Source organism: Anolis carolinensis, chromosome 3, assembly GCF_035594765.1.
Source record: "Anolis carolinensis isolate JA03-04 chromosome 3, rAnoCar3.1.pri, whole genome shotgun sequence".
NCBI lineage: Eukaryota > Metazoa > Chordata > Lepidosauria > Squamata > Dactyloidae > Anolis > Anolis carolinensis.
In genome coordinates, this window is record NC_085843.1 from 22,528,595 (window position 1) to 22,653,086 (window position 124,492).

Here is a 124,492-nt window from a genome sequence, read left to right on the forward strand (position 1 = left end):
ATGGAAAGTCGGATAAGCGAAGATCAGATAAGCGAGACTCTACAGTATAGTGCAGGCAAGAGCCATTATGGTTTTTTCATGTAATGTTTTTAAAATAAAAAAACCCATCAGAAAAATCAGATAGAGAAAATGTTACATTTTTGCCTTGTCAAAGGTTTTCATGGCCGGAATCACTGGGTTGCTGTGAGCTTTTTGGGCTGTATGGCCATGATCCATCAGTATTCTCTCCTAATGTTTTGCCTGCATCTGTGACTGGCATCTTCAAAGGAACCTCTAAAGATGCCAGCCACAGATGCAGGCAAAACATCAACATTTGTACCCCACCCTATCTCCCCGAGGAGAGAATGCTGTTGGAACATGGCCATACAGCCCGAATAACTCACAGCAACAACAGAGCTGTTTTTGCTTTGCAACTGAGAAAGAGAAGCCACAAATCACCCACAATGGACATCACAGTCCATAGAATTAATTGCAGATCCAGATGAACTTATTGCATTACAGAACCTGCCAAATTCAGGTGCCAAAAGACTGAGGAAAATAATTTTCATTGAATACAACTTTAACATCACTTATAGATTGATTTGAAATGGGTTCAGGACAACATTGTGTGGTGGTAATGTTTTTATTAATGTCTATGGAGTCTCCAACACAGCTTGCAGTCTTATGTGGTAATATTCTAAGTTATTATTTTTTTTGTTACCCATTACACCATTTAAATTGTAATTCTGAGCTTCTGGCATGATTCTGTGGTTAACTTCCACTGGACAATAATTGATCATAGAATTGTGCTGGAGGCCTAGCAGGAACACTTCACAAGGCATTTTCTAGGTCCTCCAAAATTATTCTATGGTATATTTTGGCCGAAGGTCCAAGACATTGTCCATTTGAAGCAAGAAAAATAGGATCCAGATTATGCAAAAAGTGTATTACATGAAGGGTCTTGGAATGGATTTCTCATGTAATATATGGCACAGTAATATTTCTAGAATTGTGACACATCCAAGGCTTTAAATCCTATTGACACTTTGGCTCAAGACTGCATTTTCCCCTTTCTCACCCACCTCTGTTTACATATTCTTTTTATATTGTGTGAAAGCCGATTTATCTAAAGTTCTACAACTGTCATACCTTGTCACTGACTGCCCTCTTTGGGCGTCCTGTTAAATTTATGCAGCATGCATTGGTAGTGTGTGTTTTTTGCCCACCGCAAACTCCAGTCAGCTTTGAACTGCATTATATGGAGTCAACTGAGATGGGAAAAAGTTCTGCCCTTCCTCTCCTATCTGCCCTGCTAATTGAATATAAATTATAGACATTATCACACAAGGCCACCATCCCGCAACATTCACACAACCAATGATCCCAAGAACTTACCAGGATGGTTACCTTCATTATCATGCTCTAACTCAGTGGTTCCCCAGGTGTTTTGGCTTACAACTCCCAGAAATCCCAGCTGTTAGGATTTCTGGGAGTTGAAAGCCAAAACACCTGGGAACCCACAGGTTGAGAATCATTGCTCTAACTAGACTGTTTGTCACTTCATGAACTTGCAGCTGGACTTTCTATTGAGGAGGGAACACCACTTTCCAGTTATTCCATATCTCAGCAAGTTTTAATTTTTTAAAACAACTTCACCATTCAACAAAGTTTAATTTAAAAAAAAGGAAGCCTTTGATGATGAAGTGAAGGTGAAGGGAGAGCCAGATAAGCCTACCACTAGCATTGCTTCTGTGTCCAGACCTCATCACACAAGATAAGCCCTGGACCTGTGATGCAATCAAGGGTTCTTGATAAATAATAATAATAATAATAATAAACTTTATTTGTATATCCCGCCCCATCTCCCCGAAGGGACTCAGGGCGGCTCACAACAGGGACAAGCCCGAAACAACAACACAACATATTTGACAAAAACTTAAAACTTAAAACATTCCAACAATACACAAAATAAAATCATGGACAATACATGGACAATTTGATGAATTTTTCCCATCAGTAGCTGAAGATGTCTTTGTTATGAAGAGATAGCACGCTGGCATCAGGTATCACACAATGTTATGCGATTGATTTGCTACATCCCTTCAATGAAGTCCTACATTTGTCCTCTGAATTCACTTTGTAATAATTGAAGTAAAGTGTGGACAAAGAAGGAAAGTGGAAGAAGGATAAAAAGTGGACATCTTAAAAGCAGTAGAAAATGTGGGGTGACTAATGATTAATTTGAACTATTCTGGCCATATCAGGATAGTTTGAGGATAAAGTACTGCATACAGTTCTGAAGTATGTTACACACAACATTCTGAAGAATATGAAGGGTAGGCTATTTACTTTTTTAAAAAGCTATTCACATTTTGGAAAAGAAAACAAGTCCAGAATGCACAATTTACTGATATTGAGACTAAAATGGGAAAAAGAACACCAGCATTTCAAAGCAACTCTCTGAAAACTGAATCAGGAAAACAACTAGTAAGATAAGTGGAGTCTTATTTCACATGTTTCAGAAAACACTATGGTTCACATCTTTCCGATTCTCATACAATATTCCATTACAGAGTTCTAAAAGCATCCAATAAGCTGGGCAGGAAGAATGATGTGCTATACTTTATATAATATCTTCATTTTATTTTAAAATTCTGCTTTCTGACACTGAACATAAATTGTCATAAAGAAAATCATTTTAGGCTGGTCCTTGACACAACTGTCTCTCCATTTCAGAAAATTGAGGTTACCATGCTCTTCCAAGAGTCTCATCCGGCCTCTGGTCCTGAGCAAATCTGTGCTGGAAAATATTGCCAGCTATAAAAAAAAGAGCCAGGTTTGTTTCCAGGAATTCTCTTTCCCCAGTGAATATTGTAATGTTAAGTTAATAAACAGCAGAGAGTAGGAAACAGGAAATTAATTTTGATTTTGTAATTCCTCAGTGTGTTGTCAGCAACCTAGATTATAGGGAAAGGTGAACGGAAGCATGAAGCCAATTTACGTTGAATATTACAAACAATTCTTTATAAAAATGGACATCGGTTTAAGAGCATAGTAATCCCAGGATCTGGTAGAATTTGGAAATATGAAGATCATGTACCCACACCCTTAGCTTCCAAAAGTAGCATGGGTACATAATCTTCAGATTTCTGAGTCCTGCCAGCCCTGGTAAGACTCCCATTCATTTTACTTAAGAAAATATATGATGTGACATGACTAAGGAATGAACTGTGGTCAAACAAGAGCACCTCAAAAAACGTGTTAGCTGGCTTACTGAGCATAATGGAGCCTCCGGTGGCCTAGGGGATAAAAGCCTTGTGACTTGAAGGTTGGGTTGCTGACCTGAAGGCTGCCAAGTTCAAATCCCACCCGGGGAGAGCGCGGATGAGCTCCCTCTATCAGCTCCAGCTCCATGCGGGGACATGAGAGAAGCCTCCCACAAGGATGGGAAAACATCAAAACATCTGGGCGTTCCCTGGGCAACGTCCTTGCAGACGGTCAATTCTCTCACTCCAGAAGCAACTCCTGTTGCTCCTGACACGAAAAAAAAACTGAGCATAATTGTATTAACCAACTCTTTGCCACTGCCACTACCACCCAAAATTCACTAGGTAAAGGAAGCATCTCAGGCCATGTCTACACCTATCAAAAAAAAACCTCTGGTTTATAGTACTTCTGTGTTGCTCTGTTGTAGCCCCAGGAGCCCTTTCACTGTTTACAGGCCCTGACAAGAGTGCATCTGGGATGCTGCTATCAGCAAGCAGTTTTTCCCAGGGGCTTGTTGGCAACATTGCATTTCTGGTCAGATGGTTCAACACTTGACCTTACCAGAAACACAATTTTACCAGCAAGTGTCTGGGAGAGAGCTACTTGCTGGTGGTGAGGTAATGGATCCAACCGGATTCAGCTGTCCATTATCTTGACATTGCAGCATCACTTCAGAGCTTCCAGGAAGCTCTGGAGTAAATCCCACTTCCCAATATCGCACAGTGATGGCTGAATGCAGCTGGATTGCTGCACATCCAGCCTATGCATTCTGTGGACTCGGTGTAGCAACTGATCAGTGAATACATTTTTTTTTGGGGGGGGGGGGGCATGTAGACACAGTTTCAGACAATGAATGTGATATTTAAGAAGGAGTGCAACTCCTTCCAAACAAGTTGAATCCTGATTTCTCAGCCAACTTTATAGTTACAAACAATTCAGTATCTCAAGATTTAGATGTAATAGTGAAATACTGCTGACACCTGACTCGAAAACTCCTGAACACCATCTCAGTATCTTTATATAGATATCAAGGATTAAAAGGGTTGAAATAGTATATTGGGATATCCTAATTGCCAGGAAGTGAAGTTTGGTACCCTAACGAAAGTCTATAGACTGGTGGGTTCCAGTAGTAGTTTTCCAGTATGCTGTTGGATGACAACATCCAGAATCCCTGACCATTGGACATCCTATCTGAGGCTTCTGGGAGTTGAAGCAAATTTCGGAGGACAGGGGAAATGATAGAACAACAACAATGAGCTAGGGTGAAAGAGAATCCTCTTTTGATCCCAATCCAAATTAAGCTGCACCACCACTATGCCTCATGGCAGTTTCTCGTGACTGGTTTTCCTTATAAGCATTTCAGTGTGCATATATCAGGCATATGTTCAAACAATCTATATGCTTTCAGTATAGTGGTAATTGACCTGTTGCAAACTATTATTGTTGATGTAGGATGCACAGGGTCAAGCCCCTATCTTGTCTTGAGTTATCCCTGTTGAAGTTGTGTATTCCTGGACAGTCATTGTGGCCTTTTCCAACTCTATGACTCCATGAAATCCAAATCAGTGTGATGTTTGGATTGTGATGGGGAAAGTGCCATTAACTCTACAGACTTGCTCTTGGTAGAGATGGGGATTCTCAGTAATATATTATAGAGCATAGTAGATAATTACCAATCAACACTGCATTTTTTCAGACTCTCCTTGGGGGTGTTGCTAGACTGTCATGACACAAGACTGAACTTCAAAATGTACTCCATCACTGAAGAGAGCTATTGTTATGTATGTTCTTTGCAGAGTTGCAATTTGCCCTGTTATTTTGAATACAAAAATAGTGTTAAGGCAGGCCTTTGTTTAAATATTCCTGGCCTTGTATCCCAATTAAGATCAGGAATGAGGAGATTATGAATTACAGAAGTTTTATTACTGCAGCAGAAGACTAACAGGTGCCTTCTGGAATAGCCAGGTGTACCAGCAAGAACAAACAAAATGGTGCAAAATGGTGCTCAGAAAAACACTAACGTTCTTTTCTTTTAGACCCACCTCTCAACTCCTTCCAGTTCCATGTCCTGCTCTTGTCCCTCCCAGTTGCCGCACTGAGCATGTCCAAGATTCTTCAGACTCAGCCTTATTGTTTATTCAGAGTTTGCAACTGTCTCATCCTTATCTGTCGCTTCCCAAGCTGAATTTAGCCTTGACTTGAATGAGTCCTGAATGTTCCTTTGTTTGCAAAGCTGACAGCTAACTCTTAACTTTTCCCTTCTCCCTTCTTTGTTGTGTTGCCTGAAACACATTTTTAAATTACCATTAAGACAGATTTCATTCTGGCTTCTAGGTTGTGTGGGTGCCAGCTTTAAAATATTTTTAAACAGCTAGGATTAATGTAGTTCTGAATAGTTTCCAAAGGTAGTCGTGATTCCCTATCTCTTTCCTAATTTAGAATACGCCCTTACGAGGCTTAAAACTACACAAACCCTCAAAACATGGCAAAATTGCTTTAAGACCCCACTAGAGAGACACAAGGGAGTATTTTGAGTGTGATTTTTTAAAAATTCAGGTAAACAGTATATATTGCCCTTCCTAGAGGATCGTACCCACATGGTGAAGCTGGGGGACACCTGCTTGGACCTCTTTCACTTGGTTCCACAAAGTTCCATTCTTTCCCCCATGCTCTTCAACATCTACATGAAAACGTTGGGTGACATCATCCAGAGTTTTGGAGTTGAGTGTCATCTCAATGCAGATGACACACAATTCTACTACTCTTTTCCACCGAATTCCACGAAAGCTCCCTAGATCCTAAACCAGTGTCTGGCAGCTGTGATGGACTGGATGAGGGCCAACAAGCTGAGACTTAATCCAGACAAGACAGAGGTCCTCCTGGTCAGTCACGAGGCCGATCAGGGTATAGGGTGGCAACCTGTTATTGACAGGGTTACACACCCCCAAGGACATAGGTCTGCAGTCTGGGGATCCCCCTGGACACACCGCTGATGCTTGAGGCTCATGTGTCAGCGGTGGCCCGGATGGACTTTGCAAAGTTAAAACTTGTGCACCAGCTGCGAATGTACCTAGAAAAGCCTGACTTGGCCGTGATGGTCCATGCCTTAGTTTCATCCAGAATGGACTACTGTAATGCACTCTACATGGGGCTGCCTTTGAAGATGGTTCGGAAACTGCAGCTAGTGCAAAGGTTGGCTGCCAGATTACTAACTGGAACATACCAAGCTCCTGCTGAAACAGCTCCACTGGCTTTTTCTTCTTCTTCTTCTTCTTCTTCTTCTTCTTCTTCTTCTTCTTCTTCTTCTTCTTCTTCTTCTTCTTTTTAAAATAATCTTTATTTGTTTTACAAATCATTAAAAGTATCCTCCCAACTTGGGAGAGAAGATAAGAGGGGGGAGAGGGAGAGCAAGAAATGGAAAAAAAAGTATGAAGAAGAAAAGAAAGGGAAAAAAGAAAAAGAAAAAAATTCTTTTTTTAAAAAAAGATTTTAAAAGTGACTTCTCGGCAGTTTCTTCAGGGTGGTTCACCTATCCTTTTTTCCCCCATTCCTAACCCTCTTTTAATTCTATTCTCCTTTTCTTCTTTTTTGATTTTTCTCTTCTGTTGGAGTTATCTTTCCTTCTCTCTTTTTCTATACTTTTTTTTCCCTTCTACGTATTTTTCTTTTCTTTTCTTCTCATTCTGCTTTTGTTCTTCCATCACTTTATTCCAATTTGTTTCTTTAATTGGGATTCCTTTATTTTTTGCTAGTAGAAAAGTCAATCTGTCCATATTTCTTATGTCAAACACCTTTATCATCCAAGCATCATCCTCTGGAATCTCTTTCTCCTTCCATAGTTTGGCATAACAGATTCTTGCCGCTGTTGTTAATAAAAACAGTGTTTTATCTTCGTTGTTTTCTAACAGAAATACTTCTGCTTTAAATGGTATTTTGATTTCTAATATTTTTTCTAATTTTTTTGGTATATTTTTCCAATATTTTTGGGCCTTTTCTCATATCCACCACATGTGGAAATACGATCCCTCCACTGGCTTCTGACAAGTTTCCAGGCTCGATTCAAGGAGCAGGTTATTACCTATAAAGCCCTATATGCTTCGGATCCAACCTATCTTTGTGACCACATCTCTTTCTATGAACCAGCGTGGGCTCTGTGATCAACAGGGGAGGCCCTTCTCTCGGTCCCACCACCATCTCAAGTGCGGTTGGTGGGGACGAGAGAGAGGGCCTTCTCTGTGGTGGCCCCTAGCTCTGGAATCCCATCCCAAAGGAGATTAGAATAGCCCCTGCCCTTCAATCCTTCCATTCCAACCTGAAAACATAGATGTTCAGACAGGCCTTTGACCTCAAGTAGGCTGAATGGGCCCATATGAAGATGACATTTGACACTTTGTGAATTGATGGCCATTATCTACTGGTTTTTTTTAATTGTATTATTTTGATTTTATGCTATATGAGTTAAAGGTGGTTGTTGTTATAATTTTATGTGACTTGTTTTATACTTTTGTGCCGTTTTTACCTGCTGTATGTTATATGTGCACCCTGGAGTGCCTTATAAGCCGCTCCGAGTCCCTTCAGGGAGATAGTGGCGGGATAGAAATAAATTATTATTATTATTATTATTATTATTATTATTATTATTATTATTATTATTAATGAAACTGTTGCTACTAATCCCTCGAATGTGGAGATTGTATTGTCCTCCCATTCCATTTTATTACTTAGTTAAATAAAGCAGGTTTTTTTAGTAGAGGCACAATGGTCTAGAATAACCTGACTGAGTAGAAGGATACCAAAAATTACAACTCATTCTTTTAAGTGTATGAGATGTCAGCTTATCCTACCTTCAAATTGTTTATTAGAATAAAATTACAGAAAGACAATCATAGAAACTATTCTGAGGGTATTGGACCCTCTTAGAGATATAAATGTGCCAGTAGCATAATGAAGAAAAGAATAACCAGAATAAGCAAGCGTAGCTTCCTAGGCTACAGTTATGGAATCAATGTGTTATTCCATTACATTCAATGAGTGCTGACATTTATTATTTAAATACGTTCTTGACAGGTAGTTTATCACTGAAATACCAGGAGTGTCAGTCTCCTCATTATGAGGCAAATAATTACCTTTTATCTAAAACTGTGGTGGTTGGAAAAGCTGGTGGTATTCTGTTTAATGGTTTCATTGATTACTTTTTAAAGACACATATTATTCAAGTTGCTTATTGCAAATTTATTTTTACTGCAAGATTCTTTTATTTTATTTTCCATTTTTGCAGTATATCAAAATGTTACCCCCAGAGTCGGACACAACTGGACTTAATGTCAGGGAAAACTTTTACCTTCTTTACCTTACTGTATACTACAGTATATTAACAAAAGACTTCTTCACACAGCTCTTTCGGGCAGTGCCATTTCACTGGCAGTCACTGACGAAAGAGAAAACGTGAAAGGCAGCTCATGGCACCCTGTGTGCCCTCTCTCCTTACTCCATCATACGGTGGAGACAGAACAGGATGCGTTGGTGCCCTGTCCCCATCATAGAATCATAGAATAATAGAGTTGGAAGAGACCTCATGGGCCATCCAGTCCAACCCCCTGCCAAGAAGCAGGAAATCACATTCAAAGCACCCCCAACAGATGTCCATCCAGCCTCTGTTTAAAAGCCTCCAAATAAGGAGCCTCCACTACAGTCCGGGGAAGAGAGTTCCACTGTCGAACAGCCCTCACTGTGAGGAAGTTCTTCCTAATGTTCAGGTGGAATCTCCTTTCCTGGAGTTTGAAGCCATTGTTCCGTGTCCTAGTCTGCAGGGCAGCAAAAAATAAGCTTGCTCCCTCCTGCCTATGACTTCCCCTCACGTATTTGTACATGGCTATCATGTCTCCTCTCAGCCTTCTCTTCTGCAGGCTAAACATGCCTAGTTCTTTGAGCCTCTCCTCATAGGGCTTGTTCTCCAGACCTTTGATCATTTTAGTTGCCCTCCTCTGGACGCTTTCCAGCTTGTCAACATCTTCCTTCAACTGTGGTGCCCAGAATTGGACACAGTATTCTAGGTGTGGTCTGACCAAGGCAGAATAGAGGGGTAGCATGACTTCCCTGGATCTAGACGCTATTCCCCTATTGATGCAGGCCAGAATCCCGTTGGCTTTCTTAGCAGCCGCATCACATTGCTGGCTCATGTTTAACTTGTTGTCCACAAGGACTCCATCAGATGGAGCAATGGAGCAATGCATATTGTCCCACCACGCTTTCCTCCATCATTTGACAAAAAGGGGAGGAAAGTGTAGGTAGCTCCGTAAGAACTATCCAGAACACATTTCCCTCCCCTCCACTTTGGGAGGAATGTGAGCAGGGCCTGCTGAGTGTCCTCTGGCCTGGCCAAAAGCAGCAAAACTGGACTGTTCTAGCCCCATTTGAAGAGATCCAAAGTGTATTGATCAATAAAACATGTTATATTGTTGTGATAAACTCATATATTTTGCTGTAGACCTTTCGCTTGACTGCCCCTGTGACCATGTCCTGGACAGAAAATGTATTTGTCTCCAGTGCATACACATAGTTTAAATGCTTTAAAAAACAATTATTTTTCATGGATACTAAGCCTGGTTCATGTCCTAGCAGAATTCACCCGTTAAGAGCCAAACCCACAACCACCTACATAGACTCCCATATTGTGTCTGTGACTCCAGCTGGAGCATGATAAAATGCTGGGCACTAGCTTTCAGGAGGAAAGAATGAAACAATAGACAAATCACCTAATTCAAATGAATAGCCCAGTTGTGCAATGGACCACTCGGGATCCCTTTCCATCTGCTTCTCCTTCCCTGTTCAACTTGTAATATACCAGTGCTTAGGACAATTCAAGCCAGGATTTACTTTTACATTTCAAATTATCCTAAAAGGCCTTAAAGTCATTCTCTTTTTTGCTGGTTCTACTGATTAAACTGGCAAATAGATAAGTAAATTCAAAAAAAACCTTTCAGTGGTAGCCCTTGCACCAATGATATTAATTCATAATGTCACCGCATTCTACTCCTATATAATGCTTTTTCTTCTGTGCAGCTCATGGCCAACTACCTACTGAATAATTGCTCTCTTAATTTACATCTACAAACACTTGCTGGGAGGAAAATATCCCAGACTCCTCTGCTCTGTGATAGCCAAGTCCACTGTGCCAAGTCCACTAGACCAAATATATTCCCATTAGAAATTTGGATAAAGTTTGCAGGCTTTGGGGAAAATTAGTCCCATTACATATTTGCATACACTACTTTATTAATCTACTATCTCGAATCAAAGAATTGGAAGAGACCCCAAGGGCCATCTAATCTAACTCCTATCAAATCATTCCTAACAGATGTCCACCCAGCCTCTGTTTAAAAAACCCTGCTCTCCAGAGTGTAGCCCAATACTCAAACCAAGCCCTACTCTAGATAATTCATTCCATGTTTGAACTGCTTGTTCCCCTGACATACAACTGAAATTTGTAATGCTCTAGAGCAGCAGAGGGACTTGTTACTCTATTCATGCCAACCTCACAATTAAAATGTTCACAGCATTATTTCATTTGACTGGCACACTTTGAGCCTTCGACACACTTGACCTCTGCCACTCATCCACTAGCCCCTTTTCTGTGCATTATTCAGATACTGGATTAAAGGTAAATAAGCAAATAATTTTTTGAGATCCATTCAAAGATGTACCACACAACATGTAATTTAGTCCAGCGCTAGGTCGTTTCTAGGTCATTCCCTTTCTCTAGAGGACTTGATGTTCTACTCACTGCTGAATGCCACAGATGACAATTCTGCTACCAGGGAATTGAGAGTTTATCCAGAGTTTGAAACAAAATAAAGAGTGTTGCAAAACGTGTTTGCCAAGTACATAGGAACACTAGGATGTACTACTAAATTTAAAGATTTAGAAAAGGACACAACATGCATTTGCCTACTAGAAGTCAGCATATTAAAAAGAATGTTAACAGCAAAGCCCAGCAATGCTGAAATCCAATTTGCTCTCAGTTTTGCCCTGCTTGTAATTAAAACAGCTCAGCACTCAACCATAAAATATGGCTATTCTAGTTTTGTAAATAATTGATGGAATCACAGCATGGGGTAGATTTCCTTTCCATTTAGTGGCATAAACACTGGGTTGATTTAATTAAACCATGGCTGTCTGCTCATTTAATGGCGAAGACATAGTATTGCCTGTACATAAAAAGAGCTCTGTTGTCGTCTTCTATATTATCTGATGAACAATCAGAACAATCTTCAAATTCCATGACAATGAAAACCGCAGACCTTTGGAAATGGTGTTCAAATCAATACCATAATTTTTTTTTATGATAATCTGTTAAATTCAAGGGCCGCCATAAGACTGTGTCATGACATTTCAAGGATCAAAGCATTATTACAATACACATTCTTTCTGTCTTTTTCTCCTCTGCTTGATTCACTATTTGAAATTAAAGAGAGAATGGTAAGTAATCTTTCACCAGGAAGAAAAGCCATCTACACATAAAACCACATAAAAGGAAAAAAGTGCTTTATGCTGGGGCTCTCCGTAGATCTCATCAAAAGCTAAAAGTGTCCCCAAAAGCTGATAGAAACCCCTGAAGCAGAGAGAAGTCCAAACTATAGTTTGACATTTGCTGATTTGATTATTTGTGGATTTGATTAAAATTGTATCTCCAGAAATCTCTAGGAATCTCTAGGCCAGGGGACCTCAAATTTTTTAAAGAGGGTCAGTTCATTGTCCCTCAGACTGTTGGGGACTGGACTGTAGTTTGAAAAAAGCATTACCGAATTGCTATGCATGCTGGTGGCTCAGCGGGTTAAACCGCTGAGCTGCTGAACTTGCCGACCGAAAGGTTGATGGTTCGAATCTGGGTAGCCTTAGTTTGAGGACCCCCGCTCTAGGTGCTCCAGTGCAATTCTACAATCACATTCCACCAGTCACACTGGAGGACCTAGAGCAGTAGCTCCCAAGCTTTGGTCCTCCAGGTGTTTTGATATGGCTTTCAAAACGGTGTGCTTTACTCTAATTGGATCAAAGTTAAAGTCTGTTTTTCATTGGTCTGATGCACATAAATTTTGGGAATTTGACAACTGTGAATGGCTGATCATGTATGGTGAGAATTTTAATAAGGAGAAACGCAAGTTGCTGGCTGATTGTGTCTATCCCCTTCTGTGGGCTGTGTTTTTCAAGGGGAGAAAGAGTGTCTGGGTGCAACAATGACGGAGATGGACTATTGGGATTGGGATGGATATGTCGCTCTTGGGTGATACAATTTCCTGTTTACTTTTCAATGGGATAATGGGAAGTTGTGCCATGGTTATGGAATATCTGATTGCTCTATATGGCATCTATTTTGTTTGCTGATGATCAGCTGATGGTTGGAGGTCCAGATGTTTGTCTGGCAGCTGGCTGATATGGAATTTCCTGTTCCCTACCTGCAACCTTGCTTATTGCTGTGCCAAGGGGTAGATGGAGATCCAAGTGGAGATGCTCCATTCCCTGATAACAGGTATGGTACTGGGAGATCATCGATTTGAGTCCCAGTTTTGGGCAACATTAGGAATGGGACAAGCTGGGTACAATTCCCACTTATGTGATCTTGGACCACTTACTGTCTCTCACTCAGACTAATCTACATCATAGAATTTTTCTGAAGACAGAGAGGACCATGAATGACACACTACTCCTGAAGAAATGTAGCCTATAAATGTGACAAATACATGAATAAATAACACAAATTGCTTCTTTCTGGTTTAGGGAGGCTTTGATACATTTGCAGTCATTACTCTAATGCTCACTAATTTCTGTGCCTAGCAACCAACACACCACATATTTCAAAAAAAAGGGAGCATAAATTGCCAGGCTTAGCAAGCCTAGAAGCAGTGGATTACAAATAAATATTGGCACAGGAAAACAAATGAACAACAATAGGCACACCTGTTTTCTAGAATCACAGCTGAACAGAGGTCGGAGGCTATATGAAGAGGGAACATACATGGTCTCCAGCATTCAACAGATGAAAATTGAGAAGCGTGTGGCCAAGTACCATCAAAGGGTGCTCAAGATGGAAAAGTTATTAATGAGAAAGAACAGACAAACTTGAGTTGCATCTATACTGTAGAATTAATGCACTTTGAAACCACTTTAACTGCCATGATCTAATGCTATGGAATGCTGGGATTTGTAGTTTTACAAAGTTTTTACCCTTCTCTGCTAAATTGGGCCAGTGTCTCAACAAACTTCAGCACTGAGCCATAGCAGATAAAGTAATGTCAAACTGGCTTAATTCTACAGTGTGGACGCACCCTAAGAAAGGATGCTGGAGTTTGCTTTTTCTCATACTTATTGGGAAAGGTATGATTCTGCAGCTCCCACTGCCTTCTGTACTCAGTGAGTTCATACTATTTTTACACTTTGTACTCAGTTTGCAGCAAATGGAATAATCTGAATACAAAGAGAAAAAGTGAGAGTATGAGAGAAAAACTGAAACATTAAAGCAGCTGGAAAAATTAGGCAACAGAGGATTAATTGGGGCAGTCCCTCCAAAATTGGGATAGTTGGAAAGTATGGAATATGTCCAAAAAATTAGGAAATAAAAAACAATGCAATTTCCTCATTATGCATTAAGGTCAAACATGGATAGGAAGAACTTTGGTTAAACCTATTTTGCGAAAACATGTTCATATTATCACCAAAGATTTTCTAAAATTTGCACTTGGGAGAAAGCAAAAAATGAGAGATTTCTCAATCATAATGATTTGTGTGTGTGTGTGTGTGTGTGTGTGTGTAATTATGTCTAACCAACTCAATAGCATTTGCAAAAATGTGGATTTTTTTTTCCTTTTGGACTACTTTTATTTAGTAAAATTCCAGAATCAACAACAGAAAATTTTGTTTTTCAGCCTCTTCTCCATGAATTCATAGCTAGGCCTGGGGGGTAGAGAGGCCATCTATCCACACTTGGGTTCTTTACCCAAACAGACACCTCTATAAGCTAGAGTAGGCATTGTGTCCATCTCCCTACTGCCATCTAGCCACATTGAATTAAAATAGATGAAGAAGAAAATGGGAATGGAGGAGAAAAGAAAGAGTCCCACTTCAACAAAAACAAAAATAATAAATCTAAATAAAGAGTAAAAGACAACATATTTAAAGTGCTGGTAGTCTTGTTTGTCACAAATCAAATATGCTTGACTGGGCATCTTCTTCAAATTATAAAATAGGCGTGACATATTTAATTTGTAAATAACTTACTTTGTAAAAGTAACCCAACTTAATCAAAATATGTTTGAAATGGGAAGGTAAAAGGACAGAAGCCAGCAAGAAGCATTTGTCATGCCATCTAGTTTAAGATGGCTAGTTAATATTGAAATGAGTACAGTGTATGGTATGTTACCAATGTCTCTTGGTTGCTATAGTTATGTTGTTGGCACAACAGCTGCTTTCATTCTGGATGGTTTGCTTGATTCAATTATTTTACATTCTTATCAGTCCCGTTATTAGCAAACTCAGGTGGTAGCAGACAACCAAAACAACGGTTAAAAAGATTACTTTCTTGGTCTATCACTTCTATGGCAAAAATCTATATTGTATTGCACATTGTTTGCCTGCAGAATTATTTATTGCACTGGCACAATAGAATGTGGAATATATTCAGACCTCCACATTCACAGGGGTTAAGGGTGCAGGATGACAGATAACACACACACACCCCCAACATGAATGCTACAGATGTTGGCTTTCTCCCCCAGTTTGTCACAAAGATACCTGAGTCAAATTTCTTTGCCCCATGCCTCCTCCTCCCAATCCTTTTCTCTCAATCTCCTGATCTTCTAAAAGAGCTAACCAGAGCTAACTGACTCTTTTGGAAGAGCAGGAGTTTGAAATAATCATAGACTAGAATCATAGAGTTGGAAGAGACCTTATGGGCAATCCAGTCCAACTCCCTGCCAAGAAGCAGGAAAATCACATTCAAAGCACCCCCGACAGATGGCCATCCAGCCTCTGTTTAAAAGACCCAAAAGAAGGAGCCTCCGGGGGAGAGAGTTCCACTGCTGAAGATTGGGAGGAAGATTTTTAATGTGAGGCAACCAATGGGTTGGAAAGGGATTAAAATCTGGCTGGCACTGTTGGAAGGACAGAGGAAGGCAGAGCTCGTCAAGCAGCAGCTACAAACCTGCAAAGAATCAAATCTGAAAGAGAAACTCATCAATGTGAAGGGTAAACAGTACCACTATACCATGGTGTATGATAAACCGTGAATGCACGTAGCTGTCACCTCATTAACCAATGCACAATATGCAGAGGGATATTGGCACACTACTCTAGGTACATTAGTGTCCATCTGCAGGACTCCACTCCTTCCACTATTCCTTGGACTGATTTACGGCTACAGCACAAGGATTTTGGATGAATGGATTTTAATCATATCTTTTATATTTTTATATTGTTTTAATTGTTTTAATTGGATTTTCATTGCATCGAATTGTTGCCAATTTTGTACGCCGCCCTGAGTCCCTTCGGGTGAGAAGGGCGGGATATAAATGTTGGAAATAAATAAAATAAATAAATAAATTCCACCTGGTCTTAAAAATTCATTCTGGGTACAGAATGCTCCAGTCATCATAGCTATTGAAGGATTCTGGGATTTTTATTTCCAGAACCTGATGTTACCAAACTCTGAACAGAAATGAAGTCAGAATGAAGCTACCAAGAAGTACCATATTTCACTGCATGATAGCCGCATCCTTGCATTGCTTTGAGTTTTCTGGGCTGTGTGACCATGTTCCAGAAGCATTCTCTCCTGATGTTTTGCCCACATCTATGACAGGCATCCTCAGAAGTTGTGAGGTATATTAGAAATTAAGCAAAGGAGGTTTATATATGTGTGGAAGATCCAGGGAGGGAGAAAGAACTCTTGTCTGTTGGAGGCAAGTGTAAATGTTGTAATTAATCACCTTAATTAGCATTTAATGGCCTTGCAGCTCAAGGCATGGCTAATTCCTGCACCCTTCTTTGGGGTCCCAACATTGGTTTCTTGCCTCTTCTTGCTTAATCATTACATTACAGCTGGCTGGGTCTGGGGCTCTCCCCTCTCCCTTCTCCCTCCTGCTTCCTGCCTCCTTGGAGGTAGGAGTGTTTTTTAAAAAAATAAATACAGGTAGAGCCTACTAAGTCTGGGGCTCTCCCCCTCTTACCTCTCAGGGCAGAAGGGATGTCACAAAAATATGATGTGCAGATTTGATAAATGCAGATGAAATATGAATATATGGTTTGAGTGAACTGTATGGAAGAAAGGAATGCACGAGAGTTAATCATTTTGAAGACACCAGTCTGAAGATTAAGGCCTGCAATGACTAACTGCCTGCTTGCTGAATTGTAATTAAAACCTGCTAAAGAAAATTGGAATGGCTGACCTGCCTGTTAAACTGTGATAAGAACTGGGACAGTGATAAGAGAAATGTTTACATCAAGTTAAGGAAATGTTACAACTGTTAAGAATGAAGTTGCCACAAGGCTAACACCAATCAAGAAGAATCAATATCTGGTCCAGGAAACTGAGATGGAGCCAGGATGGAAGACGTCTATCATTCATTTACAACTTTGGGACAACATCAGCAAAATATTGCTATATAAGTGATCTTACGACGATCCAGAAATTGTGGCAGACCAAAGGAGTCTAACTCACCCGCCATGCTAGTGGAGATGGTGTATGGGAAAGTGGCAGATGTGCAATGGAATGCAGACTGGTTACTTTTGGATCCTTTTCTCAAGGGAAGAGGAAGGAGTGCATTTTGGAGTCATGATACGTGTTGCAGGGAGTCAGTTCTTCTGTACAGAAAAAGGAGTCTGATCCTTGGCATTGTTCTTAGGAAAAGAGGATGCATTTTGGCATTTTGAAGTTTTGGCATTTTGATGTTTTGGAACTGTGTGTTGACAGGCTACAGGTGCCTCTCCAAGGAGGAAGAAATGGATACGGTAATATTTGGATATATGCATGAAGATGAATCCCTGAACATGTCTGTGAACACTGAATGAAAAATGTAACCCTCCCCCTTTGTTTGTTTCTTAGTCAATGTAACTGTAGGTTGTTTGTGAATCCAATGTAGTTGCACAGAATCTGTATGTCTGTATGTCTAATGTTGTTCTTTGTTGTTCTGTAAAGGTTCTGATGCACCCTCTCACACTGAAATTGCAATAAGAAGATCCTATGCTTTAAAGTTATTGAAAAGTTATTCATAACAGGGAGAGTCCCAGACCCAGGCTCCTGCTTGAAAATAAGACAATTTTTAAAAAGAAATACAAACTGAAGCCAGCTGGGTCTTCTCCCTTCTGCCTCCTTGGAGGTGAGAGGGGAGTCCCAGGCCCAACCGGCTCCATTTGTATTTCTTTTTTAAAACTGTCTTACCTCCAAGGATGCAGGAGAGAGAAGGGAGAGCCCCAGATACAGCCTCTTCCTTGGAAGTAGACAGTTTTTTAAAAATGTATATAATCTGCAGTCGTCTGGGTCTTCTCTCTCCTGCCTCCTCAGAGGTAAGAGAGGCCCCCATGTTGTTTCAATAACATACGAATGGAGAGGGAAATGTTCAAAAACAAAATGAGTGGGCATATGGAAGCAGGGACTATGCTTGGTGCTAGTTGAGAAGGCATTATACCAAATTTTATTAGTCCTGACTACAGTGGACCCATCAAATCAGTGGGATTTACTTATATGTTCACTCACCATCCAAAAATTGAATCAATGAGTCTACTCTTGTTGAGAATAACAAAAATGATGTCATAATCCCTGAGGTAAGTAAACCACAGTACCGGTACTCTTTCTGAACCACTTGCATTTTTATGTTCTAATTATGGCAGGAGGTCTAAGTATCATAAAGACACAAGATCCCATCTTATCTTGGAAGCTACATAGGGTTGGCACTATTTAGAATTTGAAGGGGAAACTGACAATAAATGACCTGCGCTGTAGGCTATATTTCAGAGGAAAAATTGGAAAAAACCTTTAGGAATCATTGCTCAAGAAGAACTTATGAAAGTCACATGGTTGCCATAAATCGATAGACAGCTTGAAGCTATGCACACGTGCACAGAGTGATGGAATGATATGTATAATGAATTGCTTATTTGAAAATTGCAGAATCTGACTGCTCTTAAGTTTAAATATAGATTACCTGGCTCGAGCAACTGTGGATAGTCGCCAAAGAACAATGAGCTTTGAAAAAGCTAGTGACAAGGAGTTCTATTCCACAAAGAGCAAGTGAACAAGACTTAATGTGTCTTGCATTTGGCACACATACAATCATACTATTTGGTGGTCAGGAGAGAGACAATACAGAACCAAAAACTGCTTCAAGAATTCTGCCCTTGTAAGGTAGCTGGTAAGTGGTCTTTGAAACAAGAACTCTTAGCAAAGCCAGTAAATGGCTCCAAGAAGCATATAGTCCTTGTCCGAACCTGGAAAGCATAACTCCCCTAATTCTGTGCAGTTCTATTGACTTTTAATGGGATCAGCTCAAAGTAAACAAGTGGGAGATTTCAACATGAGAGAAATGTGGAAAAGACAGAGGAAAATGTGATAGTAGAGCAACTCCAATAAGAGCGAAATGAAAACAACACAAAAGATTTGTTATTATCTGACTCCTAGATAATAACAAATCTTTGGTGTTGCTGGTCTAATTTATCATTTTACTGTGGCTGGAGGGTTTTATGCTATATGTTCCTAAACATAGTCTTCAGATGTAAACATCAGAAGTAAATAACATCAATACAATCAGAAGGGCACCACTTGGAAATAACTGGTTACAAAGAGATTGCAACCAATCCCTATACAAAGATATAATTGTATTATATTTCTATTGTAATTCATCGAGGAATGTCATCCTTATATCGCTCTCTCTCTCTCTCTCTCTCACACACACACACACACACACACACACTTAGCAGTACAAGTGTAACATTTAGAGATATGTCCCCTTTTTCAGAACTAGAATTTCTGTCTAAGCGAATTTTTAAAATGTGGAGATTTTTTAAATGCCTGTTGCTGTTTCACCTCCTGCCAGCAAAGACCACATTCACATCACCACCTCACTGGTTACATTGAGAGCTTAAAGGAAAGACAACAACCTGGGAGTAGAGGAGAGAGAAAAGGGAGACAGATCCAGAAGGTGAAGGTTAGTTAGCTGAATGAGGCAGCTGAAGGAGCCTCCAGCCATGCTAGTGCAATAGAATTGCGAATCTGGGGGAGATGAGGGAGAAAGGCAAAGCATTTAAGTACAACAAAACTTGAGCATATTTCTAATAGTAATTATTACAACTTATATACAGTAGAGTATCACTTAAATAAGATAAACGGGCCGGCAGAACATTGGATAAGCGAAAATCTTGGATAATAAGGAGGGATTAAGAAAAAAGCCTATTAAACATAAAATTACATTATGATTTTACAAATTAAGCACCAAAACTTCATGTTTTACAAGAAATTGACAGAAAAAGCAGTTCAATACACAGTAATGTTATGTGGTAATTACTGTATTTACGAATTTAGCACCAAAACATTGCAACATTTACTACAAAAACAATACAGAAGCTTGGATAAGTGAAGCTTGGATAAGTGAGACTCTACTGTAGTAGCATTATGGCCCCATCTACACATTCTGTAAAATTCAGAATGATGTGGATTATGGGAGGGGGTGGAAAAAGGACACCACTAATGAGTACTACAACACGCCTCCACATGTAAAATACATGTTAAAAAAAGTCAGGAGGAGGTCTCATCCAATTTGCTGCTGCAGTTCAACACATTTATCTGAACAGAGTAAGAAACAAATATGTCATTCTGTTGGATCAATTTGGCACTGTGAGGTGGGGGTTGTGGATGCCACAGCCTATGATTACTGAATATTTTTTGAAAGATTGGTTTACAGTCGAACATTAAGAAAACAAAAAAATGACCACAGATTATTTGACTTTAAAGTAGACGATAACAACAACAACAACAACAACAACAACAACAACAACAACAACCTTTATTCTTATGCCCCACCACCATCTCCCTGAAGGGACTCGGGGAAGCTTACATATGGGACAAAATGCCCATAGACACAAATACAAAACAATCCATCAAAGCAAAAACATAATTTAAATAAAACATAGTTAAATATCACAATCCAGATAAAAGCACGATTTGATAAAACATAAGAATATAAAATAGCAACGTTAGAACTCAATCACAACAATACTCAGTGAAACTAATTGTCATTTTACAATGGCCGTGATGATAACAACATTGAAATAGTTTCCATACCTTAGCTCAATCTTTAAGCTGAATGGAGACTGTGGTCAAGAAATTAGAAGATTAGAACATAGAAGAGCAGCTACAAAGAAACTAGACAAAATCACCAAATATCTAGCTCCTTATAGCTGCCCTTCTAAAGATAAGATTGTCCATGCCACTGCATTTCACATTTCTATGAAAGACAGGAAGAAAATCAACTCATTAAAAATATGGTACTGGTAAATAATTGCTTCAGATACCATAGACTGCTAAAATGATATCTAAATGGCTCCTTGACCTATCAAGCAATATCAAATATCATGACAACACAGGACTTTCTAGAAATGCTTGCTAAGGTAGGCAGAATTAGGAAAAGAGGAAGAGCACATTCCAGATGGATAGACTCAACAGTCAAGGAAGTCATGGCTGTCCTGAATCTGCAACAATCCTAAGCAGGGCTGTTGTTGATAGGATGACCACGACCACGAGGTCTCTCATACATGGGTTGTCATAAGACAAAGTCAACTTCACAACAGTTAGCAACAAATATAACAGGTATATAATTCAACAGTCTGAAGTAATCTAATCAGTTAGTATGTCTCTTTTCTTTTCAAAATATGATAACTCTAATTTAGTTATTGTACTAATTAAGGTGACGTCGCTTCACTAAGGTAGAGGAAGAATAACACAGGGTTCAAGTGCTGACTCCTGTTGTACATTGTAATACTGCCTTGCACTTTGTTTTAGGTATCTTAGTGATGACAAAATTAGTGGATCTGTATGTATTTTATAACATGCACCAATACCTTGTAACATTCGGGGTTGTTGGTTTTTTAAGTAACCAGAAAGAAAATCTTTTAAGTGCTTTCAAGAAATGAGAAAGATTTTTGTCAGAATCATAATGGCAACTGATGATTTTGGAGGCCTCCTACATATAGTTATAACTATTTTCTCTAACAATTAATTCTACAAAATGTGCTCAGAGGTTGGAGAACTGATGGAGAGCTCAATGGGGTTTATTCCTTACTAAGGAATATTCGGGATTTCTGTCGCATTTCTAATATCAGCTGCTGTGCAAAGGTTATATTTGTACAATAGCATATTTATATTTCTGAAAGACTTTTGTAGGTGTTTCCTACTAAATCATTCTTTGTGTGAATATTTCTTTTCATTTTCTCTTTGTGTACACTGCTTTCCTGCTGGTCCTGTGTTTTATTAGCTTTAAAGTCCTTTGAGAGAACACCTCTGAGTTTTCAACTGCAGTACAGTACGTAGTGTTTCTGGAGAGTTTAGAAGCAATCCAACCTAATTCAACCAGACAAGACCAAGAAGACACAACTGAACATTACATCCACATATCATCAAACTGGGCACATGCAAACACAACACCAGTTGAATTTCTCTATAATATCATTAATTATAGAAGGCCAGAAGGAATGTAGTAGCTTGCAATTATTCTGGATTAGAAATCAGATAAAATCTACCAATTAAATTAGTCTCTTTTACTATGAATTCTCAATGAAAAATGTATATACAGTAGTACACCCCTTATCCATGAATTCTGTATACATGGTTTCACTTAACCACATGCCAAAAATATTACCTTCCTCCCGAGGTCTTTGTGGCCATCTAACGGTCTCATAGGACCATAGGTAAGGAAAGTGACCTCCAAAAGCCATCTAGATAGTCTCATAAGGATGTAGCTAAGCAAAGAGACCTTCAAAGACCATCAAGACGATCTCATAAGACCATAGGTAAGCAAAAAGACCTCCAAAGACCAGGTAGACTTAGTTCAACCCTAAGTCTAAAGTTTAGGACAGGGGCCAGGTCAATGACCTTGAAAAGCCACATCTGGCCCCCGGGCCTTAAGTGGGGACCCCTGCTCTATAAGCTAGCTGACATTGGCCCCCCCAATGTGTGACAGGAAGTTGCTGCTAACTGTGAGAGAAATAAGGTTGAACACAGTGAAAGCCATACCCCATAGCTATCAGCCTTCTCCCAGTAGACTTAAATCAAAGAAAAGCTTCATGAGAACCACCACTCTTGCAACAGCAAGAGTATCCCTCTAGGCAGCTAAACCAGGAATTCCCAGATGGATGCCCCCCCTCCCCCGGGAGAGTTTGCCTCCAGGGGCAAACCAAGAATGGGTAATTTGGTAGTCCCTGAACAGACTCAGAAGTGGAATGGGCAGGTCAAAAGACAACCTGGCCAAATGGCACTACCCAGAAGAATCCTCCACCTTGTGTGACTGTGGGGCAGAACAAACAACTCAGCATCTATATGCTTGCCCACCATGCCCTGCCTCATGCACAGAGGAAGAATTGTTTAAAGCTGCAGATAATGTGGTCTCTGTTTCCCATTTCTGGTCTAAAATTATTAACTGCTTGTGCTCCTTTTATTTTTATCAGTTTTATACTTATTTAGGCAATGCTTTTGACACAAAATAAGTCATAGGGAGGAGAGAGCAAGCTTGTTTTCTGCTGCCCTGGAGATTAGGACATGGAACAATGGCTTTGAACTACAGGAAAGGAGATTCCACCTGAACATTAGGAAGAACTTCCTTACAGTGAGAGCTGTTTGTCAGTCGAACTCTCTGCCCCAGAGTGTGGTGGAGGTTCCTTCTTTGGAGGCTTTTAAGCAGAAGCTAGATGACCATCTGTCGGGGGTGCTTTGAATGCGATTTCCTGCTTATCAGCAGGGGGTTGGACTGGATGGCCCATGAATTCTCTTCCAACTCTATCATTCTATGATTCTATAACTGTTATTCACAGTTTCAGGTATCCGGGTATGTGTGTAGGAATGTATTCCTTGCGGATAACTTTTTAAAAAGTGGTTGTTCATCCTATTTTAAGATGATAACAACAGTACTTTATTTAAAGAGCAATCAGAAGGTTTAAGAATTTCTTGAGGAACCACCCAGCCTTGTGCCTTCATGTTGACCATTCATAGATCACCTCTCCTCATATGCTCCTGTGGTATCCCATTTTTGTGTGCTATCAGGACCGGCCCAAGGAAATTTCAAGGGGTACGCAAAAAATTTTGCGCCCCCCCTCCCCGTCGTGCTGTGGGAGGTGTGGCCGTGCACCCTGACCCCGCCTCCTGCGGCCACACCTGCGGTGCGGGCGGTGCGGGAGGTGGGGCCAGGGCACACGGCATGGGAGGCGGGGCCAGCTCATTCCAGGAAGGACTGGAATGGACTCCCGCCGCATGCGGCCACACCTCCACAGCACGGGAGGCTGGGCCAGGGCACCGGAGGTGGGGCCAGGTGTGGCCCCGCCTCCCAGGGGCTCGATAGTGCCCCTGGGAACATGGCGTCCAATGCGGGGGCGTGGTTAGCATCCCGCGTTGGGCCAGGCCTGTATGCTATAGTAGTCTGTGGTATTTTATTTTTCACCCCAGAGCAATCACCTTTCTGTCAAAAAAAGGGGTTGGTTAAATCACTCAGTCATAAATAAAAATGGAGACAATACTCAATTATTCAGAAGAAGAATAAAACCTGGAAAGGCATTATGAAAGAACTAGCTGTAAAGATACAGTGGAACCTTGACTTACAAGCTTTCCAAGTTGCGAGCTTTTCGAGTTACGAGCTATTGCTCATCTGATTTTTTTATTCAACATGCAAGTGAGATACAAGTTAAAAGTTCCTTCCAAGATGGCAGTCACGCTGGGAAACTGAGGCAGAGAGAGGGCAGGGAGAGCAATGGCCATTGAGGGAGCTTGAGAAGCTTGAGGGAGCTTCTCCATGCGAGAAGAGCCAGAGATGGCCCCAAAGGCAGGTCATGCTCGTAGGCAGAGAGAGGAGGAGGGAGAGAGGGGCCTTGGCGCAGGTGACTGGAGGCCTCCTTTCTCCCCATCTCTGCCTCTGAAGGGTGGACAGCGGCAGGGAGGCTGAGAGGAAGCCACTCAGAGGGAGGGAGGGAAGAAGGAAGGACTGGCTGAAGCCTCTGAACCCCACGGGGTCTTGGCAAATGAGTTTAATTTGTTCTGTGACTGAGCTCTGAAACAGATTAATACCATTTCAGTGCATTTCAATGAGGTAATTTGCTTTGTCATGTGAGAAAATTGAGTTATGAGCTTGGTCACAAGTCATAATTTGGCATGGCCGAATTTCATATCCTCACATCTCCCATAGCCTTTCATGTATATCAGCTGTATCTTGCCTGCTTCATCTTGACACATTTATCTCGTATGTCAAGGTATCAGCAGCAAGACAAGAAATACCTACCTTTGTATTATTAACATCCCATTTAGATTGAGACATAGTTTTTTTCCACTAAGATCAGTGAAACAAAGAAGTACTCAGCGTTGACTGTATGTAATTTTTTAAAAATATTTTTTTAATCACTGTATATTATTTAGTACCAAAATCAGGATCATTCATGCTAAAATATTTCCACTTTCTACATGTAGATATGAAAGCTGTAAAGAAATCTGAAAGGAAAACATAAATGTGTTTTGAATGCAGATTAAAGGTGCCATAATTCCAAAGGACTTGAAGGCACATACAACTACTACTACTACTACTACTACTACAACAACAACAACAACAACAACAACAGCAACATGTTATCCTTGCAGATATTGTTGGATTGCAATTCTCATCAGCCTTAACCAACATAGCAATTGGCAAATAATAACCGTTCAACAATATCTGGTGGCCCACAGATTGGCCAAGCTGCCATATACAATTACTGTATCCCACAGAGCTCAGTGGTTCTTCTAAGCAGAGACGCTTAACATTGTATTATTAACACCCATTTAGATTGAGATATAGTTCTCTTCCACTAACATCAGTGGGACTCAGTGTTGACTGTATAATGTGCCTTATGTATTTTCATTATACTTGGCTAAATTGAACTTTTCCTTCACGTATTTTCCACACACCCTTAATTTTGTTTCCATAGCTGAGCATTCTACATTTGACAAGAAATCAATTTTTATCAAATATTGAGAAGTAACTCAGCAGCTGCTTTATGAATTCAGAAGAGAGATCCAGAGTTCTTTTCATATTTTTTAAGGTCAGCAGAAAACAGATTTGCCTCCAGCTCAATAATGGTTGCCTCGGGAGAAAGCGTACTTGTGTATACAAGTTCAGGAATTTTTAAAAAATGTATAAAAATATATTTAGTACTGTTGGGTATAAGATATACGGATTGAGCATACCTTATCGAGAAATCTGAAATATTCCAAAATCCTAAATGTGTGGGTGAGACAGTTGACAGCTGACAGCCTTGCTTTATGATTGTTCAATGTACACAAGTTTTGTTTTGTGCACAAAATTATTTTAAAAGTTGTATAAAATTGGCACCCATCTCAGGTACTACACAATTTCTTCGAGAAACTGGCAAGACTAATTAAAAGGATGATCTTAAGAAAAATATTTGCCTGGAATCCTGTTGGTGTTTTGTTCATATTTGAGGTCCCTTATTAAAGCAGTTAATTTCTTAATAAGTATTTTCCCTCCGCCTCCCTTGCTGCCCAGATCATTTTCCTCTTGCCTTCCTTGCTTCCAAAATGCTATTTCCCTCCCACCGCTCAGGGGGTGCTTTGACTGTGCTTTTTCTTCATAGCAGAAAGGGGTTGGACTGAATGGTCCCTGAGGTTGCGCCTATTACTATTATTATTATTACAAAGGCTGGATGGCCATTGAAGATCATCAAAGGACTCGGTGTCACAGTGGACGATGAAGTGGCAGCTCCCCCTGTGGCCAGAACTGAGCATACCCTCATGAAGCCGGAAGCTGGAAAAATGTTAAATTGCCTCTGTGTCTGTCTATATGTTGTATGTCTAAAAATGGCATTGAATGTTTGCCATGTATATATGCATTGTAATTCACACTGAGTCCCCTTTAGGGTGAGAAGGGCAGAATATAGGTTAAAAGGTAAAGGTTTTCCCCTTTTCGTGACCGACTCTGGGGGTTGGTGCTCATCTCCATTTCTAAGCCGAAGAGCCGGCGTTGTCCGTAGACACCTCCAATGGAGGTGCATGGAGTGCCGTTACCGTCCCGCCGGAGCGGTACCTATTGATCTACTCACATTTGCATGTTTTTCGAACTGCTAGGTTGGCAGGAGCTGGGGCTAACAGCAGGCGCTCATTCCGCTCCCAGGATTTGAACCTGGGACCTTTCGGTCTGCAAGTTCAGCAGCTCAGCGCTTTAATACACTGCGTCACCACCAGGCCCAATATAAATACTGTAAATAAATAAACTGGGGGTGCTTTGTGTTAAAAAGTCTGCCCGTGTCTGATATATATACATTATATGTAATATAATATATCAACATTTCTTGGGGCTCCACAAGAAACCTTTGCTTTATGGCTGAAAAGGTTTGCGAACCCTTACTTTAGAGGAACTTGCACAGACTGCTGTGGAGTATTTCCTTCAGCTGAGGGCTCGTCTACAGTAGCAGCCAAGCTAAGCAAAGCAAACTGCTGGGAGCTGCTGGTCTCCATCTGCATCCCACTGTTGATCTGTCTCATTCCTGCTATTGACAGGAATTATTATCAGGGAAAAAAAATCAATCGTTGCCTGTCTCCCAATGTTATATATGATGGGTCCATTCCGCTTCTATGCTAGCATGTTGGCAATGAAGTGATATCAGGGGCGAGATTCTCCGCCTTTCCTTGTCTCCCCCTCGCTACTCCTGAGCTGTTAGGTTTTTTATATAGTAATGTTTCCTTTTTTAAAAAAAAAATAACCATTGCTGGAACTGCAACATTTCTGTTTCAACTAATTTTAAAATTACAAAGTAGCAGAAGTGTGGGAAGCCGAGATTATGAAGATATGCAGAATTATGGAAAGGAGACCACAGATTGGTGAATTGGTACAATTGCACAAATGAAGAGAAATGTGAAAACAAATTAGATGTGCCATTATATATGCGATATTGGTAATCACGCAACTGACATGATATAATGGTTTTGTGTGATAAAGTCCGTTCTTTCAACCCATGTTATGAGCTCAAAGTAATGTTTCATCTCCTCAATGAATAATATCAGCTTTTGTCTTTCTATTTAAAGGGGGGGAAATGTATCATGGATCATTTTATTGTACTGTGAATCTCATTTCCCAAAGTATTCACATTTACATTTCCTCTGCTTCTGGGTTTTATTCAATTGATGTGAGGGTACAATAGAGATTAAAAGAACTGATTCAGCTCTTCATTTAGTGGATATGGTTATATGCAGAACATAAGTGTTGCATGTAATTTTTTCTTGTTCGCTGTGACATTTTTAAAGTGCAGTTATTAATTTATAATGAAATTATACTCAAGTGCTATTAAATTGATATTTGGTTATTAATTCCACTTATGTGTTCTTATTTCCCAATTTATGCACACTTATTTCTTTGAATTGCATAGAATTTATTTCTGTATAGACTTGCATAGAATTGCTTTGCCAGAGAATGTATTCTTCAAATTTGTTATACTTTTCTGTGATTGCATTGCTAGAGGATGGATTCTTCCTCTTTCAGTTACCTTTTCAGATGGAAATAGACTGAAACAAAAATCATTTTCTCCCTTGGTAGCCCATATAATACTGAATTTTTCTAGTCTAGATGTCTTTTTCTGTTTTCAGATATTAATAATGCATGCCATACTATTAATAACATTCTGTAATATCATTCCATCTTTTTGTTTCCCTCTGTGATTTCAGAAATAGTCTTCTGCTTTCATAGGTAGGATAGACCTGAAATATTTTATTGCTGGAAGCAAAACACAAAATGGTGCTCCCATTCCACATGTTGTGTGCCTTCAAGTCATTTCTGACTTGTAGCAACCCTAAGGCAAAATTGTCATAGGGTTTTCTTTTCAAGATTTGTTAAGGGAGTTGTTCTTGCCTTCCTCTGAAACTGAAGAACTAAATTATTGTGAACTAAATGAATGACTGAATTCTGAAAGGCTCACAATAATGATTTTACCAGTTCATGCTGTTGGTGACGACAACAACCATGATGATTTGTAATTATCATTAGCATCATTGTCTGGCATCCTGACAGTGAAGTGGTTATTGTTTTGTATCTACAAATCATTTCCATTTACTGGTGATCCTAATGCGGACCTATCACAGGGTTTTCTTCACAAGATTTTTTCAAAGAGATTTTGTCTTTACTTTCCTCTGAGAAAGCATGGCCTGCCTAGGGCCATGCAGTGGGTTTCTATGGAGGACTGGGGATTCAAACCCTGGTCTACAGAGACACAGTCCAATCCTCAAACTGCTCCATCACATGGCTCTTGCCATTCCACATACAGGAGTTAAGTGAATGGCTATGACAGGAATTCTGTATCTCACTACCATTGTTAATTAAACAAAATCCTCCAGCGTATCTAAGGAAACCAAGCTAGCATTGAGGACTCAAAGTGTACACACACCTTAGTTCTCTAATGTGTTGTGACTCAGCCTCAAAGTGACTCTGATGAGGATTTTGGAATTCAGGTTCAGGATGAGTTTCAAGATGACTCTGATGGGAATTATGGGATTCAGGTTCAGGATGGGTTTCAAGATGACTCTGATGGGAATTATGGGATTCAGGTGCAGGGTGTTCCTGCTGTAGAAGATGGGGAACAGGGAGGCTTTCCCACGGGAGGAAATGGTGTTGTTGATGCTGATGTTTCACAGGAGCAAGAAGCAGGAAGGGAGAGCAGCTCCCAGCCTGATAACACTAGCGAGCAGTTTGGCCTTGATGACAATACAGCATCTCTGGACCTGGCCAGCCGTTTGGAATTTAGGGGTTTTCACAGAAGTCTTAGAATAGCAAATAAGAGAGAGGTCAAAGGGCAAAGGAATGCCTTCATGTTATGCTATTAAAACAGTCTGCTGAGAGAGGAATCTTTGTCAAAGCAATGTCTCTTTGAATCAAGAAGCAAGTTCTGCTTTCCTGGGTTTTCTTGTAGCCTTGATGTATTCTCGCTCATGGGACTTTGTCATGTACTGAAAGGACTTCGTTTCATGCCAAGTGTTTTTTTGGATTATTTCTTACAGCCTTGTTTTGCAACTATCTTTTGGAACTGAACTTTTGCCTTTTAAGAACTATCCTTTTCCCTATTTCCAATAAACTACAAAAAGACTATAACTTGTGTACTGCCTGGTGTATTTTAGCAAGGTGAAGCTAACCTGAGGTGTGACATAATGCCTTAATGCCATTATCCTTAGCATTTATCATCCCCCAGATAGCCCAGAGATATTCTGGAAAGTTTTCTTGTCAAGTGGAATGGCACCATATAGAAGTCCTTATCCTTCATTGTCATTTGATGTAGCATCTTTTTTAAGGACTTAATACTTTAATCCAGTGCTTCTCAATCTATTTTATGTAGCAAATTGACATTGCCCTGCAGTATGCCAGGAACTGGTACCATTGTTTAATAATTAGATTTTTTCCTGTGTTTATATGGTTTTCTAGTTACAGGTGGATGTACTCAATCAAGGAGGCCACAACCCTGAGTTTGCACAACCTGAACAGGACTGCCGATGACAAGATGATTTGGAGGTCCCTCATTCATAGGTTTGCCATAAATCAACATTGACTTGAAGGCAGTTAACAACAACAATCCTTTCCTGTAAATGGATCAGGTACTGCAGTTGATAGTTGGCAGATCAGCACTGGTCCACGAATCACCCATATGAGCAACATTGCATTTAAACCACATCTCCATTTCTACTAGATTTGCATTCAGTAGTACTGCTTCTTTCTAGATTCTTTCACCACTATCTGTTCATCTTTTTCTACATTGATTTCGGGTGTATTCCAAACGTACATGACAGTTGTTGCTTCTTTCTGGTGCTATATACACGTATCACTTGCTTGAATGGGGCACATGCATGGGCGGTAAATGCAAGACAGAAGAGAACAAAGGCTTGATAGAGTGTAGATCTCAGCTGTTGCCAGGTAATGCCAACCCCAACACCAATTCCACTGTTGAAATTTAGACGATAAGCTCCTTAATTGCATTGACCTTCCTTTTTTGTTTATGTAACTATCATGAACCCACACATCTATTGCCAAAGCTTTTAGATCAGCCTATATTTGGCACTGTGCAAAAGTAATGTGTTCAAAATAGTGTTCCACTTGATATTTGGCAGCTGAAAAAAGGAGTATTATTTTTCATTGACAATGTAAACTAAGTGCTGGATACTCTCCTCACAAATGTTTATCACTTTATTACAGTTTCAAATGCCAGGATAGATTCTGTGAATCAAATTCAGACTAGTTACAGAGGGAAAGCTCCCAGCTGCATGTTACTTAGATGATGAATCATACCATGCCTCCAGTGAAATATTAGCTAGTGAAGAATCATTATCATATATTATCATTGAACAACATATGCAGCCCTGCAGGGAATATCTTACCATTTACTAACCCCCATCATCATCATAGTATTCAATTAACAAAATATATTTGGGCTTAGTATGTTATGTTACAGCAGTGGTTCTCAACCTGTGCATTCCCAGATGTTTTGGCCTACAACTCCCAGAAATCCCAGCCAGTTAACCAGCTGTTAAGATTTCTGGGAGTTGAAGGCCAAACTTCTGGGGACCCACAGGTTGAGAATTACTTTGTTACAGCCTTTCCATATGCCAAAGAACTGGAGGTGTGAAGGGCAACACTTGCAATGAGACCTTAAAGATTTTAGTTTTCATATTACATTTCTCCAACCTGTCAATGATGGCTAAGCAATTCTTGGAGTTGTGGTCCAAAACAGTAACTTTCCTAAGCTTTGTTGAAATTGCATACTCAGAAATAAGTTTCTACTTACTTTCAACATTTTTGCCCAAAATTTATATAATAATCATAATACATTTTATTTATATTTCGCTTTATCTCCCCAGAGAGACTCAGGGCAGATTACAGTACATATATAAGGCAAACATTCAATGCCTATTACACAGTGAACAACAACAACATATAATTTGGGTTACTTAAAAAGAAGTAGTTATGTTAGGTTTTTGCAGCATAAAAGGAAGACTGGGAGTGAGGGAGAGAGTAAAGAATGTGGCAGAACCTTTAAAACTGTTTTTAATACTTTAATATGAACTTCCATGAATATAGTACAGTCTGAATCCAAATCCTGGTTATAAAGAATATTTATTCAGTTGTAGAAGTGAGATAAAATGACAAAGGAACCAGAAAGATGCAAACCGTGTCCCTTGCTCTAAATGTTCAAAGGACTAGGTGAAATTATACAAATCTTTACAATGTTTAGTGTTGATATGTGAAAGCAAGATATCTACTTCCAACCCGTCAGTTATTTTGAGTTCAAAACTCTACCTGAGAATATTACCTTTGTTATACATGCGATAGCGAGGATGCTTGTATTAATGTATACCATGTGCCATGAAACCATTGTCTTTTTTCATATTACTGCTAATGAATTGAAAGTTGTGAATATAATTCAGTTCACTTGCTTTTCTTCCTAGTCTTCCTTTGTAATTTTCTTGTTCAGTGACTGTGAACTGTACATCCCTTACAATATATCCAAGAAGATTGAAATGTTCTGCAGATACTTTTTGGGTATTGTAATTTCAAGTTTCAGCTTTGTATTGGCTTATTTTCTTACGTAGAGACTGTCTTCTTTGTCCAATGTAGAGTGCGAAAGCCTTGCTATACATCACATTGGGGAAATGTGGTGGGAGATGCTATTGGCTCCTGTAACATTTCTGGTTGATGTATAGATCATCTCACGCCCTAATTGTCTTCTTTTAATGACGGGTTGATACTTTTGAAACACATACAGCCATTTCCCACAGCATGCCTCTCTGTTTCCTGTTTCAAAACCTGTGACCTTCGGTTCTGAGAATCTCTTTAAATAGATTTCAGGGAATGATATTTCCTGGGTTTTCCAGTTTATCATCAAGGGAAATATGTTCATGTAAAGGCAGCCCACACACAACATAGGAACTTGCGGGTAAGGAATGTTCCCATTTTCCCAACTTCTTTTGAAGTTTGTATGATTCATCTTGCATGTAAAAAGGAAGCAAATTCCTTGCATTCACATCTCTGTGCACTGCTGCATGATCTGACATCGGTTTGCTAATCTCAACACTTGTTTTTGTCTTTCTCGTCTGTAATGTATTGTGAGAGCAGAGAAATACAAACCAATGGGCTAATCAAACACCAATGTTACAATGGCTGTAATATCTCAACAGTGCCGCCATGCCTAAATCTCAGAGCATACCCTATTCTTTGAATGAGATAAGAAAGATTGATGGACAGACATTCTGTATTAAAGGAAAACAGAAATTGTTTATGTCTGGACTTATATTGAAAAGAATGGGATGACAATAAATCAAGAAAAAAACTAATAAGAATCACTTGACTCTTGACATTTTGTATGCAACAAAGCAGGGGAGATACTGTACCTCTAGAAACTTTTTGGGCCATAACTTTCCTCCAAAACAAAAGTAGAATTGTGTTGGGGGGGGGATTAAAGACCAGAAAAGATTTCTATTTTGAGGGGCTCATAGGAGAATTCTACAAGATAAAAATAATTATTATTTTTAAAAAATATATTTGTTACCAGTCTCTTCTCATAACTCGAGGCAGGGTGCAACACAGTCAAAACAGATCAACATATAATACATACAACAAAAGACACATATCAAAACACACCAAAACCCATAGTACAAAGATCAAAGTACAGCAGCAATAGAATGCAAATCCCAAACTCATAGTTCAAAGTCGACTGTGCAGGCCAGCCGGAAGAGATGGGTTTTTGATTTTGTTTTAAATTCTGACAGCTTCTTAAGCTGTCAGATCTCTTCCGGCAGGTCATTCCACAGTGTAAGAAATTATCACTGGCATTTTTGAAGCTGAGTAAAGCAACAAAAAAGTAAGATAGACTTTGAAGTTCAATCTTGAGGTCCTGATAGCAGCTGAGTTTTTCTTATTATTATTATTATTATTATTATTATTATTATTATTATTATTATTATTATTATTATTATTATTGGGTTGTTGTGAGTTTTCCGGGCTGTATGGCCATGTTCCAGAAGCATTCTGGATTCTGGCCATGAAAGTCTTCGACAACATATTGTTGTTGTTGTTGTTGATGATGATGATGATGATGTTATTTATACCCTGCTTTATCTTTCACAAAGGGAAAAGCTAACAATAAAAGGATTATAATACCATTTAACTATACAAATATACAAATAATTTTCACTTAACCCACCACTTTTCCACCTTGTGTGAGGTTCTGCCTAAGGCTAGATCTACACTGTCATATAATCCAGTTTCTGAATCCAGATTATCTGCTTTGAACTAGATTATATGAGTATACACTGCCATATACTCCATTTCAAAGCAGATAATCTGGATTCAGAAACTGGGTTATAGGACAGTGTAGATGGAACCTAAATCTCCACTGCCTCCAAATGTGAGGACTTTTACAAATCTCATGGTTTCCACCAAGATTGAAGACTTTCCCTTGCCACCGCATCTGCCATTAGATATAAGGAGCTCTTCCTTTCCAACTGTTGTGGCCACTAACTATGGATGCCTCCTAGACACCCTCAAGGTACCTGTGTGAGGTATTATGCCATTTATATCCCCATAGGACATCACCCATCTTTCTTCATGACTATCACCACAGGCACCATGACTGAATTCAATCTTGATAATGTATTTCATTTCCAGGGGCCAAAAGCATGTTAATACAAAAATATTTATTAATAGAATACGAATATAAAACAGATTGAATACATGGCTGATCTCACACCAAAATGCTGCTCTTGTTTCATCCCAATTCATTACATTATGGAATGAAACTAAGCATTTGATAAGCAAAATACATGTATGGAAGCAGTTCTAGGAGACACCAATGGAGAAGTGAAATCCACAGCAGCTGCCATTTGAAACCAAATGGAGCAAATGTTAGCTTGTTCCACACACTGCAATCTCCAATGACATCATTTTGAAAACTTTGGCAGGAGCAAATGTTACCGAATGTGTATTTCTGCTTTTTGATGTGTATCAAAACCAAGAGTGCCCATATTTCATTCCCATGCTCTGTCCATATTTTTTTTAAGTAAATACTTATTCACCCTTCTACAGAAAGCTAGCGCAAAGGGTCACAAGAAGCCCATGGGAAAAAAAACAGACCAGTAACACAGGAAGCATCTCCTTAGCTGTTACGATCTAAATAAGAAACATGAATTTTCCCAGCACGGATAATTTTAGAAATGGCAATCTTCATCTTGAAAAACAATTGAGATTGATATCTTTCAACATACCGATAGTACAGTTGTTTTGCTACATGGCAAGATAAACTCTGTTTATTTTTTGTTTACTGATAATGAGTTTTCCACTAATGTTGCATTTTCAAGATGCTTTTATCAGGAGGAGGGATTATTCTTGGCAAAAAGCATGGTATTTCATTCTATATATAATGTACAGGGAGTAGCTGTGGTTTGGAGAGACAACAGGTCTATTGCTGCTGCCTCAGCCAAAACTGGACTTCTTGGAATATTATCCTCTTAGCCTGATGACTGTCAGAACTGTAGGATGCAAAGTCCCATTATTGTACAAAAGCTTTGTTTGCTCTTAATGTTGACTGTTTTTATGCACTTTGGCATCATATGCCAGGTCTGCAGAACATATTTTTATAGAAATAAAGACCAGTCAGAATTGTAATATACAGGTTTGACACCATGATGTAGCTATTTTCAAATTTACATTCTACAAAATTTTGAAAAAGTATTCATTTCACTTAACATTGGGTGAGTCTACATTGGCCAGTAATTCCCAGCCAGCCAATCTGGAGTATCAAGATGCATCTAGCCCAGCCATGGGCAAACTTTTTTACCCTTGTGGGTCCGGCCACAAGGGCCAGGCCAGGAGGGAGTGCGGATGGGTCCAGAAGAAGCAGGACCAGCTGGGCTGGGGGTGGGAGATGGCAGGGCCCAAGCAGGAGCGAGTGGGGTTGGATAGGAAGGGGCAAGGTTGTGGTGGGAGTGGGAGGAAGACGAGGAGGAGACACATATAGCTGGCAAGAGCATTCTCACCAATGCCGTGTTTCTCCCCTTGGTTTCCTTTGAGTATGGGGAAGATTCGCAGCTGACAATGGAAGCTCAGGTCACTGCTGCTAGCAAACAGGCCTTTTTCCACCTACAACAAGCGAGGCAACTGGCACCCTATCTATCTGATGAGGCGCTGGCAACAGTCATCCATGCCACGGTCATGTCTAGGCTGGACTATTGCAACGCCCTGTATGTTGGCCTTCCGATGTCCACGACCCGAAAGCTCGGTATTGTTCAGAATGGGGCAGCCAGGCTACTCACAAGAACACCCATGAAATGCCATATAACACCAGTGCTGCAGCATCTGCATTGGCTTCCAACTGATTACCGTGTTCTATATAAGATGCTAGTTCTGACCTTTAAAACTCTTTACGGCCAGGGCCCATCGTACCTTAGGGACCGTCTCTCCTTCTCCCATCATCGGAGGTCGCAACGACCATCTCAATGCGACTTACTTTACATACCGGGTCCTAGAGAAGTGCACTTGGAAAGGACCAGACGCAGAGCTTTTTCTATTTCTGCCCCTGCCTTATGAAATGCCTTGCCGCCCTATATGAGAGCCATGCGTGAGTTAGGGCCTTTTACCCTAGCACTCAAGACCTGGCTCTTTACTAGAGCTTTTAATCTATGTTAATTTTATCAATATTTGTATGTATGTATTTTTATCCTTACAATTTTATCTTGTAAATCACCTAGAGCATCTTGGATAGAGGGCGATTAATAAGTAATCAAATGATGATGATGATGATGATGATGAAGATGAGCCACCTAAGTGAGGCTCAGAGGAGAAGGAGAAACATGCTGCTGGTGAGAGCACTCACGCGAGCAGCGTGTATCTCTCCCTGGTTCTCCTCAGAGTCTGGGAAGAGCAGGCTTTCTTCTCGAGGTTCAGACAAAAAGGAAAAAACATGGATGGCGAGCTGTGAACACTCAGAGCACTCAGCAGTGGTGTGTCTCTGTCTTGACCCTCCTCTCAGCTGCTAAGTCCACATGCTGAGAGGAGGGGTGAGGTAGACGGGGGCCAGAGGGAAGAGGCCAAGAGAATGGGGAGCACCAGCTGGAGTGGCTTTACTGCCAGTCCTGCTGCTCTTACCCTTCTTCAGGCCATTCTCTCAGCCAAAGGATGGAGCCCTGCTCATGCTCTGGCTGAGAGAAGGGAAAGGAAGAGAGGGAGCAACAGAAGTGGCTTGCTGCCGCTCCTGTTCAAGCCTCCCTTTCTCGGCTGTTTTTAAGCTAAGAGGAGGGTCATATGGGGATGGAGGGGACCTTGGATGTCTCCCATCCACCGCATGCCTTCCCTCCTGTCCTTTTGCCTTAAGGACAAGGTGGGCCGCCGTGTCCTTATGCCCAGAGGATGGGGAAAATAGGAGGGCCATGTCTGGCCCACAATCCTTAGTTCGCCCATGCCTGATCTAGACCATATTGCCCACATTTGTAAATCAAATAATGCACAGACACACTTGGCCAAACCTGCCGCAATGCTATATCAGCCTCCATACAGTCCAATTGGCCTTGCTGGACCATTCTGGGCTTGCATTCTGTTTTGACAATGCCACTCCTGGGTGGCAACAGAGCTCCATCCAAGCTTCTGGCTGTTGTGCATACCCATTCTGATAACACCAGGGATGCCACATAACCAGTAATAGAAAGCTGGGCAATCTCCCCTTTTCCTTGCTGGTCAAGTGGACACTTCTGCTGATGTCAGAAAAGGGCAGCTGAAATTACTGAAAGTTCGATGATGATGATGATGATGATGATGATCATAGAATCATAGAATCATAGAATAGTAGAGTTGGAAGAGACCACATGGGCCATCTAGTCCAACCCCCTGCTAAGAAGCAGGAAATCGCATTCAAAGCACCCCCGACAGATGGCCATCCAGCCTCTGCTTAAAAGCCTCCAAGGAAGGAGCCTCCACCACGGCCCCGGGGAGAGAGTTCCACTGTCGAACAGCTCTCACAGTGAGGAAGTTCTTCCTGATGTTCAAGTGGAATCTCCTTTCCTGTAGTTTGAAGCCATTGTTCCGTGTCCTAGTCTGCAGGGCAGCAGAAAACAAGCTTGCTCCCTCTTCCCTATGACTTCCCTTCACGTATTTGTACATGGCTATCATGTCTCCTCTCAGCCTTCTCTTCTGCAGGCTAAACATGCCCAGCTCTTTAAGCCGCTCCTCATAGGGCTTGTTCTCCAGACCCTTAATCATTTTAGTCGCCCTCCTCTGGACGCTTTCCAGTTTGTCAACATCTCCCTTCAACTGTGGTGCCCAAAATTGGACACAGTATTCCAGGTGTGGTCTGACCAAGGCAGAATAGAGGGGGAGCATAACTTCCCTGGATCTAGACGCTATTCCCCTATTGATGCAGGCCAGAATCCCATTGGCTTTTTTAGCAGCCGCATCACATTGTTGGCTCATGTTTAACTTGTTGTCCACGAGGACTCCAAGGTCTTTTTCGCACACACTGCTGTCAAGCCAGGCGTCCCCCATTCTGTATCTTTGATTTCCATTTTTTCTGCCGAAGTGAAGTATCTTGCATTTGTCCCTGTTGAACTTCATTTTGTTAGTTTTGGCCCATCTCTCTAGTCTGTCAAGATCGTTTTGAATTCTGCTCCTGTCTTCTGGAGTGTTAGCTATCCCTCCCAGTTTTGTGTCGTCTGCAAACTTGATGATCGTGCCTTCTAACCCTTCGTCTAAGTCGTTAATAAAGATGTTGAACAGAACCGGGCCCAGGACGGAGCCCTGCGGCACTCCACTTGTCACTTCTTTCCATGATGAAGACGACGCATTGGTGAGCACCCTTTGGGTTCGTTCGCTTAGCCAATTACAGATCCACCTAACCGTAGTTTTGTCTAGCCCACATTTTACTAGTTTGTTTGCCAGAAGGTCGTGGGGGACTTTGTCGAAGGCCTTACTGAAATCCAGGTACGCTACATCCACAGCATTCCCTGTATCGACCCAACTCGTAACTCTATCGAAAAAAGAGATCAGATTAGTCTGGCATGACTTGTTTTTGGTAAATCCGTGTTGACTATTAGCAATGACCGCATTTGTTTCTAAGTGTTCGCAGACCACTTCCTTAATGATCTTTTCCAGAATTTTGCCTGGTATTGATGTGAGGCTGACCGGACGGTAATTGTTTGGGTCGTTCTTTTTTCCCTTCTTGAAGATAGGGACCACATTCGCCCTCCTCCAATCTGCTGGGACTTCTCCCGTTCTCCAAGAACTCTCGAAGATAATTGCCAGTGGTTCTGAAATAACTTCCGCTAGTTCTTTCAGTACTCTTGGGTGTAGCTGATCTGGCCCTGGGGACTTGAATTCGTTTAGAGAGGCCAGGTGTTCCTGGACAACGTGTCTCCCTATTTGGGGTTGGATTTCCCCCAATCCTTCGTCCATTCCGTGTTGCTGAGGTTGAAGATGGCTTTCTTTTTCTGAGAAGACCGAGGCAAAGAAGGTATTGAGCAGTTCTGCCTTTTCCCTGTCCCCTGTCGCCATCACCCCATCTTCTCCTTGCAATGGCCCTATCGCCTCCTTTTTCTTCCTTTTTCTACCAACGTAAGCAAAAAAGCCTTTTTTGTTGTTTTTTATGTCCCTGGCAAGCCTGAGCTCATTTTGCGCTTTAGCCTTGCGAACCTTTTCCCTACAGGTGTTGGCTATACGTTTGATGATGATGATGACTATTATTATTCTTACCTGCCTTTCCTCATGGAAGAGGAAAAAAGATGAATACAAGTTTACTTGCCTCTGTAGACTTGCCCTTAGTAATCTATTTCTCTATTTAATTAACATGTTTAACACATTTTAAAATCACATAATGCACAGATTTCTGTCTTTAGAAAGGGCCCACACATACAAATGAGGGAATTGTTTTTTGCTATCTTATTCTGTCTATATAGAAAGAAAAGCGTTACAACCCAAAAGTAAGGGACATGTTTTATAAGAATGATCACATACCAATTCTATACCAAACCAATATTCCTTCTCTCGAGTAAGGGGGATCACCTCTAATATGGAAGTCTTGAAAAACGTAGTAGAACTATGTGTTCCTCATTTCTGCAATAAATGATGGTTAGACAGGTATGTAGACAAGTAAGTCCCACGGTGGCGCAATGGTTTAAACCCTTGTGCTGCTAAACTACTGACCTGAAGGCTGGCAGTTCAAATCCGCAAGACGGGTGAGTTCCTGTCTGTCAGCCCTAGTTCCTGCCAACCTAGTAGTTCGAAAACATGCAAATGTGAGCGGGAAAAGGCAAAGAGACACTCCAAGCAATCTTGTCGCCCATATAAGCAGGAGGCAACAACACAGGCTCCTCAGCTTGAAAAAGGAGAAAAATACCTCCCAGATCCGGAGATGAGCACCACCTCCAGATGCCAGAAATGTGTGTTTGTATGTTCCTTATGATTGTAAAGACATTGAATGTTTGCCTATGTATGTAAATGCTATAATCCACTCTAAGTCCCCTAAGGGAGAAGGGCAGAATATAAATAAAGCGTATTATTATTATTATTATTATTATTATTATTATTATTATTATTATTATTATTATTTTATTATGACACAGCAAACAAGATAGATATGCTGGATTTCTTATCACAAAATCACAAGTCGAACACTTCCCAAGTGTCTAGGACTGTGTGATGTATTTTCGGATGATGCGTGCAGATCCCAGCAGGGTGGCCTTTTGCAGTTGGCAGATCGTAATTTTGTCAATGTCTATTGTTTCCAAATGCCGGCTGAGATCTTTTGCCACGGCACCCAATGTGCCCAACACCACTGGGACCACCTGTACTGGTTTCTGCCAGAGTCTTTGAAGTTCAATCTTGAGGTCCTGATAGCGGCTGAGTTTTTCCTGTTGTTTTTCGTCAATGCGACTGTCACCTGGGATGGCAACATCAATGATCCAAACCTTTTTCTTTTCCACAACTGTGATGTTTGGTGTGTTGTGTTCCAGAACTTTGTCAGTCTGGATTCGGAAGTCCCATAGTATCTTTGCGAGCTCATTTTCCAATACTTTTGCAGGTTTGTGATCCCACCAGTTCTTTGCTGATAGGAGGTGGTACTTGAGGCATAAGTTCCAATGAATCATTTGGGCCACATAGTTGTGCCTCTGTTTGTAGTCTGTCTGTGCAATTTTCTTACAGCAGCTGAGGATATGATCAATGGTTTCGTCGGTTTCCTTGCACAGTCTGCATTTTGGGTCAACAGCTGATTTTTCGATCTTGGCCTTAATTGCATTTGTTCTGATGGCTTGCTCCTGGGCTGCAAGGATCAGGCCTTCTGTCTCCTTCTTCAGGGTCCCATTTGTGAGCCACAGCCAGGTCTTCTCCTTATCAGCTTTTCCTTCAATTTTGTCAAGGAACTTCCCATGCAATGTTTTGTTGTGCCAGCTGTCAGCTCTAGTTTGTAGTGTGGCTTTCTTGTACTGGTTTTTTGTCTGCTATGCTTTGAGGAGTTTCTGATTTTTGACTTCAATCAAAGCAGGTTCTTCACTTTGCTTTACATATTCTGCCAGGGCATGTTCTTCTTCTTTGACTGCTTGTTTGACTTGTAAAAGTCCTCTGCCCCCTGATCTTCTAGGCAGATATAGCCGGTCAACATCACTGCGAGGGTGCAGTGAATGATGAATGATGATGATGATGATGATGATGATGATGATGATGATGATGATGATGATTATTATTATTATTATTATTATTATTATTATTATTTCCCCTCAGGGAGATAGGGCAGAATATAAAGTTTTTCTATTATTATTATTATTATTATTAGTAGTAGTAGTAGTAGTAGTAGTAGTAGTAGTAGTAGTAAATAGAGCCAGATAATCAGACAGATCAAACTAGGCAGAGGTATGATCTCAAATACAATCAATTTACCCATTTATTATTTTCCTTTATTTAAAGAGTTATTTTTTGGGGGAGGATATTAATCTGTTGTTGTGTGTGTGTTTTGGCAAATGCATCTGTCTTTTTATAATACTTCTCAAATTGCCTTGTCAAAATATGAACTGTCTATCATACCTTAGTATGATTAATGTCCCAGATGCAGTATTTACAGCCCTCCTCAAGGTCTTCTCTGTGTAAAATTATAGAGCTGTGGATTTAACACATCATCAACCTCCAGGCCTTAGCCTGTCTATTTCTCCGGTTTGTATTTTGAAGAAAAAAATGGGGGGACATGTCTGTCTGGAAGACAAGATGATTTCATTTCCAAGGGAAATTAGGAGGAGAAAATAAAGCAGGATGTAAACAACATCTCTGGCTCACTGGCTTATCAGTAGCAATGAAAAATGCTCTTTGGGCACCCATCAGGGTCATGAAGATCTGGGCTTATTCTAAGCCTTTTCCCCTGCTGCACAAAAGTTAGAGCAGGTACCAAGAATGCACTTCTTTCAGATCCAACTGAGATCAGAGATGCCTTGGATTTTATTTATTTATTTATTTATTTACAGTATTTACATTCTCACCCTGAAGGGGACTCAAAGCAGATCACAGAACATACATATGCAGCAAACATTCAATACCATTTTATACACAGGCAAGACAGACAATTGAACATAAATAGGCAACTGAATATATCTAAAGCAGTGGTGGGTAAAGTGCAGCCTGTGAGTTGCATGTGGCCCTACGGTCCCTTGTGAGTCCCCAAAGGCCATTTTGTAGCCTCCATGACCCTTAGGAGTCAAATACATGTTCCCCCTCCACCAGACAAATTTGATCCAATTCCCCAATCAATGCAATCTAAGGGGGTTGGAGGGCATTCCCACCTGTTTAGAGTTAGGAAACTAAGGTGGTTCCCTGGTGTTCCACAATTGCCCATGCCGAACTAAAGGGTGATTCCAGTTGATTTCTAAGCTGAAGAGCCGGCGTTGTCCGTAGACACCTCCAAGGTCATGTGGCCGGCATGACTGCATGGAGCCCCATTACCTTCCCGCTAGAGCGGTACCTATTAATCTACTCACATTGGCATGTTTTCGAACTGCTAGGTTGGCAGAAGCTGGAGCTTACAGCGGCCGCTCATGCCGCTCCCGGGGTTTGAACCTGGGACCTTTCGGTCTGCAAGTTCAGCAGCCCAGTGCTTTAACACACTTCTCCACCAGGGCTCTTGAAACTATAGTATGGTTGTATTATGCATAGGCACAAAAAAGAAAATGTGATACTGGAATATAGGATTGAAGGAACCTCCGCAATCATACTTAAGTGCCACTACAAGGTCTTCAATCCCTTGGGTGCAGAGGCAGTTCAACCACCAGGCCAACTAGGCAGTTGCCTGTGGCGCCATCTTGTTGGGGGCACCATCGAGGCAACTCCTGTCTCCTGCAACCTGCCTCCGCAAGGTATTGAACTGCTTTTTCTGTTGATTTGTTGTAAAACATGATGTTTTAGTGCTTAATTTGTAAAATCTTAATGTGATTTGATGTTTATTAGGCTTTTCCTTAATCCCTCCTTATTATCAAACATTTTCGCTTATCCAACGCTTTTATTTTTCAGTGATTGGTTTGGTTCTGTTCGCCTACACTTGAAAAATACCTAGGGCCAGCTCTGCTTGGGTGTGTCCTAATTTTTCTTCTTGCAAAAATCTGTGAGTAAACTTTGAAAGACGAAAGGAAAATCTGAAAGAATCAAGAAATTAAGAAACTGACAGGAAGGATGAAAGGAAGAAAAACAGGAAAAGGAGAGGGGAAAATAATCTTCTCTTGGAATTTTTTAAGACAGTGACTGGCTATCCTGTCCATCTGAGGATATGAGCACTCTTTCCCCTGATTATTGGTGTGAGCTCAATGTGGTGTGGAAGAGATTATATGACCTAATACTATTACGTAATTAGTCATAAAAACAGAGTTGAAAGGCACCATTTTGGACAAGCCAGCTAGGGCCTCTGAGAATTGGAGTCCCAAAAACCTGTAGGGCCACAGGTTGTGCAGACCTGGTCTAGACAATTGCTGAAACACGCCTACTGTCAAAATGTTCCTTGTAATATTCAATCAAAATCTATTTGCCTATAACCTCAATCTATTAGACCTGGCCCTTCTTTCTGGGCCAGCAGAGAATAGGCCTATCCATTCCTCTTTTTGATTGCCTTTGAAGTATTTAAATAATGCAGTTATGTTGCCTCTTCAGTTTTCTCTTCACCAACCTGAACATGTCCAATGTGTTCAACTTTTTCTTGTGTATTTTGTTCTACATACTTCTTATCATCCTCACTGTTCTTCTCTGAGGTTGCTCCAACATGTCTATAGACTTCTTAAAATAAGGCACCTATAGCTGAATACAATCCTCCAGATAAGTCCTAGCCATCATTGAACATAGCAGAACTGTTATTTCCACTGACTTGGGGCTGGATCTATACTCTGTTGTCTACTAGAAGTTACTACTGGACATCCAGATTATATCTAGGGACTTCTGGTCAGTAACACAGGGAAAATTCAGTTACCTGGTTTTCTCCCACATTAGGAGAAATTGGGACATGCTCTGGAGTTTTGGAGCAGCCCCACCCTCCTGAGTTAATGTGGACCGATGGACCATCCTAAATTAAAACCGGTCCATTGTTCATGTGGTTCATCACTACCATCCCTATTTCCTGTGCTTTCATTGGTCATATGGGTGTCTTTGCTCTCCAGTGTTAGCTACCAGCTGCTACAGCAATGTAGCAACATGTCCCTGATCCATCCCATCCGCTTTTCCTCATGAACTTGCATCTTTACACTTGTAATAGCAGATCATTCCAAAGACAGACGACTAACACTGGTGGGCACCAGCTCATGGGGATGAAAGAGATGAGAAGATCTGTTTTTCTGTTTTGCGTAGAGCAGTGACCCTCCAGGTTTTTTGGACTTTAGCTCCCATAATTCCTAGCTGGCAAGGGCTTCTGGGACTTAGAGGCCTAAACATTTGGAGGCCCACAAGTTTAACATCTCTGGTTTAGAGCATAATAAGATTGGAACACATCTCTGGGATTTTCCCGACCTTTTCAGAAAGGTCAGGGAAAGCATCTTGTTCCTCCCAGCCTCTGGAGAGGAAAGAGGAAATGGCGGGGCAAATCTGTCACATGGGGAAAATGTCACCTTCATGGGAAAGCCCCATGCTGGCTCCATTGGAGCCAGCACAACATGGGAAGGCTCCCGTGTCCAGCGACACTTTCACTCCGGTTGGGGGCAGAGCCTACTCTGGAAGTCACACAACATTGTGTGATGTCCAGCATCAGCCTCCATTCCCCAGATGGGATGACAGCATCCTAGGATGCTGATTTCACCCCATCTAAATGAGGTCATCAGTGAACGTGCTGGACTAGGCTGCTTTACTGTCACTTAAACATCAGGATTCAGTGTGCTTTTTCAGGAGTAAAGATTAAGATATTTACCTGGCACATTGCATCAGCACATCTCTGTTCTTCAGCTTTTCTATCACCTCTTTTCCTCATTATAAATGTAATAAGACAGCTCTATTAATGAGCTGGGAAAACAAATGGATTCCCTTGGGTTTTCACTTCTGGCTCATTTCAGCTAGGAAACAAGAGGTCTCTGGTTCATTTATATGCCTAGATTTAGCACAGAAAAAATGGGAAGGCTTTATATGATGTCTCAATTAAATATGTGTTGGTCAAAGGTTTTTAGTAATGTTAACTGGCCCAGCTGAGGATTATGCCACCACTAGTACATGTTGTGGTATTATGGAAGGGGATGTTCAGTACCTTCTTGCACAACATTTGGTTCCAAGTTGTGCAGCAATAGTAATCCAGGTCTAAACTTAGCCTTGTCAGTTCCTCAACCCAAATAAGAACTGGGAGAGTGTTGGAAGAAATGTATCATGCTGTTGCCCACACTCTCAAACTTCCTATGTTTCCTCGTGAACTACTATACTAACTGAGTATTCTTTGCCAGCACACAACAAAATGTTGCCCAATAAATTCCATCGTGAGAGAAAGTTGGAGTATACATTCAATACAAATAAATAAATAAATAAATAAATATTAAATGGTTATTCGATCAGCTATAAGTTACAAGTTGCTTTACTAAAATGTAAATTTGCACTCATTTACTTAAGTGGTAGCTGTATTAAACCACTCTTGCTGAATAACAATAACTGTTCATTGTTCACGTGGTCCAGCACTACCATCCCTATTTCCTGTGTTTTCATTGGTCATATGGCTGTTAGGAATTGTGGGAGTTGAAGTCCAAAACACCCAAAGGACCAAAGTTTGCCCATGTCTGGTATAGACTGACCCAGCTGTTTTTAGACTAGATCAGCACTTGCCTTTCCCAAACATGGTTCTGAGAAACTGCCTGCTTTGATAAAGACTTGCCATTGCTTTAAATGAAACTTTGCAGTAAATATCTGACATTCTTGAAAATGCCCCCCTTGAACCTTGGTAATTCATGGTATACTTTTTGCACTAAAATGCTTTGCATGTTGACTCACAGTAGTCAATGGGGCTTACTTATCTGTGAGTATGTTTTGAATTTCAGCCTCAATTCTGAGGAATGAACCCAGGAATCTAGAATGAATTTCAAGCTGTTAAGAACAATCTTCAGAAGCTATTTCTAGAATGCCAGAAATAGAAATATGTTTTTCCAGTTGCCATTTTGGATTGTATCAAGTGGTGGCAATCTTTATGTCTTAATTCAAGTCAGGAGTTAAGATATTTTTACTCTGCAAAGTTCAAGGGGTCTGGGAAAAAATATTAATTACACTTAGAATTTATTATAAAAAGTTCAAGGTAAAACCTTAAATGTGCTTGATATTATAGCAGGCTCAGCCATTCCTCTTATGCTGATGCAATTAACCAAAAATAAATAATCAGTGTTGTGCTAAGGGCTTCATGAGTTTACACAAGGTCTAAAGCTATTGGGAAATTGAAGATTTATTATCTGTATATGTACGTGCCTTCAAGTCCCCTGTCAATTTATGGTGATCCCATGAATTTCATAGGGTTTTCTTAGGAAAGGAATACTCAGAGGTGGTTTTGTCAGTTCCCTCCTCTGAAAAATAATCTAAAACAACTGATAGTCATTGGCAGTTTTGCATCTAAGTACTTTATTTATTTATCGTATCAGAAGTGAAACCGAGGGTACAGTTGTAATGTATTTATAAACATAAACAAAGTTAAAAACTTGGCATTATATTAAAAGTCCTTTGACCAGAATCTAGCCATTTGGAGTGCCTCTGGTGTCACTGTGAGAAGGTCCTCTATTGTGCATGTGGCAGGGCTGAGACTGCATTGTAGGAAGTGGTCTGTGGTTTGTTCTTCCCCATACTCGCATGTCGCAGAGTCCATTTTGTAGTCCGTTTCTGAAGATTGGCTCTGCACCTCGTGGTACCAGAGTGCAGTCTATTCAGTGCCCTCCAAGTACTAACCAGGGCTGAACCTGTTTAGTTTCCAAGATCAGAGAGAATATGGCATCTTTAGGATATTATACCTATTATAGGAATAAATATCCTTGCACATGGTCATGTAGCTACTACTGAAATGTCTCTCATGAGAAGTGCCTGAGGCCATGTATTCCAATGTCAAGACATTATCAACTATAAGGAAATCTTCTTAATGCAGATATGGACTATTTTAATTGTCACGGTTGCAGTCTTGGACTTGGTGAGGTTGTAGAATTCTTTCTATTCAGAATATCTCACAAAATTACAGATTGTAAGGGTTTGTTATATGGAACCATGGCAGTTTAATGGGGATAGAAGTACTAATTATTTAGTGTAAAGGAGACTTGTGCTATTTCTCAGCAGTAGGAGAAGAAAGAGAGAGAGAATCTAGAAAAGTATGTGACTGACCCAGAGCTTTGGACTAAAGTTCCGAGAACCCCCAAAACAAATATGGCCACTTTGTGCTGTAGCCCAGACATAAAAAACAAGCTTTCTTTTTCCTGATTATCACAGGAAAATATCCAATAAATACTTACTTACTTTACTTTGTGAATCCCTCGTCTACTGAGGATGATGGTCCTCCAATTGTGGGGTCTTGGGGGTGGGTCCGTAGGTGGCTTTGGAGCCCTATTCTTGATCCGCATGTTCTCCTGCAGTGAAGACATTGGTTTCCAGACAGAAGGGGGTCCCAATCAGGGTTGGTTTGACATGCCTTCCTCTTGGCACATTTCTCCCTTAAGCCCTCCATTCATGCCTCTTCGAATTCTGCAGCACTGCTTGTCACAACTGACCTCCAGTTAAGAGTGCTCAAGGGCCAGGGCTTCCCAGTTCTCAGTGTCTATGCCACAGTTTTTAAGTTTGGCTTTAAGCTCATCTTTAAATCTCTTTTCCTGTCCACCAACTTTCTGCTTTCTGTTCTTGAGGTGGGAGTATAGTAACTGCTTTGGGAGATGGTGATCGGGCATTTGGACAATATGGCCAGTCCAGCAGAGTTGATGGCATAGGAGCATCACTTCAGTGCTGGTGGTCTTTGCTTCTTCCAGTATGCTGACATTTGTCCACCCATCTTCCCAAAAGATTTGCAGGATTTTTCAGAAGCAACGCTGATGGAATCGCTCCAGGGGTTAAGTGTGACGTCTATAGACTGTCCACATTTCGCAGACATATAGAAGAGTTGGGAGGACAATGGCTTTATAAACAAGCACCTTGGTATCTCTACAGATGTCCCAATTCTCAAACACTCTGCTTCATTCGGAAAAATGCTGTATTCGCAAAGCTCAGGCGGTGTTGTATTTCAGTGTCAATGTTGACTTTTGTGGAGAGGTGGCTGCCAAGGTAGCGGAAATGGTCAACATTTTCTAATGTTACATCATTAAGCTGTATTTCTGGCCTTGCGGAGGGATTGGCTGGAAGAGCACTTTGGTTTTCTCAATGTTCAATGAGGCCGAGCTTTTCGTGCGCTTCTGCAAAGGTTTTTGCTGTCTTTTTCTAAATGCACACAGTCTACATTGTCATCCTCATATTGGAGTTCTAATAACAGATGGTTTTGGCTTTCAGTCTGCTGAGGTTAAATAGCTTGCCATCTGTCCGATAGAGGATTTCCACTCTGGTGGGAAGCTTCCCATCAACAAGATGAAGTATCATAGCAATGGAGATGAAAAATAAGGTTGGGACAATAACACATCCCTGTTTGACACTTGTTTTTCATTGCCTTAGCCCACATGTTTATGCTTCTCTTCTTTTGAAACCTGAAAGCTTCTCTAGTCCCATGAATGTTCCAGAGGAAAACTGTTCCAACTGTTCTGAGATTTTATGCCCCTACTTAAGCAGAAACAATCAGCAGTTAATTTTTCTTGCATCATTTATGAAGCTAAGAGCCTTCTTCATCAAAGCAAAATATAGACATGCAAAGTAATAAATTAATAGAAGGCTAGGCCCTTTTCCCCTTCAAATTGGTCCCACCCCATGTTTCCCAGCTTTCAACAGCCTGGGGGACATGGGGTGGCAGTCACTGTCTGTTCCCACCCTCCATGTCACAGCATCTCAGGCCATGATATGGGTCCTACCTGTCTTGCAGAGACAACAGTTAGGATGATGAGGTGCTTAGGGAAGGGAGGGGAGAGACAAGGGGGCACTGCTCCTCTCACTCCTTACTCCTCCCTTGTCGATCCTGCTTAGCTTCTAAGATCAAATGGTACCTGGAGGCTTTAGGATATTTGGGCCCTTTGTACTAGCCCACCAAACTGAATAGAATCATAGAATCACAGCATTGGAAGAGACCACCAGTACCATCCACTCCAACCCTCTGTGAAGAGGCAGAAATATACAATTCAAGAACTCCTGACAAATGGCCATCCAGCTTCTGTTTACCTCCAAAGATTCCACCACACTCCAAGGCAGCGTATTCCACTGTCAGCTTTTACCATCAAGAAGTACTGTATATAAGCCTAGTTTTCGAATATAAGCCTAGTTTTTCAGTCCTTTTTTTAGGACTAAAAAGTCCCCCTCAGCTTATGCTCGGGTGAGGATCCTGGTTGGCTTATGTTTGGGTCAGCTTATACTCGAGAATATATGGTACATGTATTATTTTTCTCTATTATTATTGGTATTATTACATTTATTATTTTACTCTATTATTATTACATTTATTATTGTACTCTATTATTGTTGCTACTATTTCATTTATTTTACTCTATTTTTCTTATTATTATTACGTTTATTATTCTACTCTATTATTGCATTTATTATTTTACTCTATTATTATTAAAAGGATACATAAGCACATTTACATTGAAGAAGATGAGAATAATTTAATCAGAGTTAGACAGTCTTATCTTAAAGCTTGATGTAAATATTCAAAAACATTTAACCTACTGATGCCTCAATTAATGTAATTTTTGGTTTTATTTTTATTTCTGAAATTTCCCACCCGCGGCTTATACTTGAGTCAATGATTTCCCAGTTTTTTGTGGTAAAATTAGATGCCTCGGCTTATATTCAGGCCGGCTTATATCCGAGTATATACGGTACTTGCTAATGTTCAGATGATGAACTATTGTTACATACAAAATATCAAGTAAGAGCATATAGAATTACAGCCTTAGATCCTTCCTTTTTTCAGCACTGAATAAGCTTCCCAGTCCAGCTGTAGTACAAAGGCTGCCTCATGCACCTGCAATTCCGGTGAGAGCAAACTGGTAAAAATCAATCCCAATCAAGTAGACAAGAGTTATCAAAGAGATGTGAATACCTGTAACTCCAAGGTGCTAAGAATTATGTTTGCAATGTTTCACGCTTAAGATAATTAGCAAGAACAAATTACAGTTTTCATTCCCATCCCTAAAGAACTTCAATTATCCAGTCCTCTCTTGGGCTTCTGTGGTTACAGCTATTGATGTCTCAGTAATAAGGCTGTAATGACATCATCACATCAAACCATAGCAAATTCATTCTCTAAGTGTGCAACCATACCAGAATGAAACCCAAGCTTGTGAAAATTAGGGTTTTTTTAACTAGATAATCCCACCCACAAAGTAGCATGATCAATTGGTCCAATGCAGTTGGCCTTCCCCATTTGCAGATTTAAGTTTTGCAGATGTGATTAATATGTTCTCCTTAGGCATCTCTTGGTCTTCCAGGGTGGCTCTATGGTCAATTGGCCAAGTATACATACAATTAAGGATAGACAAATCTGTAATTTCCACTTTCTCAGCCATTTGCATTTTTGAATAATTTGTAAATTTTAAATTGTGATTGCTGTGTTCAAGTCCTTTCCAATGTATGGCGAACCTAAGGTCATATCATGGGATATTCTTGGTAATATTTGTTCACTGGGGCTTTGCTATTGCCTTCCTCTGAGAAAATGTGACTTGCACAAGGTCACCCATTGGGTTTCCAGGGCTGAACAGGGATTTGAACCATGGTCTCCAGAGTCATAGCCCAATGCCCAAACCATTTCATCCACTGGCTCTCAAATTTTGATTAGGCTGCCAAAATGAGCCAAAGAAACTTCTCATCCCAACATTGGTCACATTCAATAGGCACAGCTGTTATCAGGATAAAGGTAAAGGTTTCCCCTGACTTTAAGTCCAGTCATGTCTGACTCTGGGGGTTGGTGCTCATCTCCATTTCTAAGCCGAAGAGCCGGCGTTGTCTATAGACACCTCCAAGGTCATGTGGCTGGCATGACTGCATGGAGCGCCGTTACCTTCCCACCGGAGCAGTACCTATTGATCTACTCACATTGGCATGTTTTCGAACTGCTAGGTTGGCAGAAGCTGGAGCTAACAAATCCTGCCGCTCCCGGGGTTTGAAGCTGGGACGTTTCGGTCTGCAAGTTCAGCAGCTCAGCGCTTTAACACACTTTGCCACTGGGGCTCCGTTAGGGTTATCCATTATCACGATAGATGAAGCCATATAACGCCAGCCTGCCATGTAGCTATTAAAAATTAGAAGCCTGCCAGGTGAAAATAGGTGGAAAAACCCTGATTCAGCACCATTGATATCTCCAAATATACCAAATCTAGATCAATTAAAGCCCTGTTTCATTGAATAAATGTGGGCAATTTCAGGGTGGGTGTTCAATTCATGAGGAAACATGCACATTTTGGAAAGTTCCTATTTTTTAAAATGAACTATTGACATTTTCACCCATCTCTGGAATGAACCATAACAGTTTCTTTGCTTTTGCTGCTCCCTGCTGGTTACGTTTTTGCAAGCAATTGGAAAGTGTGGCTTGATTAAATCAGAATACTATTAAATTAACGGTTTTTAACCAGTAATATTTCCAGGTGTTTGTTACCTAATAGGGGGGAAATACACCTTTATTTTTATTGACCTTACTGATTTTTTTTCATCCTTCTACATTTTGTTATTCTGGTAGTTTCCATGGCTTTTCCATACCAAAATGCTTCCTCCTGAGGGGCATTATCTGCCATATGATTCTTCTGGTTCTAACATGACCAGAATCAAATTATGTTTTATCCTATACATAGAATTCAAAGACATAGCCATGTAAGCCAGGAATATCAGCATGCAAAGGGATTTTGTAGTACCCTGGAGACTGAGAGAACAAAGTTAGTGACATAAGCTTTCAAAGATTTAAGCCTACTTCCTTAAATGTGTGGAGTGAAGTGCCTTGGAAGAGCTCTCATAGGCAGACTTTATGAATGATTAGCAGTAGAAATGCAAACCTGATGGAATGGAAAACAGGAGATGGGATGATGGTGGAACTGGCTGGTCTACTTCAGACTCCACTGTGCCTTGAGACACTCCTGGGTATTCATTGTATCAACATGTCTACACTATAATCTTCTACGGTATTGAATTCATCATATTTACTTTGCTCAAATGAACAATGAGAACTAGAGCTCTGTGAGAAGAACTGGAAGGGATTCCAAGAGCCATCTAGTCCTTGCCATGGAAGAATGCAGCACTGAAAGATGTCCATCCCTATTCTAAGACATTAAGAAGGTAATCTACATCGTTTTTTTCGTGTATCCCATGCTCTGCAATTGGAAAAGGTCGTTCTCTGCACTAATCATATATAAGTCAATTTTATATTCCTGAGCAAATTCTGATACTTGTTGAAATGTTGAAAACAGCTTAGGGAGCTATTAACAGTAATTAACAGATACTACCTTTACTGAGAATTGAGTCTTCTGAATAAGGCCAATGAACACTGACTCTAGTTATTTAAGTGCATTTGCAGGGACTTTGCAGCCCAGACAAAATTTCTTGGACTAAAATCTTCTGTTCTTTCCAGATGTTGAAAACACTAAGTGTCTGCTGCCACGTCAAATAGAGTCTGGCTGTATACTTTCCTACATGCTGCAGAACAAATTTTTTTAGCTGTTCAGTCACACTAATAGACATTTTAAATTGAAGACACTTCACTTAGAATGAGTGAGGTGTAAACCATACATGTTAATCATATAGAAAAGGCCCATGAAGCAGAGAGGAAAATTTGTTATTTGAGAGCAGTTGGATACCCATTCATTCTCCCTCACTTTTGTCCCTCTGTTACTATTTCTCCCCTATGCTTTGTTCAGCTTTCCTCTGCATTATGAAGCATGAAGACTCGCTTCCTTTTTACATGAGGGATCCTGGAATAGGCAGATAGCAGGAAAGCCAGCATATATTCCTCCTGTCCCAATTTGACAGCAGAAGTCTCAATTAATTCTGTTATCTAGTTACAGAGATATTTTTACAAAAATCAATAAATTGCTGAAACTCTGCACAAAAATTGGATAGTCATTTTAGTGTCACCCTCTATGATGGCATGACCTGGTGCAATTTTCACCTTCCACATCTTGCTACTAGCATCACTTCTACAGAACATCTTATTGTGCATGAATGAATAACAGAACAGAGGCAAAAGGTGAAGGCAGCCACTGGAAGAACCTGCCCCATCAGCTGCTAAATGAAAATCGTGAAAATTGGAGATGGCTGAAAGGGGAAAAAATCCCCTAGTACATTTTGAAAGAAGCTTTCATGCAGTCTCTAAAAGGCTCAAAATATTTGTATTCCTGCTTCTTAGCGGGAGGTTGGACTAGATGGCCCATGAGGTCTCTTCCAACTCTACTATTCTATGATTCTATGATTCCCAATTTATAGCTGCTTTTAAGATGAAGGGTGGCAAATGTTCTTCCTATCTCCAAGAAGGAAAAAAAAACAGGACCCAACAACCTAACCCAAAGTGTGCTCACCAATGGTTCCACTTCATCCTGGAAAGAATTGACTAGTCAAGTGCCGCAGGGTTCGGTCCTGAGCCCAGTTCTGTTTAACATCTTTATTAATGGTTTGGATGAAGGTTTAGAGGACATGCTGATAAAGTTTGCAGATGACACTGAATTAGGAGGAATCATTAATACTCCAGAAGACAGGCTCAGAATTCAAAACGACCTTAAGTGATCAGAGAGCTGATTGGCCAAAACTAACAAAATTAATTTTGTACAAGGAAAAATGCAGGATGCTTCACTTAGGCAGAAAAAATGAAATGCAAAGATACAGGATGGGTGATGCCTGGCTCGACAACAGAAGATGTGAAAAAGATCTTGGAGTATTTGTAGATAACAAGTTAAACAAACATGGCAGGGAGTGGACTAGATGGCCCATGTGGTCTCTTCCAGCTCTACGAGTTTGTTTCTTTCTCCTTCAATTCCCCGTTTTTGTCCTCATCTTATTTCAATGCCTATAAATTGAGTTAAAATTGTGAAAGTAGTTTGCACTTATTCAGAATGATCAACTCCTACCCTTCCCAGTAGCCTCAGGAAAAAGCAAGCTAGTACATGCACTTCTAGCTTATTGCATTCTTCCTAATTAATAATTTTTGCCACATTGTCCACACTTTGATGTTGCTTAATCAGGTTTCTTCTGTAAAATATTGGAGGGTATGAACTTGAAGGTGCAATTGTGTCCTGGCCCTGGGCCCTTCTCCCAGCAGAGTCTACTGGCAAGAGAAGGGCCAATTAGGCCTGGAATAGGCTTTGGCTGCTGTTTTGGATTATCCAAATCAGAATTTGGAAAGTTTCTTCTAAGAAGAAGGAATATACAAGTATAGCTCAGTTAATGAAACAGACATGTTCTTGGCATTACTTTTTTAATTGGCAATTTGGTACCAGAGGCAAGTATTACGTGGAAAGAATAGGAGTAGATCCCTGCACCACAAAAAAAGGAAACTTTTTATCCAAGATAAACAATATGCCCCTGGGGAAACAAGTTAGATAAGCCTTGCAAATGTAAATAAAAATATTTTGAGCCTTTTAGAGACTGCATGAGAGCTTCTTTCAAAATGTACTAGGGGATTTTTTTCCCCCTTTCAGCCATCTCCAATTTTCATGATTTTCATTTTGCAGCTGATGGGACAGGTTCTTCCAGTGGCTCCCTTTACCTTTTGCCTCTGTTCTGGTGTTCATTCATGCACAATAAGATGTTCTGTAGAAGTGATGCCACTAGCAAGATGTGGAAGGTGAAAATTGCATCAGGTCATGCCATCATAGAGGGTGACACTAAAATGACTATCTAATTTGTGTGCAGAGTTTCAGCAATTTATTGATTTTTGTAAAAAATATCTCTGTAATTAGATAATCCCAACTTGCTTGTATGTATCAATATTCTTACAAGGCTAGCACCCTTTGCTATTATGCTTTTCAAATGTTTTACTGCACTTGCTTTTCAGTTAGAGCTTGATTATTACTGAATTGCAATGATGCTTCAAATCTGTATGCGCTACAAGGATATGCTGTTGTTTTCGATACTGCTACAAGTATGCACTTTTATTTTCAATGCTGCTGGCTTTATAGAGTCACTGATTTTGTCAAATTATCTGGTATTTTGGCTATTGTGGCATGATCTAGGATGGGAAGATACTGCACTGGGTAACACCAACCCTAGTGATGCCAATGTTCTGGAGAGAACTGCAGTATATTTTGTGTTTTACAGGCAAGGTATATAGTTACAGTAGGGCTGGCCACTAGGCTTGTGCCATCCAGATAAAATGTGATCCGTTTTGATGTCCTGGATTTCAGTGGGGGGGGGGGGGGTCCTGATCCAGTTTTTCCAAATTTGGGAAGACAGAAATCTGTTTTCAATCCAGAAGCCAAAATAATTGTTTTCTATCCAGCCCATGGGCAGCAATAATGGGGAGGACTTCCCAGGATCCCCTTCCTGTTATTTTAGGCATCATTTGTCCTCATATCTTTCATTAAGGCCTGGATTAAAAGCATCAGAGTTAAGATACCACTCTTTCTGCAATCCTTTCCCTTTGGTCTGTAGAGACGACTTGGGTTTAATAAAGGGCTTAAGAAACCTCACTTCCAGGGATCCTTTCTCTTCTGTCTGTAGAGTAGACCTGGGTTTAAAGAAAGGGCTGCTGCCACGCTCCTGGCTGCCTCTGCATCCCCTCTACCGTCTCCTCCTCCTTCACATCTTCTAGCCGGAGGAAGAGAAAAGTCCTCCTCCCTCTCCCTCTCTCGAGCTCCCTCTGCACAGCGGCGATGGTGGCGGCAGCTTCCTCTCGGGCCTCCTTGCAGCTCCATGCCCTCTTCTGCATGGAGCCTTCCCTGCCGTCCGCCGCCTAAAAGCAGCTGGTGAGAGCCTTTAAGCACCTCAAAGGTAAACAAGGAAGGTGTGGGAGGAAGAAATCTTGCATTGGAACTTCCTCTGGCGCCTCGGATAATACAGACGCTCGGATTAGCAGAGCTCGGTTAAGAGGGGTTCTACTGTATATTTGTGCAACGATCATGGAACGGCTTAGATGGCATGATTTTAATTGATTATTAAGTTTTTAATATTATTGTTTAACTTCATTTTGTAAAATTTTAATATGATGGATATGTGTTTTGTAGGTACTGAACAAGTGCCTGTGTAATCCACCTTGAGTCCCGTTCGGGGTTGGGAAAGGGGGGCAACAAATATGGTAAATAAATAAATAAATTTTGGTCATGATACAACTGCTGTCCTGCTGTATAGTTCCTTTATGATGGTTTACTTCAATGGTTTCTGAAGTAATATCTAATCAATTTTGATTACATGAGTAGGTCTCAAACTTTGTTTTTGACTGCAGCACTCAGAAATCTTGATGATCAGCCAAAGTGGTTTGGATTCTGGGAGCTGAAGATCAAAACGTCTTGTGGACAATAATTGCCTACATGAAAGTCCCCTTTCTTAAATAAGAAATGATGGTCTAAATTAATATAACTAAAACTATTTACGAACATATTGGTCTATTCTAAGGAGGAAAAAAGAGATTTGCAACATGAGGAAGCTAAAGTTCTTGAGATCAGGCAATTGCTGTCATCCAGACATGTAATGAAAACATCACAAGCTACATCACTATGGAAGCATTAATTACATTGTACTTGAAAGGGCCACTGCAAAGTAATGTGATGTGCAAAATGCTTCTAACATTTCTTCTAATATAAATGAACTGCTATGCGAAAACATTCTGTGTTTCAATCATGACATTGTTCTGTTACTTGAAATACGTTCTTCTGATCTTCATTGAAACAGATTTAATTTTTATTGGCTTGTCGTCCATTGTCCAAGTATCCCACCGAATCCCGGTTGAAAGCATTTTTCTTGTGAACCGATGAATGCCATTGAGATTTGCAAGGCCACATTGACTGAACCACCAGCCTGTTTTCTCACTAAAGTTACTGCAGCTCTTTATCGGTTCCTCTTGATAAGAACAGACTGGATTACAACCGTCATTGTCCACATCAAAGGTACTAAAGGGTAGTGTATTCTGATTGTCTTCTTTTCTGTAGCCCCGAAATGCATCGCCTAAATTGCAGAAACAAAAAATAAACAAAAAAGAAAAGAAGATAAGAAAAAAAGGCACAAAACATAAAGAATCAGAAGATTAAATTAATTAGACCACAATTTAATACAAGTTACAGACATGTTATAGACAAGATAGGTTCACGAGGTTCTTGAGTCTAATTTGTATGTAAGTCAGAACAGGTACCTTTTTAAAGTGTAACTCCAGCCATATATACAGGGAGAGGGAGAGGGAGAGGGAGAGGGAGAGGGAGTGTGCTTTAGATAGCAGAGGGAAGGGTTAACACCCCTGTGGTGTTTGTTTTGCTTTGTGTGCTCCTGTTCAGAAGATTTCACCTCACTTTCTCTCCCTGAAATAATTGGATTTTTAAAATTTTGGCTTGTTGTGAAAACAAGGATTAGTGGGAAAGCTTCAGTGGAGACACCTTTTCCCCATGATAATAACTCTTCCAGTAGAGAATTTCCCTTCCTAGGAGTAGATTTCTCTCACTTCCTGTTGTCTCACTCCCGTTTCTAACTATGAGTCGTTTGTAAATCGGATTTTTGTAAGACATGGACTGCCTCTACTTGTCTTGCATACTAAATGCGAATTCTGACTGTATGCCAATTGCATATTCAGACAAGGAAAGGAAACATTATCTGCTAATTCTTATCACCAATAAACACAAATGATCGTTCAAAACCTCCATAAAAGGAAATGCTTTGTTTATGGTACATCCTGTTTAGATTACTGTCATTCTGATACTAAAAAAGAACCGTCTTCTAACTGCCCTGTCTAACAAAGATCTATTTTTTCTGTGTGCACAGATATATTCTTGTGGATACTACAAAATGATGCTCTTCTCTTCTCTTGAAGAACCAAAAGAGCCCGTGCATCATGCAGAATTAGTGCAAAACCATTAGGGTTTCATAAAGATGTTTCTAGACCCAGTTCAGATATAAAGCTGGCATAGCTGCCACCACCTCACAAACCATTCGTTTAAAGCACACTCTACCGTTCCAACCACAATCCATATTAAATACAGAAAAAAGTAAATACAGTGAAAATATAAAGAGTACATCACATTGAGAGGGTAGATTATTGGCTAACAGTAACATTAATTGTTATTCTGTAAAAGGAGTATGTTGTCTGTCATTCAGTTATAACTGTAGAGTAACTTATAATGTTGCTGGTGAAAAGCACTGATAACAAATAACTATTTATAACTAGTTACTTCTAAGGGCTACTGACAGGAGAAAAGAAATAATGCATGGGCAGGTTACTTGTCCAGCCTCTGGCACACTATATTAGTAACTACTTCATTTTAATCTGGAACTTCACTAGGAAATTTGTAGTCTTCACTGAGACCATAACTGCACTTGTGCATTGATTCTTAACATTGTTTGCTTAAATTGTAATTTTTCAGGTTGTAAAAACACTTTCATTATTCACCACAGATGTTATATCTACCAAGAAAGCTAACTGATGCAAAAAACATCTGGAGGCAACTCACATACCATAGTTGGTTTAAGGCCAGACATTTCAAAGTGCTTTTTCTATGCCTTAGAAGATCGTGGGCATATGCCCCAAAATGAATGGTAAATCGTTCCACATTCAACAATTGTACGCATTACCTTTTAAAAGTAAATTGTAGGGAGTGGACGTAATAAACTGTAACCCAGACCCTGGGCTTTCAGGTCTTACCAGCATTTCCAGAATAACGTCCGAGATGTATTTTAAAGGAGCAGACTTCATCTTCTAACCAAAAGCTGTCATATGATGCATATGCGTACGTGTCATCTTCAGACTCCAAGCCCACATAAAGCATGAAACTGTCTGTTTTCTGGTTTACTATGTGGAAAATCTTTCGGAGCCCAAGCCAAAATTCCCCTGTAAACAAAATTTAAGCAAGCTTTAAGAGAATCAATGACTTACTGTATCTCTTTCCATGTTATTCCTCAATCTATTTGTTGTGAATTAATCTCCCCCCCCCCCAAAAAAATGAAAAGAATGACAATTCTACAGATTTCACTGTAGGTTCTGCTGAACCTGCAACTATAAGAATTCAACAAATGGTACAGAAATGGTTCTCACGGAAATCCCTAGAAATGGCCATTCATCTTTAAATAGCTTGGAGACCTTTGATTACCAGGATAATCCCAGGTCCAGATAAACCAAGGCAAAAAACGTGAGATCTAGCGATAACCATATGATGTCAGAAGGGTTGGCCCTATTGTTATGTTGGTGATGCCATGAAGCTTGATGCATTGACCATGAGCTGCAGCTGCCTATAGCATGTCATTAAAATATAGAATAAGACTAACAAATCAGGAAGAGATAATATGTACATACACTTTTTCAAGGCAGCACTGTTTCCCTGAGATTTCTCCCCTTTGTTCTGAAGTCTGGAGAAAGAGAGGGCAGGCTCTGAGACCTTGGAGCCTTATTAGGTCCTTCAGACATCCATACCCACTGTGTAACATTTTAAAATGCACATTTTTCACAACCATTAGGGCATTTCCAGATACTTTTGAGGTCTGCCACACACAGATGCACCCTGGCACAGAAGTCCAGTGAGTTACTGGCCAACAAAGAAACTTATAGGACTTCGCATTCTTTTAGGCAGTGCATGGGGAAAATCCTGTTTGAATTTAATCTCCCAGAATCCTTTAGCTAATTTGAGCAGTTGCTTTACCTATATGTTGTTCCAACTCTTCCCCTTTTAGAAGGTGAATCCTCCTTCCTCCCACCTCAGCAGCGCTTTTCTCTCCATCCTTTCTCTCCTATCTACTCATTGTCATTTTCAATTGCTAAACTAAATTCCAGTTGCAACACACCACTCATGCAAACTTAGGTTCTTTGTGGAGCTGTTCCTTCTACTAGCATCACAAATGTTCAAATGTCCACCTAACTAGGCAAGAGTGACGAGACTTTTTTAAGACCAACAATCCCAGAAGACAGAGTAACTTGATACCTGAAAGATCACCAAAGCCATCCAGATAGTCAGACCATGACCTCTGAAATTCAACTGTCCCCTCTGTTCTCTTCTGAATCACTGTCCATCCTCCACCTCTAAAATCCATCTCACATAGTACCTAAAATGAACAAGTAGGAGGGGAAAGTCCTTTGATTAAAACCCGCACCAATGAAGTTCTCACCGTGTCTTACTTTGCTTTCTGCCAACTCGCTCTTTCAGTGCTTGCATGTTCCACACAAGTTCCAAACATTTGAAAAAGGATTCATTCTTTTATTAGTTCTTTTAGTGTATGAGTCTTGCTTGGCACCCCATGCACACATGCTACATATACTGTATTACAGTAGAGTCTCACTTATCCAACATAAACGGGCCGGCAGAACGTTGGATAAGTGAATATGTTGGATAATAAGGAGATATTAAGAAAAAACCTATTAAACATCAAAATAGGTTTTGATTTTACAAATTAAGCACCAAAACATCATGTTATACAACAAATTTGACAGAAAACGTAGTTCATTACACATTAATGCTATGTAGTAATTACTGTATTTACGAATTTAGCACCAAAATATCACAATGCATTGAAAACATTGACTACAAAAATGCGTTGGATAATCCAGAACGTTGGATAAGTGAGTGTTGGATAAGTGAGACTCTACTGTATTTACATTTTTCAGCACCCAAAATTCATTTGCAAGCCAAATAGAATCAAATACCATTTTGCAACCAATTCCACTTTCTGACAATGCTACAGTCCCGAATCCATCAGATAAAAGGGGGTTTCCTGTATAGTTCTATATTCCCAAACCAAACCACATATATTTTACAGTGTGTGTTTGAATGCAGTTTGACTTTCAGCTTTGCAGAATAGTTTTCAATTTTCCTCTACTGATCAAATTTAACAAGATCTTTGAAAAACTCTTGGAATGGTTTGTTAAAGCCAGCTGGCACTGTTCCCAAGGCGGCTGCTTCGGCTGAAAAATCTTATCTGTTTAGGAATGGATTATGGAAATATTACATAAACAATGATGGATATCATTCAGCCTTCCAGATATTGCTGGACTACAAGTTCCATCAGTTCTAGACAGCACGGTCAATACTGAGGAATCCAACAATTTCTGATTTTCTACTACCGACACACAGCTAATACGCTGGATATGGAATTTTTCAAAGTTTTAGCATGTTCAGGAAACCAAGCTAAGATCCTACATCCTATTAGACTAATATGACATTTATATTCCAAGCTCCAAAAGGAAACATTTCTCAGGCTGTTGCAATGTTTGCACAATACCCAAAAATGAGAAAATAGTATTTTTAAAGCATTGTAGGGTAGTTTCCCAGCCAGCTGTGGATATATTTAATGACAACAATGGCACAAAGCTTCCAGATCACATTGAGGTATCTTCAGATATCACTGTACAAGTCATCAATCTTAATGGAAATACATATATTAAGAATATAGCAATTCTGTGTCTGAAACAGCACAGTTTATTCTCAGTTTTGATCATTCTTTCCACTCCACTCACTGTTTGAATTCCTTTCAGCCTTGAGACCAATGTTCCTCTACATTGCTATTTTGGACTGGAATTCCCATTGAGCCTAACATGCATCAGCAGTGGTACTGCAGCCTAAACATCTAATCAGGGTTGGAAAGGCTTCTTTCGACTATCTCTGTTTTGATTATGAAAACAAGCCCAGTGATATCATACCAGTAATGTATGGCTTGTTTCTTAGGCCAGGATAAATAAGAGCATAAACAGAGCCATTTGTTAGATAAAGCAATTTGCATGATTTAATCTATTGTCTAATTCAAACATAATATTCTTATTTGTTGTTTTGAGTGTTTATTTATTTTTACTCAGTCCCACCAAGAGTAGACCCAAATGCATACATTTGGCAGGAGAGATGTAGTGGTTTCAGTGTTGAACTATGCCTTTGGAGACCAAGATTCAAGTCCTTGATTGTTCATGAAAACCCACAGGGTGAGCCTGAAGATGTTGCACACTCACAGCCTCAGAAGGCCCTATGATAGGATCACCCTACATCTCCATGAATTGGAAACAACTTGAAGGCACACAACAAAAACAAGAACACAGACATTTCCTCAAATGTCATAGCACTGTTTTCTTCATTTGAACATGTGATGCAAAATGAAAGGTCTTCTCAATTATGGTTAGTTTCTGCTTACCAAATAGGGAAAAGGGGAAGCATTTACGACTCCCTCCCCCATATTCAATCAGATTATTCCTGAGAAGAATCCATTTCTTCCAGCCTTTAGATCTGCACACACAGCAACCACCTTAAACTTTAGTTCCAGTCTTGAAATTTTGTCCCAGTTTTATTTTTAGTATTAACAGCTCCTTCTTGGAGCAGCAAGTTTCTGGTTGGAGTATCATAAAAATAAGCCTGGGCCTGAATGTGACTAGCAGGCATCTGATCCAAAGTGTGAAGTCACTTTTTTGATATTTTTCCAAAAATGGAAAAATACAGGACTACCTTCCTTGCCACTTTTCTGTTACCAAATCCTGATTATCTCTTTGTTGAAAAAGGCTCTGGCAGTTTAGACTGTGAATATTAAACCACCTTTTATTTCTTATGTTCTGCTCACACAGTCTTTGGGTGACTCTATACTGATAATTTATCCTGGAACCAATCCAATATGGATACACCAAATCAGCCCCAGCATGGTTTAGATCAGTGGTGCCGAACTTAAATTACATGTGCTAGAAGGGGCACACAGAGCCCTCTCTCCTGGCAAACATGCCATCAGCTGCCCCCTATGCGCCATCCCATCCCCTGCTTTGTTGTTTGCCCGCTCACCCGGTTGCCCATCCCCACTTGTCTGCTTGCTTGCCCGCCTGCTTGCTTGCTTGTCCTTCCCCCCTCACTCACTCGCCCCCTCCTGCCCCCCACTCACCACCTCCCCTTCTCCTGCTCACCATCCCTCACTTGACTAGGGAATACAGGACAGCTATATAAACAATTGCAGCCAGTTTCAGCTCAGAACTGGCCCAAGTGTTTACATTGGCCTAAAGTTGTGGGTTGCACCAGGTTCTGGGGCAGAATTCAGAACAAATCACAATTTTGGTTGATGCAGTTCAAGGCATCAACCAATTAACTCGGAGCAGCTCTGTGCAGTGTGTTGCCACCAAGGAGCTGATTTGGCCATCCTTCACACTAAGTGGTCAGTATAGATGTACCTTTGTCTTAAAGATCTAGATATCACAACTAAAAACAATTTGGTAAGTCTTTATCATTCTTATAGGGCTGATAAGACAGAAACTATTGTCTTAGGACTAAGCCCTGAAGGGTTTTTATGGTAAGTCAATTCAGATCTTAGAAATCATTTCCATGGTGATCCGAAAGGCATTCCTGGTTGCAAAATGCAACTCTACTGGGTTTCAGCAACAAAACTACAAAAACATTACCAGCTTGAGGGGGTAAAGTCTTTTGAAATACCAGTGAAATTACGAGAATCTTTACACCATTGCATTCACCTGGTTTGAAACATTATGCACAATTGACCATTGTGAATAAGTGTAATTGTTTCTGATAAGGTTCTCCTCATTCAAAGTGGATAACGGTTTGGGAATGTATAATGAGTAAATAACTTGTCACTGAACATTTTCAGAATATACTTGCTTCCAAGGGACATCCAATAAGTCAACTTGGCCAGTGTACTGAAGTAAAAAAAATATTAGCAGCACTTCAATGTAACATATAGAAAGGGTCAGAATTATACTCTAACTAAAGGGATAATAATCGCTTCAGTGTTGACACACACATAGGCACAATTTCTAAAGAAGGAATGCACATCAAAAATATTACCTCAAAGGGATAACTTGATCCTTCTGGATGGATTATGTAGAGACCACTTGGAGTTTTTGTAACAGAGCCAATCGTATCTTTAATATCACTGCAATCCAAACCTGTGGGACAGTATTACCAAAGCAAGCTCAGGTTCAAGTGTGTATATAGAGAGCAACGAGGCAAACTGAGCTAACCTTTTCCCTAACAGCCACTTTTCCTCTGACCTTGACCCTACTTCCCAGCTGTGATTCCTAACCAGTATTTCAGAGTGGTGTTCCTGGGTTTTCAAAATAGAAAATAAGTGTAAATCATAATATGCACAGTTGACAATAGGAAGCAGTTGTTAGCAAGTTTTTATTCTCCTTAAATACTAAATTAAAGTATTGGTTTCAGCTCACCTAGGCATGTATTTCTATGCAAAACTAATGTATTGTCCTCATTTATAAATTACATGATAAATATATTTCTGTCTTTATAAATGGCCCACATCCCAAAATACTTTGGGGGTTTTTTAGGCGTCTCTTTCAGTCTATATAAGGAAATGGTTTTCCAGTCCTCAAATAGGAGACATCACATCTATGTTGAGCTGGGCTGTAGCACAGCTGGTAAATCACCAGTAGTAATAAGATCTGCCAACCGAAAGGTGGCCAGTTCAAAGCCCGGTCGGGGTGAGCACTGGACTATGAAGCCCAGCTCACTGTTTACCTAAGCAGTTCGAAAACAGCTTAGAGCTGTAATTAGAGAAATTTGGTACCACAAATTGTGGGGTACTTTGCCATACCATAAAAAAGAACAAGACCAGAAATGCAGTGAACAAGAGGAAGGAGGAAGTCCTGATGGCTCTTTGTCATGGAGAATGGAAGCAATAGCACCTCCCCTTCGACTGAATCCGATCACAACCTCAACCTCCAAGGCACCTAACTGGACTTCAAGACAACATACCTCCTTCTGTCTATCTGTTCTGTCCTTTTTGTCCAAACGGCATTGAATGTTTGCCGTGTATGCGTACCGTGATCCACCCTGAGTCCCCTTGGGGAGATAGGGCAGAATATAAATAAGGTATTATTATTATTATTATTATTATGTAAACCCTATACGGGATAAGCTTTTTGACTCTCAAATATGGAACATCCCATATACTAAGGGATTCTTGGCAATTTCATGTCCATGTGTATGATGTAAACAAAGATTTGGAATGCAAATGAGTGAGGGAAAATGCTGAGGAAAGTAACTACCAGAAAAAAAGGTTGAGCGCTCTTCTTGCTTATTCTGTGCTAAAAGTTCCCCTCTCTGAAGGTTAATATTACATGTAAACACAGTATGTAATGTGCCATTTGTCCCATAGATTCTCAAACCATTCTAAAGGGGATGGTGTTTGTTTACCCCTCCCAAAAATGAGAAGTGATGGGTGAACTTTCCACAGTTTACCTCATAACTGCTTCCTTCTGTATTTTCTGAGCTTTCTCAGAGAATTCCTAGAAAAAGCCAGAGGTTCCAAGTAAGCTCATACAGTTGTATGCCAAGGGAGCTTACTGCCAGCTACTGCTTTGCCTTCTGAATTAGCCTGTCCTGCTCACTTCAAAGGATCAGTCTGAACGCAGATCAGAGATGGCTGCTCTCAAATCCAATCTTTATTGAAGAACACATGACTTTGGAAAAGTCAGGAATGACCCAATGTTTACATACAACTATTTTTATAACTTTTGATGCTACGTAACACCACACGTAAATATCATCATCAAGTCCCACCCCCAACATCACATTACTACCATTTTCACACACTAGACCAATTATAATTGTTTATACTTTCGGCCCCAAGTTCCCAGGCATATTCTATCTTCTTCTGCCAGGTGCTCCTGGGATTGTTTATGTTATGACTCCCAGTTACAGGGCTGAATTACCAAAGCCCTGTAACTGGGTTCCATGACATGGTGCCCTCCTTTTCTTCGTCCTCCTCTTCGGTTCTTCTTTCATCACCAGTCTGAAACAAAACAATAATTCTATGTGTCCATTTTGTCCAAAGTACCCATATAATTTTTCAGTAAGCTACGATGGAATACAGGGTGTATTTTCCCTAAGCTTTTTGGCAATGCCAACTGGAAAGTCACCTCGTTGATAACACCCTGTATTCTAAATGGTCCAATATATTTAGGGCCCAATTTTTTCGAAGGTAGCCCCAGTTTGATGTTTTGGGTACTTAGCCACACTAAATCTCCTTTCTCCAATTTATCACCTTCCACCCTCTTTCTGTCTGCGAATACTTTATACTTTTTATGTGCTTCTTTTAAGGATGCAGTCACTTGACTCCAGCATTCCATCATTTGCGCTTTCCATTTCCCTGCCTCTGTTCCCTCATTCTCTGTCCATCTCGGCAGCTGGGGCAGAGGCTGTATTTCATACCCGTAAACTACTTCAAAGGGGGTTTTATTTGTTGCTGAATGTATAGTCGAATTAAAAGCTAGTTCTGCAAAAGCCAACCACCGAGACCAGTCATTTTGTCTCATGTTAGAGTACATTCGAAGGAACTGCCCAAGTGTTTGCTGAGTACGTTCTACCGCCCCATTTGTCATGGGGTGAAAAGCAGAACTTAAACTCCTTTCTGCTCCTAGCATTTCCAGGAATTTTTCCCAAAATTTTGCTGTGAATTGTACTCCTCTGTCACTGACCACTCTACTGGGACATCCATGCAGTTTGTAAATATGGTTTATGTACAATTCAGCTAGTTTCTCGGCTGATGGTAGTTTCGTCAGTGCTATAAAGTGGGCCTGTTTAGAAAACAGGTCCAATACTGTCCAAATATAACGATGTCCTTTGCTAACCGGTAGTTCCCCCACAAAGTCCATAGCTACACATTCCCAAGGTCTGGTAGGTTCTGCTACTGTTTGTAATAATCCCATTGGCTTCCCTCCTCTCGATTTATTTCTGGCACAATCATCACATTGAACAACATAATTTTTTATGTCCTTCCTCATCCCTGGCCACCAGCAATGTTTTGCTATTGCTTTTGTTGTTTTTGTAATTCCTGTATGACCAGCGCTCTGGTTGTTGTGAAAACGATGCAAAATCTTGATCCTTAATGTTGCTGGGATATACAGTTTCTTGTTCACAAACCAAAATCCCCCCTTCTGCTCCCCCTGTTCTGCATTGGATGCGATCCACTGGTCTCCTTCATAAGACTGTTTCAGCTCGTTTCCCCAATTATCTTTTCCGTCGAGTTCAACCATAGCAGTGTTCTCCTTTTGGGTTTGTGCTCTTGTTCTGACAGCTAAACCCCATTGTTTGTCAGAGAATATTGTTCCCTCTTTTGCTGTGGGTATTCCTTCGTGTTGAGGCATGCGTGAAAGAGCATCTGCCAAGACATTCTGCTTCCCCTGAAAAAACTTTAATTGGAAATCGAACCTGCTGAAGTATTGTGCCCATCTAATCTGTTTGGGGGACAATTTTCGAGGGGACTTTAAATACTGGAGGTTCTTATGGTCAGACCAAATTTCAAATGGGATTCCGCTTCCTTCGAGAAAGTGTCGCCAGCATTCTAAGGCTTTTAATATGGCTAGTGCCTCTTTTTCCCATATCGGCCAACATTTTTCAGTTTCGCTGAACTTCCGGGACAAATATCCACAGGGTTTTAAGTTCCCATTTTGATCCTTTTGCAATAGTACTGCCCCATACGCACAGTCTGAGGCATCGCAATGGATTATGAAAGGGCTCCTGATATCGGGGTGTTTTAGAATGGGTCCTTCTGTGAAGCATTCTTTTAGGGTTTCAAATGCCTTTTGGCATTCTGGCGTCCAACTTAGTTTGGCGCCAGGAGCTTTTACTTTTGCTGTCTCTCCTTTCCCTTTTGTTTTTAAAAGTTCAGTAAGGGGTGCAGTTATTTGCGCGAAGCCTTTTATGAAGGATCTATAAAAATTTGCAAACCCCAGAAACGATTGCAATTGCCTCCTTGTTTGAGGCACTCCCCATTCTTTTACATCTGATACTTTAGCTGGATCCATAGCTAACCCTTCTGGAGATATCCGATACCCCAGAAAGTCAATTTGAGTTTTATTAAATTCACATTTGGACAGTTTTGCGTACAGCTTTGCTTCTCTTAGTCTCTGCAAAACTTCCCGGACCAATTTCACATGCTTTTCCTTATCTTCAGTCACAATCAAGATATCATCAAGAAATATGAATACCCCTCTGTACAACAATGGGTGCAGTATTTCATTTATAAGCTGCATAAAGCACCCGCCTCCATTTTTTAAACCGAAAGGTAAAATTTTATATTCAAAATGGCCGAATGCGCAGGAAAATGCAGTTTTCCAAGTATCTTCCGGTTTGATCCTTAATTTATGATATGCTTCAATTAAATCAAGTTTAGTAAATATGCTCCCTTTTTTCAATACGGTAATTAAATCCTTTACTAAGGGCATAGGGTATTTATTGTCCTTAGTAATTGCATTCAAATTTCGATAATCAATGCACAATCTTAGGGAGTTGTCTTTCTTTCTCCTGAATAACACTGGGGCCCCGAGAGGAGAATTGGATGGCTTAATGAAGCCCCGCGCCAGGTTTTTATCAATGTATTTCCTCAATTCCTCCTTCTCCTGCACAGACATGGGATACACTTTTGGTTTTGGTAAGTTTGCTCCGGGGGTTATTTCAATTTCTACTTCTATATTCCTTTTGGGAGGTAATTTACTTGCCTCTTTCTGATTGAACACATCCACAAAGTCTCTGTATTCAGGTGGCAATAGCAGTGGGTCTATTTCACCTTCTTCATCTCCCTCGTCCTCCTCTTCTGCAATCTTGCTTATCTCCCATTGCGTCTGCTGTTCTTTAAATGCTAGGCTCTTTCCTCTCCAATCTACTTCGGGATTTGCCTGTTCGAGCCATGGTATCCCTAATATTACGTGGTATGTGGCAATAGGGGCTATCACAAAGGATATTCTTCCTTCCCATTTGCCTATTTTACATGGGACCTCCCGTATTTCCTTTGTAGATACTTCCCCAGTAGCAACTGATCCGTCTAGCTGCGAAAATGCAATTGGGGAGTCAAGCGCCATCTGCTGGCATTTCAACGCTCCTGCTAACTCTGGAGTTATAATATTCCTGGAACAACCACAATCCACAAATGCCTTGCAGGTGGCCCGATTCTCTAGCCCCGAGAGGCAGATTGGCACTACTATCATGCGTTTGTCCCGACTCACCAATTTTTCTGAAGATTCTGGGGCTTGCACCTCCTCCTCCGCACGCCTCCCGGTTGCTGGCTTGGGCTTTGAGGGTTTTGGCGGCTCCCCCTTCCGTGCCCAGCATTCTGCTGCTCGATGGCCCGTCTTCCCACATACAAAGCATCCCGGTTTAGGTTTGTTGTCGTCTCCTCTGGAGGGAATCCCCGACCTCCCTCCAGGTCTTTCCTGCTTCCTCGTTTCTCCTCGACCTCTCGCCACCGGTCTTTGCTGGCCGCCGCTGCTCCTGAAGCGCTTTACTTGGGCCAGGGTGGATTCAACGCGCCCCGCTAGTTGAATCCATCCCTGGAGCGTTTCGGGGTCATCTCTGTGCGCTGCCCAGCTGAAAATCTCGGGGCGTAGTCCCTCTTTAAATAACTCCACTTTGGTCACTTCAGACCACTCTGGTACCCTTTCCGCGAGGTGCAGGAATTCCTCTGCGTACTCGGGCACTGTTTTGTCCCTCTGCTTTATTCCTTTCAGCTGGTCTCGAGCCCTCAATTGCTCTAGCCGGTCTCTGAATCGGTTTTCCAGTGCGGCGAGGAAGCGGGGCACTGACCTCAGGCATGGGTCGTGTCTGGCATGGAGTTGCACGTACCAGCTGGCTGCTCCTCGCTTTAGTGTGTTGCCGATGGCTCGAACCCTGCTTGCTTCGGAGGGGAATGTGTGTGCATTGTCTTCCATGTATCCTCTGATGCTAATTAGAAAAAAGTTCAGTTCATCTGATTCCCCTCCGTATTCCAGTTTGAGATCTTCTCTTCTTGGCATCCATTCTGCGGCCCGTTGATGCTGTCTGGGAGGCAGGGGGAAGGGTTGCATCAGGTTCCCTCGGGCGGCTCCTTGGAACACGCCGCGCCCCACTCCGGTGGTCATTCTGCGCGGCTCCCGAAAGTCTGCCGCCGCTGTCGGCCCTTCCGCCCATCCGCATACTGGCCTCGCTGTAGCCCCCTCATCTCGCCTTTCCTCGTCGTACGGCACATCCTCCTCCTCTTCCTGGATCCCCCGCTCCTCTCCGCCTTCGTCTGCAAATCCACTGGACCCGATCCCTGGCCCCAGTGGCCTTTCTACTCCGACGCCCATTCGGGGGGTTGGGAGCTCTGTTGGAGATGGCGGCCTCAGAGTTCCCAGAGCTTGCTGGCGCTCCACTTCGCGCGCCATTCTGTCCCGGAACTCCAGCTCTTGCCAATATTCCTCGTCTCCCTCGTCCCTTGCCGCCGCGGGACTCTGCGTGGAAGCTCGCTGTCCCCTCTGGCTCCAATCGCCTCCTTTGCTTGGCTCTCTCTCGGCGCCATATCGGATGTGCTCTTTTTGGAGATTCTCTTCCAATATTGGCACTATTCTCCCCACGGTATCCGACAGCCTGGATAAATGAGTTTCCAGGATGGATAACCGCAGGGCCACGGTCTCCGGCATGCTTCCTCCAGATCCCCAACTGGTTTCTGCCGCCGCCGGAACGCCTCTTCCCCCTCTGGGAATCCTCTGGGTCACGCCGTCCGGCTTGGGGTACCCCGTAGAGGAAGCTATGGCTTGCAATGTCTCTTCTGCCAACGGCAGAGCTCCCAGCGGAGGCCCCTTTGCTCCGTCATGGCTTTGATCTCCTTCCCTGCTCATTATCACTTCACTGCAAATTTGCAGGAGGGTGAGAACTGGATTCCTGACTTAATTGTCCTGCTCACTTCAAAGGATCAGTCTGAACGCAGATCAGAGATGGCTGCTCTCAAATCCAATCTTTATTGAAGAACACATGACTTTGGAAAAGTCAGGAATGACCCAATGTTTACATACAACTATTTTTATAACTTTTGATGCTACGTAACACCACACGTAAATATCATCATCAAGTCCCACCCCCAACATCACATTACTACCATTTTCACACACTAGACCAATTATAATTGTTTATACTTTCGGCCCCAAGTTCCCAGGCATATTCTATCTTCTTCTGCCAGGTGCTCCTGGGATTGTTTATGTTATGACTCCCAGTTACAGGGCTGAATTACCAAAGCCCTGTAACTGGGTTCCATGACATAGCCTTTCCCCAATATTTATCTCAGCAAAAGGATATATGTGGAAGACCAAGGTAAAAGCTTTTTTTCTAAATGCAACATTAATCATACCTGTAATAATCCCACTGAAATCAAAGAGAGTTAGATTAGTTAAGAAATACCATTTATTCTAGGTAATTATTTTTAAGGTCTGGGGGATTTATAGGTGCTCAGGAGCACAGAAAATCATCAGTACCTCTGTACTTAATGCAAGAGCAGACATATGGCCCATTTCCATTCTTGCAGGGAGAAAACTTAGTTCCAAGGAGGAAAATTTTCAAAATGGACAATTATTCCTCAAAATTTCCAGGAGCAGCAATTATCTTCTAAAGTAAGGTGTAGGGGCTTGATTTAGTACATATGTGAACTTTTTGCCATTATTTGGCAGAACTAGAAATGAGCTGCCTGTTACTTCCAGTTTCAGGAGAAAAGAAGAAAAAGAAACTGCATTCCTGGAGAAGATGCAACATGTGGGCCCCTATAAGGCAAAACTAGACTCCAGATTCGCTGAAATTGCCAGCTCCTGGTTTAATGAGCTGAACTGGGTTTAATTATTTATTTTAACAATGGCAATTTCAAATAATCAAATACAGTAATCTGGCAGACTCCAAAATCACAGACATCATATATTCATATGGCATCAGTCATAAACACACTTCCTAATACTTCTCATTGAGTGCCATAGAAATATGGCTTCTGCTGTTGAACTTGTTACAATCCTTCAAGCCCTAAGGCCACCCCATCACATGGTTTTCCTGGCAAAATATGTTCAGAAGAACTTGCCATTGCCTTCCTCTGAGGCTAAAAGAGTGTGACTTGCCCAAAGAAAATAAATAGGTTTCTATGGCCAAGTGGACATTTGAACTCTGGTATACAAGAGTCCTAGTCTAACACTCAAAACATTACACCACACTAGTTCTCAACATAGAAATTTTCAGGAATAATACAAGGGCCATTGTAAGGAGGAATATATAATCTTTGGGATGAATTTCATTCATAGGAATATGTACACAAGAAACAACAAAATATATATAAAGAAGAAAATTAGATGTTCAAAGAATCAAATTCCATATGGCCAACTTCACTGTATGCAACAGCACAAAAGGTATCATTGTTTAATCTAGATCAGTGGTTCTCAGCCTTCCTAATGCTGTGACCCCTTAATACAGTCCCTCATGTTGTGGTGACCCCCAACCATAATTTTTTTTCATTGCTACTTCATAACTGTAATTTGGCTACTGTTATGAATCATAATGTAAATATCTGATATGCAAGATGTATTTTCACAATATGGACATACACAATATGCCCAAATTTGAATGCAGGTAGGGTTAGGGAGGGATTGATTTTGTCATTTGGGAATTATAGTTGCTGGGATTTATAGTTCACCTACAATCAAAGAGCATTCTGAACTCCACCAATGATGGAATTGAACCAATCTTGGCATACAGAACTCCCATGACCAACAGAAAATACTGGAAGGGTTTGGTGGGCATTGACCTTGAGTTTTGAAGTTGTAGTTCACCTACATCCAGAGAGCACTGTGGATTCCAAACAATGAGGGATCTGGACCAAACTTGGCATGAATACTCAATATGCCCAAATTTGAACACTGGTGGAGTTTGGAGAAAATAAACCTTGACATTTGGGAGTTGTAGTTGCTGGGATTTATAGTTCATGTACAATCAAAGAGCCCCTTGAACCCCACCAACGACAGAATTGGGCCAAACTTCCCACACAGAACGAACAGAAAATACTGGAGGGATCTGGGTTCCTAAGACCATCAGAAACATGTCCTGACCCCCAGGTTGAAGAACGCTGATCTAGATGCCTGGGAATCCAAAAATCATAAGTAGTTCCAGAAAAATCAGGAACGGCAAGCCGTTCTAATGGCATTATTACATTTTTGACCCAAAAACATTGCACTGCTACAGGAGAGAAACCTGTGACAGAAACAGTATTTACCATGAGACTGAACAGCCCGATGAGGAAATACATCAATTGGCTTTCTAGACATGTCTGCATTTAAAGCCATGACCCGACTCATAAGTTCATTGACCTGTATGTTTATAAAAGAAAAGAAAAAGCATCTTCAACACTTTGATGGTAGTGGGAACCATATTCATTTGTTCATCAGCTTGAACTATTAACAATTTCAAAAGAACCAACAAAGTAATAGCTGGAGGTACCTGACTGGACAGATAATCCAGAGAAGACTGATGATCATCCATCATGTTGCGTATCATTTTCTTGGTACTTCTTGCATATTCAACTAGTGAATTCTGCAAATTTCCTTTGAACATAAAGATTGTCAGTTGTTTAGAAAGTATTTTAAAATAATGTATAAAATTGAATCAAGTCCAACAGTTATGAGTGACACCTGGCTTGACTACAGTACATGTAAAAGGGATCATAGAATCTTGATAGACCACAAGATGAACATGATTCAATAGTTTGATGCTGCATCTTTAAAAAGGCAATGCAATTCCAAGTTGCATCAATAGGAGTCTAGTGCCTAGATTTGGAATACTGTGTCCTGTTCTGCATCCCATGATTCAAGAAGGATATTGACAAGCTGGAATGTGTCCAGGGAAGGGTGACCATAATGGACGAAGGTTTGGAAGCCAAGCCCTATGAGGAGCAGCTTAGGTAGTTGAGTATGTTTAGCCCGGAGAAGAAAAGGTTAAAAGAGGACATGCTTAAATATTTGAAAGGATATCACATTGAAGAGGAGACTAAATTTATTTTGCTTCTCTAAAGACAAATGAAGTAATAGATTCAAACTACAGGCAAAGGAATTCCACCTAAATGTTGGAAAGATCTTCCTAATGATGCGAGCTGTTGATATTGGAATAAAACTGCCTCATATCCAGTGAAATCTCCTTCTTTGGAGGTTTTTAAAAAGAGGCTGTTTCAAAAGTAACTGAGATAATTATAATAAAACTCTGATATTTTCATTACAAAACTATTTCTAAAAATGACTTTGTACAGGAACATTGTATGTGTTGGTCACTCTCAGAGAAATGTATGAAATCTTTTCATTGAAAGATACTGAGCTTGAGTTCACAGTGAATGTTATAAGAGTTTTGTCAATCCATACTAATCAATTTACATATTCAAGTCATTAATCAGTCAGGGAATAAAGAATGCATGTATAGCATGTGAACAGGGTCAAACTTTGAAATAGAAATGTTTTAGATAAAATATTCAAAAGGATAGACGTGTAGTAATATCACAGCAGTATTTTTTGCAAGTGCTTCTTATAGGAAAATGTTTCTAAAATAAAAATGTACGTACGGCACATGTATTTCTTTTCTTCACTTAACATTTTAGCTTGAAAATCACAGGGAACATTGCATTTTTTCTTCTCCTGTGAAGAGTTTGCAGATCGGTTTTTTGTTCCCGTAGTGGATGTTACCTCTGCAGTGGTTGTTGTGGAAGTGCCCTGTAATATTCAACCATAGAAACCCTTTTAAAAACTGCTCATACCAAATTATTAGGAATTCAAAAAGGGGGGGGGGGAATCCACTACAGAGAAATGGAAAAAAGCAATATTTCATACATTTCCTTTTTCCTAGTAAATCTATATATATAAAAATGTAATGTGCATTTTACTATGGAGTAAACAACAAAACCACTGAACCAAATCACACCAAATTTGGCCAAAAAAGACATAGTCATCCAAAATATGTCTTTCGAACAAAAAAAAAAACATAGAAAAATAAAATTCAACTTAGATGACCAGGAAAAGCTGGGGTTTTTTTCTTAGCCCTGCTCACTTCATCTCCTAGCAACCCACTCAGCCACAATGGAGCTCAGGGCCTCTTCACTCAGGCCTCTTCCACACTGCCTATATAATACAGTTTATCTGATTTGAAATGGGTTATATGGCAGTGTAGAGTCAAGGCCCTACTACACACCTATATAACCCAGAATGCAAAGGCAGGATAATCCACAGTATCTGCTTTGAACTGGATTATCTTGAGTCCACACTGCTATATAATCCAGTTCAGTGTGGATTTCATACAGTTGTATAGAAGGGACCTCATATAATCCAGTTCTAAGCAGATAATATAAGATTATAAATATAATATCTAAAATTACTGTGGTATAATACAGAACAATATAATATCTAAAATCAGGACAGTAAATAAAGAGCAACACTCTGAAAACTGAAATTCCAAGCTTTGAGGCTGTAAGGCTATTTACTGCTATTACACCTGGCCAACAAATGATTCCCATAAGCCACAGCAACATGTGGCTGTGCACAGCTAGTTACCTATAAATATTAAAAGCACAATTTTATGAACACATTTACCTTATTAGAAGTGCACTTCCTGTCAAGAATACACATGGTAGTAAACAAGGTCTGCTACAATTTGCTGGCCAGATCAGATGTAATGCAGAAGTGCAAAAATTCTTCCATGTGAATAAAGCTACAATGAACCTTGGATATGTCTACTCATTTTTGCACACCCAGGGACGAGATTGGAAATGTTCACTTCCAGTTTTAAACAAGTCATAGAGAAAAATCAGGCTTAAATTATCACTGAAAATCAAAATGACTATACTGAAGCTATGGTACATTGGATATATATTGAGATAATGTGCAAAGATGAAAGAGTTGATGACATTAAGAAAAAACGACAGACCTCCTTGTGATCAAGAAATCCATGGTACTGAATTTGCAAAACCCAAGCAGGACTGTTGATAGAGATCTCTCATTCACACAAATGCCATAGGTTGAAGTATCAGCAAATAATAACAGAAAGTTCTTTGTGTTGCATGAATTCTGGGAGAGGTGGCATGTTTAAAGCTTAGAAGCAACTAAGAATCTGAAATCATAGTTTGATCCTGGTTCTCTCTTGTGGTTACACAAATCATAGTATTCGGACAGCAGATGACACAGCATACTTGAAATATCACTTACATACTTCAAATTGGAGTCTAAGTAATTAATGTAACTAAACACACATGTGTACAATTTCAAACACGTAGGAACTACTTTAAACATTAAGGGGGAGGGTAAGCTTCCCCAGTCCATCTGAATGGTGCAAGCTTACAATGTGATTGATTTAGAGAGAACAATTATGAACCTTCAAATTCATAAATTATTACCAGGGCTTTGTTTGATTCAGATGCACTCTACAATCTGTTTTGAAGCTCAGTGTTTGGCTTCTGAACCTGACATTACAAACCTTTTCAGACTACAATTCCCAGACTTTTTCTCCCATGTAAGCAGGAGCACACTGACCTGGAAATTCTTGAAGCCTAAAAATGACCATTTACAAGCTAGGCCTAGAAGATAGGCATCACACTCTGCTTTTTGAGAATATCACAATGGGTTCCTCTTGTCATGGAACAAGAAAAAAAGCATAGATAACCTAGATGTGTTTTGGTTAAGACTATGGCGCTCTAAATACAGATAATGACTTTTCATGCCCAGTATCTTCCAGAGTAGACACTCAATGCTGATTACCCTTTAAACTTTACATTTAAGCACAAAACATTAGCTGAGAGAAATAGCTCAAAATGGAAAGTATGAGCTGTCCAACTTCTTAGAACAACGGAGAAAATGTCACTTTTCAAATGATTCCCCCCTCCCCATAAGCAAAAAATATATATTCAGTTTTGAGAGTTCACATAAGGTTGTGTTCTCTAGGGATATATCCCCCTCAAAGATAAAGCCTATTAAATATAAATACTGAAGAAATAAGGCCCTAATTATGTCTTGTCTAGCCTAAGACTGTGATATAAAATAATATGTGGAGAATAAAACACATTTGATTGTTTCAACAGAAATCTGTTCTGTCTTCAGCTGCTGGCATTGGTGATACGGCACTAAAATGTAGACAGCACACTTCTTAACTAATAAACCAGTCAGTGGGGAAAGAGCTGGGGGGAAACAAGTCTCGGAGCAGATTTAAGATGAGTATAACATAAGTAAACTGAAAGCTGGGAGTGATTCTTTAAAGCAGTCAACTCCCTCAAATTAAAAAGTGGTGCTCTACATATTTTGTGCTACAACTTTAAAAGTTTTAAGTTTAAAAGAATTTTAAAAGTTTAAAAGAAGTATTTTAAAGCCAGAAATGTTTAGCTGTCTGAGATTTTGTATTAAACAGCACTTAATGTTTATTTTTCTAAATCAAAACTATTTCCAAAATTCTGCACAAACCCATTCTGGCTCTCCCAGATTTATGAAAAGGAATCGCAAAAGCTTACCCCCAGATTAAATGGATCAGGGTGTTTTTCTCTTACAGAAGTAAAATGTACAGAAAGACAGTTATTTTGGATTTAGACTGGCATGCATCTAGAAATTGATCCAAACATTACAAACCCATATAAAATGTCTTTATATTCTACTTTTATTAGTAACTTGGTTAAAAAAAAGTCTTGTCTGAGGCAAAATTCCTTGTAATTTTAGGAGAGCTTAAATTTTATTCCGGCACAACACTAGCTTTAATAAAACTCTACTAGCTGCAGTAAATTACACTACCTTTAATACAATTTTAACAAAGTCTTTTCAACAGCAACTCATTTGCTCTCTCTAAATGCAATGCCCCACCCAATCCAGAAAGAGAGAGTGTCAAAAAAAGTATTTACTGTCTCAAGTCACTGGACTGTATTAATTTCTTAAGGCAATTCATTTCAAACCTTACCTTCGCAGAAAATGGCTTGACATTACCAAACACAGTATCAGCCCAAATGAAAAATAGAACATTTAGCAGGATCAGTGAGGATGCACTGGGGTAGATCATCTCTGAGTTGAAGAAAATGAAAGTTTTCAAAGGATTTCTAACTGCCTCGAAAAACACTGGCCATTCACTGATGAAGTCTTGAGTTAAGAATTCAGGAATGTGTACAACACAAACATTGGCCAAAAAGCCAGCCCTTTTATGTTTCAAGTTTAGAACACTTACATAAATGGTTTTAAGTAATCCACATATGGTTTGATCTCCAAAGGAATTGTACACTATTCAACAATTTCATCCAGGACCCAGCTATTAATGCTGTACAATTGTTACTTAATGGGAAAATAACTATTGTGTTCTTTTTTAACAAGTGCAAATATAGCATATTTAAATGAACTAACCTGTTGTCACTAGATCCATCTGACCAATGTCTCTAAATGTTTGAAGCAGGCCGCTTTAAAAGATGTATCTGGAGACCCTCCTTGATTCATAGCAGCTTGCCAGCTAATCTATCCACTACTTGTCCTTATGTCTCCTCTCCTTCACATAGTGTGAAGTAGGAAGGGAGCAGATAAGAAAGAAGTATATTGAAAATGGAAATGTTGGAAGGGACTCTCTTGTTCTTGGGTCTTTGAATGTTTCCTTTAATTCTGCCCTCTTTTGATGTAAGGTGAAGGCATCCACACAAAGAGGATTCCACCTTATGGCCTCCATGATAACCATGGGTCTGTCCCAGGTGGTGTTTTGCCCTATCCATACTGTGGGACAAACTTTGAACCTTGTTTTCTGTGCAGGATGGGTTGATGATGATTGTGGTGTGGAGAAACTTGTCACAGTCCTGTTGTCATGGACCAATCACGACCTGGTCAGGTTTAGACTCGCCGGGACTCCAAACCTCCACAGGAGTGGGAGACCGATTAAGATGGTCCACCCCAGGAGGCTAATGGAGCTGATGGATATTTGATGGCTCTTGGGGATGGCTCTCCTGTCACCTTAGCAGGCAATTCTGTCGAAGCTCTGGCTGGCTTCTGGAATGGGAACATGTCCAGGGTGGTGATTCCTCAATGTCCCCCCTCACGAATCAGAGCCAAACCAGGCCCCTGGTTTTCTAAGGAGTTGGTGGCAATGAAGCAAGTGAGATGGAGACTAGAATGATGTTGGCAGAGAACTCAAAGCAAATCTCACCAAGCACAGGCTAGAGCGTATTTGAAAGCCTACTGTGTGGCAATGAAGACAGCAGAGAAATCATTCCTTGCTGACACCACTGCATCTGCAAAGAACCATCCAGCTGAGCTGTTCTGAGTGGTCGGAGAGCTATTACATAATGGTCCTCAAAGAGATATCCCTGACCCCTCAGTAGCCCACAGTGAAGAATTTGTAAGGCACTTTGCAGATAAAGTTGCTCAGATCCATCCCAACTTGGATGCTGTTATTGAAACAGTTCCAGCAGATGTAACTTTGGCTCCTGCTTGTCCAATGTTGATGGATACTTTTCAATTTGTGCAGCCTGAGGATGTGGACAGGATTCTTGGAGAGGTGAGATCTACCACATGTATTATAGATCCTTGTCCTTCCTGGTTGATCAAACAGGCCAGAGGGGGACTGGCAGAGTAGGTGAAGGTAGTGGTCAATGCCTTCTTGAAACAAGGCAAAGTTCCAACTTGCCTAAAGGAGGCATTTATGAAACCTATATATAAAAAAGCTATCCTTAAAACCCTCTATAATGGACAACTATCAGCCAGTGTCTATTCTACTAGCGAGGAGTGCTTATAGTAAATGTTGTTTCAAATATTTCAGCAATATCTCTTTGGTTGTAGTTTGTATCCTTTGTCCATGATCTAGTTTCTGGAGCAACAGGAAACAACATCACTCCACTTTCTACACGGCATCCCTTGAGATATTTAAGGATGGATATTGTTTCATTTCTCAGTCTTCTCTTCTCCAAGCTAAACATAACCAACTCCCTAAGTTGTTCCTCATAAGGTGTGGTTTCCTGAACTTTGATTATGTTACTCACCCCTCTCTGGACACATTCTAGCTTATCAAAATACAACAGCGCAGAACTGGAGAGGTCTGACCAACGTAGAACGACGGGGCACTACTACTTTCCTTGATCTGGACATTATACTCTTGTCAACGCGACTGAGAATTGCATTGGCTTTTTTTGGCCATCACATCACATTGTTGACCCATATTTAGTTTTATAAATTAAAACTACTGTCTTTTATTGTGTGTGTGAGTGTGTGTGTGCTTTCAAAGTGCCTGATCACTTATGAAGATAATGGGGACCCCATACATTTCATAGGGTTTCAGTAGGCAAAGGATCCTCTGTTTTGCCAGTTCTGGGCCAGGCTGTGGCACAGGCTGGTGAGCAGCCAGCTGCAACAAATCACTCTGACCAAGAGGTCATGAGTTTGAGGCCAGCTGGGAGCCTGCATTTGTCTCTGTTTGTGTTCTATGTTAAGGCATTGAATGTGTCAAGAGTCAGACGCCAGTTACAAAACAGAGTTTATTCCGAAGATAAGCCAAAAAATAACATAAACACAGGAAACATCCTTGAAACACTTCACTTATCAGTGTTTCGAGAGTAGATTGGACAATAATAACTCAAAAACGAGCCACGCTAATTTCCCATGCTGGCATTCAATAAAAAACTAAATAATGCTTCAATTCAGCTTTGGAAAACAAATAGAGTTAATTGCTGGAAAATAAACAAACTAGGAAAGCAGTAAAACTGCTTCCACGGTGCAGATAAGCCGAGAGCCTCAAAGGGATGATGAATAGCCGTCGTCAGAAGAATCCAAGGTCAGGTCAGGAGGCAGCAGAAATTCCAAAAGACAAACCAGTAGTCAGAAGCCGGGAGAAGTAGTCAGTCAGAGGGCGAAGACAGAAGCCAGGTCAAATTCCAATCCAGAGTCCAAAGAGGGTGCAGTCATCCAAACCAGGTCCACGAAAAGGCACAAAGATGGTATCAGCAGATCCGAATCACAGTCCAAGTCCAGTCTTCACGAAAGCACAGAGATCCCAATGGCGCCTCAGCAACACCTTGCCACACGCAAAGTGCAGTGGCCAAACATTCCCATTTTATTCCCCTTCCTCCTGGGTGACCAAACACTCACACCCAAACACCAGGTGTCCCAAATCTACTCAGAGTCTGAACTCCACACAGCTAGAGCTCGTGGATCTGGAGTACCTAGCAATTCGTCGGAGTCCCAATCATCCTGCCCACACTTAGCCCCATGAACACTTAAAGAACCATCCTCCCTTCTCCAAGCATCCCAATTGGGATCAGCTCCTGCAGAAACCCCAGGTTCAGAAGTATCCATAGACCCCAAATCCCCAGACATCTCCGGTGGCTGTGCCCATTCAGTGCCCGCTTCCCCAGCCACCACCTGTTCCTCAGCATCCATCTCCCCATCTGAATCTTCCTCAGAAGATCCCCCATATAGCTCTCTAAGTCGCTTCCTGCGCAACTCCTCCAGTGAACCCTCATCACGAGGGTTTTTTCTTCCTCTTCGAATTCCATCACCATCAACCATAATCCCCGAAGGCGCAGTCACAACAGAATGTTTGCCTTATATGTGTGCAATGTGATCCGCCCTGAGTCCCCTTCGGGGTGAGAAGGGCGGAATATAAATACTGTAAATAAAAAATAAATAAATAGGTTCCTTCATCGGAAATAGAGCCTACAGAAACTTGTATTCACTGGCAGTATTCCATTGAAGTACTAACCCAGAACTAACCCTCCTTAGCTTCCAGGCTCAGACAGGATCTGCTGCCCTTGGTGTATTTAATGCCGATGTCATATTAAGATATACAACAGCCATAATTATGACATGTGTGACCAGGTTACTTCGATTTTGCCACATGTTGGCCAAAACAGCTAAATAACACATATATACTGGTTTGCATTATAATATTTTATACTTGTAGTACACAAGCTCACTGTACACTGGGATTCATTAATGTATAAATAAGACAGCCCTCCACATCCACAGATCCTGTATCCACAAAAACTTTGGTTTTGCCATGTTATACAGTAGAGTCTCACTTATCCAACATTCGCTTATCCAACGTTTTGGATTATCCAATGCATTTTTGTTTTCAATACATCGTGATATTTTGGTGCTAAATTCGTAAATACAGTAATTACTACATAGCATTACTGCATATTGAACTACTTTTTCTGTCAAATGTGTTGTATAACATGATGTTTTGGTGCTTAATTTGTAAAATCATAACCAAATTTGATGTTTAATAGGCTTTTCCTTAATCTCTCCGTATTATCCAACATATCCGCTTATCCAACGTTCTGCCGGCCCGTTTATGTTGGATAAGTGAGACTCTACTGTATATGGAACATTTTGCTCTGCCGTTGTATGTAATGGGGCTTCAGCATCCACAGATTTTTGGTATCCATTTATTTTGGAACAAACCCCGAGGGCTGGAAAACAAACTCTGGCCACAGTTTCTTTGTTCTGTCACTTACTTAGTTTGCAGTGTACTATCTAAACAGTCTCCAGTTATTAATACAAGTAGCTGTAAATATTGAGCACTCCCACATTTACAATGTTTTGTGCATTATCCATGAGGTTTCCAGAAAAAGGAAGAAAAAGGAGGCGATAGGGCCTCTGCAAGGAGAAAATGGGGTGATGGCGACAGGGGACAGGGAAAAGGCAGAACTGCTCAATGCCTTCTTTGCCTCGGTCTTCTCACAAAAAGAAAGCCATCTTCTACCTCAGCAACATGGAATGGACGAAGGATTGGGGGAAATCCAACCCCAAATAGGGAAACAAGTTGTCCAGGAACACCTGGCCTCTCTAAACGAATTCAAGTCCCCAGGGCCGGATCAGCTACATCCAAGAGTATTGAAGGAATTAGCGGAAGTTATTTCAGAACCACTAGCAATTATCTTCGAGAGTTCTTGGAGAACGGGAGAAGTCCCAGCAGATTGGAGGAGGGCGAATGTGGTCCCTATCTTCAAGAAGGGAAAAAAGAACGACCCAAACAATTACCGTCCGGTCAGCCTCACATCGATACCAGGAAAGATTCTGGAAAAGATCATCAAGGAAGTGGTCTGCGAACACTTAGAAACAAATGCGGTCATTGCTAATAGTCAACACGGATTTACCAAAAACAAGTCATGCCAGACTAATCTGATCTCTTTTTTCGATAGAGTTACGAGTTGGGTCGATACAGGGAATGCTGTGGATGTAGCCTACCTGGATTTCAGTAAGGCCTTCGACAAAGTCCCCCACGACCTTCTGGCAAATAAACTAGTAAAATGTGGGCTAGACAAAACTACGGTTAGGTGGATCTGCAATTGGCTAAGCGAACGAACCCAAAGGGTGCTCACTAATGCGTCATCTTCATCATGGAAAGAAGTGACAAGTGGAGTGCCGCAGGGCTCCGTCCTGGGCCCGGTTCTGTTCAACATCTTTATTAACGACTTAGACGAAGGGTTAGAAGGCACGATCATCAAGTTTGCAGATGACACAAAACTGGGAGGGATAGCTAACACTCCAGAAGACAGGAGCAGAATTCAAAACGATCTTGACAGACTAGAGAGATGGGCCGAAACTAACAAAATGAAGTTCAACAGGGACAAATGCAAGATACTTCATTTCGGCAGAAAAAATGGAAATCAAAGATACAGAATGGGGGACGCCTGGCTTGACAGCAGTGTGTGCGAAAAAGACCTTGGAGTCCTCGTGGACAACAAGTTAAACATGAGCCAACAATGTGATGCAGCAGCTAAAAAAGCCAACGGGATTCTGGCCTGCATCAATAGGGGAATAGCGTCTAGATCCAGGGAAGTCCTGCTCCCCCTCTAGTCTGCCTTGGTCAGACCACACCTGGAATACTGTGTCCAGTTCTGGGCACCACAATTGAAGGGAGATGTTGACAAGCTGGAAAGCGTCCAGAGGAGGGCGACTAAAATGATTAAGGGTCTGGAGAACAAGCCCTATGAGGAGCGGCTTAAAGAGCTGGGCATGTTTAGCCTGCAGAAGAGAAGGCTGAGAGGAGACATGATAGCTATGTACAAATACGTGAAGGGAAGTCATAGGGAGGAGGGAGCAAGCTTGTTTTCTGCTGCCCTGCAGACTAGGACACGGAACAATGGCTTCAAACTACAGGAAAGGAGATTCCACCTGAACATCAGGAAGAACTTCCTCACTGTGAGGGCTGTTCGACAGTGGAACTCTCTCCCCAGGGCTGTGGTGGAGGCTCCTTCCTTGGAGGCTTTTAAGCAGAGGCTGGATGGCCATCTGTCGGGGGTGCTTTGAATGTGATTTCCTGCTTCTTGGCAGGGGGTTGGACTGGATGGCCCATGAGGTCTCTTCCAACTCTACTATTCTATGATTCTATGATTCTAGGTTAAGATAGAACCATTTGGCTTGTTTGTTTTGTCTTTCACGGGTATGGGCAAACTTGGGCCCTCCAGGTGTTTTGGAGTTCAACTCCCACAATTCCTAACAGCCTACCGGCTGTTAGGAATTGTGGGGGTTGAACTCCAAAACACCTGGAGAGCCCAAATTTGCCAGTTCCTGTAAGGATAATATATTCTCCAAAAACTTTTCATTGAAACCTTTAGTGAAAATAAATTCCGAATTACATTCCCTGGATTCAATGAAAGCCTCCCCACAAATACTAACCAAGGCTGGCCTTGCTTTGCCTCAAAGATCAGATAACATTTGATGCCTTCAATGATTCCAGCCTTTGGTCCTCCAATATTTTCAGTTCCCAGAAATCCTGACATTTGGCTAAGTTGGTTGGTGCTTTTGAAAGTTGAAGTCCTGAAAGCTCTGGAGGAGGAAATATTGGGAACTATTGCTTTTGGACTTCAACTCCCAGAAGCTTCACTCACCTAGGTGAATGGCTAGGAATGTTGGGAAGTGAAGTCTTGAAACCCTGGAGGGCCACCATCGCTTTAAAATGCTAGTCCTCTAGATAGTTTGGACTTCAACTCCCAGAAGTCTGTCACTTTGGTGAATGGTCAGGAATTCTGGGAAGTGAAGTCTAAAAACCTGGAGGAACACCATTACTTTACATCTGGAGTTATTAAGGTTTTTGGACTCCAACTCCCAGAAACTTCAGTCACCTGGGTGAATGGTCAGGAATTCTGGCAAATGAAGTCTTAAAAAAAAATCTGGAGGTCCACCGCTGCTTTAAAATGTGCCCTGTAGATATTTTGGACTTCAACTCCCAGAAGCCTCAGTCACCTGGGTGAACACACAGGAACTCTGGGAAGTGAAGTCCAAAGAAAACTTTGGCTGACCAACCCACTTCCTGATGACTGTTTAGCAAGGCTGCCTTCCTGGCTCCTCCCCCTTTCCCGGGCGCCATTTTGAAGTAGCTCCTCCCACCACCTGCCGCGCGCGCGCCGTCTCCCTTGGTTACCGTTGCGAAGGAAGCAGCGTCGCGGGTTGCTACGATGGCGCCTGGTTCTGAGAGGGAACCTTCGCTTCGGGGAAGACAGAACGAGGCCTTCGAGGGAGTGATGGCGGCGGCGGCGGAGGGCTGAGCGGGGTGGATGGATGGAGCCCGGCGGTGGCGGCGGAGGAAGCGGCAGCGACCCCTCCAGCGGCTCCGAGCGGCCGGCGGAGACCTGGCGTCGGGGCCGCGAAGGGGAAGGCCTCAGGAAGGGCCTCTCGGAGAGCGCCGTGCCGCGGGGCTTGGGCCGCCGGGCCTGGGCTGCTTTCTTCCCCTCCTCTGGGCCGTATCCTTGCGTGTGGCCGAAGCAGCCAGACAGGAAAGCGGGGAGGCGGGGATGGATGGAGGAAAGGTGGGCGAACCAAGCCCCTTCCACACAGCTGAATACAATCCCACATTATCTGCTTTGAACTGTGTGGACTCAGACCACCCAGTTCAAAGCATACATTGTGGATTGTCTGCCTTGATATTCTAGGTTATATGACTGTGTGGAAGGACCCCAAGATCATCAAGACAGATAATCCGCATTGAACTGGGTTATATGAGTCTCAACTGCCATATAATTCAGCTCAAAGCAGATTAATCTGGATTTGATCTGGCAGTGTAGATGAGGCCCCTTCCACACACCTGTAAAAAATCCACATTGAACTGGATTATAGAATAACAACATTGTAACGTAATTGTGCTGGTATATTGTATGTAATACAGTAGAGTCTCACTTATCCAGCATAAACGGGCCGGCAGAACGTTGGATAAGCGAATATGTTGGATAATAAGGAGAGATTAAGAAGAAGCCTATTAAACACCAAATTTGGTTATGATTTTACAAATTAAGCACCAAAACATCAAGTTATACAACAAATTAGACAGAAAAAGTAGTTCAATATGCAGTAATGCTATGTAGGAATTACTGTATTTACGAATTTAGCACCAAAATACCATGATGTATTGAAAACATTGACTACAAAAATGTGTTGGATAATCCAGAACGTTGGATAAGCGAGTGTTGGAAAAGTGAGACTCTACTGTATTAACAATGTAATATAATATTGTTGTCGTCTCACTCGTTCAGTCGTTTTCGACTCTTCGTGACCTCATGGACCAGTCCACGCCAGAACTCCCTGTCGGCCGTTGCCACCCTCAGTTCCTTCAAGGTCGAGCCAGTCACTTCAAGGATACCATCCATCCATCTCACCCTTGGTTGTCCTCTCTTCCTTTTTCCTTCCATTTCCCCCAGCATCATGATCTTCTCCAAGCTTTCCTGTCTTCTCATGATGTGGTCAAAATACTTCATCTTTGTCTCTAATATCCTTCCCTCCAGTGAGCAGTCGGGCATTATTTCCTGGAGGATGGACTGGTTGGATCTTCTTGTGGTCCAAGGCACTCTCAGGATTTTCCTCCAGCACCAGAGTTCAAAAGCATCTGTCTTCCTTCGCTCAGCCTTCCTTATGGTCCAGCTCTCGCAGCCATAGGTTACTATGGGCAATGCCATTGCTTTCACTATGCGGACCTTCGTTGCCAGTGTGATGTCTCTGCTTTTCAATATTTTCTCAAGGTTGGCCATTGCTCTCCTCCCAAGAAGTAGACGTCTTCTGATTTCCTGGCTGCAGTCTGCATCTGCAGTGATCTTCGCACCTAGAAATATAAAGTCTGTCACTGCCTCCACGTTTTCTCCCTCTATTTGTCGGTTGTCAATCGGTCTGGTTGCCATGATCTTGGTTTTCTTGATGTTTAACTGCAACCCGGCTTTTGCACTTTCTTCTTTCACCTTGGTGATAAGGCTCCTCAGCTCTTCCTCACTTTCAGCCATCAGAGTGGTATCATCTGCATACCTAAGGTTGTTAATGTTTCTTCCAGAAATTTTAACTCCAGCCTTGGAGTCGTGAAGCCCCACACGTCGCATGATGTGTTCTGCATATAAGTTGAATAGATAGGGCGATAGTATACAGCCCTGCCGTACTCCTTTCCCAATCTTGAACCAGTCTGTTGTTCCGTGGTCTGTTCTTACTATGGCTACTTGGTCTTTATACAGATTTCTCAGGAGACAGAAAAGGTGACTTGGTATCCCCATACTACCAAGCACATGCTACAGTTATGGTCCACACAGTCAAAGGCTTTAGAATAGTCAATAAAGCAGAAGTAGATGTTTTTCTGAAACTCCCTGGCTTCCTCCATTATCCAGCAGATATTGGCAATTTGATCTCTTGTTCCTCTGCCTTTTCTAAACCAAGCTTGGACATCTGGCAGCTCTCGCTCCATGTATTGCTGAAGTCTGCCTTCCAGGATCTTGAGCATAACCTTACTGGCATGTGAAATAAGTGCCACTGTACAATATATAATATATTGTATATTATATATACTACAACATATTATATAACTGTAATAGTATAATGGTACAATATAATAATATATTGTGGCGCAGCAGGTTAAACTGCTGAGCTGCTGAACTTGCTGACCGAAAGGTTAGCGGTTCAAATCTAGGGAGTGGGGCGAGTTCCCGCTGTTATCCCCAGCTTCTGCCAACCTAGCAGTTCGAAAACATTCAAATGTGAGTAAATCAATAGGTACCGCTCCGGCAGGAAGGTAATGGCGCTCCATGCAGTCATGCCAGCCACATGACCTTGGAGGTGTCTACGGACAACGCCGGCTGTTCGGCTTAGAAATGGAGATGAGCACCAACCCCCAGAGTCAGACACAACTAGATTTAATGTTAGGGGAAAACCTTTACCTTTGCCTTTTAATGTAATGATGCTGGTATATTGTATGTAATATTAATAATTGGGTTGCTGTGAGTTTTCCAGGCTGTATGACCATGTTCTAGAAGCATTCTTTCCTGATATTTCACCCACATCTATGGCAGGCATCCTCAGAGGTTGTGAGATCCGTTGGAAACTAATGGGGTTTATATCTCTGTGGAATGTTCAGGATAGGAGAAAGAACTCTTGTCTGTTTGAGGCAAATGTGACTGTTGCAATTGATCACCCTGATTAGCATTTGATGGCCTTGCATATTCAAAGCCTGGTTGCTTCCTGTCTGAGGGAATCCTTTGTTGGGATGTGTTAGCTGGCCCTGATTGTCAATGACTTGGATGACGGAATCAAAGGCGTACTTCTCAAATCTGCAGATGACTCCAAATTTGGAGGGATAGCTAATATCTCGGGACTGGATCAGGATCCAAAATAACCTCATCAGACTAGAGAGCTGGGCCAAAACTAACAAAATGAACTTCACAAATACTTTGTGCTTTTCCTGCATGATAGGGAATTGGACTAGATGGCCCATGTGGTCTCTTCCAACTCTATTATTCTATGATTCTAAGTGTGTGGTGCTATACTTAGGCAATAAAAATGAAAGGCACAGATATAGAATGGGTGATATCTCGCTTGAAAACAGTCCATGTAAAAGGGATCTAGGAATCTCAGATCCCTTAATAGTCTTAATAAATGACAAGCTGAATAGGAGCCAACAGTGTGATGCGCAGTGTGATCCTGGGTTGCATCAATAGGAGTTAATAGCGTCTAGACTGAGGGAAGTTTTGGGGTTTGTTGCTTCGTAATGTCTGACATGGTCCTGTGGGGTAGATCAGCAGTAGTCCCGTTCTTCGTTATGGAATCTGCCATTACTTTCATTCATTACTTTCGGATGACCACATTTGTTGTTCTGCGACTTTAGGTTGACTTCAGTTTGTGGTGTCCATATTTTAGAGTTCTTAACCAGATTCATTCAGAGGAAGTTTGCCATTGTCTTCCTCTTAGTCTGACAGAATATGACTAGTGGACTAGTGGCAGAGTTGGGGATTCAAGCCCTGATGCTCCAGAGTCCTAGTCCAACACATAAACCATTGTGCCACACTGTCTCTGAAGGCCACATTTATCTCATTACGTTTACCTGACCTGATTAAAGCAGTGCCTGATTCCTGCCAGAATGTACTCAATTGCTTAAGACAAGGAAAGGAGTGTGGAAGAATTTTAATATGTTTCTTTGTTGTTAAACTGCCTTGAGGCCAGACATCAATCCTAAACTTTTTAAACTTGAATTGTCATCTTGCAAATTAATAGGACTTCATTCTCCTTTTTTTAAACCCAAGATTCTTTCTATCCTTTTATATAGCTCCTAAAGACCTTTGAGATACCTGGCATTATTCACATTGACATACTGTTTATGATGGAGAGAATATCGGTTTGGCCCATCATTACTTTGTCCTTCTAATAACTAGTTCTGTTAAACCTCAACACAGTCATCTGCTCCTCTAGCCACAAATAAGTCTGACTGAACTGAATGGGGTTTGCTTCTGTTGGAACCCTTTCCTCCCTCAACTCTCCATGTGACTCAAGAGAAAAGAGCCCAGTTCTATATATATTGCTATAGGTCTTCATCCTTGGACTCTGTATATACAGCTGCTTTAAAGATACATTTGTATCTGTTTCAAAACCTACAGCTTGAACCTTGTGGCTAGGGGCATGAAAGAAGCACTTTCACACTTCCTTTGCTTAGGCTATTTTCATTGTGTGGAATGCTAATTAATTCAAAAGATGATTAATTCAGAATAACCATGTTGGGGAGCATACACTGTAATGTGTATCATAATTACATTTATTTGTTTCTAAGTTGTATATTTCCAACCAGTGTCATAATCAAGAATGTAATCTAAGTTATAAGGATGTTTGTTACAATATCTATTATCTTTAATACCATGGTCAGAAATTTAAAAGTTCTTCTTGAGAGGGATTTATCAAAAGAACGTCATGAGTTGCTAAAGGATCAAAGATTATTTCATACTCAAGCACGAAAGCTTTCTGTTGAAACAAATAAAAGAAGGAGGTATGTAAATATAGACTGTGCTTCACTTTATATTTACATTTTAAACAAGATAGTTGTGTGATTCTCTTTCACTTTCAAAAGATGAAGGAAAGGAGTCTTGTGTGACTTGTAAGACTAACCAATATACAGTATTTCAACATAAACTGCTTGACCTATAGTCCATTTCATCAGATGCATGAAAATGTGTCATTCACAAAAATGAAATAAACTGGTTTAGTCCTCAAAATGTCACAAAATTCATTTTTTCTTCCCTCTCTTTATATTTAAGTATGTGTTTTACTTAGGTAATCCTTTCTTGAGACTGGCTATAAAGATAACTTCGATTGTTATGATGTGTTAGTGATGTGAAGTGAGAAGTGAAAGCACAGGCTCGTGATTAAAAGATTAGTAATCAAATATTTCATTTTAAAAACTAATTTTAATGAGTTATATAACCCCTGAAGAGGACCTTTGAGAGGCTGTACAGGCTGAAATATGTTGGAGTTTTTTAACCAGAATCATAGAATCATAGAATAGTAGAGTTGGAAGAGACCTCATGGGCCATCCAGTCCAACCCCCTGCCAAGAAGCAGGAAATCGCATTCAAAGCACCCCCGACAGATGGCCATCCAGCCTCTGCTAAAAAGCCTCCAAGGAAGGAGCCTCCACCACAGTCCGGGGCAGAGAGTTCCACTGTCGAACAGCTCTCACAGTGAGGAAGTTCTTCCTGATGTTCAGGTGGAATCTCCTTTCCTGTAGTTTGAAGCCATTGTTCCGTGTCCTAGTCTGCAGGGCAGCAGAAAACAAGCTTGCTCCCTCCTCCCTATGACTTCCCTTCACGTATTTGTACATGGCTATCATGTCTCCTCTCAGCCTTCTCTTCTGCAGGCTAAACATGCCAAGCTCTTTAAGCCGCTCCTCATAGGGCTTGTTCTCCAGACCCTTAATCATTTTAGTCGCCCTCCTCTGGACGCTTTCCAGCTTGTCAACATCTCCCTTCAACTGTGGTGTCCAGAATTGGACGCAGTAACCAGTAAAAACATCCATGAGTTAAGCACTTTGAGATGTTTCTCCTGTTTCTTCTGCAGAATTTATTGGGTGTTCCTCAATATCTTTAAAATCAGGACAGATAATGGGCCAGATCAAAAGTCAATTAAATTTAGTGTAGATTATAAAGTCAGTGAGATTTAGGGCCCTTCCACAAAGCCCTATAACCCAAAATATCAAGGTAGATAATCCACAATATCTGTTTTAAACTAGGTCATCTGAGTCCACACTGCCATTTAACCCAGTTCAAAGCAGATAATGTGGATTTAATACAGTTGTGTGGAAGGGGCCTAAATTAATTAATTAATTAATTAATTTCCAGCATTTATACCCTGCCCTTCTCACCTGAAGGGACTCAGGGCTGCTTACAACAATTGGCAAAATTCAATGCCTACAACATAGTTATAAATCAAAAACATATAACATACAATCAATTAAAAAACTATTAAAATATAATATAAAAATTTAATACATGTAATTAGATCCATTCGTAAGTTTACAGTTACTAAGTTTTGTTGGAAGACTTTCACAGCCGAAATCACTGGAGAACACCTGGAAACAACAATGTGGTTGTATGGCTGTGTCCTACCTGTTGGGAATCATCCTGGACTACTCAAGTCTAAATGTAGTTAGATAGATGATAGAGTTAGATTGAGGGAATCCTTTCCTGTTTCCAAAGCATGCCTAGACAGGCTTTACTGTGTTTCACCCTATCCTGTTTACGTCACATCCCTTACTTTGAAGTTAGCAGAAATGTGACTCTCCAGGGACACTAACTTCTCATTGGTCAGAATGTCTTTTATGGCCCCAATAAACTGGACCATAAGGTCGGAACCATTTTGGTTCTCTCTTCTCCCTTTGTTCTTCAAGCTAACAAGAAGCATCCTGCCATCTCTCCTGGCAAGTTGTAACTATTTAGATGTTTGTTATTTTTCCTTTCTTATTTTTCCTTAGAAACCAGTCTAGAGTAGTCTAGACAGCTCCCAAGCCTTTCTATCTACAATAGAGTTCTTTTTACCTGAATAAATACTTTTTGAACTTTTATTGAGACTCTGCAACCATTGCAATCCTAAATAGACAAAGGTTTCTCTTGCTCGCCCGCGTGTAAGTAACTGTTGCATTTGAAAGCTTTGCTTTTGCTACTCTGCTGTTTTTTGGTGGAATCTCCCCCAGAGAGGGTTAAATTGAGTCTAACTGCTCAGAGATTACCACAACACTACCAACATTTTCTTCTGATGTTTTGCCTGCATTTGTGCCTGGCATCTTCAGAAAATACTCTGAAGATGGCAGCTATAGATGCAGGTGAAACGTCAGGAGAAAATGCTGCTAGAATAGAGTCATACAGCCTGGAAATCACACAACATCCAATTACTAAGTTGTCCTGATGATTTAGATGGATCTATGCCAAACCTAACAAAAGTCTGAGTGTAACCCAATGTGTCTGTGATACTAGTAAACAGGACTAACACTTACATAGGTGACCTTTTGAAATAACTGCTAACTTAAAGTATAGCTGGAAGATAGGGTATCTTGTTTTAGCTTCAAATTGCGCAGCTAAACAACACTTAACCCTACTGCAATGACGAAATGTATAAAGTTCATCAGCCTGCATAAGCTGAAGCAAGATAATGTTCATGTAACCATAGATGCACTGCTAGATTTCTGCTAGTATTCCTTTTCAACTGAACAAGTTTTCTTAGTACAAAAGGCATTGTACTTGATAGGTTTCAACAAGCAGAGAAACATGTAAAAACAGATTCAGAAAAGTGATGGAAGAAGAATTTCTGATACATGGATTATTTATCTAACCATTTATACCCTGCCTTTTTTTAAATGCAAGGCAGCTAACAATTTTTGTACCATAAGCAAATATTTTAAGAATTAGACAACAACAACTAAACTACCAGAGTAGAAAGATTAAAAGAATACATAGCTAGAAAAACAATTTTCCTGATCATTTGTAAGCATTTAAACCACTTTGGTAGGAAGGATTCAATCATGGCCTGAAAGCCTTATGAAAAAGAGACTATTCTGTGATAAGCCATTCAATAGCCCGGAAACCACACACATAAACATATGTCCACTCACAAGTTTGTACGTCCAAATACATTTACAGGGCTTACTCCAGGTAGCTGTCAAACTGTAGTCTCAAATATCTTTCTTCAAGAAAAGCCCTTTCCTTAGCATCCAAGACACGCTTCAACAAGATGAACACGTTTCACTTAAAGCAACAGAATTGATGCATTTGAGTGTATATACTCACATATTGCTTCTCCCTTGACATATGAAGAATTTGCTTGTAATTAAATACAAAGTTACTTTTAAGATTAGTAAAGCAAGCAATAAACTACTAAAACAATACTCTCCATTACATATTGTGACAGCAAATTCTGCCATTTCTGCATTGTGTGAAGAAGTATTTCCTTATCCTTGTCAACCTGCCATTCAGCTTCATTGGATGATTTTTTGTTTAGCTGCAGATCTGTAGTTCATTCCCTTAAACTCCATTTGCCAAGGCATTCTAATGGCAAGAGAGTTAGGAGTGGATCAATTTAATTCTGTAGAGACACCAATTTTTGTGAATGATAGAGAAATGTGTTTCCATATCACGGTCCATAACTTTGCAGTCATCTAATACATTCAACCTTTTTCTAAACTGGAAAACCCTTGACACTGCAATGTTTTACCCAGGAGAGTTGTTCTAGCTGTGTGATAATTATCAATAATTTGCTGTCATTGTTTTTGATAAAGATGAAGATTCATTGTTATAACCAACCGACATGCAGTGGGAGTTTTCTACATAGGACTATGCTTTTCCTTCTTTAGTATATCCAGCTGCAGAGATTTTAAACAATAAGTCATGTTCTACAACATTTTTGTTATAATATTTGGTGGTTCAGTCAGTGGATTTCCCATCAATACTTAGGCATACCCAGGAAATTGGGATCTCACGAGATGGCTAATTGGATACGGATAACTATCAACTGCAGTTCCCATTGTCCTTCCACTGCTTATGCTGGCCAGGACCCATAGAATTTGCATTCCTAATAATAGCTAGAGGGCCTTAATAATAGCTAGAGGGCCTTAAGATCTCCTTTCCTGCCCCACACGATCACACTGGCTCTATCTGGCTTCATAACAAGGAACACTTTGCATCAGGCTTGTAGCTTCTGATCGGTTTGTGCCTTTTCTAATCAGTTATTTTTTCACTTTCCCAGCTATAGTGAATCTCAACATGTTTTCAAATCAAACTGACATTTTAATATGTAGTACCACAGTATTTGGAGAAGGGTTTATTATTGTTATTATCTTTATCTTTATTTCCTGTCTTTCTCCCCATGGGGACTCAAGGCGGTTAACATCTATGCACACTAGAAAGTTTAAAGAGAGCAATACAAAAGTTAAAAAACAATCAAATAGTAACAGTAAATACACTATACAGTAAATACACTAAAATGGCCTTTAAAACTCATATCCCCCATAATCCTTCCCAACCTCCCCAAAGCCTGAATTAAAATGATGTCAGTCACTTAATATCAAGGACATTATATTTTTTCAATAGAGCACTGGAAGAAAAATGGAAAGAGGATGAACAAAAAGAACAAAAATTTAGAGAACAAATTCTGCTGCAAAGGAAACAGAAACATCAAGAAGCCACTGAAAGATTCCAACGTAGTCACCTTCCATCTTCACAACGCAAGAGTGGAGGAGGAGGTTTGTAAATAAAATGTATATATTAAGAATGCATATATATTTCTGTTACAAGAAAGAATTAATTCCAGAGTATGTTGTGCATCATTTCAAATTAAAATACCTGTTTTTCAAAACTAGATGCCCATTTTTGGGCACACACTATTTGGTGTCTTTTAATCTTTTGGAAACATTTTTAGTAGTCTTCATTGTTCTGAGATGATCCCAGAAGTGGAAAATGACCCTTATTTACTTAAATATTTACACAGTATTTGAAACACTGCAGTAAAACAACTTTGATATTTGTACCAATATGATCACTGGCATAGCTGCTTATTAGTACAGACTTGTAAGTAACTGCTTTATCAACACTGCTTGTCAAGTTTCTTTTTATTTTCAATTTCATTGTTCTCACTCTTTGCATTTGAGCAGTTCATATATGCTCCTTTTTACCTTCGAAATTTGGTTACCTCCTTTTTGCAGGTCAAGGAAAGGTATGTATAAAACGTTTCTATATCTCTACTGTTAGCAATTTCAGAACTCTGAACTGTTTTCATTAATCATTTTCATGTTTGGATCCCTAAAGTCACCTTTTATGTGAGCAGAGAGTAGAGTTAATTCTCTAGTTTTATCAGACAGCCCTACAAAACATCAATCATAGAATCATATAGTTGGAAAAGGCCTCAGAGGACATCTATTCCAGCACCTTTCCATGCAGGAACACACAACTAAAGCGCTGTAATAATTGTACAGTTCTCAACTTTTATTTTATTAACTGACAATTTTTTGTGTTTATTTATTTGTGCTTTTTTAAAGTAAATTCAGAATAGAAACAATGTGCATGATTAAGATCAGTTTCAGTGAGTTAGTTTTGTTCCAGTCTATAAATGGAGCAAGTATACACACAGTGTGAGGACATACAATATTATTAGCACATTCAAATGTCACTTTCTGTTTTCCAACATTCAGATACTAGGATATGGTATTTTACTTACATTCTTCTCTAGTCTGGCAGTCATAACTGCATCCGTTCCAAAGGTGAGGTAATATTTTCTGTGGGCTGATCAAATGAGTCACTGTCAAATAAGAGAGCTTAATATTGATTTATTTTAACCTTTTCTAAAATGCATGAAGAGTGGTGCTCGATTGAATATAATTTGTTGTTCAAATCTATTACCTATGAACCCATCATAAGTGGTAATTTTATATATAAGGAAAAGTACACAATCAGTTATATACCAATCTGTAATATTGTCTTTGAAAATTAAAAGTCTCTCACACATTACCTCTAGTTTTGGTGATTAACTAGAGTTTGGTTTTTTTAGCTTGTTTAATTTGTATCAATGACAAATGGTCTGCTTGGCTTGGCTATTTGGCTGCTGGAATTTTGCTACATTTTATTTGTATTATGAGTGCTGCAATGGTGTGTTGTTGGCACATTTCCTACTGTTTTGTCATTTTGCATTTGTTCTAATGGGTTGATATAGAATAACCGTTTTGGATGTATAGTGTTCCCTCACTTATCGCAGGGGTTACGTTCCAGGACCACCCGCGAAAAGTGAAAATCCGCGAAGTAGGTACGCTATATTTGGACGCTATATAGGGATGCTGCCGCTGCCTTGTGAGGCGAAAACAAAGCTGCTTCAGCCTCCTTTTCTCTCCCTTCAGCTTCTCCTTCCTTCCTTCCTTATGCTTCTCCTTAGGAAGGAAATAGAAAGAGGGATTTATAATATTATTTTATGATTTATAATATTATTTTAGTGTTTATTAAAAAACTGAGAGACAGTGAGTCTGTGTAAAGCGAACCGTGAAGTAGTGAGGGAACACTATAGTTCTTATTGAAGTACAATAGAGTCTCACTTATCCAAGCTAAACGGGCCGGCAGAAGCTTGGATAAGCAAATATCTTGGATAATAAGGAGGGATTAAGGAAAAGCCTATTAAACATCAAATTAGGTTATGATTTTACAAATTAAGCACCAAAACATCATGTTATACAACACATTTGACAAAAAAGTAGTTCAATATGCAGTAATGTTATGTTGTAATTACTGTATTTACGAATTTAGCACCAAAATATCACAATATATTGAAAACATTGACTACAAAAATGGCTTGGATAATCCAGAAGCTTGGATAAGCGAGGCTTGGATAAGTGAGACTCTACTGTACTGTAAGTGAGACTCTAACTCATTTGTGATTATTTATTTTGATTTCAGTGAGCTCCAAGTTCAGATAACTTAACTTGTTATATACAGTAAAAGGATAGCATAGAATTTGAAATACGTAGTTCACAAAGAAATTTCTGAGAGACTCCCCTCAACCCATATAGCTTTACTAGGTAGGAAAATTTAAAAAACGGATAAATACCCAGTAGCCCATTTCACCAGCAATACTTATATCACATCAAAATGAGCTAGAGCTCCTTGGGTATGTTACCATTGATTGCATTTTTGTACCATGTACTTCTTTTTGTTGTTGTGTACCTTCAGGTAGTTTCTGATTTATGACTAACCTTTCACAGATTTTTTCCTGCTTTTGTGTCCTTTATGACCTAAGGAAACCCTAATCCAAATCTATCATGGTATTTTTCTTGGTAAGATTATTTGAGAGGAGATTTGCCATTGCTCTCTTAGGCCCAAGATCAGTGAGTAGGTTTCCATAGCTGAGTGAGAGTTTGACCTCTGGTTTCCCCATGGTTCCCATCATTCAAACCACTACACCAAGATGGCTCTTTTTGCAAGTCTAGGAGCAGTTTCTCAAAAGTTTAGAGACTGCAGTTTAAAGTATGTTTAATACGGGACTACAAATATACAGAGCTTCTAAAACAACATTTATAAAACAGAAAATGAGGACTATGATAGAATATTCACTGAGTGCTTTTAGAGTGCTGTTTTGTTTTTATTGCAACTTGCATTTTTTTTATTAAAAACTTGACATTTAACACAATATGTGTTTCCTTTTAACCCAAAGTGCAGGGAAAAACAGAACCTAAATTGGATGAAGCTCTTCAGAAAATTCAAGCAACAGGATTCTTTCCATTCAGAGTCACCGAAAGGTAGATATTCCTATTGTTTAAAATTCTGGTATGCACTCATGTTAAGAATACTGTTTTTTAAGCAAGATATTGAACTTTAAATGACTTTTGGGCAGGGAAAGATATGTGGGATTAATATGTTGGATTGGTAGACCCAGAATTTATAATTAAGGTTGAAAGTCCTTTTTACTTTTTTTGTATTTCTGTTCTGTAACTTCTTGCAGTATTACATACCATTATCAAAAACTATGCTTTTGATGATTTTTTAAAATTACTGTTATTGATACTTTCCTAGATACTTTCTTATTAGACCTTGGAGTATTTAACAATGCTATGAATTATGACAGTGGGATCTTTCAGATTTTGTTTATAGCTTAAAATAAACATTGTTAGAAATGCGCTTTTACATATGCTTTTTACACTATTTCATAACTATTAAGTAGTTTTGCTTTGTCAAATTTACATCAAACATAACAGAAATTGTTTTAAAGACAGATAATGTGAAATATTATTGATAAAACTGGTAAAATCATAGTTGGCAGCAATTATAATGTTTCATCCCTGCAAAAACTACTGACAGGCCTTCCTCAGCTACCAGAAATGATCCTTTTAATTGGAAGCAGAACTCACCAAATGTTAGGTGTGATAGAATAATGCAAGAAAATAGAAGGGGAAATCTGAATAGTGGTCAACTTCTCTTCCAACAAAATCTAGATGAAATGCAGCAGCAACTGCAAGAACAGCACTTCAGCAACCTCCAGGTAGGATAATGTGTCAGATATTTACTTTTTCATAATTCATAAAAGTACAGTTCATAAACTACATTGACTTGAATGTGAATCCAATAGATTCATTGTCAATTCAAGAATTTTGGCATCCAGGATTGGCAGTGCTCCTGAAGACAAATCATCCTGAGCTATTACTTTCCCTCATTCATGCAAAGTTACATGAATGAAAGCACCCTATAAGACATTATACAATTGCTATGCCCTTATTTGATGCACCCTTGTTAAGCCAGATATGTTACAATATACTCAGTTGACAAAAGTGTAATCTCTTTTGCTGTCTCCAGTTCACTGTAACCACCTGCTCTCCAGGCTTGAAAACATTACTTGTGAGAGGAGCATTGCTCTTGCAACAGGATTATAACCTGAATCTTAAGACTCAGAAAATCAGATGGTTCTTCTCAGACTAATAACGACAGTGCAGTCATTCTATTGAAGTCAGTATTACTACCGTATTTCATCACATAATAATAGCCACTGCTTAATTCTTGCATCCCCTCTTTTGGGTCCCAACATTGGTTTTTTCCTTTCCTCATGTAATAATTACAAATAATGATAATAGTAATAATAATAATAATACAAAGCAGAGCTCTCCTTCCTCCCCCGCATAAAGCGTCCCTAAATCCACCAGGTTTATAAATGTGGCAAGTTTCCATAGCAGTTATGTGACCAAACTAATACAATTAATTTGGCAGTTTTTTAGTGTTTCTGTTTTAATTTTTATTTTAGCAGATAGGGCATTGTATCCTAGGGTGACATTTTGATGCAGAATTCACACATAACTAGAACACACAATAGGGATGTTGCTAAAGGGTTTTAAGCAGTGTCTGAGTTTCAAATACCTGCCATGTGGATTTATTAATAAATAAAATATCTGGGGCAAAAATTGTCCCAAAAAATCTGTGGCATATTGTCATTGAAGTACTTTATTCCACACATTGGATGTCAGGACCCAGGCTGCAGAGCACCAATAACCTTACACAGAGGCCAGAATCTATCTAATATCTTTATTATAGAAATATATAAAGTCAATAAAAACAAGTGAAGAATAAAGTTCAGAAGCAGACCTTTCAGGAAAGGCCAAATATAGTCCAGGAAAATAATGTCCAATATAAGATATTAGAGTTCAAAGTTATAATCCATTAACCGAAACACACACTTTGCCAAGCAGAAGTGTGGGGAGATGACAAGGTCTTATAGTCCATTGAAGCTTGACAACAAGGCTGGAACTTAAGCTTGATTCTTGGCTGGATCAAAGACTTGAAACGTGGCAACTTGAAGCATGAAACAAGGTCCGTGGCAAAACGTGAGACAAGGCAAGACTTGAAACTAGATCCGGGAAGCAGGGAACAAGGAATACGAAGTCCACACACGATCTCTCTCTCAAGCTGATCAATTGACTCCGCAAGGTTCCCCTTGCGGCAAAACCCCTATATAGGGTCTTGTTTTCCCGCCAACAGAACACTTTCCCTGGAGAACAAGAAGCGAAACCCAACTCTGTCCAGATGCATGACTCCTTAGAATTTCCCAAGGGAAGCAGACCTAATCAGCTAATTGTTTGGCAGCGATTCTGAGACTCCGGCGATTTGCCTCCCTGACTCCTCTATCTCTATTATAATTGTCCTTTCGGGAAAACGGGGGAGAATTCTGCCCAAGGCTTGTTTGGTTAACTTCCTGAGGACAAACATCCTCCAGGTGGAGAGGCTCCGATTCAAGCTGAACCGGTGGAAATCCCATGTTTTCCTCCTCGTCTGCCACAATAACACTAGGAACGGGACTACAAGGCCCATGAGACATCACACTGGAAGATATTTGAGTAAAAATTCCCATTGCTTTTTGTGGTTTAACGATGATGCAGAGAATCTGGTGTCAGCACCAAAAGTATCCCTCTCTCTGTTCAGATTTTGGAGGAAAACAAGATCCTGATTATTTGATCTTGTGCAAGAATGGCCAAGTGGATTAACTGATATCATAAAAGGCAAAGATGATAAAGTTGGTGCAGCTATCCACAGGTTCTTCATGCAGAGCAGCTGAAAACATTAGAACTAGCCTGAGGCAAAGGAGGACGTATACAAAGAAAGAATACTAGTATATTTAATAATTATTATTTACTGTGAGTTATCAGTGAACAAACAGAGAGGAATGATGTGTATTCAGTGGAACAAACAGAGGAATCGTGTATTCAGGGCATGAGAGAGAGCCTACCAAATTCAAAATGTGGAAGCCCCTAGACATCACTGAGCTGCAGGCATACACTGCCCTATTGGTACTGTAGCATTTACAGGAACTGTCTTCCTAGTAAAGGAGTACGGCAGGGCTGTATACTATCGCCCTACCTATTCAACTTGTACGCAGAACACATCATGCGATGTGCAGGGCTTCATGACTCCAAGGCTGGAGTTAAAATTTCTGGAAGAAACATTAACAACCTTAGGTATGCAGTTGATACCACTCTGATGGCTGAAAGTGAGGAAGAGCTGAGGAGCCTTATCACCAAGGTGAAAGAAGAAAGTGCAAAAGCCGGGTTGCAGTTAAACATCAAGAAAACCAAGATCATGGCAACCAGACCGATTGACAACCGGCAAATAGAGGGAGAAAACGTGGAGGCAGTGACAGACTTTATATTTCTAGGTGCGAAGATCACTGCAGATGCAGACTGCAGCCAGGAAATCAGAAGACGTCTAGTTTTTGGGAGGAGAGCAATGGCCAACCTTGATAAAATACTGAAAAGCAGAGACATCACACTGGCAACGAAGGTCCGCACAGTGAAAGCAATGGTATTCCCCATAGTTACCTATGGCTGCGAGAGCTGGACCATAAGGAAGGCTGAGCGAAGGAAGACAGACGCTTTTGAACTCTGGTGCTGGAGGAAAATCCTGAGAGTGCCTTGGACCACAAGAAGATCCAACCAGTCCATCCTCCAGGGGATGGAAGGGAAGGATATTAGAGGCAAAGTTGAAATATTTTGGCCACATCATGAGAAGACAGGAAAGCTTGGAGAAGATCATGATGCTGAGGGAATGGAAGGAAAAAGGAAGAGAGGACGACCAAGGGTGAGATGGATGGACGGTATCCTTGAAGTGACTGGCTCGACCTTGAAGGAACTGGGGGTGGCAACGGCCGACAGGGAGTTCTGGCGTGGACTGGTCCATGAGGTCACGAAGAGTCGAAAATGACTGAACGAGTGAGACAACGACGTCTTCCTAGTATAGCCTTGGAAGAATGGCGTTATCCAGTCTCAAAAAACTGCCACTTTAGAGCAGCAATTCACTTGAAGAGCTTTTGTACACTGACAAGGTTCTTGAGTTTGTCAACAGGAAAGCTAGATCAATGCGTAAAGTCAGTGCTAAATTAGTTGTCTTTTGGGATACAGGGACTCTTTGACGAGGCAGCTTTGAATTTTGTAGACACCAGGGACAGACCTAACCACTGACAAACAGTTGCTTAAGTTGACAGATAAATGCCCATGTTGGCAATCTGCCTTTTTGTATTCAATGTTTTTGTAGTCAATGTATTCAATACAGTGCCATGCTTGGGTGCTAAATTCGTAAGTACAGTAATTACTACGTAACATTACCATGTATTGAATTGCTTTTTCTGTCGATTTGTTGTAAAACATATTTTGGTGCTTAATTTCTTTAATCCCTCCTTATTATCCAACATTTTTGCTTATCCAGTGTTCTGCCAGCCCATTTATGTTGGATAAGTGAGACTCTACTGTACACAAAAATACTTTTGAAGGTCTACTGTATCTTCTGATGAGGTATTTTGATGAGGAAATTCATCCTGATTAAATAGAAGTAAAATATCTTATCAGTCAAAAGATACCAAAATTCATTCACTGTATGTGTTTGGGCATACTTAGAAAATAGGATCTTTATTTAATGTGGTCTGCTGTTTGAGTTGGAAAATAAAACTAAACATCACTGTTTTATATTGTAGAATCACCACTAGGGGCTGCTGAGATATATCTAGTGAATCAGGTGTAGTTTTACAAATATTGATGGTGTTTCCTTTTTTAATGCGGGTATTACATAAACACACACACACAAATGGAAACATCACTTTTTTGGCATTATTTCACTGATATATATTTTCAGTGTGATTTTAAATTAGATAATTTAAATAATTAAGAAAAATATTTATGATCCCAATGAGAATGGTGTATGTAATGTGAATAGGCCCTTTTTATTGTCTGTCTATTGTTCTAGTCAGTCAAAACATTTTAAATGTTTTCTTGGATGAAGAAATGCAGAGCTTGGAATTCATGTGTGATTATATATTAAGTTCCTTTGGACACACTCAGCTGTTTTACAGTGTTATCAGGATTATAAAGATTCCTTTTTTTAAGGTTAGAAAAGTTGTAAGTAGTCAGGCTGCCATCAGTCGTTACATTATACCCCGTTTGTATCTTTCAAAAATAAATATACATTCAATTTTAAATCTGAATAGCATTTTTATCATTGAATTTTTTTATTTATGCCTTGTGAAGAGTTTTCTGTTGAAACTGACGTTTCACTCTTGAAGCTCATGCTCTAGAATACACAGTTGTTGAATACGTGTTCACTAATTCTCCCCACCCCCTCCCATACATGGAGAGGGAAGCCAGTTAAACTGCTTTCCAGTTGTAACTGTGGAGGGATAGAGTTCTGGTGAAATTTAACATTGAAAGAATGGTTAAAAATTGCAATTTCTTACTGTTTTGTGGGGCATTATTATTTTGTGGGTTTTGTTATTAATTATTGTATTAACTATTAGAACGTATTGTATTTTATTGGCTTTTTGTGCTTTGGACTGCGTTGGATTTCTGTTACAAAAATGACAAACAGTATAAAATAATTATTATTACTAAAGTAGTTATAGGGTAGATTTTATTAGATATAAGATTCACAGTGAGTAGTGACAGAAGTCATAGGTGGTAGGTTCACAGGTGAGAAGGAGGGAAAGGATTTGTTAAAATGCTACAATGTGCCTGTTTTGCTAGTTAATGTAATTTTTGCTTGTCACTTGTAATACAATAAAATAAAAAAAAATGAACACACACACACATTCTAGTGGGAGTGATTTCTTGTGTGTGTGTTTGTGTGAGTGTGCATGCTAAGTAATTTTTATGCTTTTTCAAAATGTGATTTATAAACCTATTTAAAAAACTGCAATACTGAAAAATTCTTAGTCTTTTTCATAAACTATAGAATCGTTTTCTCAATTTCCTCCTAAACTGGGACCAAAGGAAAACCTAACTTAGCAGGAATGTAGCTGTGATATTCATAATTAGTTTACTTTTCTGTTTCAGGATTTTCATCAAGAAGTAAATGAAATAACCCGTTCAGAAAGCGTTTCCAGTGTGGATAGCCTTGAGGCTGGAGAACGAAATGAAAGTTGTGCAACACTAAGTGAAACATCCTCATTGTCTGCCCAGCTGGATTCTTCAATGCACAAATCACAAGGATCACAGTTGAGACATAAATTTTTTTCCGATAAGACTGATACTCCTTTTTCTAAAAATCAGCATGTAAATAATTGGCTCATAAATTTAAATACCTCAAATGTCCAGACCACATCCCCTTTCCGTGACATTCTAATTAAACACAATATTGTACCTTCTGATGAAGATGCTTCTGATTGGAAATCCTCTGGTCCAAATGTGTCTAAACAAAGAGAGGCTGAGAGATGTGCTTCTGATGATAATCTTGCTTTCACACGAAATAAAAGAGAAAGCAAAAGTTTTCTGTTGAAACGGCCATCCTCAGGAAGAGTTCACGCAGAGACTCCTTCAGTTACTGAAACACCCTTTCTCAAATCAAACAAAGCTTGGGCCATCCATGAGCCTACTCCAACTTCATCAGTTCAGGAGAAAAAATCTGAATTACCCCAGAAACCAAGAGCCTCCTCGACACAGGCCTCTAATCAATATGCACTAAGCATTTCCTCTTTAGTTTTTCCTGCTACAGACTGGAGTACCAGGAATCCACATAATAATAGCCGTTTTATTAATTGTGCACAAAGGGCTAAAGATGCTCATGCTGCCAGATGTACTGAAGATACAGACTGCATAACAGCTCCTAAAGATGAAAAAGATGTTGAACATTTCAGTGAAAAAGATGTTGAACATATTGATGAAAAAGATGTTGAACATGTCAATACTGAGGAAACATTGCTTGAAGAGGCATCTGAAGGCAGTAGTGATCAACAGAAAAGCAATGGCAAGGAGAAAGTAAATGAAAATATTTTATTTCTGCCTCAGGGAGACCTCTTGGTCAATTTATCTGACTTTGACCAACAGAAGACTGATCACACTGGTGAAAGAAAAGGAGTAAAATTTCCAAAAAGCATTTTGAAAAAAGAATCTAAATATGAACCTGGTTGTTTCAAAGCAGTAGTTGTAAACAGAGGAATCAAATTTGGGGGTCAATCTGTGTCTGATGCTAGAGACAGCATTGAATTGGCCAAAATAAAAGGGAAAGATGCAGATATTCCAAAGAACAATAAAAAACTTAGATGGTTTGATGAAATTAACAGAGTAGTGGAAGGGAATGATGATGAAAAATGTTCTGAACAAAGTATTACTGAAATATTTCAACCACAAGTCCAATCACCTGGTATTCAAATTAAAGCCACTGCTTCTAAAACTAATATTAAAAGTGTTCCCTTTTATATGCTCAGTTCCGTTTTCCCAGAGACTCACCAGAATTCTCAGATATCTAACCAAACTACTGGAGGCTCAAATAGGGATAATGTGATACAGAGTAATTTTGGATCAAGTGGTTATCATGTTGCTAAACAGGCATGGATGGCACCAAGAGGTGAAGAAATTAGATCTGCTCTACATAATTGTGACTCTAAAAATCCAAAAAACAATCCACGTAAGGGTAGAACAAAAACTATCAAAAGACCCAAATCTGCAAAATCCCAATCAACAACTTCAGTAATTAAAAACCGGAGGGGTACCATTATCCGACCACAGTCTGCTAGTGAAGCCCCCAAGGTTATGAAAGCTCAGGGCAAAATCATTGTGCCTCATCCACCTTGTAAAGCAATACCAGACAAAGGACTGGATGAAAGTCCTGCTGACGTTGTCTACCAGTCAGTAAGCCCTTGTAAGCTTCAAACAGATACTGAAAATAGTAATTTTTCAAATGGAAGGTCCTTTTTGCCTGAAGGTCAAGATGTGAGTAGAAATAACACAGGAGATGCTTTGCCTTCAACTAATGCTTACCGTACTCATGCAGCCACAATGAGACCTTCTTATAGTGTATTCACTTATGGGCCTTTAACAAAGACAAAGGTCATCACAAACGCTGCACCGTCAATTGTGCGCTCCAACAGTTTTCCAAAAAGGACGCCTGTATACTCAGAAAATGTATTACATCTAGATCGCATCCCGACTGATGAAGAAATTACAGTTTTGTGGCAAGGAGTACACCATGCACTGGCTCAAAAAGATGTCACTGCTGGTAAGATTCGCCTTTTATAAATAAGGGTGGTTTATTTTACTATATTTTGATTTTATTTAATACATAAAGTTACCATTCAGAATGCTTCTTCGTGTAGTCAACATAATTGTTTTATGTTTTGGAACCCTTCGGAACTCCCTCCCCAAGAAGATTAAAACAGCCCTTCCCTGTCATCCTTTAAAAAACAGCTCAAAACCTTCCTGTTTAAGCAAGCCTTCAGGGATGAAATATAGTCTGAAGGAATAGGAAGGCCAACTTTTATCAAGCTGAGAGAAGTTCAATATGATCCGATGAGACTCTACAATAATGTATTTGGTTTTAAATGCTTATTTATGTTTTATTTTATAGATGGTTTTATATGTTATATATGCTGACAGTTTTGGACTTTTATTGCTCTTAATATGCTGTAAGCTGCTTTGGATTCCTTTATAAGAGAAAAGTAGTATACAAATAAAGATTTATTATTATTATATCACAACCTTTAAAAAACAACAATAAAACAGAATAGTTTAACTAGTGCATTTGGATTGTGGGTCTTTGACATTGCCATCTTGAGGGAGGATTGGATGTGTCTTAAGCAAACATTTCACTTGGACATTCGTATGTGCTATTCATTTCATTCTTTGTGAGACAGGACTCACTGGGTTTTATTCCATATATATTCTTAGGCCTAAAGTAATTAGATAAAAGTATTACAGAATCTTGTAAAACAGCCTGTCTGACACACAGGGATATTGAACTTTCTGTTTCAAACAAAAAAAATGATTTGTGAAACTGGATTGTATAAATGCTGCTCAAGCTATAATTTTAAAATCTAGTTTTATTCTTTTTCTTTCTTTCAGGAGATTCTCAGCATAACTCAACTAATGGTGATGTACCACCCACTAGACCTAATGTGTCTCATATTACTATTGATGGTGGTATTCTATCGGGCAATATAAAATCAAGTTTTAGATCAAATGCTTCTAAGCCCAGCAGTAAGGTTCTTTTTATTTATTTATTTATTTATTTATTTATTTATTTATTTATTGTCAGATTTTGATGGAGTTGAGAAAAATACATTACAAGCCAAATACAGTGAATATTAAATAATAATACATAAGAGATGTTAGGGGTATGTGACACCAGTAAGGCAGGCATAGGTGTCATAATGAGGGATCATATTTGGATAGCTTGTGTCCTAGTTTCATATACAAACATCTAACTTACATGTGACTCTTTGTTACAAATGGGAATGAGACAACAGGAACTGAGTGTAAATCTATCCCAGGAAGGGAAATTCACTCCTGGAAGAATTGTCATAGAGAAAAGGTGCCTCCATTGAAGCTTTATCACCACTCCTTGTTTCTGTGGCAGCCCAGAATTTTCAATCCATTGGAAATATGTAGAATGCATGTTTGAAGAGATTAAGTACTAAGAGCCAATGAATTAGAATAGGCTGGCACTATCTACATTCAATACTACTGGCTGACTATATCTGAATATCTGTATATCTGTATAAGTTCCCTTTGTGTTTCTCTTTTCTAAATTATTTTCTAGACTATGAGTTTCATATACTTTTATAGTGTTTATACAAAACCAAAATGTTTTAAAAATTTTGAATCTGTCCTTAATTTTAACTCCATCAATATAAAATGCCTTTCATTAGGATCCCTATTCACAAATACACTAAAGCTCTATTTAATTCATCTACCAATTAAAACTTGATGCCCTGGAGATTAACAAATATGTCTTACATACTTGCACCTAGAATAATAAGCTTTGTTTATATTTCTACCTGAGCGATGGAATGAACATTTTGTACACCATGGTCTATCTCTTGTTAAATGGAGACTAAGGAGAGAATGTAGACTATTGGTAGAGCAGGTTCAATTCCTGAAATCTCTCAAGTCAGGTTGAAAAGTAGTTCTTGAAATGCTGGAGGGCTGTGTCAAAAATAAAGTCCTGGGAAAGATTAATTGACTTGGTATGAGGCAGGTCTCCAGCATCTCAGTTGTTGGAATTCATTCCTCTATAGCAGTTCTAAGTTAAATAAGACTGTGGGGAATTTGATCATTTTTTAAAAAAGAATAAATGCCTTTTGCAGGTGTTGCTTAGGTAGAATCCATAGAACTAGATCCTTGTGCAATGAATCTAATCTGTATCTCCCTATTCTCAGTATGTTACACATAGATATCATACAGACAAAATTTCAGTCTAACATCTAGTATTGCTGATCGAATTCAAAGTCAAGAGGAGGTTAAGCCACCAATGCACTGTCTTGATTCTGAGGAACACTGTTGGTAATTGCGTGTCTATATACATGTGCTTGGATTTTTCAAGGAACCACGTCTTCAAAATGGCATACAATAGAGAAAATTAAAATTGCAGTTAAAATCCAAGCTAATCAGATGTCTCTGGGGCCCATTTATCACTTTCAGCTTCTGTTGCTTTTGCAAGGCGAAAACAAATGAATGAAAACAATGAATATAAGCGCAAGGCCCTTCTAGAACAGAGGAGACAAATGACAGCCTCTGCCAGACAGAAGGCCACTGGTGTTGGACAGGTATCTTACGAAAGTAGTTTCTCTGTTATGCATTAGAAATTGTATCAGTGTTACAGTAAAGAAAATTAAACTGATTTGTTCAGTTCAAGAGAATGATTCTACTGTTGTCTCTGGACATATTGCTTCCCTCTCTCTGATATGTCAAAACACGGAAAAGGGATATTGTGTACCTTAGAAGGCATAAATGGTACAGGCTGAGAGCCTTCTGCTAGAAATGTGTGCCAGATATCCTGGCAGAGGTCATTTTGGTATAGCGTGCATCTTAGAAATGCTTACATGTGGATGCTTTGTAGGTCTTGTCATTGGCGTAGAGCCAAGATGCGGTATTGAAGTGTCCTTTGAGTAAATAAGAAATCATTGCATGTCTTTCCATATATGACCTTATTAAAGAGATGAAAGAGTTTTAATTGATAGCATCTTCTACCATGACATTCTACTGTCTTCCATAGGTCAGCAGCATATATTCCAGGTATGATTTGGCAGTGCAGCCCTCTCAAACTTATCTTTGGTGGCTATGACTGTTGGGAATTGCAGTTCAACAACTCTTTCAGGGCGATACCCCTGCAGTAGATGCTTTTTCTGCATTTCCTTTACATTTTACAAATAATATTGTCATTGCAGAGTCTTGAAATACACTGATTATATAAAATAACTAGCTGTGCCCGGCCACGCGTTGCTGTGGCAAAGTATGGTGGTATGTGAAATAAAGTATTGAGGAATTGGTGATAGTTAAGGTAAAGGGTAAAGGTTTTCCCCTGACATTAAGTCCAGTCATGTCTGATTCTGGGGGTTGGTGCTCATCTCCATTTCTAAGCCGAAGAGCCGGCGTTGTCTGTAGACTCCTCCAAGGTCATGTGGGATGACTGCATGGAGCGGCATTACCTTCCTGCCGGAGCAGTACCTATTGATGCACTCACATTTGCATGTTTTTGAACGTCTGGGTTAGGAGAAGCAGGGGCTAACAGTGGGGGCTCTCTCTGCTCCCCCAATTCAAACCTGCGGCCTTTCGGTCCAGAAGTTCAGCAGCTCAGTGCTTTAACACGCTGCGCCATCAGGGGATATTATTTCCTAAAGGTTGTGAATATACAATATTTCTGATTGGTTTTTTTTTGTCTGTTGGAGGCAAGTATGAATGCTGCAATTAGGAAAAATGATTAGGATGTAATGGCCTTGCAGCTTTAAAGCCTGGCTGTTTCCTCACTGAGTGAATTTTTTTGTTGGGATGTGTTAGTTGGCCCTGATTGTTTCCTGTCTGGAATTCCCTTGTTTTCAGAGTGATGTTGTTTGCGATATTTTATGTGCTTCTACTGCCTGTGGCCCTGAGAAAACAGAGGATTTGCCAGATTTTAATGATGAGAATCCTTTGTTGGGAGGTGTTAGCTGGCCCTGATTGTTTCCTGTGGAATTCCCCTGTTTTCAGAGTGTGGTTCTTTATTTAGTGTTCTGATTTTAGAGATTGTATTGTTCTGTTTTATAATACCACATTAATTTTTATATATTCTGATTTTAGTGTTTTTGAATACTTGGAGCCAGATTGTATTCATTTTCACAGTTGACCGCTACACAATAATAATAATAATAATAATAATAATAATAATAATAATAGTAATGATAGTAATAATAATGACTTTGGTAATACACAGTGGTTCACTGCCTTCTCAGCTTCCTTTCTGGAAGAATCCTTTCTTGGGAGGTGTTAGCTGGCCCTGATTGTTTCCTTTGTGGAATTTCCAATTTCCCTGCTTTATTTACTTTTTTTATTTCTTTATTTGCCTTTCCTTTTCCCTGGCGGCCTGGAGAATCCAGAAACTTGGATAAGCGAGGCTTGGATAAGTGAGACTCTACTGTAAATAATTCACAGGATGGGCGGGCGCTAGGACCCAGGGGACAGCTTTTCCCCATTGCCTGCCTTTCCTTTTCCCTGCCGGCCTGGAGAATCCAGAAACTTGGATAAGCGAGGCTTGGATAAGTGAGACTCTACTGTAAATAATTCACAGGATGGGCGGGTGCTAGGACCCAGGGGACAGCTTTTCCCCATTGCCTGCCTTTCCTTTTCCCTGCCGGCCTGGAGAATCCAGAAATTTGGATAAGCGAGGCTTGGATAAGTGAGACTCTACTATAAATAATTCACAGGATGGGCGGGCGCTAGGACCCAGGGGACAGCTTTTCCCCATTGCCTGCCTTTCCTCTTGCGGCGGCCATGAGGGCTTCTCTTTTCCCTCCCTGGCATGGCTCCCGATGGTGGGTTCTGGGTTATTGTGGGTTCTGTCCATGTGGAGGTGCGTGACGGGATTTTGTGTGGATGATGGGTTGTGTGGTTAAATTTCTATATTGGGGGGTGTTTAATTTTGTTGTTTTGCTCGGCGCTCGAATTCCATCACTCTTTTATATATATAGATTCTGATATTGTATTTTAAGAGGTATCATGATTTTAAAATACTTTCTCGTAGAATATTGCACCAGTTGTGAAGAAAGTGCAGTCTCAGCTTGCATATGAACCAATTCAAAGTAATTCTAATGAAGGTAAAATATATTTTAAACCGACTGTTGCTTTCTTGTTTTGTGCATGTGTTATGCATAAGGAGTTGTTAAGTGAAATAAAAAATGGTAAAGATGCAAGATCTGTTGGAAAATGAATGAAGAAACACTTTTCAGTTTGGAGAATAACACAAAATATTTTATCTGATTTGTTATTTTCAAAATGAACTATTTAAAGCACTCATGCTCTGCTCACATGCCCATTTCTTAGAGAAACGCAGTATAAAAAGGGGTTATCTTCAAATCAAGGGGATTGATTTAGTATCATTAGAAATTGGGTGAATCACTTTCTGATTTCAGCTGAGGAAAAAGTTTATGCCTTTTCCAATTCTTTGTGTGCATCCAGTTTCACCATCCTTAAAATCAGCTGTAATATAACATGATTGTGATGATAACATTATATCAGAAAACATAGTTGCAGCACTGAAACTACACATATGGTCTGAAAGATGGATGGAGACATAGTATCAGTTACTGTATGAAAACATTAAAGCTGACTAATAAATTAAATTTAGTACCTAATACAGATATTTCTAACCTATCGTGCCTAAAAACTATTCTACAGTATGCATTTCCTTTGTTAGTTTCAGACAGCACTACACAGTTTCTGCTGGCAGAAAACCTAGCGAACCTATCAGCTACAGAAAGTGAAATATTGAGTGGTTTGGATGTAGCCCAAGCACACAAGCAGACAGTGGTGCTAAACCGACCCCCACGGCAAGGAATGAGTGCTCTGTCATTTGAAGAGCACCAGGTTCTTCAGTCACTTGACCGCCTTAATCAAAGGCTGCAGAGTAAGTATTCAGTTATTATTTGCACTGAACTAATGCAGTCACCCATTTGGCAAGCCACCTAAATACAAACGTGAAGTTTTGCTTGAGTGAAATTATACCACTCATACTTGCTTTATTTGGTACAATTAAATCAAAAGTTTATTATGGTTTGTCAAAGGCAGTGGATATAAATGATTAAGGCACCTTACTTGATTATTTAATTTGAAAGCTTCATGATGAGGAAACTGCTGTTTCCAACTATTTTGTGTTCATGGTAGCGAAGTTGGGAGTAACTACTTTTGTCTCCTTTATCTGATAGATAGAGTCCCTATTGACAGAAACATGACTTAACACATGGCTGTCACACAGCTGCCTTGAGTCCCTATGTCTCTAGGGGGAGAAAGAAAGGATAGAAATGACAGAGATAAAAGCAATTTTAAATAGATAATCTTTTCTTGTTGTATCTGTAAAAATGATAGAAATAGGAGAGTTCTTTAGCACCTAAGTATGAGTTGTTGTGCAGTTGTAATTTGATGCATATTTACACATGGTATTTTAATTTATAGAAGGCCTGTGGATTAGGCAAAGGATGTTTATGGGAAGGGGATTATATACATTCTTAATTTCTTGTCAGACTAGATTACCCCAACACTCCCTTCCATGACACCATTTTGCTGTTCTCTGTGCAGAGACAAGCATGGAACTCCTTGCACGTTTTTGTGTAAAATAGAGGCATTGGTTGGTAATGGGGGGAAGTGCTCCTCTAACAGCTGTGATATGTGGTTGCTTCATGTACGTCTCTTACAGATTGGGGCATTGAGCAATACCCAAAAGAACTAGGAGGCCATGGGATTATGGTTTGAAAATCTTTGTTACTGTCCTTTGATATTATCCTCTCCAAGTGCTAGTCTTGAGAGGATCAGGGCCTAGAATTATACTTTTGTGGTCTAAAGACTAGGCAAAAGTCCCACCCTGGTTTATGCTGTGACATGATGATGAAAGCATTTGATGATCATATTTATATCTGAAAGGGTTGTCTACTAAATGAAGGCTACAATATTACCTGACTTTATTGTGAATTCAGAAACCCTGGCTGCAAATGGAATGGTCAGAAGAACCTCAGCTTCATTCATGATTTAAAATGCTAGAAATGCCTGTTCAGTTCAGTATCCTGTTTTCAATAGTGGCCAACCAGATGCCTATTGAAATTCAAGCAAACAAGGACATTAACAGACAATAGCTCTTTCCCCAAGCAACTAGCATTCATTAGCATATTCATGAATTTTCTAAACATAGAGGGTTCCATTTTCTCACCCTGAAAAAGAGTTGTTGATAAACCTATTCCCCATAAAATACAAAACAAAACAAACATCCTTACATTCCCCTTAATTAAAAACAGCCAGTGTGGTGTAGTGGACTATGACTCTGGATAGCATGGATTGCCACCCAACCATGGAAACCCATTGGGCAACTTCGAGCAAGTCAGATTTTCTCTCAGAAGAAGTCAAAGGCAATCGCCCTCTAACAAATCTTGCCAGGAATACCCCAAGATAGATTTGTCTTGGGGTCACCAAGTTGGAAATGACTTGATGTGCACACAACAGTAACATCATATACTATCTTGGGCTGTGGCGCAGGCTGGAGAGCAGCTGCAATGAATCACTGCAATGAATCACTCTGACCAGGAGGTCATGAGTTCGAGGCCCGCTCGGAGCCTATGTTTGTTTGTCTTTGTTCTATGTTAAAAGGCATTGAATGTTTGCCTATATGTGTAATGTGATCCGCCCTGAGTCCCCTTCGGGGTGAGAAGGGCAGAATATAAATGCTGTATTTTTTTTAAATTTTTTTATCTGAAAGAAGAAAAAGTTATTTTGGAAATTGTTTCTTTTTCTATCATATGATTGAATTTTTCTGTCTTATGCCATTTTAGATGTCCAAGAAACCATTAACAAAAACCCATCTTCTACAAGTGTCATGCAGACTATTTCCCCTTTGGTAAGCAGACAGATTTGCTCTTCCAACTTTATATGTTCTTTATGTTGCTTATCTGTGATAAGGAAAAAGATATTTTTAAACCAGGAATTCAGTTCCAGGTTTTTCAGAGGCATATGGCTGGCTACTATTAAAACTAAAATACTGAACTGGATAGCTAGTGATAGAACATAATATAGTCTTACAATATTTTGAAACATCTGTGTTTTACAATGGTCATATTCAGAAATTCTAGTGATTTTTTTTGAGAATAGAAAGTATTCTGTTGCATTCTGCTCAATGTCTCTACTTCCAGTTAGAGCACCTAAACCAGACATGGGCAAACATCGACCCTCCGGGTGTTTTGGACTTCAACTCCCAGAAATTCCAGCCAGCTTACTGGCTGTTAGGAATTGTGGGGGTTGATGTCCAAAATACCTGAAGGGCTGAAGTTTTCCCATGCTTGAACTAAACGAGCCATGAATCTTTGGCCCCTGATTTGCTTATTGTGGCATACAAACTCCACAAGGAGCTGGCACTCTATGACAAGCCAGATGCAAGGACACCAGACCTTTTTTGAATAGCATCATTGGCACTGGGAAGGAGGGAGAGAAAAAACAGATTTTCAGTGCTGGGCAACAGCTGCATGTCTACAGTAAACAATGCAATAAAACCTGAGCTGATAAAGAATGACGTGTATTCTAGTTGATCCTCTTGTTGCTGTGTATTCCCTCCAGTATCTCTTAGGGCCCTTCCACACAGCCATATAACCCAGAATATCAAGGCTGAAAATCCCACAATATCTGCTTTGAACTGGGATATCTGAGTTCACGCTGCCATATAGACCAGTTCAAAGCAGAAAATGTGGAATTTTATTCAGTTATGTGGAAGGGGCCTTAGTATCCTGCTGCTGCTCAGTCGCATAGTCATTTCTGACTCTTCGTGACAGGGCCGGTTTGACCTATGAGGCCGGTTAAGCTGCGGCCTTGGGCGCACGCCGCTAGGGGGCGCTGTCGACGCCTCGACAGCGCCCCGTAGCGCCGCCGCTGCAGCCGCGCCGCGCCAAACTGCAAAGCGCTGAAGTTGCTGGACGCAGGTGCAGATCGGCTGGCCGATCTGCACCTGCGTCCAGCAACTTAGGCCGATTTGGGCGATCTGAGCTGTGCGCATGCGCACAGACAGCTCAGATCACCCAAATCGGCCTAAGTTGCTGGGCGCACGTGCAGATCGGCCGGCCGATCTGCGCGTGCGCCCAGCAATTTAGGGCGACATGGCCGATCTTAGCTGTGCGCACTGGGCGGGAGGCGGGGCACCGTCAGTGCGGTGCCCCGCCTCCCGCCCAGCGTTCCCTGGCCCTGCCTCCCGCGCTACTAGCCCAGGGGACGCTGGGCAGGAGGCGGGAGGCGGGGCCAGGGCGCGGGAGGCGTGGCCCGCCGGCGCCGCGGGAGGCGGGGCCATGTGCCTCCCGCGACACATGGACACGCCTCTCGCAGTGCCGGCGGGGGGGGGGGCGCTTTTCCCCACCCCCGCTTAATATTTTAAATTTTCTCCGGCCGGCCCTGCTTCGTGACCTCATGGACCAGTCCACCCCAGAGCTCCTTGTCAGCCATCGCCGCTCCCAGTTCCTTCAAGGTCAAGCCAGTCACTTCAAGGATACCGTCCATCCACCCCCCCCTTGGTCGGCCTCTCTTCCTTTTTCCTTCCATTTTCCCCAGCATCGTGATCTTTTCCAAACTTTCCTGTCTTCTCATGATGTGGCCAAAATACTTCAGCTTTGCCTCTAATATCCTTCCCTCCAGTGAGCAGCCAGGCATTATTTCCTGGAGGATGGACTGGTTGGATCTTCTTTCGGTCCAAGGCACTCTCAGAATTTTCCTCCAGCACCAAAGTCCAAAGCGTCTATCTTCCTTCGCTCAGCCTTCCTTATGGTCCAGCTCTCGCAACCATAGGTTACTATGGGGAATACCATTGCTTTGACTATCCATGAACAGCAAAACTGAGGAAAGGGGAAAACACAGTGACAAGTGGATTGACTAGAACTTACCTGCTTTCCCCCCTTCTTTCTATATTATTTCTGCTTCTGGTATCAAATTTTCTGCTAATGTAATGTCCCGAAACACATCTGTTTTGTTAACTAAAGTATATCTATACAGTAATAGTTCTTATTCAAACATAAATTCATTATAGCATGTGGATCGTAATAAAAGGACATGTTATTGCAATATTTTTGTTGGTTTGTTATAAACAAATAATGGGGGTTTTGCATTTTTGTTCTTGCAGATCGCATCCCCCTCATACATGGACCTTATACATCCTATGCAAAGGTATAAGAGTGTGACAGATGCCACCCACACCCTGAAGCAGAAAAAATTCTGACTTGACCTAATGAAGGCTGTTGACCTGAGATTTATTTTAATATATTCTTGACTGTTATCTTTGTAACATTCAATGATTTGAACATGACTTAAATGCTATTTAAGATATCTAAAAAAAATAAAGATGTGACACAAGTATTGACTGCTTGTTACCTAGTTTACATTTAGGGCCACTGAATCTTTTTATATGCACTTTATTGTAAAATATATTGTATTTTTTTAAATAATGCAGTCACCTCATGTTTGATTGAGTGGTGATATTTTTAATTTATTGTAAATTTTAATTAAAAAGAAATTATTTTAATACTGATTAAAAGTATGTCTAAGTTCATCTCTTTAATGTTTTGGCTTTCATTAACAGCAAATACATTTTTATTTCTTTTCTAATACATTTATAAAAGGTATGTTACAGAAAATGATCACCAAATGGCTGCAAAGCCCATTAGTATAATAATTCTTTTCTTGTCTTATCCCTGGGGGTGGCTCTCCTTCCTATTGTGGAAAACATGCAGACTAGAACTCATGAATTCTCCAGGAGGCCACTTATGTCATCACACTACTCCCTTAAGAGAGAAATGACACAACACAATTAAGAGAGTTTAAGTTCTTGTCACTCACATAGATGATCCTTGCTTTATAAGTTTCTGAATTATTCTTGAGGAGGCTGGGCAGCTGTGGGAGGTAAAGGGTGACAGTAACTCTTTAGGAGACTTTAGGGGACTACTGTATATACGCATGCATAAGTCAACCTCATCTCAAAGTCAAGAGCAGGTTTTGAGGTTCAAATTATGGGTTCTGATGTGACCCGTAGATATGTCAAGGGTCATTCTGCAGAGACGGGAAAGCACTAATGCTGACTCAGGAAGCCACTCGCCACCATTTCCCTACCCAGGCATTCAAAAAGCCCCAAAGTGGAGCCACAATGGAGAAAGTAGATAAGGTTGATGCCTCTTTTAGATTCTCCCAGGATATACTAAGTTCTTTCTTTTCATCACTCTACCCAGAGAAGGTAATCGTTCCTTTTTCGATAAAAGATAAGATACAGAGCTCACATTGTAAGTCAATCCAGATTTTTGTATTTGATTTTGACCAAAATTTCTAGACTTATACATGAGTATATAGGGTATATTCCCATACTGCACTTCAAATAAAAATCTTCTATGAGCATGGGTGATATCTTTAGTATATAATCCCCCCTCCGGAGGGGGGGCATTTTAAGCACGTGCAAGGCCTTTTAGAAAGCGTGAGTAATCAGAGATCATTCTGTTTTATAAAAAGACCTCTTCTGGGCTTAAAATTGTACAGAGGGACTAAAAGTCCCCTAATAGAGGAGCAAATTCTTTTTACTGTTGAGGCCACCTGTGCCCACCCTCCTAGAGCTTTCAGTTGTCCTGTTACTGTACAAAATGGAGATCTATACCTATACATATCTCAGTTGAAAAGCTACACACACCCAACATTACATTAGTGGAACTATTACAAGCATTGGTGATGTTTTGCTAGTAGCCATAGTCATTAGTAGAATAAGCATAACTAGAGGAGGTGACACCACAGCAAAGGTGATAGAAAGAGCTTTCCAATATGCAACACAAGTAGAACTGGTTGGATTGACAATTATGCAAAGGGTAATTCTTGACGTCGTGTCTAAAACACATGAGAGAGTATCAATTAGTGTTGATTGCTGATGATGCATAGTTTTCCAGAAAGATTTTTCTCTGTGTTTCTTTTCCTAATAGAGACTAGAAAACTAGACTGATCCAACATTCAAATTCTGGATGGAAAATCAATTTAATACTGATATTCTCAATTTAACACTGGTATTCTCTAAAACAGGACAAAATGCCTTACAGTTAAACATTTGCTGAACATGTTTTGCATTTATTTCAGATAAAGTCATATCATGTCCCATATCCTCTTTTACTACTTTCAAAAGTCTTGTTTCAAATGCAAACTTTATTACTTATCTATTGTGTTTATATGCCACCTTTCACTCAGAATTGGACTCAAAGTGGTTTCCAAAACAATTAAAATCCACAATATTTTAAAAAAAACTATTATAAGCACATAAAACAGTACAAAACATTTAAAAATACACGTTTAGGAAAAATGGAAAATAAGTAACGTCATTCTTATGCTGGCTTTTCAGCTTCATTTTTTTTTGTCTGATAAAACAACTTCACATAGCACTCAACTTTTGTATGCCCAAATAGGGCACACCATTTTTAGTCCCAATTGCAATTCTGTATTTCAATGACAAACTAGGTTTCTCAAATTTAATAGGTTCTGTTCCGTCCCCCAGGACGATGGTTTGCCTTACCTATTGGTCGTTTGTTTGTTTTCCCTCCTTTACATTTTGTTTGAGCCTCTGGCTGCAAAAGCCTAGGAAAAATGGCTTGGAATCTGCAAGAGCTGGCTGCAGTTTTCTTTGCAGTGATTGGTCAAAGAATGCAACATCTTAGGACCGCCCTTTTTACCAGGGTCTAGTCTCCATTTTAGAGCTTCATTCTGGCTATAGTCTTCCAACGTGCTGGAGCTGTGCAAGGCTAACTGGGACAAATCATCCTCAAAACCAGGCCAATCTAAGCCTATCCAAATTAGATAAGTATTGAATTATATTGATCTGGAATAGGAAATCTAGTTAGAGGAGCAGGGTTATTCTGTCGCTTCTAGAACTAATCTTTGCTGTAAAGATAGGGAAGGAAAGAGTTTCTCCTTCTAATATAGGCAGCGTGATTAGGGTATAGTGGTTTTATAATCACCTTTGCTTTCTGGAACCAGGGATAATTCTGTACCTAAAACCTATAGAAATTTGTTTCATTTTCTGCAACTTTAAGATCTGTGCCAGGTTTACAACCTTGTATGAATAAACATCCTTTTTTGAAGTTATCCAGACTCAGTCGTTCAATATCTATAGGACAGCTTATAGGGATTTGCAGTTCGCCCGGATAAAGGACAGCACGTTTCAGTTTTATAGTTTTTTATTGTCCGGCGGACGGCACAGTTTTGAGGTAGATCAGCGGTTTTTCCGCTTGAGCTAGCTTGCACGGCTTATAGTTTTTTATAGTTTAGGAAGTTTAGTTTAGGCCGCGGCTTTTCCGCCTGAGCTCAGTCTGCATACCTAAAGACTCTACCAGCGTCTGAGGCAGTGGAGCCCGCTCTCAGACCTGAAGGAGTCAAATAGTGGGGCTCTATTTCCTTGCTATTTGGCTCGCGTGTGCGCACGTGGCCCAGTGGCTTTCTGGGTTTGCACAGGCTGTGCAGTTCCCAGCAACGTCCAGGGCTCCCTCGGCGGTAGACCTCGAGCCGCGGAGCACCAGCGACAGTTCTTTGGCTGGCTCTGAGGCGTGAAGCCCACCAGAACCAGGCTAGAACCTGGACAGGCCTGGCAACGCTGCTGCGAGTTCGGCCGGAGCACTCGGCCGGCTTCGACCTGCCTCATCGTCCTGCGGTGGTGACCTGCCTCATCGTCCTGCGGTGGTGACCTGCCTCATCGCCTGGCGGTGGTGACCTGCCTCATCGTCCTGCGGTGGTGACCTGCCTCATCATCCTGCGGTGGTGACCTGCCTCATCGTCCTGCGGTGGTGACCTGCTTCATTGTCCTGCGGTGGTGACCTCCCTTCACAGCGGGGAGGAGGCGTCTTTTCTCTCCTCCTTTCCAAAGCCAGCCTCGGTGCTCCTTCGGCGGCAGGCCTCGAGCCGCAGAGCACGAGGTGCTTGAAAATTTGGCGAAGTCGCCATTTTGGCAGTTTACGTCACTCGGGCAAGGGAGGTATCAAGTGGCAAGTTGCTGTCAGTTGGCATTTTGCAGCTTGCCCACTAAAATCTGACGCCAAAGGTCACAATCTTTGTAAAGTATAGTTACTTAGTGATATATATTGCTATGGTTAAGTGTTGTGCATTGTATTATATATTGCATTTGCTTTTATTGTAAATTTACTTGCTGGTATGTTGTATTTGCTTTTGTTGTAAATTTACTTGCTATTAAGAATACATAATGTCTATGCAATTTCAAGATGATACAGATGGTATACCTCCTTCTGAGGCTGAAAGTAGGAATGAAAGGCCCCAAAGGATAAAGCACCCTTCAGCCAAGATGCTAGCCCATCTAATAGATGAAAGGGAGCTCCTCCATGTGAGGTTAGGTTCGGCATGGGAGCGAATTGTAACATTGATGGACAGAATTGAGAGCTTGGGTATTACAAGGGTGCCATCCATATTACAGACCGACCTTGAAGAGACCTTCGGTCTCTGGAGGGGTTTGGTGTCTAAGATAGTCCAGGTCCTCGAGCGCATTAACGCCAAGGATTCAGAGTTAGAAATAGTGAGTGTCTTAGCTGACACTAATGAGAAAGAAAATAAGGTGAGGGCAATTCTAGATGCCTTGGAATTTAGTTCTCCACCTGTTAATCTAAGGTCTGAGCCAAAAGGAAATCAGTCTTCCTTATGCAGCCATGAGACCAATCTTTTAAAATCACCTGCTGTGGCACTTAGTCTTAAGTCCAACCGCTCTAGCCAGGTATCTAAACTAAGGGAGTGTGCATCATCTAAACATAGCCACTCTAGCAAGTCTGCTGCTGGGAGTGCCATCTCTTCCCTAGCTGCCTTGCACATTAAGGAGGCTGCACGTCTGGAGCTAAAGAGCAAGGTAGCGGGGGCGGAGGCTGATGCTAAGGCAGCTGATCTCACCCTTCCCTTTAAAGAAGAAGAGCAACGACTGCAAAGCAAAATGCAAATAGAACAGGCCCAAAGGCAATGTGAAATAGAAATGCTTAGAATAAAGATGGATGCCGCAGCCAAAAGGGTAAGGGCTGAGACTTTGGCCAAAGCCCTAATTGAGCCACTCACAGAAGAAAATGTAAGCCAGTTACCAATACAGGATCCTTCTGCCAAAGTGTTTGCGCACCTTGGCAGCATGAACAGCCAGTTTTCGGATGAGGAACAGGGAGACTTCTCTCCTTACCCAGAGCAGGGCCCCAAAGTCACTTTTGAGTTTCCTGCAGAGCAGAGCGTCATAGCGGGGAGCTCACCCTTGCTCGAGCTACCTGTGCCTCCTGCTAAAACCCTAGGTCAGTCAATCAGGGCCTCAAGGCCGAGTGCTAGTTGGCCCCTACAGACAGCTGCACAGGGAACCATCGATTCGTCAGTGGTCGATGTCATCCCTCCAAGAGGCCAAAGGTTGACGCAAGGTACACGGTGGGAGTCCACTCCACAACAGCAAACTCCTCAATTGTTCCCTTCGACGCCAGAGTCCCAGCTTGTCTCCATCATCAGAAGCCCCAGAAGAGATCTTAAGGACAAGGGTGTCGAAAAGTTTTCGGACAAGCCTGAGGAATTTCTTCTCTGGAAGGCCACCTTCCAGAGAGCAATCAGAGACTTAAAGTTATTGCCTGAGGAAGAACTGACTCTTCTGGCTGCATGGTTGGGCCCAGCCTCATCCTCACAAGTTAAGAAGATCTACGCAGCCCACGTAGCCGATCCCGACAAAGCCCTGGAAAAGGCCTGGGCCAGGTTGCAGCAGAGGTATGGGGCCAGCACAGAGATTGAAGCATCTCTTATGGACAAGCTCCAAAGGTTCCCAGCTTTAAAACTCAAAGACTTCAAACTCTTGTGGGACCTTAGCGATCTCCTTATGGAATTAGAGTCGGCCAAGGAGAATCCAGAACTGCCCGGTTTGAAGTGCCTCGATCAGCACCTGTCCCAGAGGCAGATCTTGACCAAGCTGCCCTTCACTTTGCAAGAACGCTGGGGACAGGAGGTCTTCAACTACAAGGAGGCCCACTCCCAGGCATACCCTCCATTTTCTCATTTGGTCCAGTTCATCACCAGGGCGGCCAGAGAAAGGAATGATCCGCAGACGGGCCTCCCCACCTTATACCGAGGGACCCATCCAGGGAAGGCATCTGAAGTGGACAAGAAACCACCTAGAGAGGCCAATAGACCTGTCAGCGTAAAGGCAGTCGAAACTCAGCACAGGGCCAACGAATCCAAGTCAGAGGTGAAGGAGGTGCTCTGCCCCATTCACCAAAAGCCTCACAGTTTGGCCAACTGCCGGGAATTTGGCAAGAAGCCTTATAAAGAAAGACAACAGATTGTACAGAAGCTGGGCATATGTTTTAGGTGCTGTGGAGCAACTCCTCACTTTGCATCCAACTGCAAAGAGGACGTCAAATGCGCAAGGTGTAACAGCCTTAAGCATTGCACCGCGATGCACAACTCTGACGCTGTCTCCCGCGCCAAAGGGGACACGTCTTCCAAAGAAGGGTCATCTACTGAAGCCACCAACATGCAGACTGCGTCACGGATGCAGGAGGATGCCCCATCGGTCGCCTGTACTGAACTATGCTCTGACGTGCACCAGTTCAGAGTCTGCCATCCCATCTGCCTAGCAGATGTATATCCAGCCAGAAGACCTTGGCTTAAAAAGAGACTTTACGTGGCTTTGGATTCACAAAGCGACGCCTCCCTGGCGACTCCAGAGTTTTTCCAACTGTTTGACATAAAAACCCAGACGGTCGACTACACCATGTCCACCTGTGTAGGGAAGAAGAAGTTGCAGGGTCGCATAGCATCCGGCTTTGTTGTCTCCTCTTGTGACCAGAAGAGACTGTTCGAGTTACCAGACCTCATTGAGTGTTCCTCTATTCCCCGGAACAAAAGGCAGATTGTAACTAGAGAAGTTGTGGAGGCTCATCCACATTTGCGACGGTTAAAGAATGCTATACCAGCCTTTCGGCCAGATGTGGACATTGCCCTTTTGCTTGGCTCGGACTGCCCGAGCTTGTTCTGTGTGAACGACCAAGTTAAAGGACCTCCAGGTGCACCTATCGCGCAACAATTGCCATTAGGCTGGACAGTCATAGGCCCAGTGTGCATAAACAAGATGCACCCACCATCGTCGTTGGACTCCAATCAAGCACAGGTGCTTAAAGGTGGACGTCCTACACTTGTGCGCAGTTGCCTAAGTCACATCTCAGTCTACTGCCAAGCAATAACTCCAGAGTATTCCTCCATCTTCAAAGTCTCTGAGAGAGACGAAGCCACAGCGCTCTCGAAAGATGAGCAAAGGTTTTCGGACATTATGAATGCTCAAGTCTCACGAAGTGCAGAGGTGAAAGCCTGCAAATCAACCACAGAAATCAAGATGGGCCAAAGATCTTGCCTGGAACCACACCGTTTTGAACGTTTTTCGGAGTGGCACAGTCTTCTTAGAGCAGTTGCTAGGCTTATACATCGTTTAGCTTGCAAAGATAGTGAGCCTTTACAGGTCCAGGATATGATAAAGGCTAAGAGCGTCATATTCAAGTCAGTACAGAGATCTGCTTTCAAGCAGGAAATAGCTAGGCTAGAGCAAGGGCTCAACATCCCTAATCAAAGTCTTCTAAATGAGTTAAACCCATTTCTAGACAAGGAGGGTATTTTGAGAGTTGGAGGAAGGTTAGCCAAAGCTAAACTCAAGGCGTGCATAAAAAACCCCATCATCATACCCCCTAATAGTCACACTGCATTGCTGCTCGTTCGGCATCACCATGAAAGGATCCATCATCAGGGTAGAACTCTAACTGAGGCAGCCCTTAGAAATGAAGGTCTGTGGGTAGTTAATGCCAAAAGGTTGGTCAACAGTTGTATTTTCAAATGTGTTAAATGCAGGCGCCTTAGGCGAAACTGTCAAAGTCAGTTGATGGCAGAACTACCTCAGGATAGGACTTTGACAGACCCACCCTTTTCCCATGTGGGAATCGATGTGTTTGGTCCTTGGGAGGTTGTCACTAGGAAAACCAGGGGTGGTGTTGTAAATAACAAGAGGTGGGCAGTTTTGTTTACTTGTTTAGTAATACGAGCTGTCCATATAGAAGTCATAGAAGGAATGGACACTTCATCATTTTTAAACGCATTAAAAAGGTTCATAGCCCTCAGAGGGCCAATTAAGTCAATTCGGTCGGACTGTGGCACCAATTTTGTAGGTGCGACCAAAGAACTCAATTGTGTGTCTAGGTTTGGGAGAGACCCAAAGGTTCAGAACTTTACGAATACTGAACAAATTATGTGGACTTTCAATGTTCCTCACGCCTCCCATATGGGTGGTGTTTGGGAGAGGATGATTGGTATTAGTCGCAAAATCCCTAATGCCATGTTTTTGAGTCAT

The 124,492-nt window shown here is 40.7% G+C and overlaps 2 protein-coding genes across 7 annotated transcripts; one reads left to right on the forward strand and one right to left on the reverse strand.

The window, feature by feature from the left end:
* Positions 1-56,159: 56,159 nt before the first annotated feature.
* angptl5 (angiopoietin like 5) lies at positions 56,160-85,187 on the reverse strand. 2 transcript variants are annotated; one of them, XM_062974570.1, is made up of 8 exons: positions 84,771-85,187; positions 74,508-74,655; positions 73,400-73,503; positions 73,176-73,269; positions 63,974-64,074; positions 60,143-60,263; positions 58,873-59,058; positions 56,160-57,191 (listed from the first exon to the last, which is right to left on the reverse strand). In XM_062974570.1, the coding sequence occupies exons 2-8, from the start codon at positions 74,536-74,538 to the stop codon at positions 56,881-56,883; spliced, it is 948 nt and encodes a 315-aa protein (XP_062830640.1). In that variant the 5' UTR covers positions 74,539-74,655; positions 84,771-85,187; the 3' UTR covers positions 56,160-56,880. The 2 variants fall into 2 exon arrangements, with proteins under 2 accessions (XP_062830640.1, XP_008106271.2); XM_008108064.3 differs by lacking the exon at positions 84,771-85,187 and adding an exon at positions 77,870-78,115.
* Positions 85,188-85,293: 106 nt separating this feature from the next.
* On the forward strand, positions 85,294-116,680 carry cep126 (centrosomal protein 126). 5 transcript variants are annotated; one of them, XM_062974566.1, is made up of 12 exons: positions 85,297-85,622; positions 90,038-90,157; positions 94,745-94,896; positions 97,845-97,929; positions 98,489-98,669; positions 103,987-106,147; positions 106,990-107,124; positions 108,568-108,692; positions 111,143-111,215; positions 111,815-112,024; positions 113,934-113,998; positions 116,255-116,680. In XM_062974566.1, exons 1-12 carry the CDS (start codon positions 85,441-85,443, stop codon positions 116,348-116,350), a joined length of 3,585 nt encoding a protein of 1,194 aa, XP_062830636.1. In that variant the 5' UTR covers positions 85,297-85,440; the 3' UTR covers positions 116,351-116,680. The 5 variants fall into 5 exon arrangements, 4 of the variants coding, with proteins under 4 accessions (XP_062830639.1, XP_062830637.1, XP_062830636.1 ...); XM_062974567.1 differs by lacking the exon at positions 113,934-113,998 and having other exon boundaries at positions 85,296-85,622; XM_062974568.1 differs by lacking the exon at positions 85,297-85,622 and having other exon boundaries at positions 98,623-98,669.
* Positions 116,681-124,492: the final 7,812 nt, after the last annotated feature.

Coding starts and splice junctions, on each gene's coding strand:
- angptl5 (XM_008108064.3), bottom strand. CDS start 77,968: ATGATCTACCCCAGTGCATCCTCACTGATCCTGCTAAATGTTCTATTT. Junction 73,270..73,399: donor TGGATTATCTGTCCAGTCAG/GTACCTCCAGCT, acceptor ATAAACATACAG/GTCAATGAACTTATGAGTCG. Junction 59,059..60,142: donor TGGCTTTGGTGATCTTTCAG/GTATCAAGTTAC, acceptor TTTTGTTTACAG/GGGAATTTTGGCTTGGGCTC.
- cep126 (XM_062974566.1), top strand. CDS start 85,441: ATGGAGCCCGGCGGTGGCGGCGGAGGAAGCGGCAGCGACCCCTCCAGC. Junction 106,148..106,989: donor TCAAAAAGATGTCACTGCTG/GTAAGATTCGCC, acceptor TCTTTCTTTCAG/GAGATTCTCAGCATAACTCA. Junction 108,693..111,142: donor AGGCCACTGGTGTTGGACAG/GTATCTTACGAA, acceptor ACTTTCTCGTAG/AATATTGCACCAGTTGTGAA.